The sequence below is a fragment of the Rattus rattus genome, chromosome 9 (assembly GCF_011064425.1).
Source record: "Rattus rattus isolate New Zealand chromosome 9, Rrattus_CSIRO_v1, whole genome shotgun sequence".
In the NCBI taxonomy this organism is placed as follows: Eukaryota; Metazoa; Chordata; class Mammalia; order Rodentia; family Muridae; genus Rattus; species Rattus rattus.
The window spans coordinates 34,591,503-34,734,970 of NC_046162.1; the positions used below are offsets into that span (position 1 = coordinate 34,591,503).

General features: G+C 44.0%; 3 protein-coding genes, 1 non-coding gene and 1 pseudogene across 11 annotated transcripts in view; 4 read left to right on the top strand and 1 right to left on the bottom strand.

Moving 5' to 3' along the window:
• Positions 1 to 2,524: 2,524 nt before the first annotated feature.
• Cdkl3 (cyclin dependent kinase like 3) lies at positions 2,525 to 86,425 on the top strand. Of its 8 annotated transcripts, XM_032912176.1 has the most exons (15): positions 2,525 to 2,779; positions 3,141 to 3,320; positions 10,437 to 10,631; positions 17,618 to 17,796; positions 19,239 to 19,351; positions 21,971 to 22,110; positions 25,087 to 25,175; positions 25,987 to 26,146; positions 26,237 to 26,565; positions 28,511 to 28,604; positions 30,624 to 30,786; positions 32,037 to 32,134; positions 34,440 to 34,513; positions 80,811 to 80,918; positions 86,270 to 86,425. In XM_032912176.1, the coding sequence occupies exons 1-14, from the start codon at positions 2,759 to 2,761 to the stop codon at positions 80,914 to 80,916; spliced, it is 1,941 nt and encodes a 646-aa protein (XP_032768067.1). In that variant the 5' UTR covers positions 2,525 to 2,758; the 3' UTR covers positions 80,917 to 80,918; positions 86,270 to 86,425. The 8 variants fall into 8 exon arrangements, 7 of the variants coding, with proteins under 7 accessions (XP_032768067.1, XP_032768070.1, XP_032768066.1 ...); XR_004389026.1 differs by lacking the exon at positions 34,440 to 34,513; XM_032912179.1 differs by lacking the exons at positions 80,811 to 80,918; positions 86,270 to 86,425 and adding an exon at positions 36,809 to 37,385.
• An 8,048-nt stretch (positions 86,426 to 94,473) lies between these two features.
• Positions 94,474 to 115,091, top strand: Ppp2ca (protein phosphatase 2 catalytic subunit alpha). Its single transcript, XM_032911767.1, has 7 exons — positions 94,474 to 95,266; positions 107,077 to 107,286; positions 109,240 to 109,413; positions 109,927 to 110,016; positions 110,413 to 110,574; positions 112,089 to 112,207; positions 113,596 to 115,091. The coding sequence occupies exons 1-7, from the start codon at positions 95,165 to 95,167 to the stop codon at positions 113,666 to 113,668; spliced, it is 930 nt and encodes a 309-aa protein (XP_032767658.1). The 5' UTR covers positions 94,474 to 95,164; the 3' UTR covers positions 113,669 to 115,091.
• A 10,761-nt stretch (positions 115,092 to 125,852) lies between these two features.
• LOC116910267 lies at positions 125,853 to 126,473 on the top strand (annotated as a pseudogene).
• Positions 126,474 to 136,099: 9,626 nt separating this feature from the next.
• The window catches only part of Skp1 (S-phase kinase associated protein 1), a 15,333-nt gene continuing 7,964 nt past the window's right edge, over positions 136,100 to 143,468 (top strand). Inside the window, exons 1-2 of the mRNA XM_032912215.1 lie at positions 136,100 to 136,349; positions 141,591 to 141,687. Of these exons, the coding sequence (XP_032768106.1) occupies positions 141,591 to 141,687 (97 nt within the window). The 5' untranslated portion in view covers positions 136,100 to 136,349. The remainder of the gene's footprint in view (positions 136,350 to 141,590; positions 141,688 to 143,468) is intronic.
• On the bottom strand, positions 142,850 to 142,985 carry LOC116910682. The gene has a single exon (XR_004389213.1). It is a non-coding gene; the product is annotated as a small nucleolar RNA SNORA42/SNORA80 family (small nucleolar RNA).

Consider the following 143,468-nt stretch of genomic DNA (forward strand, 5'->3'; position numbering starts at 1 on the left):
ACAATTCTCATGATTTAAAATGACCTTGAGAACCCAGCGTCTTGGTGCATCCTGCTAATCCCATCATTACGAAAGTGGAAAGGATCAGGAGTGTAAGGTTAGCCTCAGTGAATCGAGATGTTAACCACTCTGGGCAGCCTGAGAGTCTCATCCCTCCCCGCCAAAAAGTAACCTTGAGGATTGTCAGGTATGTCTGTCTATTGCTAGCCGCTGCTGTGTCCTCACAATGTGACCAAGCTAAAAGTTAAGTATTCTTACCTTTACGTTTCTTCTTTTTGAGGTATTCGATAGAACTCCAGGGCCTTATGTAGCCCTGTAAAATTTTACTGAGGATGCAGTGCGCAAGCTCAACTCCAGCACTAGGTAGGCAGAGACTGGAGGCCTAGAGGCCTGCACATTCCACAGCACCTAGAGCACGGAGAGACTTTGTCTTGGGGGAAGAATGGTCTCTTTAAATCCCCTAGGATGGACTTCAACTTCTCTTTAAGTAGCTGGGATAGGCAACAAGTGCCTGGCTTTTTTCTTCCCGCCCAGACATACCAATCTTTTTTTTTTTTATTAACTTGAGTATTTCTTATGTACATTTCGAGTGTTATTCCCTTTCGGTTTCGGGCAAACATCCCCTTCCCTCCCCCCTTCCTTATGGGTGTTCCCTCCCCACCCTCCCCCATTGCCGCCTCCCCCCGACAGTCTAGTTCACTGGGGGTTCAGTCTTAGCAGGACCCAGGGCTTCCCTTCCACTGGTGCTCTTTACTAGGATATTCATTGCCCTATGAGGTCAGAGTCCAGGGTCAGTCCATGTATAGTCTTTAGGTAGTGGCTTAGTCCCTGAAGCTCTGGTTGCTTGGCATTCAGACATACCAATCTTAATCTTCCTCATGGTCAAGAAAGAAGACAAATGTGTGTGGGAATATATAAAGTAAAATGGTTAAGAAACTTTAAAAAAAAAACCTCATTGTGTCGATTACCTAGCAATTTATTACTTTTAAAAATGGACCAGATAGGTTTTTATCCAAAATGAAATGTTTTGATACATTGAATGTGCTTCCCAAAAGTATTAGAAGTCAGAATGTTAACAAATTCACACAATTTCCTGGTTGGCGGCTTGCTGGAAGCCTACAACCACAGTCTTAGAACTATAATTTCACTTGTCAAAACAGGATATGTGTAGCTCAGGCTGGTCTGGAACTTGCTATGTAGACCAGTCTGGCCTCAATCTCATATAGCTCTGTCTCTCTTCTGAGCACTGGGATTGTGAATTAAGTTGTGATGGCAAGGACTCACTAATTCATGCTTTGCTCCTTGCATATATTTAGTTCATAACAAATATTGAATAAACATATAGTATTGTAAGACTTAACTATGACATTCTTATTTATAGAGAAATGAAGAAAAATCCAAACCAAGTACCCATCCTCCTTACTCTCAAGCTCCAAAGCCCAGCTCTAGCAGTTAGTGGCAAAATTTTAAATACTTCTCAACTTTTTTTTTAAAAGCAAACTAGTTTCTTTTTTACACTACTTAGCACACTTCTTGTGCACATATTTATTTGTGTGTATAGGTCACAAGACAACTTGGAGGAGTTGGTTCTCTTTCCACTATGTAGGTCCAAGAGATTGAACTCAACTATTTAGGTTTCGTGGCCTTTTTCTACTGAGCCATCTCATTGACTAGTTGTGCTACTACAGTTAAATCAAGATCTCTAAAAAAAAAATGGAGCCCTTTAAAAAGTTCTGCAGGTTATTTAAATACATTCCGAGGCGCCCTTGTACATTCAGTCTGTGGCAGAGTCCAGTGAATTACTTATTTTCCTAAAAAGTTTTGCATTTCACACGTGGTGAGAAAACTTTAAAAGGGCTGCTAGGGCTGGTGGTTATGGTGGCACACTGCACAGCACTCTAAGCAGACAGATGAGCTCTTGGGAGTTTGAGGCCAACCTGGTGGTATACATGGTGAGTCCCAAACCACCTGGAGCTACATAGTAGACCTTGTCTCAAAACAAACAAACAGACAAAAAGATTACTAGTAATTGGAAAACAGTAATTGAAAACTGAAAATGTGTACAGAATTGGTGTTAGAAATAAGTCAGGGGAGTAGTGAATGCTGAGTATGTGGCTTACCACTGAGCTAAGTAAGCCCTCTACCCAAGAACCATCTTGTCCCCAGTTTAAGGATTATGTCGACTTTGTGGTCGAAATTGGGTGTATGGAATATTTATGCAGCATTGGCAAACTGTAGCCCCATAAGTCTTCTTTAGATCAGTTATCTCATATCCGGGCACAAGTAAGGGACCAGTAATTACGCAGGTGACAAAACGCTCTCTTGCTGGGCGAACACCTAAAGGGCGTTCATTCTGCTATAAAATGCCCCGTTCTCCCTCATCCCCACCACCACCTGCAAGCACGCGGGCTTCCTATGTCCCTCCCCCTATCCTGCTGCATCTATCTTCCGCTTCGTGTCACTTTCCCTTCCGGGTCGGGACCCCAGCGATTTCCAGTCTTGCGTACTGTACTCCGAACGCCGCAGGTCCCGCCCCCACCCCCGTTGCCAGGGCATCCGGCTGCCCGGAGCCGGCAAGGTCGGCCAGGAAAGTAGGTGTGGTGTCCCGCGTCCGGCTGGGACGTCCACGCAGCCGGGCCGGCGGGACTACAGGATGGGCTGAGGCGGCGGCGATTCTCAGGAAGAGGTCCACAGCGCGGCGAGACGGGCCACTCGGGTTGGGGCTGCACAGACTGTGTTTGAGAAGAGGGCAGGACGTATGGGTGACTGTAGTGCTGAGATGGGGGTCCCCACGCTTGTTGGACCGTGGTCTCTAACAAGGCACCCGCAGTATTTGTTGGTGGGACTTTTTAAGCTTGACTTCCTTCCATTGTTTCTGAAAGGGGACCTCGTATTCTAAGTCCCTCAATCCCCGTCTCCATAAAATGCTAGATTAATGAAGGACCTCCTGTGTTCTGTTGAAAGTGGGAGCTTCTCCGACAATTTTAAGAGTACCCACAAACAGCCTCTGCTGTAGCTGTCACTCCTAGTTTTTGTTCCTGTATCCGAAAGTAGGGGATTATTAACTCTGTGCATTATCCAGCTTGTATAATTGAAAGTGTGAACGTTTAACATTTTCTTTCTTTATTTTTGTGAAGTAGAAGCCAGGCTTGAAAATGGAGATGTATGAAACCCTTGGAAAAGTGGGAGAGGGAAGTTATGGAACGGTCATGAAATGCAAGCATAAGGATACTGGGCGGATAGTGGCCATTAAGATATTCTATGAGAAACCAGAAAAATCTGTCAACAAAATTGCAACGAGAGAAATAAAGTTTCTAAAGGTTTGCTTCTTTTGCCTTTTGTTATATATTTTTTAATTGTTTTCCCATTGGGACCTATCTTGCTATGCAGCCCAGGCTGTCTTGGAATGCTTTATTTTTTATCGTGCTAAGATTTACAGGACTACATTGAAACGCTCATCTTTTTTTTTTTTTTTTTTTTTTTTGCCTTATTTGTGTAAGTCAAAAGAGAAATTGTTATGGGATAAAAAATAAAATGTTTGAATATTTCCATTAACAGATATACTAAGACCTGTCATAGAGAAATCCTCATTGTCTACAGTCTGTACTTTTTTTTATTGATTTAAGATTTGTGTGCTTATATATAACAGAATTATGCTAATATTGTGAAATCACTCAAAACTATGCAAGGATAATACTTAATAAGGATGACTGCTTTGTACGAGGAATTGTGGGAAAAGCTAATGGTAGAAAGAAGGAAAAATATGTTTTTTGCCAGGTCTGGCGGTACACACCTTTAATTCAGGTACTTGGGAGGCAGAGACAGGAGGCAGAACTCAGTCTCTGAGTTCAAGGCCAGTGTGGTCAACAGAGTGAGTTCTAGGACAACCAAGACTGTTAGACAGAGAAACCGTCTTGGAAAAGAAGTGTTCCTTAATGGTATAACTACACAGGAGGGCATATTAAAATAATTCTGAATATGAGTGGTTCACGCTGGGCCAGAGAGATGGCTCTGTGGTTAAAAGCACTTACTACTCTTGTAGAGGACTAGAGTCTTTCCCAGCACCCACATCAGCAGGTTCACAACTGCCTGTAACTCCCAACTCCCAGGGATCCTATACCCACTTCTGGTTTTCAGGGACACCTGCAGGCATGTGCACACAATCACATACCCACACAGGTTTTTTTTATTCATTTGTTGTTTATTTAATGGTTAATATTAAATTCCACAAATTCCTGTTTGATGGGGAAAGTTTTTTGTTGTTTTGGCTTTTGTTTTTGTTTTAAACAGAAAATAGGGTATGCACTTGTCCTTGAATGAGTAGGATGAGTGGAGATACTGAGTTCCAGGTTAGGGGAACAGCATTACGGTCAGAAAGACTAAAGCAGGACAGAGCAAGAATGGAAAGAAAAAGAACAGAATGCTTGCCTATGAGTTTCCTGTATAGAATTAGAAAGGGATGTGATTGGTGTAGTGATTTGGAAACAGATTTTAAAGTGTTTTAGGCTAAGAAGTCAAAACGTGGTTTGGGAACTTGAGATGTTATGTTGGGAAAGTGCTTGTCAAGCATGCCTGAGGCCCAGGGTTTGATCCCCCAGTTCCGTATAAAAATGAGAGTATGTGATCCTGTTACCATCTGGGATACATGACACCCTGTCTCAAAAGCACAGACATTTTTTTTTAAGAGATGGAGAGAGGGTTTTGGAGAGATTGCTCAGTGGTTAAGAGCACTGACTGCTCTTCCAGAGGTTCTGAGTTCAATTTCTAGCAACCACATGGTGGCTCACAACCATCTGTAATGGGATCTGATGCTCTCTTCTGGTGTGTCTGAAGGCAGCTTCAGTGTAGTCTTATACATTAAATACATCTTTTAAAAAAAAGAGAGATGGAGAGTGAAAATTTTAGTTGATATTTTAATTAAGCAGTGGTCTGTAGAATGTATTAGACTGAAACCTAAGGGCTCCAGTATTGCTGCTAATATCAGGAATGCCTTTTTTAGAATTCAGCAGTGTAAACAGACACAAAGTTAAAGTGATACACTGCAGATCACATAGCAGAGTGTAGAGGAATAGAGAAGGAGTCAGACATGCCCTGGAGTCCAGAGAACACTACAGCTCACGTGAGTGGGAAGAGAGGTTGAGAATTAGTTCTGTTTTTGAATTGTGACTTGGAGGTGACAGGGATATGTAACTGAAGGCTATTGGGCTTTTACAAAGAGCAACAGTATCGGGGGCTCAAGACATTGCCGGTGTGCTAGTCTAAGCCAAAGAGCTGAGGAGGGAAAAAAGAATGTGAACCGCTCTGTGGAGCGTCCTCAGCTAGAAACTAAGGCGCGCGGGGGGGTGGGGGGGTGGGGGGAGATATCAAATACAGTCTAGTGCATTAGTTTCTTACCTCGAGGCCAAAGTCTACTTTTTTTTTTTTTTTTTTTTTTTGGTTCTTTTTTTTTCGAGCTGGGGACCAACCCAGGGCCTTTGCGCTTCCTAGGTAAGCGCCCACCGCTGAGCTAAATCCCAGCCCCCAAAGTCTACATTTTTTATGTATGATGAAGATCACAGCTATTCCTGCTGTCTTTATCTGGTACAAAAGAAGCGTTTTTCTTCTTTTTATCTGTATTAAATGATAGAAATCAAGTTGCTTCTAACCAGAATACTGTGCTAGTACCTGTAGACAGAACTGCTCTATACTGTGTATGAAGGAAAAATTAAGAGCTAATTATAATTTTGTACTACAAGAGACACCAGTCCCTGCCTGATGAAATGAAACAACACTATTAGGCAATTGGTGCTCCTTAAGTGAAAAATAAAATTAGGAGATAATTAATAGGCTAGGAGAGTCCTAGCTAGAAACTGAAACTGAGGGAAAAAAAGCCTCAAATACAAATTTTCTAGTCACTGGAATCTGCATTAAGGTTTCTTACCGTGAGACTGGAGTCTAGGTAAACTTCTGAGCATCCCGCCTCCACCTCTCTCAAACTGAGATTACATGCAGCTCCACGCCTGCTTTGTTTTAATTTTTAAATTGCATTTATTGTGTGCGTTCATACACATCAACAGCACAGGGTAACTTGCAAAAATCTGAAGGCTCTCAAGGGTTGAACTCAGGTTGTCACACTTGACAGCAAGTGCCTTTACCCCTTGAGCCATCCAGCCACCCAGTTTTATGTGGCGCTAGGGACCTAACCCAGTGCTTTGTGCATGCTAGACAGCGTTCTACCAGCGGAGGGGCACCTCCAACCCCTGTGTAATAATTTTCATAAAACTAGCCAAGAGCGACAAGGACACTGAGGTAAACCCGAAAACATATATATATTTTTTTGTTATAAATCACGCAAGGAGCTTACTTATTTGAGTCAGAGTCTAACTGTGTCCCTGGATGCTTTGGAATTGGCTGTGTAGATTGGCTGCCCTCAGACTCACTGAGTGCTGAGGTTAGAGGTGTGTGGTACCATGTCCCGTACATGCAAATTATTTTAAGACACTTTTTTTCTTTGGTTGTTTGCTTTATAAGAGTCTCACTATGTAGCCCTTTGTGGAACAGACTAACCTCTATTTTACAGAGAGAGATCTGCCTCATGAGTGCTGGGAGTAAAGGCATGTGACACCATTAGAAAGACACTTTAAACTACACTCACTGACTCTGTGTGGCCTGGCCCAACTGCTTTCCATCTCTCCCTACCTTTCTTCCTTTAAAACATTTCTAGACTGAAAATAACTTCACTTCATGTGTATGGGTGCTTGCCTGCATGTCTGTCTTTGTATCATGTTCGTGAGTGCCCACAAAGGACAGAAGGGGATGTCGTATTCCCTGGAACTGGAGTTGCAGATGGCTGTGAGCCTACAGCTTTAGACCAAACAGAGCCTGAGGGACTAGTGAGCTGACTCAGAGTTAGAGCATTTGCTGTTCTTTGAGAGGACCTGGATCCGATTCCTAGAACCCATATGCAGGAATCTGATTTTCTCTTCTGACCTCCCTGGGCATCAGACATGAACCTGGTGTATGGACATAGATGCAAGCAAAATAGAGAATTTTACACATAAAATAGTCAGTAAATCTAAAAGAACCAGAGTCCTCTGGAAGAGCAGCCAGGGCTCTGACATCTGCTTCATCTCCCTGGGCCCTTCCTTTCCTTTACACGAAGTCCAGGTTAGCCTAAAACTCGACGTGTAGCCCAGGCTAGATCAGACTCTTCCTCATTCTGCCTCAGCTGTGGAGTCCCACTATTTTCAATGTAACATAATCTAGTAAAAGATTTCTTACATCTGTTAATATTCTTAACCTAATATAATTACCCAAATAGCTCAATTTTAACTAAATTTTAGAATCTCATTAAACTACCAATAGAGCAGTTAGAATATATCTGTGGGAATGTTGTCTAGTAATAGAGAAAAATCTAATGAAGATTTAAAAATGAACTTTTCTGCTGTTTCTTTCTGTATCCCTGGCTGTCCTGGAAACTCATTTTGTTGACCAGGCTTGCCTTGAACTCAGAGCTCTGCCTGCCTCTGCCTCACAATCTCGGGGGTCAAATGCTACCCCCCCTGGCTCAATTGTTTTGTTTTTAAAATAAAGGCTAAGGTCTGGAGATGTGGCTTGCGTGTTAGGAACATTTGTCCTTGCAGAAGACCTGGATTCAATTCCCAGCACCCATATGGTAGCTCACGACCACTTGCAACTCCAGCCTCAACGGTGGGCACCAGGCATGCACACGCACAGACGTACACGCAGAGCAGACCAGAAGCCAACAGTTTTCCCTCGGCAGACCATTTCTGTGGTGTTCCCGAGTCACCCTCCACTGTCTCCTCTGCTGTCAGGATTTCAGTGCTGAGCGTCACACTGGGGCTCCTTGCTAAACATGGAAACTGAGAGCAAAAAGGAGGAAGGAATCTGGCATCGTATTTTGGCACAGTTTTCTACTAGTCATGTTTCAAGGATTTTAGTCTCTGTTAGTCACAAGAAAGTAGAAAACTTGACATTGTGCCACTGGAGTTAAAGCAATATAAAAACATTACAGTTTGCTAGTGAAAATAATACTAAAAATATGCTCACTTTTATCCAAGTTAGTTGGTTTTTTTTTTTTTTAGAATTTTTATTTATTTATTTATTTATTTATTTATTATGTATACATCATACAGCTTTCTGCCTGCATGTATGTCTGCAGGCCAGAAGAGGGCACCAGGCCTGACTATAGATGGTTGTGAGCCACCATGTGGTTGCTGGGAATTGAACTCAGGACCTCTGGAAGAGCAGACAGTGCTCTTAACCTCTGAGCCATCTCTCCAGCCCCCAAGTTAGTATTTTTAATTTTAAAAATGATTAAATATTTCAGGATTGATTGTAGTAAGGATACTAGATTGAAAAAATAGAATAAACTACATAAATATTAAGCATCATTTGTTATGCTGATACATAGCAATTTTTAACATTTTAAAATTAAAATTTAAAAGCATTTATTTCTGTATATGTTAATGTGGAATATATGTGTATATGTTTAGGCATACTGTGTACCTGGAGGTCAGAAGTCCATACTCTTCTTACCCCACCTTACTGTTTTTGGAACAGAATCTCTCACTAAACATGGAGCTCACTGACTAAGCTAGACCGGCTGAGCAATGAGCCCCCTTCCATCTTCCCATCCCCACCCTATTCAGCGCTAGTTACAGGTGCCCACCGCCATGACTGGCTTACCTGTGGTTGCAAGCACTGTTTCCACTAAGCCATCCTCCCAATTCGTTTTTGTTTTTTTTTTTTTTGGTTCTTTTTTTCGGAGCTGGGGACCGAACCCAGGGCCTTGCGCTTCCTAGGCAAGCGCTCTACCACTGAGCTAAATCCCCAACCCCCTCCCAATTCCTTAAAATTATTTTTTGACCATGTTCCTACCAGTACCAAAAGGATTTTTTTGTTGTTTTTAAAATAAAATTTCGATTGTATGAAGTAAGTGTCTCACTGTGTTGCCCAGGCTGGCCTCAGATTCATCCTCCTGTTTCAGCTTCCCAAGTAGCTTAAACAAAGGGTGTTTTGTTGTTTAGTAGAACTGTAGGACAGACAATAAAAATACCATAAATACTTGTATATTTATGTCATTTCTCGTGTTTGCAGGTATTTTAAACATTTTATACTCTTTATCAAGTAGATTCATAAATGACCCCTAGAACTTATGGTTTATCCTGAGTTTAAGACCAAAATTAAGAAAGTAAGTTGTGTAAAAATATAGCACATCTTAATGATGTTGGAGGCCAGGCTTGGGCCGGAGAGATGGCTCAGTGGTTAAGGCCAGGCTTGGGCCAGAGAGACGGCTCAGTGGTTAAGGCCAGGCTTGGGCCGGAGAGACCGGAGAGACGGCTCAGTGGTTAAGGCCAGGCTTGGGCCGGAGAGACGGCAAAGTGGTTAAGAGCCTTTGTTCTTGCAGAAGTTCCAGGTTTGGCTCTCAGCACCCACATGGTGGTTCACAACCATCCTTGAATCCAGTTCCAAGAGATCTGACATCACCCTCTTCTGATCTCTGGAGGCTCCAGGCATACACACGGTGTGCATACATACATGCAGACCAATACTCAGACATAAAGAATGTGAAAGGCCATGTTCGTGTGAAAACACGAGGACACCTTAGTGGCCAGGTACAGCCCAGCTAGCATGTGAGAAGATCCCAGGTTCAGTTTCCGGAAAACAAAGCAGCCCACGTTGAAGGCGGTGGCTCGTATGGCTCACATTTGGAACCCCAGCACTCAGAGGCTGGGACAGGAAGGTTGCCAATCCTGAGTTAGGTGGTCTCCCCATAGCAAGCCCTCCTCTCTAAAAATCATCTCTAAAAATCAAAATAAAAACAACTACGAAAAGAACCAACATGAAACAAGGTGCACTTCATTATCAGTTTTTGTTTTGTTTGAGCCCGGGTCTCACAGTGTAGCTCTGCCTAGCCTGGAAATCCCTATGTTGACCAGGTTGGCACTGAACTCATGAAGATTGGCCTCCCTCTGCCTCTCAAGGGCCGGGATTAAAAGCCCATGCCACCATGCCCAACTCATAAAGTCTTTTTAAATGTCATGCATTAAGTACAAACTAAAAGATAGCACGACATTTCTCATTGCATTGTGGCACATTATTTCTAAATTACTTTAATAAGCAATCTCACCTTTCTACAGAGAGCAAGAAACTACACTTCCAGTAAGTTTCACACACTAAGAATGTGCCAAATCGGGGTGGGGGATTTAGCTCAGTGGTAGAGCGCTTGCCTAGGAAGCGCAAGGCCCTGGGTTGGGGCCCCAGCTCCGAAAAAAAAAACCAAAAAAAAAAAAAAAAGAATGTGCCAAATCAGTTGAGACATTGTATGGAAAGAAAACTGAAACTGTGTTTCATTTCAAAATTCTATCGGTGTTTACTATGAATTACTATTTAAAACAATCTTATTTAAAAATTCTTGTTTCTTTTGTCAATAGCAATTTCGTCATGAAAACCTGGTCAATCTGATTGAAGTTTTTAGACAAAAAAAGAAAATCCATTTGGTATTTGAGTTTATTGACCACACGGTCTTAGATGAGTTACAGCATTATTGTCACGGATTAGAGAGTAAGCGACTAAGAAAATACCTGTTCCAGATCCTCCGAGCAATCGAGTATCTGCACAACAACAACGTAAGTGCTTCCACGGGAGCCCAGCCGGGCCCAGGGCGTCTCAAGTGCCATTCCCTAAGTCCTATTTTTATGAAGGCTGTTAACATTTTTCTCTGTATAATAATAAGAGACATCCTTAAAACGAGGAGGGGGAGGGTATTGCCTCTCGGTTTATTTGCAAAACCCCAGAAGCATTGATCGAGTACTTAGTAATTGTAATTACAAGGTAGATTGAGCCTGAGGTGTGGTTAGTTTCACATTCGCTGTGACCAGAATATTGAGAGAATAACTTTAAAAGGGAGAATTATTTGTTTTGTCTTGTGGTTTTAGAGGTTTCGGCCCATAATGCTCTTGGAGCATCATGGCTGCAGGAGCACAGGACAGTGTGTTTGCCTCATGGTAGACAACAGAAAAAGGATCCCAGACAGAGTATATTCCCTCAATGTGCCCCGCTTCCCCTAGCCGCCTCCGACACCAGCAGCGGTGGCGGTGTACCCTTCAGTGAGCCTTCTTTAGAGGACTCTTCATATCCAACCACTGGCAGATACTGAAAGTGGTACCAGTGATTTGGTCTAAAGGAATTGCGGGTAAACTAATGGCCATCTCTGAGAAAATGCATGACAAGGTTGAGAGTCGGAGCTGTGCTTTCATGGAAGCATCCTTAAATGAAGAGAGACCTAGAGTCAGGAGGTGGGTGTTAGGCAAGTTGGTGGATGCCTTTGGGGCAGAAGGCAGAGCAAAGTGTTTATCACTCAACCTGAAAAAAGTCAAGGAGGAAAGCACCAAACTTCTGATTCTTAGTACTGACTTCAGTGGTATTTAAGTACTAATGTAGCTTGGTAGTTTTTATCTTGTTTTTTAAGATGGTAGTCCCTCTATCTACTCTATCTACGGCTCTTCTGAAACCTGCTGTGTAGACCAAGCTGGCCTTGAACTCAGAGTTCCTCCTGGCTCTGCTCTGGAATGTAAGAATTAAAGCCATACCCTACCAAGCCGGTTTAGCTCAGTTTTTTGGTTTTTGTTTGTTTGTTTTTGTGATACTTTTCCAGATGGCTATACTCTCTGGAAAACTACATATAATTGGGAAATAGCAATAAATTATATATTCAGAAAAAAGTTGTAAAATCCTCAAAACTAGTTTTATTATTTATTTTTGTTTTTTGAGACAGTTTCTCTGTGTAACCCTGGCTGTGCTGAAACTCGAGGTCAGGCTGGCCTTTAATTCAGAGATCCACTTCCCTCCCTCCTGAGTGCTGGGGTTTAGGTGTGTAACTGTGTGTGTGTGTGTGTGTGTGTGTGTGTGTGTGTGTGTGTATGTATGTATGTATGTATGTATGTATGTATGTATGTATGTATATATTGAGACAAGGTTCTCAGTGGGTATCCGGAGTTAATTCCAATTACAGTATGTATCTCAGGCTAGCCTTGGGCTCCAGCTCTCTCTGTCTAGCCTTCAGAGTCCTGGGGTCACAGTGTGAGTGCCCTGGTTGCATTCCAGAGACATTTTGTTAACTAGTTGACGCCAGTATAAGTGTATGCCCCAGGATTTCTCAGATAGGTTTGAACTTCTTTGTTTCTTCCTTTCTTTTATTTTTATAATTATTTTGATTTTTTCCAGAGAGGGTTGCTCATTTGTCCTGGACTCACTCTGTAGACCAGGCTGGCCTCAAACTCAGAGATCCACCTGCCTCTGCCTCCTGAGTGCTGGGATTAAAGGCATGCACCACAACCTGTTTGCTTTGACTTTCTAACAATACCTCCTAGCTTCCAAAGGTATTTTGATAGCAGTTGGAGTTTATGCAGTAATGCCTTTGCCAGCTAGATCCAAGAGAAGGCAGTTGTGAGATCATCAGGATCATATTCAGCTGGGCATGTAGTACACATCTGCATTCAGCAGGCTAAGGCAGGAGGATCACTGCAAGGTCAGGCCAGCCAGGGCTACATGACAAGATCCTCTCTCAAAAACAGCATGTGCAGTCTTTGAAATCAGACCAACTGTGTTTTCACTGCAAGTTACCTCTGAGAACTCACAAGATTTGTGGAACCAGAGCTGACAGCCCTATGATTCTGTATGAGACAGTGTCTCTCACACACTCACATTCGGACTGTCCTAGAATTCACAGAGATCTGCCTATCTTTGCCACCCAAGTGCAGGGACTAAAGGCATGTGCCGTATTGCTTGGCAAGATTTAACCACCTTAAGCTTCCCTGTCTTATCTACAAAATGACAAGACTTTACCTCATTCACTTAAAAATACCATGTAGGCCATAGATGGAAGGTGACACCCCAACACACACACACACACACACACACACACACACACACACACACACACACACCAAAAGTATAATGCATGAAGTGAGCCAGTAAAACAGATTTTTTTTTGCAAACGAGGTATAGCTAAAGTCACTTGGTTTTGAACTCCAGCTAGGGCTTCATTAGACAAGTGACATGCACACAGGCAGACACTGTAAGGTGCAAGTCATCCTGAGCAGGGAACTTCAGAGAGTGTCATTTACCAGCTTCAGGGAGCAGGAAGGAGGAGACATGATTGCACAGTTGCCCTGTATGTTTTTCAGAGCGCACACAAAGTGCATAAACAGTTTAAAAGGAGAAGGTGGCTCTGGGCAGCTGTACTTGAACTGAGTACTGATACAACTCCTAATGACTTCTCAGCTCCTCTCGAACATCCACACACAGAATGCCATGGGCCCTGGGTGATGGTACTCACCTTTAACTCCTGGACTTGGGGGGCAGAGCAAGCAGACCTCAGCCTGGTCTGTATAGTGAGTTTCAGGACAGCTAGCACTCCAAAGTGAGACCCTGTCTCAGAAAACAAGAGAGTGTCCTAATGAGACGCCCTCTTTTACACTAGTACTATATGCTAACAAAAAGGGAGTAAACAAGATGATGCAAAGGTCATCCAGCAAGGACAGTGCAGGCTTCTCGGGAACATCCGTACTGACGTACTGGATGCTCTGTTTCCTGATTTGGAGCCCCCCCTTTTTTTTTGCCCCTAAGTTTTTGTTGAAAACAGGACATTTAAAATAATGTGGCAATTATAGAAATCAGTTTTCTGTCTCTGTGCCTGTCTCTCAGAGCGGGACAGCCAGTAAGTAAGTGCTGTTTGAATGCTGAGTGCCCCTTTGTCGTGTGGATACTGCGTGCGCTGGCTGGCAGGTGGTTACTTTAGTTCCAGTTCTGGCTTTGGGAACACTGCTGGCAAAGCCCTGTTCTAGCTACTTTGGTATTCGCTGCTGTTTTTAAAGGGACTTCAGAGCTGTTTTCCAAAGAGACAGGATTGTTTTTCGTTCTATGCTAGAGATGAGACCCAGGGTTTTGTGCATGTTCAGTGAGGGCTGTACCACTGAGGTGCATGCCCAACCCTGTCACCATCGCTTTTATTGTCATTATTGTAGTAATGGCGTGGTATCACTTATGAGATAGGAGAAGTACACTGTCTTTATTCACAGATAACTTGTTCATTTACATAGAAAATTCCCACAGCAAATTTTTCTAATTGTAGGATACAAGATGAACATCCCTAAATCTGTTGTTTTTCTATACATTAACAACAAATAATCAGAAATTAGAATTTTTAGATACAATTTATGGGCTAGTAGTGTGGTTTAATTGGTAGAGTGCTTGCATGTAGCTCTGGGTTGATCCCCAGCACCACATCAAATTGAATGTGGCGGCTCACCCCTGGAATCCCGCACTTGGGAGGTAGAGGCAGGAGAATCAGAAATTCAGCATTAATTTTAGCTACATAGTGGATGGAATATTTGAAACCCTGCCTAAAGTAAAGTAAAATGTCATTTATAACATCAAAATATTATATAACCTAAGAAAAACCTGACAAAGGGTGTAAATACTGCTGAGAAATACTAATAATGCTAATAAGTAATAATAAAATTCCATTTTTAATGGAATGTCAATGTGACAGTGACAGGCCAAAGCTTGTAAAGTCCATGAACCACACTCAAAAGTCAACTCAAGAGAGAAGAAAGACTAAACTAAAACAGAGAAGCAGCTCCATGGCCCTGGTGGACACGTGTGTGGTCACAAGTGTGTGGTCAGTTGGCTCTGGTTTGTATGTGAAATGAACCCAAAACCAAGATGAGACCAAGCTAAAAAGCTTCTGCATAGCCAAGGGGAAATGGGCAGCATATTTCAGGTAGGATGACCTTTAAAAAAGAAACAGCTTTACAGAGTGGGAGAAAATTGAAAGCCAAGAAAGAACTCAAAACACTCAACAGTAAGCAAACGGTGTGGTTTAAAATGAGCAAAGGAAATAGTATTTTTAAGAAGTAGACCATATGTATGAATGAAAGTAGAGAGGTATATGAAAAATGCTCAATGTCTGTCATCAAAGAAATTTAAATTAAAAACAACAATGAAAGTCACTGCTCGAGTGGCTGTTTCAAAGCTAGGACTTAGACTGTAGCGCAAAGGAAACCTTTGTCAGCAGCTGGTGGGAGTGTGAATTACATGAGCTTTTTGGGCAGCAGTATGCAGGGTCCTCAGTGACATAAAGCTGGAACTTGTGGGTGATCCATCGGTCTCCCTACTGGGCATGTGCCAAAAGGAAACAAAATCAGTTCGTCTGAGACACCTTCAAGCTTACATTCACTGCAGCAGTTAGTACAGCACAGCGTTACTAACTGGCAAAGCACTGCGTTAATCTAAGTATCCAACGATATAGATGAATGGGTGCAGAGAATACAGTGAAAAGAGAAAATTTGATGTATATACAAAACTGAGGCTTGACAAGAGGCGTATTATCATCTGTGACAATGTGGGTAAGTTGAGGATATGATGTCACATATAAAACTATAAAAAAGGAGGGGATTAGAAAATTTGTCAAAGATACCCAATATCAGATTAGGAGTAAATTTAAAAGATTTTTTTGGTTTATTATTTATCTTTTACTTAATTCATTAATTCATCCATTTTTGGTTTTTTGAAACAGGGTTTCTGTGTAGCATTTCTGTCCTGGAACTCCATGGACTAGGCTGGCTTCAAACTCATAGAGATGAGTTCTACCTCTGCCTCCCAGGCAGAGATTAAAGATGTATATCTGTAATGGTTAACTTCTATTCACCTGAAGTAATTGTTCTCTCCAAGGCTTGCTTACTCAGTCTGCTAACCCAGGCCTGGAATGTTGTCAGCCTCTGAAACTTGTTGTTGCTCACCCTTCCTTGTTCTTTCTGATCTCTGGCTGGCTGGTTCAACTCAGCTGTTGTGGCTCAAACCCCTCTCCAAGCTGACTGATTCAATCTGGCTTCTTTCTCCGGCTTTGACGTTTTGCTCTGCTTGGCCTCAAACTAACTTCGGCAATCTGTTCTAATCTTCTGGCTCCTTCTCATTTTCTGCCTCATTCTGTCTTCACCTGTGTCAAGCTTGTTTTCTCTTCAATCTGTCTCAGTAAAATGTTCCCAATAAAACTGCTTTCTCTTCTCTCTCTATGTTAATCTCTCTTCAGTAGCCTCTTTTTACTCTGTTCTCCTGAGAGTTGAGCATGTTCTGTTTTGTCAAATCTTTCTCTGATTCCTCACTTTGTCTGCCATTCAATTCGACATCACTTTAAAACTTGGTTGTTTCCCACCAGTGTGATCAAATATACTGCAACATATACCACCAGCACCTGGCTCAAAAGATTATTTTTGCAATGTTTTAACTATAATGACTATTGTGTTATTTAAAATTGCTGAGAGTACATTTTAAATCCTTTTCGTAAAAATGGCAAGAGGTAAGAGTCATTCCTTGGTGGGTTTTTGTTTTTTGTTTTTATGTGTGTGTGTGTGTGTGTATGTGTGTGTGTGTGTGTGTGTGTTGAGGCAGGATCTTTCTGTCTGGTTGTCTTGGAATTCACTATGTAGAACAGGCTAACCTCAAACTCACAGCCATTCTCCAGTCTCAGTCTCCCAAGTGCTGAGATTAAAACCATGTGTGACCACACCCAACCTCATTGTATTTTAATAAAAACATTTAATGAAATGTGTACAATTAATAATTATATATATATACATATATATATATATAATTTGTGTCAATTAAAAAAATTTTTTAGCCACCTAGTGGTGGTATGAGCCTTTAATCTCACTACTCAGAGGTAGAGGCAGATCTCTGTGAGTTCAAGGCCAGCCTGGTCTACATAGTGAGTTCCAGAACAGCCAGGGCTATACAGAGAAACCCTGTCTGAAACAAAACAAAAACCAAAGAACCCACAACTAATCAAACAAAAAACTTTCATATTCTTTTTAAAAATATCTTAAAAGAAGAGGTGCTGAGACTGAAATGGAGCAGTTAGTGGGAGGGAAGAAACGCATGAGTTTGTGGTTTCCAGAACCAAGTGATAAAATGTCATGGAGAGAGACAGAGGATCAGAGCTGAGGTGGGTGGCGTGCCTGTGATCCCGTAAGACTAGGACTGTAAGCTTATCCTTGCCTACATAGAGAGTTGAAAGCTAGCCTGGACTACATGAGACCCTGTCTCAAAAAACAAACAAACAAACAAAAAAAAAAAGAGAAGACCATAGGAGGGGGGGGATGGGGAGCATGGTATTTGAGAATCATACATTAAAGGGACAGAGAAAGGAACCACTAAGCAAAGAAGATTGTGCAGTCTCAGGACTGCAGAATGGAGGATATGGTCATATCCTCACACTAAGAAATCAGTAAGGTGGGGCAGTTTATCCCAGCATGGGAAGCAGGGGACAGTTAGTCTACAGTATTCTCCCAGAGGGTTGGCTGTGGAGGCAGTGGATACCAACTGGGTCAGTAGATCCATTTGATCTCAGAATGATTCCCCTTTCAGTGTTGCACTGTGTCTGTTCTGGCTTCATTCGACTTTGAAGTGATGGGTGGAGAATATGTCACCTGTGCTTAGGAAATACCTTCACTGTCAGCTGTGAGCTCGATTTTTCTCTGAATAGTTTTTGATAGTGTGAAAATGAAACCCAACCTTAACATACCAAATTTTCTTTTGTTTTGGTTTTTTAAAGATTATCCATCGAGATATAAAGCCTGAGAATATTTTAGTCTCCCAGTCAGGAATTACAAAGCTCTGCGATTTTGGGTTTGCGAGGACACTAGCAGCTCCTGGAGACGTTTACACAGACTACGTGGCCACCCGCTGGTACAGAGCTCCAGAGCTGGTGTTGAAAGACACCACCTATGGAAAGTATGTATACTCTGAGAACCTCCAGGCTTATCCTGGTGTGTCCTTCTCCCTGCAATGTTGACACTCTGCCCTCTGTGTCTGGGTCCCGTCAGTGAAAAGGGACACCTTTAAAGGCACTAGAAGCTCCCGTGGGCACCTGTGCTACTGCTCTGTGTCTGTGCTCACACGCTCTGGTTTAATGGCTGCAGCTGCTGGAGGCCGATGCTCATGTCCTTACACTGTATCCATGCTGGCTTTAATCTGTGCTGACCTCTCTTTGTTGTTCTGCTCCTATGTTCTACAAAGATTAAACAATTTTATATTTATTTATGTGTGGGGCTTGTGGCATGAGTGTGGAAGTTAGAGAACAACTCGCAGAAATCAGTTCTTTCCAACTATGTGGGTCCCTGAGATCCAACTCAGGTTGTCAGACTCAGTGGCAGGTACCTTTACCTGCTGAGCCATCTTGTCAGCCTCTCCAAAGACTCTGGAATAATTAACTATAATTCTGTGTTGAAATAGGGTCTACTGAGGCTTGAGAGATGGCTCAGCGGTTAAGAGCACTGACTGCTCTTCCAGAGGTCCTGAGTTCAATTCCCAGCAACCACATGGTGGCTCATAACCATCTGTAATGAGATCTGATGCCCTCTTCTGGTGTATCTGAAGAGAGTGACAGTGTACTTACATGTAAAATAAATAATACAAAATAAAGTAGAGAAAGAAAAGAATAGGATCTACCAAGTTTCCTGTTTGTTGGGAAAAGTGACACCTTTTTTTTTTTTTTTTTTCGGAGCTGGGGACCGAACCCAGGGCCTTGCCCTTGCTAGGCAAGCACTCTACCACTGGGCTAAATCCCCAACCCCGACACCTTCTTTATAAGGTGACCGAAAGCAATAATTTTAAAAATTGTACTGTTCTAGATGGCTCATCAAGGAGCATGGTCTCACAATTAGCAAATATCCTAGAGTGAAAATTTGTAAACTTAAACATTATCTCTCCCCAGACCCCTGGTTTTGAAATTGTCTCACTGTTTAGTTGTGACTGGCCTAGAAGTCAATATGTAGACCGAGCTGACCTCTCAAAAACACACAGAGACCACCTGTTTCTGTCTAGCTAGTGCTGTGGCTTTCCCGCTTTGGGGGGGTGTTAATTGAATAACACATATATTGGGGCATTTTCTTGCATGTATACACTTTGATCTGTTCACCTATCTGCCCTTAGTTTCTGCCTTGCTCTTTAGCTTCGATCTTTTTTTTTTTTTTTTTTTTTTGGTTCTTTTTTTTCAGAGCTGGGGACTGAACCCAGGACCTTGCGCTTCCTAGGCAAGCGCTCTACCACTGAGCTAAATCCCCAACCCCTTTAGCTTTGATCTTAACCAGAATGATTTTAGACTGCTTACCATACAGACTTGTGCCTGACCAACTAATTTAACTTGGGTTTTTGTTTGTTTGCTTTTTTTCCAGACCGGTGGATATCTGGGCTTTGGGCTGTATGATCATCGAAATGGCCACTGGCAATCCCTACCTTCCTAGCAGTTCCGATTTGGATTTGCTCCACAAGATAGTTTTAAAAGTAGGTAGGTATTACTGCCATCCTCTGCCATATGTCTAAGTAGCCCCTGCAGATGAGTTCATGCTATGAGTTCACGCTTAGTGAGTGAACATGAAGGAGGAAGGCTCTTGTCTAGACAGGTGATGGCAGATGGATGCCTGTGCTGATAAAGGAGGTAGAAAATCCTGTTTTGGTGATAGTATTTTCTTTGCACGGACTCAATGCCACATGTTAATTGTTGGTGCTAAGAAAAGTAGTACAGGGCATACGCCACTGAAGTAATCTCCAGCTACAGCAGCACAGCTTTCTAAAGCTGCCTTCCAGAACTCTAAGTTGCCCTCTGCTTGCACTTCTATTCATGGACTTTGTTTTTCCTAAGAAAACTTCAGTATATCTCTCATTAACAGATTCCATTATCATGAACACAAAGAGATGATTTAGGAAGAGGGCTGTCCCAGGAGTTTTTCATATTCCACACCTAAGAGGTTAGAGACGCCAGAAAGCAGTGCAGTATCCCATCAGTTCCCAAAGTTCCTGAAATTCTACTTTTTATTTCCCATTAATTTATTTGCTTTACATCCTGATTGCAGTGCCCCCCCAACACTCTCTCCTCGGAGAAGAGAAAGCCCCCATGGGTACCACCCAACCCTGGGACTTCAAGTCACAGAGGGCTAAGTGCATCGTCTTCCACTGAGGCTCAACCAGGCAGTCCAGCTGGAGGAAGGAAATCCAACGGGAGTTGGGTGGGAGGGTGGAGTCAGAGGCGGCTCCTGTTCCAGTTGTTAGTGGACCCACATGGAGATCAAGGTGCGCATCTGCTTTAAGTTACGCACAAGGATTTTTAGTGTTAAAGTTGAGATAGAAGCCTTTGAAACTATTGGAGGCCAGGCAGTGGTGGCGCACAACCTCCAATCCCAGTTCTTGGGAGGCAGAGGCAGGCAGATCTCTGTGAGTTCAAGGCCAGCCTGGTCTACAGAGGGAGTTGCAGGACAGCCAGAGCTACACAGAGAAACCTTGTCTCAAAAAAATCAGTTATTTACTCAAATATTCCCGTCTTCCTCCCCCTCTTCCTCCTCCTTTTTGTTTTTTTAATACAATCAATATAATTCCCCAGGGCCTGCTTTCCAGGGGTCAACAATTAACACTGATCACCACAACTACCAAAACATTTTGGTGGTTAGCCTTGTGAATGGTATTTCAATCAGAAGGAGGGGCTTGAGGAGCCCCGAGTGTGCTGGGGAAACTCTTCATAAACATGTAATTGTAGGATTCTGACAAAGAGGGCACTGTGAACAGTCATTAAAGCAGTAAAACCCAGATTAGCACTGAGTGAAGATGATTTAAGGGTTGCACTCTGTGCCTTTCTTTTGTTTATTTTAACTTACATGTAAGGATATTTTGTCTGCAAACTACAAGTGTGCCTACCAGAAGACAGTGTCAAAGCCCCTGGCACTAGAGTTACGGATGGTTGTGAGCCGTCATGTGGGTGCTGGGAGTTGAACCTGGGTCCTCTGCAAGTTCTCTTAACCTGTGAGCCATCTGTTTAGCCTTTAATGCGCCTTTTTTTTTTTTTTTTTTTTGGAACTGGGGACCAACAGGGCCTTGTGCTTTGATTAGGCAAGCGCTCTACATTCTGAGCTAAATCCCCAACCCTTAATGTGCCTTTTAAAAAGCCCTGTTCTGGGCTGGGGATTTGGCTCAGTGGTAGAGCGCTTGCCTAGCAAGCAACAGGGCCCCTGTTGATCCCAACTCAAAAAAAAAAAAAAAAAAAAAAGCCCTGTTCTGAGACTGTGTTAGAAGAGAGCTTAGAAGTGATGACATTAACGCTGTCATTTTTTCAGAGGAGACCAAGCCATAAAGCGATGAAGAGACATGCTCTATGGCAGTGTATTAGTTGTGGTGAAAGGTGCTCGAGCCTTGTCTCCACTTGTGTTCACAGTTCTTTACATTTGGGCTGTTGTCTGGTCTCTTTTTCTATACCAGCCATTCTCAACCTGTGGGCCATGATCCCTTTGGGGGTTGCATATCAGATATTCCATGTATCAGATACATACATTATAATTTATAATAGTAAAATTATGGTTATGAAGATATATACATTATAATTTATAATAGCAAAATTATGGTTATGAAGTAGCAACAAAGTAATGTTATGGTTGGGGTCACCACAGCGTGAGGAGCTGTATTAAAGGGTTGCCATGTTAGGACGGTTGGGAACCACTGCTCTGTATACTTTGGTTTCTGATTTGAGTTCAGCCTTATCTACTGTTAAGTTCCAAGACATCCAGGGCCACACAGAGAAACCCTGTCTCACCCTCCCCACCCCCCCGCAAAGGGTCAAATTTTAGTGTTTTTGCTGGCAATTTTATATTATTTCCTAGAGCCTGTGGGGGAAAGGACCATGTGGTTGTATGTATTTCGCTGCCTATCAGCAAGCTTACTGGAGGAAACCTCAATTTTCAGACTTACTACTGCAGAACTGTGTTCTTAGCCTATAACCTCTAGTTTTATGACATATTTAGATAATTTTCTTTCAACTATAAGATAAAAACTAGTGCTCTTCCTTGTCTCCATAGTGATAGCCACGTGGGATTTTGACTAAGAGCAATTTCATGACTCAGACATTTATTTGTTCTTGTTTCAGGCAACCTGACCCCGCACCTGCACAATATCTTTTCCAAGAGTCCCATCTTTGCTGGGGTGGTTCTTCCTCAAGTTCAACATCCCAAAAACGCAAGAAAGAAATACCCAAAGCTCAACGGATTGCTGGCAGATATAGTTCATGTATGTTAAGACATTAAGACTGGTTGAGAATTTGCAGAAATCATAATACCATGGGGTCTTTTCTTCTCTTTGGTGTTAGAGATGGAACCCATAGTTGGGCAAGCATTCTACTACTGACCCTTATTCCCAGCAATGATACCTGAAAAATTTTCCAGAAAGACCCCTAAAGTGATGGATTTTTTTTTGTTTATGTTTTTTAAATATTTATTACAAGTACATTGTCACTGTCTTCAGACACACCAGAAGAGGGCATCAGATCTCATTACAGATGACTGTGAGCCACCATATGGTTGCTGGGATTTGAACTCAGGACCTTTTGAAGAGCAGTCAGTGCTCTTAACTGCTGAGCCATCTCTCCAGCAGTTAGAGATAACATCTCTCCATGTTAAGTGATGTTAACATGTTACAAATTATTAAAAATTAATAGAAATTAAGATTTAAGATACTGAGGGATAAACTGGGAACACTTAAAAGACTTTCCGTGTTTCCCACCACTTTTGGCATCTGGTCTACCAGGCTATGGGGCATCTGGTTTACCAGGCTATGGTTAATCTTTGCCTGGATCTTCCTAACTTTCTACAGAGGCATCTGTTGGCAGCTGTTTGAATGTACCAAAATTCACCTTAAGTTGGAAAAATAAAAACACCTAGTGAGGTGTATGTGTGTATGTTTGTGTGTGTGTGTATGTGTTGGTTTGTGTGTTATGTAAGTATAGTACTTGATAGTATGAATGTATGTGCACATAGATATATCTTGCATGCATGTGTTTCTATAAGCCAGAAGTTGATGTCAGGTGTCTTTACTTGAATCTCTTGTTGTTTAGTCAGAATCTCTTTCCAGGGTATAGCTCCATGATATAGTGCATAGTGAGCTGGGTTCAGTCCCCACATGGGAAGGGAGATAGAGGGAACAGAGAAGGAGGGGGGACAAGAGAGGAAGATCTCCCTTTCAGTGAACCTTAATCTCCTAGCCAGTGAACTTTATCCACCTGTCTCCTCACTGGTGATAGGTTACAGATATATGGGACCATGGCATCTGAGCTCAGGTCTTCAAGCTCACATGGCCAACAGAGCCATCTCCCTAGCCTTTACATCATACTTTACATTTTACATTGTGTAGGTAGTGCATGAACACAGCACAAAATTCAAATAATGCAAGGTGGGTTTATTGTGAATAGTAAATCTTATTTTATTCCTCTAATCAGCGGTTTTCTACCTCAGGAAGAGTGAAGAGACTTATTTCTAGATGAGACTTGTATGACTGTAGTAAAGTCCTTGTTTCTAATATACAGCTCTTTTTTGGTTTTTTATATTTAGAGTTATGTGTATAGCTGTTTTGCCTGCATGTGTGTCCATGCAGCATGTGTGTGCCTAGTGACCACAGGTGCCAAAGGAGGATGGTGGGCCTCGAGGTTCCTGACAGTATCCATCTGCCTCTGCCTTCAGGATGCTGGGAATAAAGATGGCACTGTCAGCATCTTGCTTGGCTCTTAATCACTAAGCTGTCTCTCCAGCCCTAACGAACACTTCTAAAGAGAAACACCATCTCTGAAATGTCAGAACAATTACAATGAAGCATCTATACCGTAGGTACTGGGGGACATGGAAAGCTGAACTCCGTCCCCCAGAACCTAAGTAAATAGCTGGGGCAGTGGTGTTGAGGAGGTGGGGAGAGGAGGACCCTGGCCTCCTGTCTGGCTGAGTTGCTGAGCTGCTTGTCCAGTGTAAAGTAATCTCAAAACCTTAAGGTGGAGAGTTATGGAGAAAGTATTCTGACATCAACTTCTGCTCTCCACACGTGTATGCTCAGCTGCACCGTGAGCTCAGACTCACATCACACAAACACACACACTGTTTCACTTTATGAATTTCTATTGTGGTAACAAAACCAAACACATAAAACCATGGCATGCAGTCTTCCCGTCTTACTGCTTGTAAGGACAGCCCTCCTAACCCTGCGAGCACTGCTGTGCAGCAGAGCAACAGAATTGTTAGTTTATACTGTGCATTGGAAGACAGCAGAAGCATCTCTTTATATTTTCTTTCTGGTCCTTCTGTATACATTTTTAGGCAAGAGCCAGCAAGATGGGTCGGCAGGTCTAGCATCTTGTTGCAAACCTGGCAGCCTCTATCTCCTCCCAAGAACCCACAAAAAGGTGGGAAGAGCCGACTCCACCATGTTGTCTTCTAAATTCTTCCTCACCAATGATAAATAACTAAACATTTGAAAGATGTCAGTCAGATGATTTAACATCTCTGGGGCTTGGTCTCCTTGAGTGTACACCGGGTAACCATGCCTGTGACGTGAGCTGTAAAGAAGTGCGGGGGAAAGGCCTTCTCTCAGGAAGCGTGCACTTTACCAAGCAGACACCTTTTATTCAGATCCTGTCTTCATTGTTCTAAAGAATGGGTTCTCTGTGATGACCGTCTAAGTGTTCAGTTACAGATGGATCATTATCTGCAGCTTCCTGTTCACAACCTGTCCCATGAGTTGGCTTTGGTTTTTGGTTGTTTTCTCAGCTAAAACCATTCCCAGGGCAAAGAAACAGAGAAGAGCTGTCCATTGATTTTATTCTATTTTATGTGTATTGATGTTTTGACTGCCTGTATGTGTGAGCACCATGTATGTTTAGTGTCTGCAGAGACCAGAAAGGGGATTTTTTTTTATGGAAGACTTGAATTCAGTCCCTAGATTCTACAAGGTGACAAGAGAGAACCCATAACAGAGCTGTTTTCTGGCCTCCCTGTGTGACCATGGGATGCATACCCTGACATTCACACAAAATAGTAACTTTTAAAAGCTGCAAGAGTAAAATTCTTAGGTAACTAAATGGTCAGAATTTACTGTTAGAAATCTGCCTGTTTACAGACTCTGTTAGCTCTGGGTAATAACTTTGTCATGTGTCAAATGTTAAAGACTTGATTTTAGGGGCAGAGCCCCAAACCTCATCCTTTATTGGGCTCTCTTCTTTTTTAGGCTTGTTTACAAATCGATCCTGCTGAGAGGATATCATCCACCGATCTTTTGCATCACGATTACTTTACTAGAGATGGATTTATTGAGAAGTAAGCATTCATGGTCTTCCTAGTGTTTTATATCAGGGGACTTACTAGAAGGGTAGCCACTACATAGAACAATGTTACAAAGCAGAATCATTGAATTTAACAGAAACCTAATGGAGTAACTGCATCAGGGACTGACCAGGCACATGGTAGGCGGCTGGCTGTTGTCAGTCACCGGGCCACAGGGCTGTAAGCAGTGTACTGAGACCCCGTGCTGCAGTCTCACCTCAAACCAGACACCACGTTTAATTCAAGAGCTTTTTAGGGGGTTGTTTCATTTACTTTTAAAGGATTTATTTTTATTTATGTACATGTGCACATGTATATGGATGTCTGTGTAAATTAGAAGAATAATAGATCTCCTGGAGGTGGAATTATAGGCAGTTGTGAGCCACCTACCATGAGCTCTGTGACTCAAACTCTGTGTAAGTCCGAAGAGACAAAGAGCTTCTGTCAAAATTCAAAGTGACATTTCATTAGATTCACATGTCTAAGGGAATCTAATGTAAGTCTGTTTTGTAAGTTTTATGTGATAGATTTTCCTAGCAAAATGTCTGAAAGATCTGCTGCCAGCACACAGTTATTGTAAGGTAAATATTTACCCCATCTTGGCCAGGTGATAAATGAAGCAGGAGGATTTTATGCTTGATACCAACTTGGGCTACACAGGTATATCCTGTCACAAACAAACAAAAGTAGCGCCATCTCTTGGTGACAGTTACAATTATATAGCACTTTTAATACTTGATTGAGTAGTTCTATTAAGATAAACCATATTAAAAAGATGATCGGTTAATATTGCTTGATTCATCAGATTTATACCAGAGCTGAGAGCTAAGTTATTACAGGAAGCAAAGGTTAATTCATTTATAAAGCCAAAAGAGAACTTTAAGGAAAATGAACCTGTGAGAGATGAGAAAAAAACAGTTTTTACCAACCCTCTGCTCTATGGAAACCCAACACTTTATGGAAAGGTGAGCGTCTTCTTGCTTTTGTTCAGCCTGTGTAGTTGCACATGCTTAGAGCTCTAATGACACAGATTCTCTACATCTCACCTCTTCCAGGAAGTGGACAGAGACAAAAGGGCCAAGGAGCTCAAAGTCAGAGTCATTAAGGCCAAAGGGGGGAAAGGAGACGTCCCAGACCTGAAGAAGACAGAGAGTGAAGGTGAACACCGCCAGCAGGGCACAGCTGAGGACACACACCCCACCTCACTGGACAGGAAGCCTTCTGTCTCGGAACTAACAAACCCTGTCCATCCCAGTGCGAATTCTGACACTGTCAAAGAAGACCCACACTCTGGGGGCTGTATGATAATGCCACCTATCAACCTGACAAGCAGTAATTTGTTGGCCGCAAATCCCAGTTCAAACCTCTCCCACCCCAATTCACGGTGAGCTAGAGTGAGAGGAGGCTTGATTAAGTAAGGCGTCCTCCTGTGCGGCGCATTGCAGACACGTGTACGATGTCAGTGTGGACCGGACCTGAAAAGGATCTTCTCAAGTTGCAGTCAAGTAGTAACAGGGCATTCCCTGAGGAGTTCTTGGGAATGTTATGTGAGAAGTGTTTTTCTTAGCTGTATAGGTATTAAACTTTTTTTTTTTTTGAGACAAATTGCCACAGAGCCCAGACTATCCTGGAACTTGCTTTGTAACCGGAGCTGGCCTCCTACCCATGGTCTGCCAGCCTCCGCCTCTTCGGAGATGGGGTTACAGATGTATGCCGACATGACCAACTTAGATGTTGGCTTACTGATATCTTTGGGATAGCTTTAAAAATACTTATCTTATGTCTATATGTGTCCCTAAGTATTCATATGAGCACCACTGCATTCATTCAGTGTTTGTGGAGGCCACAGGGCATCAGATCTCCTGGAGCTGGACTTACAGGTAATTGTGAGCACCCAATGTGGATGCTGGGAACTGAACCCAGGTCTGTGCTGGACAGTCCGCAATGGTTGAGCCTGGAATATCTTTTTTAAAAGAAAAATATCTTCTACTTGAAGAGAAAAGGATGATTTCACTTTAGTTTTGGCATTCATGTATTAGTCCACTTAGTATTGCTATGCCAAAATAACCGATACTCTGCTGACATCAGATACTTAATAGAGTGCTGTTTGGCTGGCTGATGGTTAGAGCGGCTGGAACATCCAGCAGCTTGATGCCACTGCTCTGGCACGGGCTCCTTGGCTGTGTCACATCATAGCAAAGAAGAAGGCAAGAAACTGCCCACGTGTAGAAATAACGTGTGCCAATACAGAAGAAAGATTTCAGGGGAGGTGCCAGGGTCCTTTATAAAGACCCTCTTTTGTGGAGCGTCCCTCAAGTGCAAGAGTGCCTCCTAAGGAAAAACTCATCAGTCCATCTTGAGATCTAGTCACCTCCCTTTTGAGAGTTCTCACCACTTACATACAGGCTCCACCCCTTTGAACACAGCACACTGGGAACAAAATCCCAGTATGCAGACCATTGGAGGACAAACTATATCTAACCATAGCACCCAGCTGCAAAGTAAGCTTTATTTCTGCCTCACAGCAGATTCTCTCCATGGAGAATGAATGGTCCAAACTAAGTCCTTCGTAGCAAATAGCCTTTCAGCAGTAAGTATGTTGGTAGGAAAGCTGTCGGGCCAGTTTTAGGTGTCTGGCCTGTGCTGCAGGTTGAGAGACTGATAGACTACTTGAGCTGGGGACTGGTGATGGACAGTGAAGACATGAGGTCTGTTTGCAAACCTGGAAGGTACACCAGCTCAACCAGAGTCCGGCAGACTCATTTAGGCTCCGGCTTATGAGGATGAGCCGTCTGCCTGGATAAGCCCGTGCACTTGTCTGTGTAAATCCTAAGGTACATCGGACCGTAGGTTGTAGTAACCTATGTTCACAAGGTGATGCCTGAATTGCACTGCCAGTAAACCATGGTTGTAGGCCAGTCTCAGACAAGTCCAAAAGTTCAGAACTCTAGAGGTTAAATTATCCAAGTTTAGAACAGAAACGAAGGAACAAATGGGCCTGGAGTCATTTCCTGACATGTTTCACCTGTGGTTAGCTGTGCAGTGGTTGTCCTGTCCTAGAGTTCTTGGAACTTGAGACTCAGAAGTTGCCTTTTGACACTCCATGTTTTAGCAGTACCATGGTATAAATCCTTTCCTTTCGCATAAGCCAGGGTCTGGTTATGTTGCTTAGGCTGTCCTTAAATTAAAAATCCTCAGTCAGCCACTCTAGTGCCGATGTTATTGATGTTTATAGCCTGGCCCACCATTTGTAACGTATTGTTCTTAACACTGACAGAAGGACAATTCTGGGAGGTTCTAATAACTTCTCATTTATTTTTAATCAATAGGTTAACTGAAAGAACAAAAAAGAGACGCACCTCTTCACAAACTATTGGACAAACTTTGTCTAATAGCAGACAAGAGGACACAGGTCCCACACAAGTAAGGCAAGATGCTAGTCATTAAAATATGAACTTTTGGGTTGGGGAAACGTCTCAGTAAAGTGCTAGGTGAGCAAGTGTGAGGATCAGAGTTTGGGTCCACAGCACCATGTATAAAACTGGGCACAGTAGTCCATACCCACCATCCTCGCACTGGGGAGTCAGAGCAGAGGACCCGTAGGCTCTGCTGGCGTATGGTCCAGGCAAATCAGTGAGCTCCTAGTAGAAGGAGAAACCTTGTTCAAAAATAGACATCAGTGTAACCTCTGGCTTCCATAAGCATGTGCATGTGTCACCCTCACATGCATATCCAGATAGGAGAACATGAACACACAAACATGGAATGAATAAGTTAATAAAATATGGCCTCTTTAAACATTATCTACCTATTTTTTCTCCTAAGTTCTCACATTAAAAACATTCCTCCCAGGCCTGGAGAGATGGCTCAGCAGAGCACGGGCTGTGCTTCCAGAGGACCTGAGTTCAATTCCCACATGGCAGCTCGCTCCTGTCTGTAACTCTAGTTCCAGAGGATCTGACACCCTCACACAGATATACATGCAGGCACAACACCAATGTACATAAAGTACATTAAAAAAAAAACATTCCTGCCCTCCTATCCTTCTTCCCTTCTTCCCTTTCTTTCTTTCCTGTGTGGGACAAGTCCAAGGTTTTGCAGGCATTAAATGAGCGCCTACTGAGAATCCCTTCACCAGCCCTTCTTTTCTTCCTGAAAATAGACCATGTTTTCCCCTGTGGTTCCAGCTTTTGGGTTGTCTCTTTATCTTTTTTTTTTCTCTTTTAGATTTATTTAATTTTATATGTGATTACCTACTGGTGTTCATGGAGACCAGAAGAGGGCATTGGTTCCCCTTGAACTAGAGTTGTGCATGGCTGTGAGCCACCGTGTCGGTGCTGAGACTTGAACCCTGGTCCTTTGCAAGAGCAATAACTGCTCTAACCACTGAGCTGTATCTATATCACCTTATTCTTTTTTTTTTTTTTTTTTTTTCTTTTTTTTGGGGCTGGGGACCGAACCCAGGGCCTTGCGCTTCCTAGGCAAGCGCCCTACCACTGGGCTAAATCCCCAACCCCTACCTTATTCTTTATCTTAAATTATTTACTAACGCATGACTTCCACCTTTACAAATCAAAAGGCTTGTGCTTTTCTCTTTCAAAAATATCTTTCTGGATTAAAAACACTTGCCAAATAGATGTAGTTGCCTTGCTCTAGAAATGCTAGCCATTCTTTCTCTTTTTTGCTCATCATTTCTTTACATAACACAATCAGTTTCTAACATTCAAGGCACAGCATTATTTATTATAACATAAATTGAAACATCCAGGCAGTGGCGCACACCTTTGATCCCAACATGCAGGAGGCAGAAGCAGGAAGACCTCTGTTAGTTTGAGGTCAGCCTGGTCTACAGAAGTGAATTCCAGGAACAGTCAGGGATGTTACATAGAGAAACCCTGTCTTTAACAACAATCACAAAGTCAAGGTTGTGGTTCTTTAAATCAAGAGCAGTAAACGGACTGAAAACCTCACCTGGAGAACCTCCCTGGGAGACTCGCTGCTTCTGTGTTTAGTGTTGCTCTCGTCTGTTGGTTTGTGTGTTGTTTTGCTTTTGTTTTCTTAGGGTCTCACTATGTATCCTAGGCTGGCCTTGAACTTGAAATCCTTCTGCCTGACTCCCAAGTGCTGGGACTGCAGGCAAGTCCACCATACCTCATTCTGTTCTGCTTTTTTTTTGGGGGGGGTAACCAAAATTTTTTATATGAAGAAATGGTACAAATTAAAGAACTTAAGCAGATGTTTTGGTGCGACTTATAGAAAAGATGAAGGCCGCCTGACATGCATGCCTTGCCTCAGTGACCAGTAAAGTCTGTTCTGCTTCTTGACTATTAAAATAATCTCTGGAACTGTTTTCCATCACCCAGATAGCCAGCATTTGTAGGCTTAAGACTCTACAGCTGGTCACCCACAGTTCTTCACATTAACTGGTACTTGTTTGTCTAGGTCCAAACAGAGAAAGGTGCATTTAATGAGCGAACAGGTCAGAATGACCAAATAGCAAGTGGAAACAAAAGAAAACTGAATTTTTCCAAATGCGACAGGAAAGAATTCCATTTCCCTGAGCTGCCGTTCACAATACAGGCGAAGGAGATGAAGGGGATGGAAGGTAAGTGGATGGCCCACCGAGGGGCGGGGCTGCCTATAAGAACTCTTATCTGGGGTCTTTGTAGAAGGAACCAGTTGCTTTGAAAAAGTAAGCTAAGTAGAGGGCCAGACTTCTGTTCTGGTTTGTTTTGTTTTGTTTTGTTCTATTCTATTCTATTCTGTTAGGGTCTATGTGTTTCTGGCTGTACTGGAACTCACTCTATAGACCAGACTGGCCTGAACCCATAGAGATCTGCCTGCCTCTTCCTTCAGAGTGAGTGCTGGGACTAAAGGTCTACTGTGCTCAGCAAGGGTGAGACTTAATAAAGATCATTTTTAAAGAAAGGTAAAGACAACCCCAAAGGGTAAATGTTCTGTTAGCTTAATGCTGAGATGTTGGGATAGAATTTCAGGAAGACGAACTTAGTTTCACAGAAGGTGAGGTAAAGCACCTTCCCTGTTCAGTTGCCCATGTTCTACATGTTCTAGACATGCTGGGATTTTGGTAGATTTCTTTCTGAATGTAGAATTTGTCATAAATTTAAGCTTTATCTTAAGGGCTGGTGAGATAGCTCAGCAGGTAAAGGCACTTGATGCTAAGCCTTTCTTCCTTTCTCTCTTTCTTTCTTTCTTTCTTTCTTTCTTTCTTTCTTTCTTTCTTTCTTTTTATTTATATGAGTACACTGTCACTGTCATCAGACACACCAGAAGAGGGCATCAGATCCCATTACAAATGGTTATGAGCCACCATGTGGTTGCTGGGACTTGAACTCAGGACCTCTGGAAGAGCAGTCAATGCTCTTAACCACTGAGCCCTCTCTCCAGCCCGATGTTAAGCTTTAGTGACCTGAGTTTGATCATGAGATTTACACCATAGAAGGAAAGGACTGGCCCCACCCTTAAACAAATGAATAATAAATATATTCAGATAAAATTAAGCAGATATTTATTTTAAAATAAAATTTATTGTTGTGAGCAAAAGTTTTTCCTTTCCTTAGAAAACAGACACCTAATCGAAACGTGATATAATAGCAAGGTATAAAATATAGAATGTACAATTTGAGGGTCCCCTGATGAAAACAGAGACATGCTCTTGTGAGATCACAAAATAAAATACCATATCTTACAACTCAGTTACTCAGTTCCTTTGAGACTTGAGTTCTAAAGTGGGCTTAGTGACTGCTGGGATATACCTACCTGAAGCCCTTGAGAGGAAATTATAATTTCAAGGAAGGGCCAACAAATTATGTTGTTTTTTTTTTTCTCCAAAAGTTAAACAGATAAAAGTGCTGAAGAGAGAATCAAAGAAAACAGATTCACCTAAAATACCAACTTTACTTAGTATGGACTCAAATCAAGAAAAACAAGAGGTAAACACTTAATATTCTTTATAGAATGTCGTTTTGTCTTTACTGAGTGTTTAAATTTAGTTACTATTGGAAAGTTTATAAAAATTAAAACTTATAATCTTTAAACTTTAGAAACAGGTCTGTTTTTAATCTGACTTTATTTATATGTATTTTTGGCTTTTTGATACAGGGTCTCACTGTGTAGCTCTGGCTGTTCTGGAATTCACAGAGGTCTTTCTCCCTCTGCCTCCCCAATGATGGGATTAAAGGCGTGTAACACCATACCCAGTTATTTATGTTCTTACAGCCAACTACTGAAAGCTTCTAAGTGTTAGTTTCTGTAGTAGTAAACAGCCGCCCTCTGTTGACTTTTCAATGATTAGAACACACAGCATCCAGGACAGAGCAGCTGTGGTGTGTCACCATCCAGTGTGGTTCAGGTGATCCATGCCATGGGATGAGTGTGGCTGACTGCCCTGTGTAGTACCACTGTGTTTGCCTTTGGCTTTTCCCTTCTGTGTTCTTCCAGTTTACTGTCTGCCACTGTTCCCTAGCTGTTGTCCTGTCTCCAACCCCACCCACCATAGTAATTCTTAGATTTTACTCAGAAATCTTGCTGTCATCAACATCCATTTGAACGACTTCTCTGAAGGGAAGGAGAGTAAACCAACAGTGAGTCTCAGCATGCAGGTGGCCTTGGATTTCCTAGTGAGGTCATCGTGTGCATAATTTATCAATTTTATTATTCCCATTCATGATAGTTATTCCTGCTTTATTAAAGAAAATTGAGTAAATTAAAATTATGGGAAGGTTGTGTAGCTCAGTTGGCAGTGTGCTGACCCTGCACACACAAGGCTGTAGCCCCAGTAAATCAGGTGTACAGATCTCTAATCGCAGCACTTGGGAAGTAGAGGCAGAAGGATCAGAAGTTAAAGGTCATCTTCAGTGACTTTGAGGCCATCCTGGGCCATAAGACTTTGTCTCAGAGAAAACACACACTCACACACTCACACTCACACTCACACTCACACGCACACGCACACACACACACACACACACATACATACATGCATATGTGTGTATGTATAGATTTTCCTGAAATCCTATAAGGCGTCTCCATTTTGATGTTTAGAGCAATAGCCTTGTTTTGACAGTCCCAGGACTACTTGTGTATGTCACAATCTACTTTGCAGAACCAAAGCTGTTATTGAACAGAAAAGCCATTAAGGAACATTATAAGTTCCTTTAGTTTATTATAAGTCACAAGATTCTTTAAGCTTGTGCACTTAAGGGATGTACTCATGTCCGGGAAATCTACGTAGTACACCATTTGCAAATGTGTTGGCTCATTGGGTGAGTTAGGGATCTTGGATCTGCAGAGAGTTGTGATGTGCCACTGTTCATGCTGCTATTCTGTGAAAGGCCCAGGAGCCCAGACCACATATGTACACGGGATAAATGAATCAAAACAGTTCTCTCAGATGTTTACATGGTGTGGAATTTCTGAAAAGGTGTGGAATTTATTATTTCTTAAAAAGAGTAATAGAAACCAATTGTAGTTATTGGAAGCAACCAGGAGCTGTCAGTGTTGCCCAGAACTTATCTGTACTCCATTCAGAAGCTCTAGTGCATAGCTGAGACTGACAGCACTAATCTGAACACATCTTGGTGAGTTAACACCAAAATTAAGAAAATTCCTGAGCTGGTGAGATGATTCAGTACGTAAAGATGCTGTCAGGTTGGAAGACCCGAGGTCTAGTTCTAGAATGACAGAGCAGAAAGAACGAACCAGGCCTCACAAGCTGGCCCTGACCTTATCACAAACATCATTCACACACAAAATAGATCTATGTAAAAATGTCCTTAGTCATGTATGCTTTCACATGCCTTTAATACCAACACTTGAGGGGCAGAACAGGTGAGTCACTGTGAGTTCAAGAACAGTCTGTTCTACATAGTGAATTCCAGGCCAGCCAGAGCTTCATAGTGAGACCCTATCTCAAAATCTGATCTTCTAAATTTTCAGTCTGTAGTTTATTTTTAGTTTGAGAGAGTATAACATACTTTTCAAAACATGAGGAGGAGCTAGGAGTGTAGCACCTACTGCTTGCCTGGCATCAGCTTGGTCTCCAGTACACCAAGACAGACAAAACCAGAGGACAGGGAATGACAACTTTCTTGTTCTCCTCTTAGCTTCCATTGCTTGGTTTTTTTATTACTTCATCAGATCCAAGCACTTTCTAGCTGTGTACCCAACTCTTTCAGGGGTCTTTGTTAGCAATACATTGACATATGAAGGTACATACTGAAGGGGCTCTTTGATCAGACAGAACCGTGCATGACTGTGAATGAGCAGCTTGGTCAAGAAAGGCAAGAGCCCACAGGGAGGGGAGGCCAAGGGTAAGTAGCTCTGTCTAATGAGGAGTCCTTTGTCACCAGTCTCCCAGTGCCCTTATGAGCAATCTCTGCAGTAAAATACAGGTATTTTATCTTAGCCTGGTTTCCTTAGCCAGTGACTCACCACTTCCTGTTTGTTTTTAGAACACAAGAAACGCACCAGCCTAAAGAGAGAGGAACCTGCTCAGTGTAGACTAGAAAGTGTGGCAGATGAAAATTCAGGGGATCCTAGAATCGTGTGTGGTTAAAGCAACCCTTTGTTTTTGTCAGTGTTAAATGCACAGAAATGCTGACCAGCATCAAAGCCTGAATAGCTGGGTGTGGTCTCCTATTTTTGCTTTTAAATTTCTAACAATGTTCTTGTTTTCTTAATTTGAACGTTAAATTCACAAATGCCTGTTAATAGAAATACGTTTCATATCAAATCATGTAACTTTGTTTAATCATCCAGCATGTTGATTAGTCTTCACTCCTGGGTTTGATTTAGAGCTTTATAATTATAAAAGGGAAAGTTACTTAATATGTAACAGAGAGTCCCAGTGTAAATATATAATATAGAGAGTACCACTATAAATATATAAAACAGAGCATTCTAATGTAAGTATAAAATATATATATAGTTCCAAGGTGAACATATAATACAGAGAGTTCCAATGTAAGTACATAATACAGAGTCCCAAGGAGAATATGTAATACAGAGGCCCAGTTTGAATATATAACACAGGAAGTTCCAGTGAAAATATGTAATCATCCTAATGTAAATATGTAGCACAGAGGGGTCTGGAGAGATGACTCAGTGGTTAAGAGCACTGACTGCTCTTCCAGAGACCTGAATTCAATTTCCAGCAACCACATGGTGGCTCACAGCCATCTTCAATGGGGTCTGATGCCCTCTTCTAGTGTGTCCAATGGCAGCTACAGTGTACACATATGCATAAAATAAAAAAATAACATAATAATACAGAGATTCCCAGTGTAAATATGTAACACAGAGTGTCCCAGTGTAAATGTGTAACACAGAGTCTTAGTGTAAATATGTAACACAGTGTGCCCCAGTGTAAATATGTAATAGAGTGTCCCAGTGTCAGTATGTAACACAGAATCCCAGTGTAAATATGTAACACAGAGTCCCAGTGTAATATGTAACAGAGTGTCCCAGTGTAAATATATAACACAGAGTCCCTGTGTAAATATGTAACACAGAATGTCCCAGTGTAAATTTGTAACACAGAGTCTTAGTGTAAATATGTAACACAGAGTGTCCCAGTGTAAATATGTAACAGAGAGTCTTAGTTTAAATATATAACACAGAGTGTCCCAGGGTAAATATGTAACACAGAATCCCAGTATAAATATGTAACACAGAGTGTCTCAGTGTAAATATGTAACACAGAGTCCCAGTGTCAATATGTAACACAGAGTGTCCCAGTGTAAATATGTAACACAGAGTCCCAGTGTAAATATGTAATACAGAGTGTCCCAGTGTAAATATGTAACACAGAGTCCCAGTGTAAATATGTAACACAGAATCCCAGTGTAAATATGTAACACAGAGTCCCTGTGTAAATATGTAACACAGAGTGTCCCAGTGTAAATATGTAACACAGAGTGTCCCAGTGTAAATATGTAACACAGAGTACCTGTGTAAATATGTAACACAGAGTGTCCCAGTGTAAATATGTAACACAGAGTGTCCCAGTGTAAATATGTAACACAGAGTACCTGTGTAAATATGTAACACAGAGTGTCCCAGTGTAAATATGTAACACAGAGTGTCCCAGTGTAAATATGTAACACAGAGTCCCAGTGTAAATATGTAACACAGAGTCCCAGTGTCAATGTGTAACACAGAGTGTCCCAGTGTAAATATGTAACAGAGTTCCAGTGTAAATATGTAACAGAGTCCCAGTGTCAATAGGTAACACAGAGTGTCCCAGTGTAAATATGTAACACAGAGTCCCAGTGTCAATGTGTAACACAGAGTGTCCCAGTGTAAATATGTAACACAAAGTCCCAGTGTCAATGTGTAACACAGAGTGTCCCAGTGTAAATATGTAACACAGAGTCCCAATGTCTAGGTGCCCAAGTATTCTGAAAGCAAAGAAGATAAGCATGAGCAGAAGTTGGGTTCCACACCAAACATGCTGGCCAGACATTGGGTCTTGTCTTGTAGTTTGGTTTAAAGGATGGGACTTCGCTTACCATTTAGTAGATCGACTTTAGTGTAACATTAGTACAGTCACGGCTTTGACAGAAGATATTTACATTTCTTATCCCTGGCTTGGTTTTTAATTTTAGGGTGGAGATGGCGATTGTGAGGGGAAGAATTTGAAGAGGAACAGATTTTTTTTTTCCCGATAGTGCTTTGTCTTTTAAGTAATCTTAAAAATACAAGCTTGACAAGTCCTTCCTTTTTATTTGATATACAATAGACTGTAACGTAGGTTGCTGCTAAGATAGCTGTCCATCCCATCTGCATCAGCATCATCTGCTTTTTTGGTTTTGCTAGCAAAATTTTAACCATTTTTCTCTTTCTTCTAAAAACTGTTATTTTGATGCTGTGATTTGAAATTATAAAATCACCTTCTCTACCTGCTTCCTTCCTTGCTACAATTACTGAGTGGGTAGTCACATGATGTGCCCTGCTCACAGCGCTCTTAGCCTGCTGAGAGTCGAACCTCATAAGCCAGGGTCTCCTGGAAAGCACTGGCCTCTTCAAGTGGATGCTCGATGAACCTTCATATCTGTTGTCTTAGCAACCACTCGTTGCTATCACATGATGAAAGACATTCTGTTGTCAGCAGTGAAGCATTTATAGTACTTTCATAATATCAGTGATATGATGACAGTGATATGATGTTCCTAGGTTAAATTCCTTGAGATGAAACAATTGCCTGCATTCTCTGACTCCCCTAGGCTAATCATTCTTTCCATTTAGCCAGAAGAATTTCCTGAAGAAACAATGCACACCTGGAAAAGGTTTTCTTCCTATCCTGGGCTGTTTTCTGTTGCTGAATAATACAGACTGGGTAGTTAGTTAACATAAAAAAAACCCAAAGATTAGGGTTGGGGATTTGGCTCAGTGGTAGAGCACTTGCCTAGCAAGCGCAAGGCCCTGGGTTTGGTCCCCAGCTCTGAAAAAAAAAAAGAAAAGAAAAGAAAAAAAACAAAGATTATTTAGCTCATAGTTCTGGAAGCTAAAAGTCCACTGGTACTGGCCAAAATCTGTTCAGTGTCTGGGAGGGCCTTGCTACAGTTGAGCAAGAGGTGGAGGGCACTCCATGGAGTAGCAGTACATCACGGAGGTGCCATTTCATGACTTCGTCCATTCTGAATTACCTCCTGAAGGCCCCAGCTGCCTAATGTCATTGACATATTAGTTTGATTAAGCTTTTTTTTTTTTTAAGATTTATTTATTTTATATGTTAGTACATTGTTGCTGACTTCAGACATACCAGAAGAGGGCATTGGAGATCCCATTACCAATGGTTGTAATCCACCATGTGGTTGTGGTTGCTGGGAATTGAACTCAGGACCTCTGGAAGAGCAGTCAGTGCCCTTAATTACTGAGCCATTTCTCTAGCCCCAGATTAAGCTTTTTGTAGAGAGAATATCTTGTGTATTGTATGGATGCATCACCTGTCAACTGAAAATCCTATTGCTTATTGCCTAGGCAGGAAGTAGGAGGGAGGTGAGACATCTGGGAGGCAAAAAGAATTCTGGAATAGAGCCAGGTTCAGGGAAGATCTGGCTGGGGAAGATGTGAGGAGACAGAGGCGTGGTGCCTAAGCACAGGTAATCAGCCACATGGTAGAATGTAGATCAGAATAAATGACTTCTGTTGTTATGACTCTAGTCAGAGAAGAGCCTAGTTATATGGCCAAGGTATTTGTAAATGTACTTTGAATCTGAGCCTTATTTCTGGAAGCACAGGGCTGGGAGGTTAGAACCAGGACCGAACTTCTCCAGCTTATAGCACATTAACTTCTTTTTAACCTGGGGATGCTGAGAAATGATTCGGGATGCACATGTGCTAGGCAAGCTCTCTACCACTGAGCTAAGATTTGGGCCTTTTGTTGTTTTGTATTAAGACTCTTATTATATATAGCCTCAGCTGACCTAGTACTCTCTATTTAGTATCCAGGCTAGCCTCAGTCTTGGAGCAATCCTCCTGCCTCAGTCTCCTGAATGCTCAAAGTATAGTTATGCTCCAAACATGAACTTTTGAAGGATATATTTAAACCAAAGCACTACCAAAATTCTAAATTGTTTTTTACTCTGTAAAAATTATAAAATTGTCATACTTGATGTTTTACCAGACTTTTGTCTAGCTTCCTAGTTACTAAATAAACATGAAAAAGAAAACAAAACAAATTTTTGTCCTTTAAGACAGTTTCTCTGGGGGTTGGGGATTTAGCTCAGCGGTAGAGTGCTTGCCTAGCAAGCACAAGGCCCTGGGTTCGGTCCCCAGCTCCAAAAAAAAAAACCAAAAACAAAAAAAAAAACAGTTTCTCTGTATAGTCCTGACTGTCCTGAACTCGCTCTGTAGACCAGGATGGCCTCAGACTCAGAGATCCGCCTGCCTCTGCCTCCTGAGTACTTGGATTAAAGGCATGCGCCACTACACCCAGCAAGAAACCACAATTTATTTAATAATATACTGTGCTGTGTGTTTAACATAGGAAAGTCTTTTTTCATATACTACTTTTATTAATTCCCTGAGAATCTCAGACTGTGTTTTGATCCTATTCACTTCTTACTCATTTCTATAACTCCTCCCAGATTCACCTCACTTTCCTACTGCACAACACAATTTCATGTCATATAATATATTTTTTATTTTTAATAACCTGTCAATTCAATTTGTGCTGCCTATATTCTTCTGGGGATAAGGGCATCCACTGGAGTATTAGCAACCCACAGGGGCCACACCCTTGAAGAAAACTGATTCCTTTTGTCTAGAAGCTTCAGTTGTCCAAAGCTACACAGTTAGGGTTGAGGACTCATGAGTCCTTCACCCTCATGCTAGAGTAACTGCAAGCAGCCACAGCTGCAGTTCTGACTGGTCTAGAAGACACTGTCTCACTCTGGTCCTGCCTGACTTCTGCTGCTCCTTCAGTCCCTCTGCCCCTTCTCCCATGATGTTCTCTGAGCCTCATGGAAGACCGGATGGTACAGACGTCCCATTTGTAGATGAACAAACACTCCCCTGACATTTCTTCTCTGCACTTTGACCAGTTGTGAGTTTCTGGATTAACCACCATTCATGGCATAAAGAAACATCTCTCTAGAGTCCCGAGAGCCACACTAATCTATAGGGATGAAGGAATGACTTCAGAGGACAGGTTGATACTATGTGCACTTAGTAGAAGAATAGGTTTAGCTCTGGGGTGTATGAACTTCAGGTCATGGGTTCTTAGCTAGATTTACAGTACCAGGTATGCCTTTTTCACTCTGCAGACCTTAATTGCAGTCACCTGCAGTTATTTATCCCCACCACAGTCATGCTGCCGATGGCCACACTGCATCTCTTGCCGTGCCAGTCATTATTGTAGTGCACAGGTCCATAGGTTAGCCTGCTGATGACTTTCCCCCCTCAGCAGTCTGCACAGCACCTTCCAGGACTATGCTAGCTAGCCAGCCAGGAAGAAACGTTCTTGGTAAGTACAACTTGATTTCTCCAGGACCTGGGACAAAAGTATGTGGTGACTTTAGGAGTGGGGGCTCACCATTAAGTTCTAGTGTGCAACCAAGAGTACTGCATAGCCTGTGTGGTTTCGGGCGTCTTAGAGAAGTATTGATTCAGAGTCAGGGAAGCAGCATAGTTGGTCCAGTGCTCGCCTAACATGCATGAAACCCTGGGTTCAGTCTCTTGCGTTGCATAAACCAGCCATGTGGCACACATGGGGGCCTATGTTAAAAAAAGCACACCTCTCACCTCAAAAAAGCATATGGGGCCAGAAGATGGCTTAGTGACTAAGAGTTCTTGCTATTCTTGTGAAAGAGCTGAGTTTGGTTCCCAGCAGCTCCACAGGCTCATAACTGCCTGTAGTAACAGTTCCTGGAGATCTGACCTTCTCTTCTGGCCTGTGTCATTCAGTACATAGACATAGGAACACATTACACCAGTGTGTAGGAGCATCCAAAGAAGGAAAGCTGCCCAAATTCAGAACCATGCTGTCTGAAGTGCAAATTAAAGACCCCTACAGGGAAATAGGGCCATGTTACTAAAACAGTCCTCAGAAATGTATAGGGAAATAATCGAGTTATCTTAGGTGAATGAGAAACTGCAGTTCAAGGTGATTATAAATGAGAAAACATTCTTTATATTTTTTAAATAAGGGTTGGAGAGATGGCTCAGTGGTTAAGAGCACTGACTGCTCTTCCAGAAATCCTGAGTTCAATTACCAGCAACCACATGGTGGCTCACAACCATCTGTGATGGGATCTGATGCCCTCTTCTGGTGTATCTGAAGACAGCCACAGGGGACTCATATAAATAAAATAAATATATTTTTTTAATTTTAAATAAAATTAGTTTTTTAAAAAACACTACACATAAAAACACGTATTAATGCTGGGCTGTGGGAGTTCAAGAAAGCAGCCGTTGGTTAATGGAAGGCAAAGCAGAACACAGAAGAAACTACTCTCTATGTTACAATCTCCAACAACTTTCTTTTCCTGCAGAGGCAGGAAAGCTGATAAACTGTGACCATGGAGACGGGTCTACAACAATTCTTTTTTCTGACAAAGTAATCCTGAGGTCAGACAACCTAACCAGCAGTGTGCATCTGTGATGGGTAGCGCCCAGGCGGCACTGATGAGAAAACTAGTTAGCAAGCTCTTCAGGCTGTGCTACAGTCAAGTTTAGCTAGTAGATTAGTTTCTACTTTAGAATTGGTAAGAAAGAGTCGTTATAGCTTACTTTTCATTTCTTCTCTCTGTGTGTTGTTGTTGGCATTGTTTTGTTTTTGAGACTCTCATGTATGTACCTGTAGTTTTGATTTCTTATTTTGGACAACCTGGCAAGCTAACATCATTCATCTTTAAAATGTCTTCAATTACAAAAAGAACAAATGTATTTCTGTATAGCCTAGATGTCCCAAAACTCCACATTCAGGTTTTCAAGTGTCTCACAGGGCCATCGAAACATGTAAGAGGCCTCTCCACCTCAGTGCATGGATGGCGGGGTCTCAGACCATGTCCTCTCTCCTTCAGTCTTCCCACAATCTCAGGTGACAGCAACTCCATTCTAATTGTTGCTCAGGACAAATGAGTTCATTTCTACTCCTCTCTTATCTCCATCCTTTCAGGTCTGTTTAGAAGCAGCTCCAGGGTGTAACCACTTCATTCTCCTTTGTTTGGTATGACACCCCTTGCTCAGGCTTGGTAGAAATCAGCCTTCAGTTTCTTCCCAGTGCACGACCAGATGCTCCTAAAAGCCCTCGCATGTGTTGCTTTGTCAGCACACTTGGGTTAGGTGATCGCCTCCCCACAGTCTGCCCCTCCCCCTTTGCTCTCACTTGCCGCTTTCCTGTCCTTCCACCCTGACCCAGAGGGTCAGTAGTCCAGTGCCCTTGGTCCTCAGTCTTTCTGCTTACAAACCCCACCCCCAGTGCTACACCTGCAGAGTCTCCCCACTGTCCACTCTTCCAGGAAAGCCTGCTGCCCGTCTGTGCTTCGGTATAAGCAGCCCTGCTGCTTCCAACTCCACCCCCACTCCCATATGCTCTACGAGTGAGTTTTGTGCAGCACTCGGCAGTCTGCTGCTCTTTTATGCTGTTTGTCTTGCGTACTGAAATTTACCTTCCTTCCGATGAGCAGGGTCTGCTGCGTTGTTCACTGTTGGACTCCCTGTGCCTAGAGCAGTACTCAGAATACACTCAGGAACAGTCGATTTGTAGTGAGCGAAATGTAAGCACCACATGTGCTAAGTCCTCCAGAGAGCACAAGAAGCCAACGTGTTTGACCTGTTGTTTGACACAGGGTCTCACTGTAGCACAGGTTTGTCCTGAAGTCCTGAGCTTGTGTAACGCTTTTGATTTCCCTTCTTGTGTAGCTTGGACCACAAGCACACGCTACTGAGTCTAGATGCAGTTGGGTAGATTCGTTTCGTTTTCTGCATCCCAGAATATAGATTATATGGGTCCTGTCAGATGGGCTACATATGACTTCCTCACAAAAGTCTCCTCCAGAGGGAGCCCAAGGTCCAGCCCTTTCAGACCTCCTGGTAGGCGGGAGGGCAAGTAGTTGAGTCCCCACCCTTTTGGACTGGACTGGGTTCTGAAGATGGGTACTGAATCCATCAGTGCTTTTTGCTCAAAATTGCCTAAATGAGGATGTAATAAAAAGTCAAGCTTTGGGATTGGTTCCTCAGGGACATGATTCCTAATCTTGGGATGTTTCAAACCAAACCCTAGACCAGCTTTCGTGTGGTCTAGGCAGTGCTGACACTGGCAGCTCCTTGGGGTAATTTCTAATTATTACATTGAAATGCATTGTTATCGTGCTAAAATGCCTGTGACAAACAAGATTTATTATGGGGTCACTTGGCCATCAGTGGCCCTCAGGTTGTTTTTCAGTTTGAAAAGCCATTTCACCTTCACTCTTCTTCAAATCCATCTAGAAAGATCAGAACACTCATTGAAACTGTTAGACCTATATAAGTCTGCAGATCCTTTCATTGAAAAATTGTATTGAGCAAACACTCCTCTTTTAGTAAAAGCCATAGAGTGAAACCATCAGAGTCCAGATGAGCATCAGAGTGACTGTGAAAAGGCAGTACTCAGTGGTCAGCACCTTACCATTGCTTTTTCTCCCCTTAAGATTGATTGATTGATTGATTGATGGAGTTCTACCTGCATGCCAGAAGAGGGCACCAAATCTCAGTATAGATGGTTGTGAGCCACCATGTGGTTGCTGGGAATTGAACTCAGGACCTCTGGAAGAGTAGCCAGTGCTCTAACCACTGAGTCATCTCTATAGCCTCACCTTTACAATCTCTTTAAATTTTAAGTGTATGATTGTTTGGCCTCATGTATGTCTGTGTGCCACATGTTTGCCTGGTGCCCACAAAAGCTACAAGAGGACATCTGATTCCCTAAATCTGGAATTACAGGTGGTAATGAGTCACCATATGGGTGCTGTGAATTGAGCCCAGGTTCTCTGGAAGAGCAGCCAAACTGCTGAGTCATCTCTCAACCCTCTCTACCATTTCTTCTTCTTTTTTTTTTTTTTTTTTTCGGAGCTGGGGACCAGAACCCACTCTTTACCATTTCTTAACTGGGTAACTGCGTGTGTGTGTGTGTGTGTGTGTGTGCGTTGTTATGTTGTCTCAGGTTTTCCAGTTGGAAAATGAGACAATAACTTACATACACAAAGTAAATTAACATTAAATAGTTTTTTCCTGAGAGACATTAAGTTGTTTTAGTGTATATGAGTGTTTTGCCTGCATGTATGTATGTGCACCATGTGCTGGCCTCATGCATAAGCCAGAGAGGGCATCAGATTCCCTGGAACTGGAGTTTCAGACAGTTGTGAGCTGTCAAGTGAATGCTAGAAACAGAGACTGGGTCCTCTGGAAGAACGGCAAGTGCTTATTTTAACCACTGAACTCCCATGTTTTGGCGCTATTGTGAGGGTTCCTGAAACCAGACCTAACAGACACAAGACATAGTAGCTTTGTCCTGATCAAGCAGTTATTTATAGAATTCCTCTCGGGAAGGCAAGCTGTGCTCTTTGTTTGGTTTTGCTCGGTAAGTTGTCAGAGCACATTGTGACATCTTTACTTTGGGAATAAATTCAGCATGGATGTGCCCTCTGCTCTGTGGCATGTTGTCTGAGGAGTTCCATTTGCTTAGACATGAAGCTGGGACAGGCAGTAACAACCCAGTGTCTGCTCTGTGTGCACATGATGTTTCTCTAGAATAAGAGACTCTGTATTCAGAGGGTGTTTGTGTGTTTGCTTCTTATGTAATGTAACCCAGGCTGACATCAGTTTTGTTGTGTAGTCCAGGCTGGCCCCAACTCACAATCCTCCTACCTCACCTTCCCATGTATTTGAGAGCAAAAGTCTGAGCTACCATTCCCAGTGACCACATGGTGGCTCACAACCATCTGTAAATCCAATTTCAGGGGATCCAACACTTTTCTCCTGTCAATTGCCAGCACCAGGTATGCAAGTGGTGCAGGGGTAAAACACCCATATTCATAAATAATACAATAATCCTAAGGATAAGCATGCATGTCTCCTCCTGTCCTTGGAAAGTCCTTCAGTGCGTAGGCACAGTGGGCCCTCTAGTGGCCTCCTCCCACAGGCAACATCAGTGCTGCAGTTGGTGGCCGTCCTGACCACAGGCCATAGGTTTGGTTTTCTTTTTTCCCCCAGATTTACAATGTTTTGGGTCTTCAGAATTTTTGCACATTCATGGAGTTCATTGTTAATTTTCTTGACTCTGCTTGTCTTACAGGGTCTTACAGACCCTGGCTGGCCTGGGTCTCTCTTTATAGACTAAGGTGCTCCAGAACTCAGAATCCACCTGCCTATGCCTGGAGAGTACTGGGACTAAAGGTGTGCGCTGCCACTCTGCCCATGGAGTTCTTAAAGACGTGGCTATGGTGTGTTGGTTGCCACTTATTGTAGGCATCTCCAGGCTTCACAGAGGCTGACACTTATTAAAATGAGAGCTCTTTCTTGAGGAGACTTTCAAATGCAGAATCACTAGGCTACCACTGTTACCCTGGGAGAAGTATGAGCCAGGGATGGTCACACGGTTTCTCAGCAGGTAGCATCTGCTGACAGGATTGCTGCCACTCGAGTCTCTGGCCACCAACTACAAGCATGCTAAGCATTGCAGCTGAATCAATAACTAGGTGCCTGGGTTCTGGAATCTGTGGTGTAACACTCATAGGATGAGGCAGAAGGCCTGGCTACAGTCCTTTGCCCTCAGTTGTCAGGAACAGAAAGGTGGCAACTGGTGGCTCATGAGTTTGACTGTGTGGAACCTACTTCCTTCCAAAAGGAAGCAGAGGATGTAGTGGAGAGGAGCGGGCATGCCCTAAAGCATTGATGCCTTGAAGAGTAAAATGAAATCTGACCCGTTTACCAACTAGGTATGGCTCCCATTTCAGCAGTCATGAAAGCCAGCTTGGCTGGGCTTCCCCTATCTCCCTAATCACTCAGCTCTGTGGCTTTCTTCCAGTCTTTTCCCCTTGACCTTTGTCTCATTTGACATCATGAATCACCATCCCTTTCTGGAACTACTCTCATCTTTTTCTGTCACATGCCCTCATTCTCTTCTCACCTCCAAATGCTTCTCTGCTCTTCTGATAATTTATCTTCCCACTTGCTTCCCTGTCAGCATTTTCTGGAACACTCGGTTTCAGTTCTTTGTTCTTCCTGTCTCCATGTGAGGAGCTTAGCTTGGTCACCACTTCCCAGGTCCCGAGAGCAGCCTTGTAGTTCTCCCTCCCACTTCATCCAAAGCCTGAGCCTCTTATGTTTGCTAATATGTCCATTTCATTGTCTGGAGGTCCCGAAGACAGACAAGTCTAAGCAGGACTGCTTTATCCTAGACCATGTTTTCCCTCCAGCTTTTCCTGTTTTTGAAAGTGGAACTGATGTGGATTCCTTGAATGTAACTAAGGGACCTGTCTCAGCTCTTAGTCACCTTAACCAGGGAGCTTGGATGCTGGACCATCGATGGTCACCAAAGCTGTCCCCCATTACTGGCTTCTCGGTGTTTTGTGTTATACCTAAGAATAGTAAGAAAAGCAAACAAGTGAACAGAGTGAGCATAGATTTATTAAGAAAAATGAGACTGACGACTGGGAATGGACCTGCGGGGTGGTATTCTGTTGTGTGGCAGGACCTAGGTGAAGACTTAGGTAATCTTTCTTGAGACTGATTATTTTTGCTGGTCATTTGTGTCATAGGTACAGCTGTGCGGAGTCTACCCCTCTGCGAGCTCCCTCCAGCCAGCCAGTGAGGTGATCATTTGCTGCTTGTGCAGTCAGGGGAATGGTTGTGAGAGGCAATCATTTTGTTTGTTCATTTTCCCCACGCTACTTGACTGCAGTGGACCCTGCCCTTTGAAGATGTCTCTTGTCTCAGTTCCATGATTCTCCCTGGCTTGAAACTTGGCACCAACTTGATACTTTTCAGTCTCCAAGTGTCTGATAGCCATTTCGGCAGCAGGCCTACTTAATTTATTCTTGCTGTAACATTCTGGTTCCAGAAAATTATATTAAGTTTTTCACATTTATGAATGTATAGCCCTCCTAGTCATCTCTTTTTTCCTCCAGATTCTCATTTTTAATTTTTTTAACTGTTTCACGTCCTGTTTTGTGATACAAGTTACCTCTTAATTTGTTTGTTCTCAACTAGCCTCAAATTGCCTTCTGTTAAATGTTGTTTATGTGTGATAAAGGTCTGCATTATTATGCTCAGTTGTGGTATCAGTCAGTGGTCCCCAGACAGGCAGAACAAACGGGATAGGATGGTCTAAGAGTTGGCTCCTTAGCTTCGCTCTCGTCGGCAGAAGCTGAGCTGCACAGAGGCCATCTGCACACTGGAAAACCAGGGAACATTGGTGGCTCTAGGAAGCTGGAAACCTCAGCACAAGAGACATATGTGCCATAGTCTGAGGCCAAATGCCTGAACGTCCCAAGAAGCCGCTGGTGCACATCTGTACTTAGAGGCTGAAGCATCTAACATTCATAGGAAACAGAAATGGCAAAACCCACCTCCACTCAGGAAGGATCAAGCATGCAATTGCCAGCTTCCCACTTCTCCTTTTTGCTTTGTCGGTCTCCTGCCTATTGGATATCACCTGAGTTAATGGTTGGTCTTCTCACAGCACCATCTGCACACCAGTCTTCTCTAGAAAGAAGCTCACTCCATCAAGTCAGCTTGACAGCCATACTAGTCATCAACATTCCCCAAAGAGAGGATATAGAAAATGAACACAAAAACAGTGACAAATAACTTCAATATGTCAGTAATTTTAAAAAATTACCTAGAGTTGACAGGTTGTTTAAGCAGATAAAGGCACTTACAACCTGAGTTTGATTCCTGGGAGCCCTCTGGTCAGCCATCTACTGACCTTCACATACATACGGGATATACGTATGTGTGCATGCACACACATGCGCGCACACACACACACACACGCACATGCACACGCACAATCACAAAATAATAAGATAGATAAATGGGATAAGAATTTTGCAACTAGCTAAGGTATAAATATAAAATGTAAGGAAGTGAGAACTGCCACAATTCATAAAATATTAGAACACAAAATAAAACGTTTGTTTAAAAAGATACAGGGCAGGGTTGGGGATTAGGTCAGTGGTAGAGTGCTCGCCTAGCAAGCGCAAGGCCCTGGGTTCAACGGTCCTCAGCTCTGGAAAAAAAAAAAAAAGATACAGGGCAAATACTGAAGAAAGTAGGTTTTTTGTAGCTATATAAAATCAGGGGAAAAAATGAGGCCATAAAATAGGTAAGGGGACTTGCTGCCAAGCCTGCTCAGCTGACTAGGAATGGATGGTGGGAAGAGAACAGACTCCTGCCGTCTGTCCTCTGACCCCACATTACCACAGACACATGCACACATGCACACTGAATGAAACAGCATACATAAAAGGGGGCCTATAGGATTAATTTAAATGCTAAAAAGTTTTATGCCAACAATCTGAAGATCTAGTCAGTGGCAGAGCAGATCCACAGTGTGTATCAGGTCCTAGTTGTATGTTCAACACCCCCCAAAAGGTCTTGTATCTAATAGCATACTTTCAAAACGTGTAAAAGACAAATTTAGTGAGCCCAAGGAGAACTTGAGAAGTCTATTGTTGCAGTAAGAGATTCTTTTTTGGCTGGTTGGTTGATTGTTGGCTGTTGGGTTTTTAAGGGGTCTCCATAGCTCTGGCTCAACTGGACCTCATTATGTAGCCCAAGCTGACTTCAAACTCAGGAGCTCTGCCTCTGCCCCTCTACCCCATTCCTCTGCCCTCTGCCCCTCTACCCCATTCCTGCCTCTGCCCCTTTGCTCCCTGTCCCTCTGCCCCTCTGTCCCACTCCTCTGCCCTCTGCCCCTCTATCCCTCTGCCCCTCTGTCCTTTTGCCCCTCTGCCTCTGCCAGAGCAAACAAGTCGAAATGAAACAACAAACAAAAAAGCCATGTATAGCAAACAAAACATGGCTATGGATTTGAGTAATGCAGTGCTTAATTTTGCTGTAATAGACATGTAGGAAAATATTCTATGCAGAAACAAAAATAACTCATACATATGAAAATTTAAATATATTTTCTAAATGTGCCAAGAAGTAAATAATGATGAAAATCAGAAACAAAAAGGGACATTAACAAAAGGAGAACCTCAACACAAACCAGGAGACTAATGCTCCAGGTTAGAACTCGGTGGTTTAAAACAGAATTAACAAGCAGCTGGGCAAAACACAAGACATTCTTTAAAAGTAAGCATGGCATGGTGGCTGGTGCATACTTACCCTCAGTACCTGGGGGGCAGAGGCAGCAGCATCTGGAAGTCAAGGTTGTCCTCATTGCTATATATAGTATGTTTATGGTCACCATGGGATATGCAAGACTCTGCCTCAGACCAGAACCCAAACAAAGAGCTGACAGTGAACAGTAGTGAGAGGGGATTATTACAGGGGCGTGTATGATGAGTCACGTTCCCCAGTCCTCAGGAATATATACTAATCTTGACATCACACAACTTGAGAGAGGGATGCTGCTGGGGTACAGACAGACTGATGGCATGGCTTAGGCTTCTTAGACTAATGGCATCACCCTCCGTTTCCCTTTCAAGTCGGTTCCTAGTGTAAATGTAAGTAGGACTGCACAGGAATTCGCCCAGACTGACAGACAGACAGGCAGTCTAAGACATACACCTGTGACCCTAAATGGGAAGATAAACAGAAATGCAGCAGGTGAACACGTAGTGAGACTGCAGAGCAAGCGTAAAGCCTGAGCGAACCTAAGAAGCAAGAGAGCAAACGGACAGCACCCTGTGGCGCTGACAAGCAGAAGCTGCAAAGCCAGACAGCAGAGACAGGCACAAAGTGCAGAGGAGAGAGCTGCCGGTGGAGAGCTTCTATTCAGTGAGGGTTACTTAGAGATGAGGGAAGGTAACAAAAGCAGAGAGAATATGCTACCAGCAGTCTGACCCTAAGGAAAGCTTCAGGGAGTTCTTTTAATTTTTTTCATTTTGTTAATGTTTTTTTTTCTTTACTTAAAAAAGAAAATTAAACCAGGTGATTGTGGAGCACACCTTTGATCCCAGCACTCAGGAGGCAGAGGCAGAAAAATTTCAGTGAGTCTGAGGTCAGTCTGGTCTACAGAGGAAGTTCTAAGACAGCGTGGGCTACACAGAGAAACCCTGTCTCAAAAACTAAAACAAAAAAAGGGTCAATTGTGTTTATGTATGTCCATGTGAATATATGCCACATGCTAGGGGTGCCCATGGAGGCTAGAAGAAGGTCCCCTGGAGCCGGAGTTAGGTGGCTGAGTTTCCCAGTGTGGCTTCCATAAGAGCAGCAAATGTTCTCAGTCACTGAGTCGTCTCTCCAGCCCCCTAATTTTACGTGTGTGTGTGTGTGTGTGCGTTCTACAGTGCTGCTTTGTCAGAGGGACAACTGCAGACTCCTATTCAGTGGAGTTTGTGGGTCAGACATATGCTGCCTCCTGAGCCTTATTGCCCGTCCCTTAAAGGGAAATTGAAAATTCAGGGAAGAATTAAGAACAAATGGGGAAATTGTGGGTAAATATTACATATGAATAAGAGGGTTATGAGGGTTTTAACTGTGTGTGGAGAGCTGGGGTGTACCTGGGTGGTAGAATGTGTGCCTGGCATACATGACTCCTAGATCCAGTCTCTAGCATGCAAGAATATGGCAGTAAAAGAACAGAATTATGTGCCTGACCACAGGAAAACCAGGAGGAATAGGTAAATACAGCTAATATGCTCTGAGCTTCCAGAGTGTACATATTTTATTTATACGAAATGTTGACAAATCAAAGATAACAGGAATGAGCACAGCTGAATTAGTAATTACAATACTCCAAGTAAATACTAGGATAGTAAATTGTCATGACAGAAAAAAATGGTTGGCCCCCTATGCCATGTTCAAAAAAGTCTTCCATGTAAAGCACTGGAATGTTGAAAATCTAAAAATGGAGGAAGTCGAATATCCAACATGAACCAGAAGAAAGCGGACAGTAGGTCTTAGGACAATGATGAGGAAGACAGCAGGGATGTTTTATCACCACCAAGAGGGCATCTGTCAAAAGAATACATCGATTTAAGTCATAAATTAGTGTTTGCTGAATAGCATGATCTCAGAACACAGAATGCAGAAATAAAACTGGAAGGTGACAGGGCAGTCTACAGGAAACACACTTCTCCTGGTAGCTCATAAAACAAGTGAATGTGAATCAGAAGCGATACGCAAGGCGGAAATAGCAGCTGGTGGATGAGACCCGATACAACAGAGCACTGTCTAAGCTTTTAACTGTAGATGGTGAGTTTATCAAAAATTGCTTTATGACAATAAACTTCATCAAAGTTTCAAAACATTCAGAAAATTTCCTCTGGCTGCATTAGGATTAAGGTAGAAATTAATAACAAGCTATAAAAATAGTTTAACCAGTACACTGATAAATAATCCACGTGTTCAAAGAATAGAAATTAGGAAGTGCTTGCAACTCAGTGAAGACAGGATGAGCAGACGCACTTCGGGATTTCTTGGAACATTTGTCTGCCATGCTCAAGTGTACCTCCTGGCAGGCAGGGAACTGGGTGGGAGAAGGCTCAGGATCCGAGATCCTTTTCAAAGGCACCTCCCCCACCACCCCCAGTGAGTTAATTTCCTCCCATCAGGCTCTGCCTAGTGGGAATCCACAACCACACACCTCCAGCACAACAGGCAAGACCAAGCCTTTAAGCACTCAGGTCTCCAGGGGCACTTACAGAATCCACAGCATTTTAAGAAGCCAGTCCAAAACAGTGAACTCCCAAAACACTGAATGACAAGAACAAGCTAAAAGTATTCTTAAATTAAGAAAACACATTTTCTTGAGAACAGTAAGCTTTGTTTCTGCTATGAGGGAGCAACTACGTGACACTTGGTAACTGAGGAACAAGCCATCTGGAATCTCAGGCACTGAGTGGAGAGCCAGCCTCAGGAACAGAGATGAGCATTCTAGCCACAGAGGGCTTCTGCCTAGAGGTAGCTGCTGAACCACACCAGTGAATTGAGACAGAGCATTCACAAAGGGAGAGCGCTCCAGGGATACCAAGGCAGGCTTGTTCTTGGGAGCACTGCGGGATATTGGCTGGACTCGTCCTCATCAGCATTGCCAGCCTTCTTAAAACTGCCCACAGTCCAGGTCTTTACCCTTCAACTTTTCCTTCCCTAACAAAGGCAGATGTGTTTTGTAATGCGTTGCCTCTCCCTGGCCTCCCAGCCCCCTTCCCAGTTTTTCTTACAGCTTTCCTTGGTTTCCCACAGATTGCCTTGGTAAATCTCCAGAACTGCAGGTTCTCCTTCAATCTGTTTATCAGGCTATGGAGGCCAATACAATAGTGCCAAGACAAATAAATGTTAAGCTTGGGTCTAAGATTGGCTGGCACACCTTGGGTTGGGCAGAATGGACATCATTCTGATTGTCACATGAGCCATAAATAGATCCTGGCACAAACTGGAGCTTAACAACTAAGTATTTCATAGATGACGACTGAAGGGTGTTGTGTTAGAGAGGAATTCTGTGCTGGGTGTGATGATGAGGCCTGTGAAAGACTGAGCGGGCAAAGAGAAGACCCACAGAGACAGAGCTGACACTCACTGAGTTGTGCTGACCCTTGCCAAGGGGCAAGACACTTAAAGCTCTTCTGAGGATTTATTTTTGTGGGTCTGTGCATGCAGGTATCACTGGAGGCCAGAAGAGGGTGTCAGACCCCCTCAGTCTGGAGTTATAGTTGGTTTCAAGCCACCCAACCTGGGTGCTGGGAACTGAACTCTGTGTCCCTACAAAGAGTAGCAGGCTTCCTTAAGTGTCAAGTCATCTCTCCACTGCCAAACTCAAAGGCGTTGAGGCAAGATGGCAAAGCCAGTGGCCTCAGGGTCTTATGGAATCTTAGAAGAGCAGACTCAGCCGTGCAGTGGAGAAGTGGGGCGATGTAACTGTTAGAGTTGTAGAACTTCAGAGCTCTGAATGCCCAGCACACCAGAGGAGGGAAAGCCCAGAACTCAGAAACACAGAATGAGAACATCCAGTGGATGTGTGCAAGGATGCTGGTGCAGCAGTTTTTGATTCCTGGGGCTTTTGAAGGGGCTCAGTTTCCTTTGCTTTAGTAGTCGCTCTGACTTCTTACTGCTCTGCTCTGCTATGTCAAGGACTTAGGTTGAATCCAAATGTAGCTGCATTGAAAACATCCTGGGCCTGATGAGGAAAAAGAGACAACAAAAGAATCCAGGGAAGTAGCTTTCATGTGGCAGGAGCCAGGGAAGAAAGAACCCTTAGAATTAGTTTTTTAGGGTGTTTAGTAAGAGATGAGAATGCACCCCTAGATAATGATAATTAGTTGATTTTTAACACATTTTCTCAGGATGTAGATGATAAGGGAGATTTGCCTCTGAGATGGCTCTAAGAAACTTGGAAAAGGATCTCAACACTCGGGGAAATGAAAGGGTAGGACCTGTGCTGCATTTATAACAGCAGAGGATGGCATAAAGAGTCTGAGCAGACATGCTAGAATAAATGCCCAGAGAGCTGTGCTCCACATGAGACTACAGAAGACAGCACCATGTCCACTAAGGAAGCACTGCTGAATAGTAGTGTAAGCTTTGAAAACCATGGCATCAGATACTGATGCTTTCCCAGAGAAGACCAACCAAGTCGTGCACGTGAGCCTCCTCTGTCCTGGGAGAACTCCAGATTTCGTACTCATGCTGATAGTATAGAGCCTGTGTGTAGCTGTGTCTACTGCGTGTGAATTCTTGTCTGGAGTTATAATTACTCCTTAGATGTGAAATCACACACCGCACAACACTGGGCCTCTACACAGTGAAGGAGATGGGGAGTGGCTCTTGATCATGGGTTCTACTGGTACTGTGACACAGAGTCCCATTCTAAGGCATCCAGCCTTGTGGGATGCTGGGCCAGCCTTTATACATGAGAGGAAATGCAAAGAATGAAGGGCTTCTGTGGGCTGTACACTAAGTCAGAGACCTTTTAGGGTGTTTATTCAACAGACAAGGTACTTGAGTCTGAAAGTCAAGGCATGGGACCAGAAGTAGTTCCAATGACCATCGCTCCTAACATAGGGGCTCACACCCCACTTAGTGTATTGTGTTCCTATTTCCTATAATCCTGAGCTTTGGAGACATGGAATTCCTCATCTCAAAAAAAGGCATGTTCCTGTCAAGTCGTAGCAAGAGTCCCAGTTAAAAGTTACAACTGCCAAGGCATTTCCTGTGTCCAGAGACTAGCAGACAGGAAGGAAGCCACCATTCTGACAGAATAAGGTCAGGCTGCTGTGGTCAGCAGGACAGGGCAGGACTACTGTGTACCTTTAATTTTTTTCAAAGTCTACTTTTAATGATGGTTCTTAAACGCTTTAACTTCCCTTTTTAGCCCACCACCCCCAGAGGTAGTGGGAAAGAAAGGATACGGGGGTTGGGTTGGGGAGTGGACCTGTTTAAAAAGGTTCTTTTGGAGCAGCTCCTGTCTGTGTTGTCTGGAAATTGGCAGTTTAGTTCACAGGTCAGCAGCAGCAGCAGCTCCACAGGGTTACGTCAGCACCAGGACGGTAGAGCCCGAATCGCACATTCAGATTGGCATTGGCGGCACTGCCTAGCAGAGACAGCCAGGCCTCAGCATGAGTCAGCAGCAGGAGCAACCAGGAGGGATGCCTTCCCTTAGTGAAGCGAAGATCAGCAAAGGCTTGAGACCCACAACATTCCACAGCCCAGCTATAAGCAAGCCCAGCTCAGCCTCCATCACTGTCCATCGAGTTCTGCTTATACCCTCCAAATGTCACATGTCCTCCTCCGGTCTTGCCTCAGCACGTGTCTCACTTCCTTCAGGAACGTGCGTCTGTCTCGACTGACACCACTCTGCCAATCAGCCCAAGTCCACAGAAGCAACACAAAAGGCTGCGGCACACCAAGAAGTTTTTTGGTGCATTTCTCTCTATGGAGTCCCAACAAATGCAGCTCAACTAAGCAACGAAAGGCGGACCAATACATGTGTCCTTAGCAAAGAATTCATCACGTGTCCTTTTACATTCTTGCTTTACCAGAAGATCCTTTTCACCTGTGTCTGCTTCAGCAAAACATCCCTTCACGAGTCTGCCTTAGTCTTTCAACTGTGTCCACTTAGAAAAACACTCCTTCACGTGTTTGCCCCAGCAAAACACCATCCAACACAACTGACTCTCCAATGAGCCCTTATGTTTGCACTTCATTCCTGTGGCGTGAAGAGGACAGAGTGGTGTGTATGCTCAACAGAAAGTAGCCATGTCAGTGTCTCTTGCTGTTACCTCACACTTCCATTAATTGTGAATGGACACATGAGGCAGCCTCCAACTGGGAAGATATGCTTGCCAAGAGGGTCAGACGACTTCGAAATAGAGGTTTCTGCATTATCATCCTTGCCCTGAGATCTTGTAAAGGCACAGCTGAGTTAGTTCAGTGGGCCATGAGACAGCTGGTGTATGAGCTGCTGGCCGAGATCAGCTGACTCTCCCCGGAGTTCTCCCCAGGAAGAAAGTAGTGGGAACTGTGGAAATGTCCCTCTCCAAATTTGGAGTAGATGTATTTTGATGGCTATTTGGGGGGCTCCAAAATGAACCTCTGAGTTTGGGGGGAAAGTTGTTTACTGGTAGCTTCACTGCTGCATTCAGCACTGCATTTTCATGGAGGCCACACTTCCTGCGTTCATCTCTGACGGGCTCTTCAGGGACCAGAAGGTTCTCCTGCTCCGGAGAACACAGGATGCTCTTGCTTTCTTTCCCCTTTCACACAGGTGGGATCCACAGTGCAGCCAGCCTTGCAGCTGCCGCTGGCTCCGTTCTCAGTCTTACTGCAGTTCCTTGGACAGATGTGGTCTGTGGCAAGTCCCCTTCTTGCCATATGGCATTGTGTGCAGTCAAGCTGACAAGCTATGTCGAGAGGAGGAATTTGCAGAGCCAACCAAAGAATCAAAGACTATGCTTGCCTTGCATGCATGAGACCCTGGGCTGATATCCCCCGAATACCCACCCTACAATCCAAATGGAACTTTCTAGATCTAAAAGAAGAAATGATACATCCCTTAAGACTGCAGTAGAAAGTACCTAAATCGGGTGATAAGGATCAAAATGAAATTAAACAAAAAATAACAGAACTGGGGGGTGTGTGTGAAGCTGGGACAACATTAAAGGAACATGTTCTTGTACTCCAGAAGGAAGGGAAAGGGTAGAAGAAATGATAGCTGAAATGTTTTCAAATGAGAGGAAAACTGTAGGTCCTCATATCGAGAGAGATTTAAATTCTTAAGAATTAGAGTATTAAGTCACAAGATACAGAGCTACACTTCATCGGTGATCATATCATTGTGAATGTGCCTGACCCCAGAATTGTCCTTCAGTAATACTTGGATGGATGAAAGGGAAGTGCCATCCACAAGGAGGCATGTGGTGAAGCACCAGGGCTCACCAGGAAGGCTGGTGCATGAAGGGAAATCAGGCCAGACTGTTTACTGTGCCATCTTGGGAAGGAAGAGGAGAGACAAGGTAAGAAGTTCTAGGGTGGGAGTTTGGTTTTGTTTAGGTATTGCTATTGTGCTGGTTTGGAACTCAATACACAAACCACGTTGTCCTTGAACACAAGATCCTCTGGTGTCAGCTTCCTGAGTGCTGGCAATACAGATGTGTGTTAGTGTGTTATCGTGTTGGCTAGAATGGGCTGGCGTGAGTCATTGTGGTGGACATGGGGTGAGGGGGCTCTCCTGCATTATCTCCTGACTGATGCTGGTGTACTTAGAGCAGTGAAAGTGCTCTGAGTGTATGGGGTTGGAGAAAATATGGGTGGGGGATGGGCTGTGGGTAAGTTTCTGGTCTGTGAATGGCACAATGGCAAGTGAGAGCTGTACTGTCTCTAGGAATTGTCTCATGCTGGGGAGGGAGGGAGACAAAGAGGCAGACAATAGTCCCTTGAGGATAAGAAAGGCCCCATGTGAAGAAGTCTACAAGTCAATATGCTCACCATGTTAGCTGGCTTCTGTTTTCCAGAGGGATTCCCTGATCAGATTGGCCTATGGCTACACTTGTGAGAAACTGACTTGATGTGAGAGGGCCTACCCCCTTATGGGTGGCACCATTCCTAGGCCATTGGACCTCGGCTAAGAAAGCTGAGTATGAACAAGCCAGTAAGCCGCCTTCCTCCGGGATTCCTGCTCCAGGCTCCTGCTCTTGGATTCCTGCTCTGACTTCCCTAATGATGGGCTATTGTCAAGAAGTATTAGCTGAAATAGATCCTTTCCTCCCCAAGGTGTATTCTGCTAGAGTATTTATCACAGCTCAGAAAGCAAACGCAGACAATTTACCCAGTTTTTAAAATGAGCAAGGGAATTCGTATGGGCTGAGTTGTGACCCACCACGCCCCCCCTTTGTCAGACTTACTTGTGGAAACCCTAACCCTCCATGTGCACTGTTTTGGAGATGGGTTTTGCTGAAGTAACTAAGACTGACTGAAGCTGTAAGGGTAGGCCTTGGTCTGATAGGATCAGAGACACTGGAGACTCAGGGTATAAATTAACAATAAAAAACAGCTGGGCATTTGCCGTGACCACCTGCAAGCCAGGAGTGCCCTCAGCAGCCCTGTCCAGGCTGACTCTGTGAACCTGGATTTGCAGCCTCTATAGTTAAGAGAAAATAAATGTCTGCTGAGAGAGTCTCAACAACATTTGCTTGTGGAAGCCCACGCTAATTAAAACAGGCCAAGGGTTCTCTGAGGAAGATGTGCAGGTGGCACGTCAGAAGTTTTAGCTCTCAGAGAACCATACATCAAATTTCAATTCAGATACAACTTTCCTGCGCCTAGGGTAGACAGAAGATCAGTTAACAAACACCAGTTAGACCCCGGAGAAATTATAGAATCTTCACACACACTGGAGGTGGGGCAGTGTTTTGGGAAAAAGTCTGGTCAGCCCTCAACTGATTGCATAGGAGCTCTACTCCTGCATATGTCCATAGAAGGGAAAGCAATCATCTACAAAGAAACGTGAGCAAAACTGTGTCATATCCATAGCACAGAGTAATATTTGTTCATAAAAAGGAAAAGGGGGGCTGGCAAGACGGCTCAGCAGGTAAAGATGCTGTGCAAGCCTGGGGACCTGAGCGTCAGCCCCAAAGGGAAAGAATCAACTCGACAGTTGTCTTCAGGTCTCCAGATACATACTGTGCTCATGCACCACCTCTCCACACCACACATGAGTGCGTGCATGCACACGCAATGGCAATAACATCTTAAGGAATTAAGTACTAATGCTCACTACAGCATGGAATAACCTTGAAAAAAATAAGTTAATCCTATCACTCAGGAGGCAGAAGCAGCCAGTTGAGGCCAGACTGATCTACATAGTTCCAGGGCAGGCAAGGCTACTTAGTGAAAAATAAAAAAGAAATAAAAAAGAAAAGTTCCACGGGCCACTTAAATATATAGATGGTTCAAATACTCCAGTTACAAAACTGAAAATTGCCTAATTGAAAACCCGACAGCTCTACAGGAGCAGAGAGGGGAAGCACAGTCAGTCACCGGGAGAGAACCGACTGTCTTATCAGGCAGAGCGGAGTCCAGACACAGGACAAGGACAGAGATCCTGTGGTGATCAGATGCGCTATAAACAGGAGCCTTAAGATGACAAAGCAACAGCTGGCAGACAGAGTCATAGACAGAGCAGACACCAGCCCTTTTTTGAGGTTCTGCACTTGAACCCCCAGCCTCATGATGGCAGAGATGTGCCCTACTGCAGTGATAACCCCGGACTCTCTTACTTTTCTTTTGAAACAGAATCTCATTAACTGCCAGGGTTGTCCGTGAACTCACTCTGTTGCCTAGACAGACTTTGAGCTTTATGCTCCTGCCTCAGCCTCCCAGGCAGTTAGGATTGCAGGCCACACCACCTTCAGCACTCTCCAGTAAGTGACAGATGAATAAAAGGAAAGTTAGGAGGGACATAGGTGACCTGAGTAACACACCAGCCTGAGCTACAGATGCTCCTGGGATGCCACACACAAGAAAGCTGAGATACACGTGTTAGAAAATACTTATTGCTAAACTTTTATTCATATGCACTTCATGTGTCTATATACATGTATCTGTGCATGTGAGTGCCTACAGTAGCCAGATTCCCTGGAGCTGAAGTTACAGGGGGTTACAGAGCCACTAATGTGGATGCTGGGAATGGAACCCCAGTCTTCTGCAAGAATAGCAAGTGCTCTCGACTGCTGGGCCATCTCTCCAGCCCCAAGAACCACACATTTTTAAAAGTGTGAATATAACGTTTACTACGTGGTCTATGGCTGGCTAGTTTTATGCCAACATGATACCAGCTAGTCATTCTGGAAGAGGGCATCTCAGTTCAGAAAATGCCTCCACCAGATTGGCCTGTGGACAAGCCCGAGGGACATTTACTTGACTGATGGTTGATGTGGTAGGGCCCCGCTCAGTGTGTGCGCACAGAGAAACCTCTGGGTTGGTGGTGCTACTGCCATAAGAAAGCAGACTGGACAAGCTGGGAAGAACAAGTCAGTAAGGAGCAATCCTCCATGGCATCTGCATTATTAGCTCCCGCCTCCATGTTCCTGGTCTATCTTCCTTCAGTAAAGGACTTGTTATTAAAGTGTAAGCAAAACAAACCCTTTCCTCCTCGAGTTGCTTTTGGAAATGGTGTTTATCACAGCAACAGAAACCTTTAACTGAGACAAGTCTATATGGAACCATAAAGCAAATCTCAATACATTTCCATGAATGGCCACTGTGATCTGCTTTTAAAGGAATGAATAAGTTAAAGTGGAAGAGAGAGGGCCAGCCAGATGGCTTCGCAGGTGAAGGCCATCCTGACAATCTGAGTTCAATCCCTGGTACCCACATGATGGGTTGCCCTTAGAACACATCTGAGCATATGCCCACATACATACAGAATAAATACATGTAGTTTAAGAAAGAAATGGGTGCGGGCAGGAAAATGGCTCACTGTTTAAGAATTCTGACTGCTCTTCCCAGCTCCTCCATGGTAGCTCACAACGCTCTATAGGTCCAGTTCCAGGAGAGCCAATGCCCTCTTCTGGACTCTGTGGGCCTGAGGCGCACATGCAGTAGCACATCAACACATGCAAGCAGTACATCTGTATACATAAAAACAAAATAAATACTAAAAGGAGGAGGAGAAAGAGAAAGTGAGAGATGCAGCCGTGTGTGAGAAAGGGACCGTCACTGCAGATGCTGCTGCAAACATGAGTACCCGAGGGACCAGGAGCGTAGACTCTCAGCAAACCTTTGTATACAAGTGGGATGTTACAACACAAAGGTGTAATAACTAACTCTGTGCCATACATGTGACCACAAATGGGAACAAATCTGTGAAAACCAACACTGACAAAAGATTTAAAAATCCAAGGAGCGTTTACCTGCTCTCAAGCACCTAAAAGTTCAGGTGGGCCAGGCAGCTCTCCTGGTAAAGGTACTTCCACTAGGCCAAATGGCTTCAGTTAAGTTCCCAACGCACATGGTGGAAGGAGAGAAGTGATGCCTACAAGTGGTTCTCTGATCTCTGCTTGTGTGCTGTGACATAAATATACTGCCCCCCACCACACACACACACACACACACACACACTAACTAACTTAATTAGTTAAGAATATTTCTTAGGCAAGGCATGGTGGTCCACACCTTTGATCCCAGCACTTGGGAAGCAGAAGCAGGCAGATCTCTATGAGTTTGAGGCCAGTCAGTTCCAGGCCAGGGCTACATTGCATAGAGACTCTCCCTCCCCCCAAAGTTTAGATATTGTTTCTAAATTTTTTTTTTAATTCTTTAATTCTAGCATCTGGAAGGCAGAGGCAGGTGGATCTCAATGATTTCAAGGCCAGTTTGTTTGGTCTACAAAGTGAGTTCCGGAACAGCCAAGGCTACATAGAAAAACCCTGTCTCAAAAACAAACAAACAAAAATGCGTTTTAAAATTTTCTGGTATGAACTTGATCCCACTTGAGAGCATCTACATCTATGTGAAAAGTGGGCCAAGACCATAAGTTCTTTCCTTGTAAAGCAATCTAACAACTTCCTATCAAGGGTTTGCTGATTCACCAAAGCTGGCTGGGGAGTGGTTCCGTACTGATAGTCTCAAGTATTCACTCCTCCCTCCAAAGAGATTGGGTATGGCTGCCTAGCATTGTGTGATTAGCAGAGATGCTTCTGGAGAAGAAATACCTCCATCCCAGCAGGCTGAGAGTTGCCCTGCTGACTTTCCTAGGCAGCGGTAGGTGGATGGATCGACGTGTACTTCGTGTGAGGTGCAACTGAGAAGCATCGTAGTGAACTCTGCCCACTTCTTGCTCTTTGTCTTTTGATAGCAGAACTGGAGAACAGCAAGTCTCAGATAGAGGTTGTTCTTTCAGTTGGGTCCTGAACAAAGAAGCCACAGGGACAAAAGCCATAGCTGCTCTTGGCCCAGCCAAGAGCTCAAGAGGGGCGGCAAATTCCCAGCTGACCTGTGAGATGACAAAGGACTCCCAGCTGACCTGTGAGATGACAAAGGACTCTCTCGTCTTGAGTTACCTCAACTTGAGGATTATTTGCATCCACAACACAAAATAGCCAAATTGTTGATATTTGAGACAAGGTATCATTATGTAGCCCAGGGTAGCCTGGAACTTACCATCCTCCTGCCTCAGCCTCCCAAGTGCTATAATTCCCGGTATGTGCTACCACACCCAGTTGCAAAGGTCAACTGATACTGAAAATAATTCCTTTGGGTTGGGAGTTTATCTCGGTGGTAGAGTGCTTGCCTCGCTTGTGAGAGCCCCTAGGCTCAACTCCCAGTATTAAATAAAAGAATCAATCAGGGACTGGAGAGGAGAAGCAGCTCAGGTAGAGTCAGCACTGCGCCTGCAGAGGACAAGGTTGTTTTCCAGCACCCACAGCAGGCAGCTTGCCTTCCTCTGGCCTCCAAGGGCACCTTTCTATGCATGCACACACAGACTTATAATCAAAAGTAAACATAACTCTTTTAAAAGCAATGAGCTGAAAATGTGTCACCAGTTTCATCTTATTTCCATGCTAAAACCCGTCAGTGAAATGGATTCCCTCTGAAAGCTCCTTCCTACCCTCCTGCTTTGTTTTTCCCAGCCACTTCTCCCCATTTCCTCTTCCCCATGCCCCTCTCTCCCCTCCTCTCCTCCCCTCTCCCTCTGTCCCCTTCCTTCCTTTCCCTCCTTCATCCCTTCCCCAATCCCTTGTTTTCTTTCATTCATTCCTTTTACGTTATTTTTCCTAAAGAATTTTTGTTTTCTGTGTATGACTATTTTGCCTGAACATACAACATGTGTGTACCACATACATGCCTGGTGCCCATGGTGGACAGAAGAGGGCATCAGGTCCCCTGGAACTGGAATGAGCAGCCATGTGCATGCTAGGCCCTCAAGAAGAGCAGCCAGTGCCCTTTATACGTTGTTTTTATGGTGAAGCACCCATCCACCAGAACAGCTTATTTCTGGACTCTGAAGCATCTGCTGCTTTTCCTGTTTTTCTTTTGATTTTTATTTACTTTTTTTTTTTTTTTTTTCCGAGCTGGGGACCGAACCCAGGGCCTTGCGCCAAAGGCAAGCGCCTACCACTGAGCTAAATCCCCAACCCCTCTTTTGATTTTTAAACAAACACATCCATGGACTTTTTATACCCTAGACTGGCCTTTAATTCAGTGTGTAGTCCAGGTTGTTGTAGTAAATCTCCAACCCCAGTAGGCCCGTGCAAAAACCACACAAGTCAGTTATTATGTTTAAAAGCTCCCTGCTTAGACTGGGCAGATCTATCACTTTACTCATCTACTCCCAGCTCTGAGAGCCCTTGGTATTTACTGCTTCTCTAGGCCATGTGGTTCTGCTCCATCTTCTTTCCTCCTTTTCCTCTCTTTTCCCTTCCTCCCTTCTCTAAAACCTCCAGCCCCACCTTTTCCTTCCAATGCCCAATCACAGGCTCTAGCCTTCTTTTGACCGGTTAGAATGGGGGTAAAGTTCACCTGAAATCACCTGAGTAGGTGATCCACTCCTCATTGGTGCAGCACCAAGGCAACCCACATCACCAGGTCAGCCTCAAACTGATGACCCTAACTGCTGAAATCAAAGGCACAGGCCACCACGTATGATTAATCCTGTCTATGTCTACCGTAGTTCATTAGGAACAGCCGCTGTGCGTTTCTGTTCATCGGAAGCATGTTGATGCCACAAATTTGCCTCTAGGAACAACTGTAGCTTTTCAGACAAGACAATATATGCTTTTTCACTGTGGGTGAAAATATGTTATAGTTTCTACTACAGTAACTTCTCTACACCGTGTGTTAGTGATGCATATTCCTTAACTTATAGCCACACAGGCGCATTTGAAGTTGCTAGTGTAATTAGAGTATGGTCAGAGACACTGCTCAGTAGTATTTTGCTCCTTTAAAATGTATTTGATTTGGTTTAAATAGCAGCACACAGTAAGTGTTTGACTTTGAAAAACATACATTCTGTAGTTGCTGGGTGTAGTATCCAGTAGGTCAAGAGTGAACTTGCCTTCTTCAGGTCTGCATATCATATTTTGGTTTTTTGACATGCGCCTAGTTTAACAGTTTTGAGGGGTGTATGTTTAAATTTCCAAGTATGATTTGTAGTGAGAATTCTGGAATTTTGGTTTCTTCAAAAACACAGTACTATAAGAATCTGCTTTAGTTTTACTCCCAGGTGTAGGGATGTAGGGCTGCTTTAGGCTGTCCACAGCAGCTGGCTCTGGTTTGCCTCGTGCTCCAGCAGATAGGCAGCTGCAGAGTATGTGACATGGAATTCTGGGAACTTTTCAGAGGGTATATAAATGCTAGGCCCAGAGGCCGTATTGGAGGTTGTTGGTCATTCAGGTTGCAGCTTGTTAGTAGTCATTGTTAGGGTTTTGAATCTCGGCCCTGCCCGGACAGAAAACACCAAGACACCATGGTTCCACGTAGAGAGGTTTAATGAGAAAAGAGAAGAAGAGAGGAAAGGCGGCAGGCCATGGGCATATGGTTGGGAAGGGGAAGGGGGCAAGAACAGAGAACAACAAAGAGTAAGAAGGGGTAAGAGGTGGGGGTAAGAGAGAGGGTAAGAGGAAAAGGAGGGGGGCAAGCAGCCCCTTATATAGTCAGGCACAGCTGGCTGTTGCCAGGCAACTGTGGGGCAGAGCATACCTGGCTGCTGCCAGGTAACTGTGGGGGTGGAGCTTAGACAGAATTCCAACAGTCATACTCAAAGAAGAAACAAGAAGAGAGAAGTTAGAGTCAGGAATCAATCTCTCTCTCCTTCTTACCCCCTTCTCTCCCCCTCCTCCCTTCTCCCTCTCTCTCCCTCCCTTTCCCCTGTATTCTTTCTCTCCTATCTAGTGATAAGGGGTTAAACCAGGGAATAAAGAGTGGAAAAAGAAGAACCCACAAAGTAGCTAAATCCAGCTATAATAACTGTGAGTGTGTCTGTTTTTTTAATTTATTTTTTTTAAAGATTTATTTATTTATTTTATGTACAGCATTCTGCCTGCATATGTGACTGCAGGCCAGAAGAGGGCACCAGATCTCATTACAGATGGTTGTGAGCCACCATGTGGTTGCTGGGAATTGAACTCATGACCTCTGGAAGAGCAGTCAGTGCTCTTAACCACCAAGCCATCTCTCCAGCCCTCTTTAATTTATTTTTACATTTTTAATTTCATGTTGTGTGTGTGTAGATGGAGGCCCGAGACAGCTTTGGGGGTTGGTTGTCTCCTTCCCCCATGGGTCCTGGGGATTGAATTAAAGTCGTTAGGTTTAGGCTTTTTCCACTGACCCATCCTGCTGGCTGGTTCTTTTAAAGCATCATTAAGGCACTTCGTATTAGGTTCATAGAACTCGCTCTGTTTTCTTGTTGAGTTGCCCCTCTTCATGTGTGTGTGACTTGCCAGGGCCTAGTCTAGTTTGTGTTTATTCTTAGGCTCAGAGTGTTCTCCCCACTCGAGTGCTAACGGTGCCAGCATCTTCCTTATGTAGGTGTGTGTCAACCCTGTGTTAGTATAACTTACATGGTTGGGTTGACAGTTTCCTATTTTTATGCATTCTTCTCTGCATCTTCAGGCTCAAATATGGAATCATTTTGCTCTTTGTAGTAACATTTCCCTTACTGCAGATTCTGATGACAAATCCATTTAAGTTGTGACTTGTGAAAGCCTTTCTTGGTGTCCCTGCTCCTTCAGCAGCACCTGCTATTGCTTGCTCCCTTGACGATGATGTCCTGGATGGGAGGAGGGTCTCACGGGGCTTTGAAATGCCTTCATCTTCCTAACAGCCTGGGGTGTGGTACAGGCATTACTCCCTCAATGGCCACTTACAGAGCTTGACTGTCATTTTTAAAAAGTGTGGATCTGGGACCTAGAGAGATTGCATTTCAGAGAATAGGGTGGGGAATGATAAGAGGAAGACACCCAGCCATGCCCCTCTGGGTCTGTATGTGTGTATGCATAACATATGAACAGCACACACACAACACACCAAGACTGTTCTCCTGCTGAACCAATTTCTACCAGGCATGTGTATTAGTGTGGTAGGAATAAACTCTATGCAGAATACTAACACATTAACCAAGTTTGACTAAAAACTGCTGAGAAGAAAAAGACCAGTTGTATATAGATACACTGTAGCAGTCTTCAGACATACACGAGGGCATCAGATCCCATTACAGACGGCTGTGAGCCACCATGTGGTTGCTGGGAATTGAACTCAGGACCTCTGGAAGAGCAGTCAGTGCTCTTAACTGCTGAGCCATTGTTCCAGCCTTCCACCCCTTTTAAAATTATTTTATTCTTTTTTTTTTTTTTTTTCTTTTTTTCCGGAGCTGGGGACCGAACCCAGGGCCTTGCGCTTGCTAGGCAAACGCTCTACCACTGAGCTAAATCCCCAACCCCAAATTATTTTATTCTTATTCTCTGTGCATTGGTGTCTTGCCTGCATGTGTGTATTTCTTCGACTGTGTGAGGGCGTCAGATCCCTGGAACTGAAGTTACAAACAGTTGTGAGCTGCATGTGGGGCTGGGAATTGAACCCAGAGAACAACATTTTATTTTGCATGTGCATGTGTGTATGTGTTATGGGCATGTTCATGTCACAGCATGCATTTGTGCAGAGGACAAGCTGAGGGAGTTAGTTTTCCTTCCACCATGTTTGAGTCCTGGGGATTGAACTCAGGTCATCGGGCTTGGCAGCACCTTTTTCCAAAAGAGACCGAGTTTGGAAGAGGGAACTTTGCCTGCATACCATAAGGCTAAAGAGGAAAGGAAGAGTCTGCCATTATTGCACTCTTGTGTGTACATTTGTCCTCAGCAGCATGTGCTAATAATTCTGAAATTGTATGTATATTCTAGGAAAGGGTTGAGCAAGTATACTGTGGAATGAAGTCATGTTTTTGTTAGATGTAGTGGAAATGTTTTGTGCCAGAAAGCATGAATAACTAAAATTATGCAGGCATATCAAAAGGACACAGAAGCCAATCGGACGAAGTGTCTAGTAGCCAAATTTGGGCACTAAAACAATTACAGTTACAAGGGTGGAGTAGACTGGATCCTGCATAACAGTGTCTGTGAATACACACACGAATGCGCACATGCACGTGTGCACGCACACACATGCACAGTGAGGAATATCTATGAATCCATACACACGTAAGGATGAATGTTCAGTCCCTAGACACATGTAAAAACAATGCAAATTTCATATATCTTATGATAGTTTGCTTGTGTAAAACTGAAAAGTAGTAAGCAAGGGGAATGCGCAGCTCTACTATAGGATGATTCCAGCTAATGTAGACGGAGGACGACAGGAAAGGAAGCCATCATCACCCAGTGACACTAGTAGATGAGTCAGGGCCTTTCAAATGGCTCGGTTAAGGCGCCTGTCACACAAAACCTGTGAACCTGAGTTGAAGCCCTGCAGCCCACATGGTGGAAAGAGAGAACTGACTTCTGAATGCTGTCCTCTGACCTCCACATATGCCCTGGGCATGACTGTGCCTCTCCCCACTAAATCAGTGAAGCATAATCATAAAAAATTGAAACAAAAATCAGATGTGGCAGATAAGGTGGTGCGTGTCTGTAATCTCAGTAGTTGGGAGGCAGAGGCAGGAAGGTCAAGAGTTCAAACGCATCCTTGCCTACATAGCAAGCCTTTTTTGCCATCCTGAATATACCAAGACCCCCATCTGAACAACCAGCCTCTTGCCCACCCCACAACTAAAAGAATCATTGATGACAATAAAGCAAAATAATGTGTTTTCTTAGCTTTAGACTGTCTCCTCCTAAGAGACTTTTTAGTTTAGAAGGAGAAAAGAATGACTTGTGCAAAGAGAATATTAGAAGCCCTCTAACTTTATCAAAGTTAGTGTGCTTAGAATAGGGTAAACTAAGGGCTAGAGAGATGCTTACTGGTTAAGGATGTTTCCTGCTCTTGCAGAAGACCTGACTGTACCCATGACCCCCTCTTCTGGCCTCTAAGGGCACCATCATGCATGTGAACACCGCAGACATACACAGAAATAAAAATAATATTTCTACACTATATAACACTGTATAAATTAGATGACATTGAACAAGGGGCACCAAGAACAGCCTCGGAGCAAGCATTGCTTCCCTGGTGTTCCTGCCCCCAAAGAAGTGACTCGGTTCTGAAAGTGAGAAAGGCTGTAACGATAGTGGCCTCTAGCACCCTAAGGATCAAGGCCATGAATATTAAAGACTGAAGGGCAGGGAGTCCAGGACTAGGGCTATAACTCAGCCAGTGTTTGCTTGGCACACACGAGGCCTTGGATGCCCGCCCGACACTAGTGTTCATCATAATTCAAACACTCAGGAGGTGAAGGTAGAAGAGTCAGAAGTTCAAGGTCATCCGTGGCCACTACCAGGCCAGCCTGGCTACAAAAGAGAGGAAGGGATGGAGGGAGGGAGAGAAAGAGGCTTTAGGGCACATTCATATTAGTCACTGCAGAAAACAGCTTTAGCTCAAAATCTATTCCTGATTAAATAAGGGAAAACACTTTTAAATAGAAATGGAAGGAGACAACCATCTGAAGAAGGGAACTATGCTAAAACCCACTGAAACACCATTCATATATCAAGGGACCAGCAAGATGATGGGGATTCCCTCAGTGTCTTCCCTCCTCTCCAACAAGAGCTCACTGTCAGAAAGGCGTCAGCGTCTTACAGGGAATGTCAGTAAACCCTGACAGTTTGTAAAACTTACAAGGACAGCCAAAGACTGAGAGCTGCCGGCACATCATAAAGACCAGAGCAGAAGAACTTGTTTAACTATACCACAGGCGGTTTTAAAGTTGTAATTAAGACATTGCTGAACTGATAAAGGGTGGAAAACAGGCCAGTGTAACTGGTGAGGAGCCTGACAACAGGCCCATTCATGCTCAGAAACGTAGCCACTGACAATCCCAGTCACTCAGGAGGCACCACACCTTAAACATGGGACTGGGCTGTGTTAAAAGGATAGAGGAATTGGGCTCTTCCTCATTAGAAACACTAAGTATGTATTAAGAATTGTGAGTGGGTCTGGAGAGATGGCTCAGAGGTTAAGAGCACTGACTGCTCTTCCAGAGGTCCTGAGTTCAATTCCCAGCAACCACATGGTGGCTCACATCCATCTGTAATGGGATCCAATGCCCTCTTCTGGTGTGTCTGAAGACAGCTACTATGTACTCATACAAATAAAATATAAAAATATGTATTTTAAAAGAATTGTGAATGGAGAAACTTGAAAACTTTACAGTGAAAATTAGGACATGTGTGTGTGTATGTGTGTGTTATGTGTGAGAAAGAAAAAAGTGTGTGAGTGTGTAAGTGTATGAATGTGTCTGTGAATGTATTGTGTGTGTGCGTCTCTGTGTGTGTGTGTGTATGTGTGTAGGTCAGAGAGAAAATAATTTCACTCCTACAGTGGGTTATAAGTCAGGCTTGGCAGTGAGGCTTGCTTAGGAAGGGCTTGCTGTAACCTGCTGAGTCATTTCACTGGTCTTAAAATACATTTAATGATATTTCTTCAAAGAGAAGGGAAAATAATGGACAAATTGAACTGTATTAAAACTTATGGTTCTCTATGGGCCCAGCTGTTAAGACCACTGACTGTGGGGTTGGGGATTTAGCTCAGTGGTAGAGCGCTTGCCTAGTGAGCGCAAGGTCCTGGGTTCGGTCCCCAGCTCCGAAAAAAAGAAAAAAAAAAAAAGACCACTGACTGCTCTTGCAGAGGACTGGGGTTCTAATCCCAGCACCCACATGGTGGCTCACAACCGTCTGTAACTCCCATCAGAGGATCTGATGTCCAGTAGCAGCCTCTGCAGCACTGCAGGAAAATGGCGCCCAGTCAGTGCAGACCAAACATCCCTACACAGTAAAACCATCTCTCCAAAACCTTTTTTTAAGTTTATGATTATTATTCAATGCAGAACAAAAAAAAAAAAAAAACGGGAAAGTTGCTACTTTAAACTTAGAGCTAACACACTTATCTCTAGAGTATGGTGAATTACTAAAATCTCTTTAACAAAACAGAAATAACGTGCCAAGCGGGGCGTGAGGGCCTTCACAGTGCTCAGTGGCAGAAGCAGGCAGATCTCGAGCTCCACGCCAGCCTGGACTACAGAGCAAGTTCCTTTCATTAAAAAACAAACAAAACAAAACAAAACAAAAGCCACAGGAAATAAGAGAAAGAAAATGAATAAATGATCAATAGCAGGAAAAGATTTTATTAGAAAGCTGAGACATAGAAATGAGGGTGACCGATCATTGGTACACACTGGTGGTGAGGGTGACACAGGGAAGTGGAATCCCTGTAGGATTGTGGGAGTGGAGTGGAGGCCTAGCTCTGTAGTGAGAATTTTGTTTTCTTTAAAAAACACAGATAAGAATATCTTTTCATTTTAATCCTAGGAGGATATGGGGCTGCTTCTCCAGCAGCTGACTGTGATTTGCTTCGGGCTCTAAGAGAGATGCCATTTTGCCTGGTGCAGATAGCTTCTGCAATTGTGTGACTTTGGAATTCTGGGGACTTTTGAGAGCGGATAATCGCTAGGGCTCTGAGAGGCGGGGTTGGTCGTTAGCAGGGGTAGGGGGGCAGTGGGAGTGTTGGTGGTGGTTTGTTAGTTGCTGTTGGTTGCTGTTATGGTTTGTTAGGGAGTCATGTGCAAAGAAGAAACAACTAGAAGAAATTAGATATCCTGATGGGGAAGATTAAACCTGCCCCAAGGAACTCTATTTCAGTATCCTCAGTCAGCAGGAAGTAGCGTGGGATAGCATTACCTCCTTTCTGACCCCTGACCTTATTGAGAGATCACTTCCTTCCCTCTCTATCCCTTTTTCTCTCTTATCTAATGTTATGAGGTTGAAAGGGTGGACAGGGACAGAAAAAAGCCCCACAAAGTAGCCAAAGTCCGACTACACCCTCCTCTATAAACAGACTGGCCTTGCGTGCTGAAGCCTGGTGTCTGTGTTAAAGGAAGCCTTGCACTTGGGCTTCAGAGGAGAGACTGCTTTCCACGACTGTTTGTTAAGGCAGCACCTGTGAGTGTTGCAACAGTTCCTCAGTAACTGCTAATGAATGGTTGTTTCCACATAGAGAAAATGAACTGCCGGTACGGCCATTCACATGGTAGTCATGAGAAGGGGAAGCTCCGAAAGTGAGGTAGCAAAGTGTCTCCTCAGAAATGTTTTGCATTTGCAAATGGACTTGTATAAATGAAATCAGTGTGATATATAAAACAATCTAGGGCTGGGTGGTGTTGATCTTTAATCCTAGCTCTTGGAAGGCAGAGATAGGTGGGTCACTGAGTTCAGGATTAGCCAGATCTACAGAGAGAAACCGTGTGTGTGTGTGTGTGTGTGTGTGTGTGTGTGTGTGTGTGTGTGTGTGTGTGTGGTGTGTGGTGGGTTGAATCTAGGGAGCTGAAGAGATGGCTTAACAGGTAACATTCTTTCAGAGGACCAGGTTCAATTCCTGGTGCTTACATGGTCTCTCTCTCTCTCTCTCTCTCTCTCTCTCTCTCTCTCTCTCTCTCTCTCTCTCTCTCTCTCTCTCATATACACACACACATACATACACACTTATTTTTAAAAAAGAAAGAGGTAAAGAAAAAGTATCCCTATGAAGCTCCAGGAGATCCAACACCCTCTGACCTCTGAGGGCACGAGACACACGTTGCACAGACACAGGCTCAAGCATAACACTCATATACATACAATTTTTTAAAAAAATCACCCTAGCAGCAACACCGCATTTGCCACCAACCCTGACAACCTTAGTTCAATCCCGGGGCCCATATGGGAGGAGAAAACTGACTCTGAGTTGCCCTCTGAGCTCCACATGTATGCTGTGGTACATCCATGTGTGCATGCACACATAATAAAGTTCAATAAAGTTTGTTGTTGCTTTGTTTTTGTTTTTGTTTTTTGTTTTTGTTTTTTGTTTTTTGAGACAGGGTTTCTTTGTGTAGTGCTGGTCATCCTGAAACTCACTCTGTAGATCAGGCTGGCTGGCCTTGAACTCACAGAGATCCTCCTGCCTCGGCCTCCTGAGTACTGGCACTAAAGGCATGTTCTGCCACCACAAGGCTCCCTTGTTTCGTACATTTTTTTTACCCCTGCTTGCACAATGTTGCCTTAGCCTAGGAACGGATCAGCTAGATGCCCCACTGATGGCTGAGCACTCAACATTTACTTGTTCTTAGTGCTTTTGACCAGTTATGAGGCTCTGCAGACACTGCTGATACTGCAAAAAGAAAAAAAACTTCTCTGACCAAAGTTTAACAGGAGCGTTATTCTGTGGGCATAAGCATAGTTATTTAGAAGGCAATTGACAGGCACATCGTGTCCACAACTATAGTGACCACTATGGCCTGAGACCTCCCCAGATAGCAGTGTTTGGCTTTACAACACTAGGTATGAATCCCTTCCTGTGGACTGGGCCTCAGGTCCACCCAGAAAGCACTTGGTTGCCGTATAACAGACCTGCCACTACTGCTCCAGTGAACTCCCCTTGCCTGGCTGCCTCATGACTTTACACACAGGGTCCATAACTTCGTAAGACCATCGATGGCAGTTCTCCCCAGCAGCATGTACAGCACTCGGGTACGGTGAGTCAGCGAGGAAGAAGCTCTTAAGTTCCGTGACCAAAGCATGTGGTGTCCTCATCAGTAGACCCTTACCCTCTAGTTCTGGTGGTCAGTCAACAGCTAGAGCACACTTCTGTATTGTTTTAGGGAATCTAGGAGGCTGTCCCGATGAATAATTCATAGGGAGGTACCATGTAGCTTTAATAATTTTCAACACGTGGTCAATTTTTGTCCTCTATTCTCCCAGGCATTTCCTTCTCTCTTGTATTATTTTGAGGCACATCCTGGTATTATGTAATTCTTCCCTAACTATTTCAAAATCTATCTCCAAAAGTTAAGTGCATCTTTAAAAATATGCAGTTGTTTATCACAGCTACAAATTGTTTAAAACACCAAAACTCTAGTCAACATTAAGGAAGTTTCTCGTGTGTCGTGTTTAACATTCTGTTTGAATCAAGCGCCTTTTAACCTTCCATTGGTAATGGGCTGTTCTGTTAAGGCACCGAATGAAATTCTGTTGACGACGCCCGGGGCTGAAGATGTCAGTATGAGCGCAGGCTAGCTTGTTCACCCAATGGCAGCAGGGTGTGATTCTAGGCTTTACAAGGCTTGTGGAAGCCAACAGCCATTTCCTCAGATGCCTGGTTTGTACGTCCCTGATATAATGCACATCAGGTATTGTGGTTTGTCTTCCTTTCTTTGGCTCTTATTCACATGTCCCTTTCATATCTTTCTTGTTCCCATCTCATTAAACGTCTGTGCAGCTTCTCAGTATTTATTGTATCAAACAAGACAAATAGTACTTGTTTACTGATAATCCATGGTAAGCAAATACTGATTTGCACAAACTTACCGTCCTGTTCCTCCATGAAACTAGGAGCAGTGTAGAGTGAGGTGAAAGACTGATGCCCTTGAGCAAACGTAAGATAGCATCCTGAAAGTGAGTTGTAGCCCGGGAGCGCTTCGCAGGGCTGTTTTTAACAGGACGGGCAGCTTCACCTCTCACCCCTTGAGATTTGATACTAAGTGCAAGGAAACTCCCCGCTCCTCTTCTGTTCGAGCTCTCACCTACCATCCAGGCTGTTAGGGTGGGGGTTCTCTGCAGGCCCTTGATCAAACCTTGCTAATTTGATCCTACTGTAAGCACTGATGTTTTGTGGCTCTTTGGTTTTTCCCTCTTCTTTGATAAAAGCAGAAACAAATAGAAGGGGAGGAGAAGGTGACAAGGCCAGTACAGGTACAGCACCCACAGAAACATCATGCTGTTCATAGAGATCCACTCCTTGGAAGGAAGCCCTGAGAGCAAGGAACCTGGAGTAGTGGCAGAACTCTTGTTCACATCCTAGTCCTTATGTATTCCATTGCTAAGTATGAAAAACTGAAAGCAATTTAAAAGCATGGAGTACATTGTTTGAGGCTATGGTGGCTCAGTTTGCAGAGTGCTTGACTAGCATGTAAGGAGCTCCGGGTTTGATCCTCAGTACTCCATAAATCAGGCATAGTGCCGATCTCCTGGAATCCTGGCTCTGGTGGGAGAATCAAGGTCATCCTTTGCTCCTTAGTTCTAGGCCACACTAGACTACAGGAGCCGAGGGAGAGGAGGGAAGGAGGAGCAGAGGAAAAGAAAGGAGAGAGGGATAGAGGTGAGGAAGGAGGCAAAAGAGGGAAGGGCAGGAGAGAGGGCCACTGCTGGATACTGTGGTTAGAATGAGATGGAGAGTGCCCTGTCCTAATAAGAGCTTATTGTTTGCCTTTAATGTTTTTCAGATGCACTGTGCTTGGAAACAAAACTGGCCATAATTAGCCAAAGCCCCTCTCCCATGGTTCCCAGCATAGCTAGAAATCTAGAGGAGGGAGGCAACCAGGCAGACCCTCCCAGCAGCCCAGGCAGATCCTCCCAGCAGCCCAGGTAGACCCTCCCACCAGCCCAGGCAGACCCTCCCACAGGGCCACAGTGGCCAGCAGACCCTCCCACCAGCCCAGGCAGACCCCCCCCACCAGCCCAGGCAGACCCCCCCACCAGCCCCTCCCACCAGCCCAGGCAGACCCTCCCACCAGCCCAGGCAGACCCTCCCACAGGGCCACAGTGGCCAGCAGACAAGCCTCTTTACTGCCAGCCCAGGGCCGTCACTTTATGAGAAGTCATTTTAATGACATGTACCCAGTTCACACGGTCAAAATATGCTGCCCAGGTGCATTGTTTCCTCTTGTGGTAGGCGTTTTGGGCGTCATCACCTGGTATTTGGGTGAGGCGGGAGCTCGCAGTCTTGATGACACTGAGTAGTGAGCAGTGACAGGACATCATCTGACATAAGGTAATACTCCTATGGCAGGTAGGAATACCGAGTGCTGTAGCTGAAGCCCAAGGCAGCCCTTTACCTCATAATTTTGTCTACAGACAAATGTTGGGATGCAAAGTGCAGCATGGCTGTGTGGACGACACCACCTGTTCTCAATGTCATGTGTACACCACACACATCACAGCTGTATCAGCAGGAAAGGGACGCTGTACGTAGTTTTAGCCTTTGCCTGCCGTGTTGGAAGTTCAACACTTTGCGCGTTTATTCTGGTGAAAGCTTCTGGAATGAGGAAGTCATGGTCGATGGTCTCCTTTGAACCTGACATCACTGATGTTGCTTTTCCCTTGACAGCCCATGCAGCCTTCTGCAGTCAGTTATAACTCACGGTTGTTGCTCCTGGGGATAACTTCTGCCTAATAGAAGGAGAAATGGTTCCCTTTGACTCTAGCTCAGAATGAAACTGTGTCATAAAGACAATCTCAGGACAACTAAACATCACTCAGAGATGACTGAGCATTGCCTCACTCAGCAAACTGGTGAATCATGTCCTAGTTACTAGTGTCTGTTTGCTAATCAGATCTCCTTAGTTAAAGATCAAAGTTTTTAGCCTCATAGCATGTAACGAAGAGCAGGAATTCAGGAAAGTTGTGTCTATAACTAATTATAGCTTGGGGTAGGAAGTAGACTGAGAAAGAGGGGTGCAGGAGCCATGAGATTCTGGGGTGCTGGACAGGCTCCATAGTGGAGCAGCTGACCTGAGGCTTGACCAGCAGGTGGACTTAACAGACTGAAGTACAGGTCGTGAGTCTTGTACTTGGATCCTCCTGGCAACTCAAGAAGACGGGTGCCATCTTGGTCCCTGGTTAGAGCTGGGGAAGCTTGTGTCAGATTGATTCTCAGAGATACACAGTCGGTGAATGACATAGTCAGGATTCAATCCAGTCTGACATGAAGGGTAACTTTTAAATACTGGGCTATCCTGTTCTTTGTTCTAGGAGTGAATTCAGTGGTTCACTTCATCGGGAAAACACGGCTCTGTTGTGAAAGCATTGCCTGTCAGGAGGCTAGAGTATGCAGTGGGCAGAGAGCAGTGGGCTCCTCTGTAAGTCAGGAGTGAGTGAATCACAGAGAACTTTGGAAGCTGTGCTAAGGAAGTGAGATAGTCTTAGAGGGCAATGGAGGTATTAGATGCCTATTAAGGAAGTGATAGGACCAGGTATGTCCAGGAAGACAGCTATGGCGTGAAGGGCGGGAATAGGAAGCATGAAAATCAGTTGGCTGCTCTACCACACAACATTTCAACTAGAATCTGGGCTGGGATTGTGGCCCCTACCTGCAATCCCAGCACTCAGGAGGCTATGGCAGAAGGATGTCATGAGTTCAAGGCCAGACTGGGTTACATAACGAGTTCCAGAGAAGCCTGGATTGCAGTGAGACCCTGTCTCAAAACAGAGTATTTTCTAGGGAAATTTTTGCACCTGGATCTTCAGGAACTCCGTGAACAGAACTGTGTTTATGTGATGTTATTAAGGCCCACTCAGCAGTCCTTGCAAGGAATATGGAGAATGTGCACACATGTGTCACTTGTAACTAAAACAGTGTGACAGTCTTTCTTGTAATCCTCATGAATAGCACTGTTATTACGTGATAAATGAGTGCATGTCCTGGTTGCGAGGAGACAGAGATCAACAAAATGGAAAGCTCTCACAGGCCGCTGCTTCTTGGCCGTGTTCTGGATGGTCACATTCCTGAGCTGTGTGTGTGTCACTCTGAGGTAATGCGTGTCAACATGGCATGATATCACAAAGGAGATTGCTCATGAAGAGAGACACTCTAATATTTTCATGGCGAGCATGGCCTCATGACTTCCCACCCCAATGTGGGACATACATTAGAGTTCCTGAAATCTCAAATGCCACCCTGGGGTCTTAGCAACAAATTTGACATGCCCTCATTTAAATAATCGCCAAAGGGATTGTGGCACAGTTGGACATCCCTTACCCTAAAGTGCAAAATTGGGGCATTTGTCATTTTTAGATTGGGGATGATCAGTCTGAAAAGCATATATAAATTTTTCGAATTAAAAATTCAAATTCTGAAGTCTGAGGTAGCCAGATTTCATCCATATGGGATAAAGGCTGTGACCCGCATTTTATAGCTCTCCCTTTGCCAGGGTTTTATTTGCTGCCTAAAACCACCTGGATATTATGGAGCTGTTAATTTTAACTACAGAAGTGATTGGGTTGGAATTTTATCTTTTAGAGACGGGTATTAAATATTTACTAGTGAGATTCTAACGCATGGAATTTACCTCAGAACAGCACACGGAAGTGTCATGGAGGACACCTATAAGTAATAATGACTCTGGGTTGATGGCTGTAGGAACAGATAATGGGGCCATAACTTGCCTGGGGAAGTGGGGCCATTATACTATTCACCGTATTGCATAAATTTGTGAGTAATTATGACCTTTATAGATGTTTCAAATTATACATGTTATATTTGCTTAATTAGTATGCATATATACATACTATACATGTTTGGAATAGACATATTTTCAATGATCACTCTTTAGGTAGAGGGCAGGGTTAGTTGTACTTGGATCTCACATCAGTGCTGTGAGATAAGAGAGGACTACTGGTTTTTCCAGAGACTCGTTTGCCCAGTAACACCTCGTCTTCCCAGATGACATTCTCTCACCTGTCAGCCACCTCAGTCAAGCGTGGGCTCACCTAACTGATTGAGCAGCAACTAGCTGTATGTGCGTTTCTCTGCACCGTTTATCTGTGTCCTCGGAGCTTTCCTGTCTGCCTTCTTTCATTCTTTGTAGGGCTTTCCACTAATCAACCTGACATCCTGTGACACTAGATATTATGGTGTCTTGGGGATTATAAAGTGATATATTAAAGAGGAGATAAGACATCAAAGAGTAGATGCTAATGTTTTCAAAATGGTGATTACCTGGGACTGGGATCAGTGTCCAAACCCTCTGAGCTCAGTCACACACTGACAGCACACTGAAACTAGGAGATCACAGTATGCTTTTTCTTCCTGCAAAAATAGAAATAATCTAAGGTTGGGGGATTTAGCTCAGTGGTAGAGCGCTGCCTAGGAAGCACAAGGCCCTGGGTTCGGTCCCCAGCTCCGAAAAAAAAAAAAAAAAAGAACCAAAAAAAAAAAATAGAAATAATCTAAAGACAGTGTCTTAACTAGTGTTTCTCTCACTGTGATAAATACAACCAAAAGCAAACTGGAGAAAGGGTTTATCTCAGCTTACAGCCTGTAGCATAATCATTCAGGAGAGTCAGGACAGAGACTGAAGCAGAAGTGTAGAACCAGGAACTGGTGCAGAGGCCATCAAAGAGTGCTGCTTACTGGCTTGCCTTCTATGCCTTACTTAGCCTGCCTTCCTGTGCACTGCAGGACCACAGTCAACCTTGGGGGCCTTCTCAGAGGCTGTGGGAATCAAGTGACTGGTTACTAGATTGACACATCTTTATGTCTCTAGCGTGGACTTCAAAAATAGTTTTGGGAGGTTGCTTGTGTTTCAAGCAAGCTGTTGAAACAACCAAATGAATCATTCTGGGGAGTGGGTGATACTGTGAGCCCTTCCTGGTTCGAGGCTGAAACTGGGCTATGCCTGTGGTAAGGAACTAGAGGAGGAAGCAGAGCTGACTCATTACGATTTCAGAAGCCTGGTGTGTGGAGCTAGGAGTCTCAGGCTGTTGCTAAGGCAACAGCACAAAACTTTTCTTATCCAAGGGCTTGACCCAAGGGGAGGGGAATGGCGGGTGCTGGTTGGCCACTCATCTGTGAGTGCTGAGGAGCTCATGGAGCTGCAGGGAGGTGAAGTGCTCTCTGGATTTAGTGGGACTTCTCAGTGTAAGCGCAGGCCCCTGTAGTCCAGGAGGGCTGGTCTGGAGCCGGAGTCATCAGCTGTTGTGACCTGCCGAAATACGGGTGCTGGGAACCAGACTCAGGCCCTGTGCAAGGACGGCACAAGAGCTGCGCTGCAGCCACAGGAGGGATAAAGCACACTTAGAATGCTAGCACTGGGTCTGGTGAGAAGGGGTCCTGAGTTCCAGGCCAGTTTGGGCTACCTAGTAAACTCTTATCTCAAAAAGCCAAAATAGACAGACAAAAATAGACCTAATAGCAGCTTTTGCCTGGTGGTGGTGACACCTGCCTTTCATCCTAGCACTTGGGAGGCAGAGGCAGGTGAGTCTCTGTGAGTTCCAGGCCAGCCTGGTCTTCAGAGCTAATTCCTGAACAGCCAGTTATTACACAGAGAAACTCTGTCTTAGAAAGTCAAACAAGTTAGAAAGCTCTCTGTATTCCATCTCCTCCGTACACGGTCACTTTAAGAGGGCTTAAATGTGTCTGTACAGTCAATAGAATGTTTGCTGGATTCCAACCCTGACCAGTTTTAAAAGCTCACCCAGATGGCTGTAGCCTCTGTGGGGGTGTTTTGGAACTTGCCTGTCCTTGTCAGGTGTAGGGTTGTATGAGGCTATTCTGCTCTATAAAATGCTTCTTAATTGGGCTGCAGCAATGGCTTCAAGGTGAAGAGCATGTATAGCTCTTACAGAGAACCTGAGTTTGATTTCCGGCATTCATGTTGGGCAGTGTGATCACCAGCCTGTAACTCCAGCTTCAGAGGATCTGATACCTTGCCTTCCTCTGGACTCTGAGGGACCTGCATTCACACTTGGACACCCCCCCCCATAGTCCTATAATTAAAAAAATTTCAATGCTTGGAATTTGTATATTTTTAAATCTAAGTGTTGTGTGTATAGGCATTTTGTGTGTGCACCACATGCAAAGGCCAGAAGATGGTGTTGGGCTTCCTGGAACTAAAATCACAGACAGTTGTGAGCTGCCATGTGGGTGCTGACCCAGGTCCTGTGGCAGAGCTGCCAGTTCTCTTAGGCAGTAAGCCGTCTCCCAGACCCCGGGAAATACTTGTATTAGTTTCCTGACACCCAGAAGTAGAATTAAGTATTTGCTATTGTATTTATCTCAAATACAAAAGCTATGCTAACAATGAATGAGAAATAGAAAATTTTAATAAAGGAAGGGAAAGAAAATCCTCAATTCTGTTTGGCTTGGTTTTCTAGAAATTCTATGTCCATATTTTGTGTCAAGATAAGCCTGAGTGCAGATGGGTCAGGTCAGGGGTCCCTGGATGTTTGGACCTGGTATCTTAGCCTCTGAGATAGTGCTGTAGCATTCTAGACCAATACAACAATACAAGGGTGAGCCCTACAAGCTAAAAGTGCATACCATTTAAAAAGAATATTCAAGGGCTGTATAACATAAAATAAAGAATTTATTTTAAATAAAATATATTTAAAAAGAATATAAGAGATGGCTCAGAGGCTAAAAGTACTTGTTGTTCTTGTAGAGGACCTTAATTCAGTTCTTAGCACCCACGTAGGATGGCTTACTTTACAGTGGTTCTCAACCTGTGGGTCACTACCCCTCTAGAGGTCATATATCAGATATCTTGCATATCAGATATTACATTACAATTCATAACAGTAACAAAATTACACTTAGGAAGTAGCAACAAAATAATTTTTTAAAAGATTTATTCATTTTATTATATATAAGTACACTGTAGCTGTCTTCACACACACCAGAAAAGGGCATCCGATCTCCTTACAGATGGTTGTGAGCCATCATATGGTTGCTGGGAATTGAACTCAGGACCTCTGGAAGAGCAGTCGGATGCTCTTAACCGCTGAGCCATCTCTCCAGCCCAACAAAATAATTTTATGGTTGCGGTCAGCACAACACGAGGAACTGTATTAAAGGGTCTTAGCATTAGTAACCTTAGTTCTCATGGATGTGATACTCTTTTCTGGTCTTTGGACATCTGCATGCATGCACAGGCACACACATACATATCGTTTAGAACAGTATCTCAGTAATCCAGCTTCAAGTTTTATGGTTAACTAGTGGGACTAGCCCAAGGTACAAAGGCCTAATGTGGTCCCAAACAGCCTGTGTTCGATGGTTGCCCAAGTCAGGAAAATGTGTGCATCTAATGGCTGCAGTCTAATAGGAAACTGCTGTTCTGTGGGCTTTAACACGAAGTGAGGAAAGCCCTTGTCTTAGTTAGTGTTTTATTGCCCATGCCCACAACAACTCTTATAAATGACAACAGGTAGTTAGGGCTGGTTTCAAGTTTCAGAGGTTCAGTCCACTATCATCATGGCAGAAAGCACAGCAATGCACAGGCAGACATGGTGCTAGAGGAACTGAGAGGTCTACATTTCGGTCCATAGGCAGCAAGGAGAAATTTGCCACACTGAGTGTAGCTTGAGCGTAGAAGACCTCAAAACCCACCTCCACAGTGACATACTTCCTTCAAGAAGACCACACCTCTTAATTGTGCCACCATTCTCTATGGCCAACCATTCAAGCACATGAATCTATGGAGGCCATCCCTATTCAAACCACCACTGCCCTCATTCCTTCTGGGGATGTGGGCACAGTTGTCAGCTCAGTCAGCGCGTCAGTTGTCCACGGTGCAGCATGCACAACTGGGAGATGCTCCTAACCTCCTGTATTCTCCTCCAGCAGGTTTTCAACATCTTTCCTGGATGGTGCAAGAGAGGCAACCTCAACTGGCCATCCTGACCTCCCTCTGAGTCAACCCCCACACTCTGCAGAGAGCTTGCTTCTCTAAAGGTAGAGTTGGACCCACCCCGCTTGAGACGGCTCATGACTACCACCCACTAGAGCACAGGGAGACTGACACTGGGAGCCCTGAGATTTGGTCAGAACGAACAATACAGCTTCCAGCTTGCTATCTGGAAATCTTTGATCCCCAGAGCACACTGAGTAAAACAAAACAAAGTCTGACTCTTTCCAAGCCACCCAGCTGTTAGAAAACTAAGCCATAGAGAGTGGCCATGTCGGGGCACCGGCTGCAGCCCTTGTTTAGGGGTTGGCAAGCCTAAGTGCTGATCGATCTTAGATGTGACGTCATTGCAGTCGTGACTCCTCCCAAGGAGGCCCCAGATAGACGTGGAACAAGGAGAAGCCATCCCTGCAGTGCCGTGTTTGTATTCCTGCCCATAGAATCCAGTGTAATGATAGACTTACGGTAGTTATTTTATACAGTGGGTTGGAGTCGTCTGTTACATAGCCATCAAAGTAAAAGACCTCTTGACTTCAGTACTACCAGAAAGGGCACACGGAGGAAGAGAAACCAGCCAAGCATGGTGTCTCCTCACGCCACTGACCCCAGTACCCAGGCTGAGGCAAGTGGCTTCCTCATGAGTTTGAGGCCACCTTGGGCCACAGAGTCAGACAGTCTCAAAAAGGGAAAAAAAACGACAACAAATAAAGTACAGATGAGTTAAGGCAAGGGTTGCAGATACTGTTACAAAATAAAACTAAAAAAATAGAAACTGAAAGTTACTAAAACTGTGAACAAAAACTAGAAATTCATGCAACCCCCTGCTCACTGCTCGGCGTTATCAGTGAGGTACAGCCGTGAATGAGCGTGGTGTTACTACATTTGTGCAGTTAGTCAGACGCCTCTCCCTCCATCCTGAGTTCTTCTGCCTGGCGGCAAGAGTCTACAACCTGTGCCCTCCTGCGGGCCTGGTTTTTTGTTTTTGTTTTATTTGTTTGAGACAAATCTGGTCTGGAACTTGTTATGTATAGCAGAGGATGGTCTTGAACTCCAAATCCTCTTGCCTCTGCCTCCAAAGTGCTGCAATTACAGGCCAATACCACTACATCTGCTTAGATGACATTGTTTTGCTCCAAGTCAGACCCAACTATTGGAAGAAGTCGGTGAAATACAAGGAACACCAGGTCAGTTTGACCTCTGACCCTAGATGACATTATTGCGTTACTGTTTTTTCAGCCTCAATGCAGTAATTGTTGAAACCTGTATTTTCTATATGTATATATAAAGTATACAAAGATAAAAGAACTATAATTTGTTTTAAAATTGAGATGTGGGAGGGTTGGGTATGAATGGAATGAGATTGACATATGTTGACAATTGCTGAAACCAGACAGTGGCTAATAGTGTGGGTCTCATTATTATCTGTACTCTCTGCGAACTTGAAACTTCCCATAAGAGAAATGTTAACCAGAGAGTTGGAAGGACTCACTCTTTGCTGCCCAACTCTTCTAGACCTGGGTTTGTGCTAACTGGAGCCTACTTACATAGATCTGAACACGCATGCCCTTGAGACCTATGGTCTTGAGACCCCCCCTACTCTAGTCTAGAGGCTTTCTCATACAGAAGCAGACTAGCAGAGGAAAACTTATTCTTGGGTAGTGCTCAAGATTCTCCTCAAGGGAGGGGGAGGTGGTATGAGAGAGGGAAAAGGGGATAACATTTAAAATGTAAATACAAAATATCCAAGAAAAATAAAATTGAAAAAAAAAAAGGTTCTCCTCAAATTAGCATAATCTTTGGTGGCTAGAAACCCCTTGAGGACAGAAATGTCTTTGGCCTGTTGAGTGCTAGGGACACAGGGGCCATCAGCAAATGTTTGCATTTGATTAAGAAATCTGAACTGAGCAAGGTGGCTCCTGCCTGTAAATCCTAGGACTGGGGTGGTAGAGGCAGGAGGGGCAGGGAAGTGGGTGTGACTAGCTGTCAGTTCAGGGTTAATCCCACAGTTTGCTTTGAATGTTAAATAGTGTTGTTTTTGGTCTTGAAATACATCTGTCAGCAGAAAGATAGACAAATGGGCTGCGTGTTGCTATGCAGAAGACACGTTTTGGAAGATTCTCCCTTTGCATGTGGATCCTTTCTCCTCTAAAGAAAGCTATTAACTCATGCTGCAGCCGGCTGCTCTTGCTTGGTTTTGGCTATGTCACCGAGCCCAAAATAGAAAGTTCTTCTACTGCAGAGCAAAGCAGGAGGTTTAAATTTGTCAATTCAAGAACAAAGGGTAGCATTATGCTGGCTTTTCTAGGAGAGTGAGTAGAGAGAGAGAATGCCTGTTTCATTAGGAGTGATCTGACACTGGCAGGGGCTGGGACCAGGAGACAATCTTGTACTGTGGTAAGCTGGGCCCAGCTCCCACCCTCCCAGCCTCCTCCTGACAGCAGCACTTCTCTCAGGACAAGGGAAAGCAGCTGAGCCATTGGGAAATGGGTTCCAGAAAGCACTGACTTTATCAGACTGGGAGCAACTCTCAGAACCAAAAACCTGTTTTCAGCTTTGAGAGGAATCCGTACCTGGCCACAGAGCCAGGAGAGGGTTACCCTTTTTCTTTGAGATGGTGAAAATGGCTTCCATGATCCTTTCATTAGGAAGAGTGTGGGAAGCTATATACTCTCTTACTGGAGGAGAAGCCAACTGCTCTCTGTCTGACAGCATGATTGTCAGGCCACAGGAACCTGAATACCAGAGGAGTCTCCAGAATGTCTCAAGTCTATAGCTAGTGCAAGTGCAGGAGACGTTGGTGACATCACAGATGTGCTTTGTGGAAGAGCAAAACTGTGGAGATGGTGTCTGTCCATTCATGGGAGCTCTAGCGGAGGATGAACCATGGCACGTTTATGCTTGGATGACTTTGGATCCATTTATGAATACCTGGAGCAATGAGCAGTGATATGGACTTTAGTCAGTTAATATTAAACACAGAGAAAGTCCTAAGTGATTACATACACTTTTTATAAAGCTAGATACAATTTTTAAAAAATCATTCTTTAAGAATATAGGGGCTAGAGAGATGGCTCAGTAGTTAAAGGCACTGACTATTCTTCCGGAGCTCTTCCAGGGTTCAAATCCCAGCACCCACATGGCAGCTCACAACTGTCTATACTCCAAGATATGACAGTCTCACATAGACATACATGCCATGCAGGCAAACCCCAATGCACATAAAATAAAGTAAATAAATAAAAATTTTAAAAAGAAGGTAGAAACAATGAAACCACATAAAAATAAAAGCAAGGAAATGAAACTCTAGGGTCGGTAGGAGAGGGAGATGACAGGCTAAAGTTAGATATTGGTTACTTATGCCTTTATTAAACTAATAAATTTTTTACCTAAGTCAACAAGTTCTGGACCGTCCACTTGCCAACCATGAGAATGTGTCCTGAGCCAGGGATTATGGTGTAATTCTGCATAACTAATATTAGCAAAACAACAGCAGTGTAGAGCTGTTCCATTCCCAAGTATCTGCCTTGAAGAGATAGTGCCAGAGACACAAACTTATGAGCAAGGACATTTGTCACTGTATAAAGAAATGAAAATAGGAAACAGGGGTTGGGGATTTAGCTCAGTGGTAGAGCGCTTGCCTAGGAAGCGCAAGGCCCTGGGTTCGGTCCCCAGCTCCGAAAAAAAGAACCAAAAATAGGAAACAACTTAAGAGCCATTATATAAATAGCAACATGTTAGAAAACTCGGTAGGAGCTGAAAGTATGATTGTCACATTGTACCAGAGAACATGAGGAGGTTCATGATCCACGAAATGAATAAATGACCTAGTAAATAAAGCAAGTTCTACAACAGGAACTCAACTTTCAATTTCCCCTGAGTATGTAGACAAACATGTATGCACACACACATACACACTGGGAAGGTGGGCACAGTGGCACAGACCTGTCATTCAAGCATTTTGAGAGACTGAGGTGGGACCATTACAAGTTTGAGGTAAGCCTGGTCTATATAGAGAAACCCCACCTTAAAACAAAGAAACCCAAACTGACAAATGAAAACTAGAAAAAGAAAAACACAGTGTGTGTGTGTGTGTGTGTGTGTGTGTGTGTGTGTGTGTGTCTGTGCGCGCGCACGTGTACACACACGGGATCCCTCAGCGTCCAGATCTCCTGGAGCTGGAGTTACAGTCAATTGTGTGCTGTCTGATACAGGTGCTAGGAAGAATAGTATATGCTTTTAACCACTGAGCCATCTCTCTAACCTAGGCCATTTGTTTATTAATTAGTTTATTCATTTGGAACAAGGATGCACTATTTAACTTTGGCTGGCCTGGGACTCACAATATAGGCAGGCTGTCCTCAAAAATCTGCCTCCCAAGTGCTGGGATTAAAGGAATTCACCACTATACCCAGCCAGGCTATTTATTGAAAAAAATAAACTAACTCTGTGAGGAAGGTGCTATGGAGGAAATGTTGAAACTTATGAATTAAATAACCTTCAGAACACAGAGATCATTTTTAAAAAGTGCCTTGAACATGGCTTACAGGGGCTTTTGAAGTATAGGTTTGCTAGGATTCAGTCTCCCAGATCCAAAAATGGCCACATCAGAGTTAGTGGTCTCTGTGAGAACAGAGCTGAGAGCTAAGCAGTCTTATGGGGAACCTGAAGCCCACACAGAAATCCCTGGGGTGGGGGTTGGGGATTTAGCTCAGTGGTAGAGCGCTTGCCTAGGAAGCTCAAGGCCCTGGGTTCGGTCCCCAGCTCCAAAAAAAAAAAGAACAAAAAAAAAAAAAAAAAAAAAAGAAAGAAAGAAATCCCTGGGGTGTCTGAGAGTACACATAAGGCAGCTAACCAGCAAACATAGGAAGGACAGACTTGAGGGGTCAGGACATCTGTGCCTCTGGAGGGTTCTGATGAGCCTGTGAGGAAAAGGGTTAGGGTTAGAGGGCTACGATGTTTTATTTACGGTTTGGCCAACTCTGACTTCCACCAACTGTTGAAGGACTGGCTTCCAAAGTCTTCAAATGAGAGGAGGTGGGTGGTACAGCCATGGGACAGAGCCAAGGGTGTAGCTGCGGTCTCTTCTCATCTCTCATGCTTTAAATATAAGCTCTGATGTGATCGAGGCACCAGAGATAAAATGCCTTTCTCAAACTAAGCAGGCAGGATCTGGTGTCCACTTTGGACAAGATTGTGGAAAACGGACTTGGTGGGGGCGGGGGGTGGGGGAAGACGGGGAATGTCTTGGCCTCAGTACTTGCACACGGGGTTGAAAAATTTGACACCTTAACATTGTAAACAAATGCAGACATGGTTTCCTGTGTTCTCTCCAACCACTGAGAACAGACTAGGTATGATTTAAGAGAGAATGCAGTTTTAACAATTCTTTTCTTCTCAGCTAAAGAAGTCCGGGTTATTCTTCAATGTGGAGCTCAAGCATCAGCTTCTATAGAAAGGCTTTCCAAATGTCACCAAGCAACATCTTCACTCTTGAGAGCATGAGTAATAAATTTGTTTCACCTGGTGTACTGTCTGCCTCCTTGCTAGAGCCTAAGCTCAGTGGGCTGTGTGGTCATTGCATATCTTACCACTGTGATAGAATACCGGGTAGAAACAGTCCAAGGGAGAAAACATCATTTGGGCTCATGGCTTCAGAGTCACATCTCTTATGGTAGGGGAGGCATGTGGCAGGGCAGGAGTAGCTGAAACCAGGCCGGGGCTGTTACTGTCTAAGGCCTGCCCCTTGTGAGCTATACTACCCTGGGCCACCTACTACAGGTCCTCAAGTCTTCCAGGATTGCTTCAAGATCTAAGATCAGCCGAGCTTAGTGGTGCCTGTAATCCCAGCACTTTGGGAAACAACAGTGAAAATCTCAAGAGCCTGTGCGCACATCTCAGACTTAAATCATTATATTCTGTCTTGCCCTCATACAGGGTTATGGGCATCTCTTAATACAAAGGGCATTTGGTTCAGCCTGAATATTCCACATGTGTAACAGTCCCACCCAGCACTGTTCAGAAATGCAGTTTCTTCTTTTTAGACTCAGGGCAGCCTCTCACCTCTGAGACCTTGTAGAATACAAAAGTAAGTGATGTATTTCCAACACACAGTGGCACAGAAAGCCATTCCCAGCCCCAGAGGGTAGAACAGGAATTCAGCACAGTGGTGCAGTAAAGCAAGACTAAAGTGAGCAGGAGAGCCAAGTCCTGCTGCTTCATGGTTGACATCACATGAGGTCCTAAGGCTGGGTTGTCCTGCCCCAGTGACACCAACTGGGGATGGAGTGTTCAGACCCAGTGCCTATGCGGGGCATTTCTCATTTAACCACCACAGTGGTGGACCAGGGAGTAGAGAAGAGCTGGAACCAGGGTCTGGGTTGGAATCTTCAAGGGCCTGTCTCCAGTGAGTTACCCCTGCCAGCTGGACCCACCTCCTAAAGGTTCCACCACCTGTCAAAACGGCACCCAAGCCAGGAAAGATCTTAGCACACAAACCTGTAAGGGACCCTTTGAAGTCAAGCCATGTATGACAGCCTAAGTATTGTGCCTTTGAATTTTCTCCCTTCTCCCTATCTTCCCATTGCCTTTCCTTGTACCTGTCATGGTGGCACATACCTGTAGCCCCAGGATTCAGAAGGAGCAAGCATGAGTTTGAGTCCAGCCTGGGCTACAGAGCAAGTCTGAGGCTAATCTGGGCAGTATAGTGGGACATTGTGTCAAAATGGTTTGGGCTGATTATTGAAACTGAGAGCTATAGAGGTTTTGGGATCTAGTCTAGAATCCCCAGAACTAAGAACCAAATTCCTTCATAGAAATCCGGAACTTAAGAAAATCCTGATTGTGAAGATCAAGGGCCTTTCTACCAAAAAGAAAAAAAAAGGGGGTGGGGGTAGATGCAAAGGAAAACGCCAGCTGGTGGAACACTATACAGAGTAGCACACAAGAGTGTATCTGAAACTATGGGAAGGTGAGTCATGCAGGCTGGCTGAGTCAGTGTCAGTATCCGAGTTGTAGCCTCGGATCATAACACTGCTGGGAAATGGTGACCTCTCCATATCATTTCTTTCAGCTAAATATAAATCTAAAATCTCTCAGAAACGACTATTAACTAAAAACAAAAATATTAAACCAGGTGTAGTGTTGCAATCCTGTAATCCTAGCACTGGGAAGTGGAGACTGAAAGATCGGGAGTTCAAGACTTTCCTTGGCTACATAGTGAGTTCAAGGCCAATGTGGGCCATGTGAGACACCAGGGAGAAAAAAAAAGAAGAAATAAAGAAAAAGAAAATCAAATTACCAAACATCTTCTGGGGGTTGAGAGACTATCTCAACATTATCCATGAATTAAGGACTGAGAATTTAAATGTGTACACTTTTCACATTGTTAGAAAAACTGGCAGGAGAGAATGAATATAAAGTCATTCAGATTGATGGGAGCAGACGGGAGATGATCCCAGCTTTTTCTTCCTTGTAGGAGAGCTGGTTCACCTGAGCAAGGGAGTGCTGTCCACGATGTGGTGTTTACTTAATTTAAAGGCAAGGCAGGCCATGTCTGAGGAACTTCACTACCCTGGGAGACAACAGGGTTGAGCAAAGACAGTTCATTTTGTCTTGTTTGTGGTGATTCATTCTAAGAACTAGTTTCTCTTTCCCTTCCCCTTCCCAGACTGCTTGTACCCGGTATGGAGGGTCTCATCTGCAAAGCAAGGTGACTTAGAAGACTTGGCTCAAAGACTAGCATACTGACTCTTGCTGAACATGGTGGTGCACGTCATTAATCCTGACACTCAGGAAGCAGAAGCAGGTAGAGTTCAAGGCCAGCTTGTTCTACAGAGTGAGTTCCAGGACAGCCAAGGCTACACAGAGAAACCCTGTCTCCAAAGAACAAAGCAAATAACAAATTCCGTCTCTTATTAGTCAGTTATTGACAGAGGCTCGTAGCCTTGTGTCTATTCCCTGAAAGAAGAGCAGGTAAGTAGCATCTCCCTCTAAGAACTGGCCATCCACTGTAGACCGCAACTCAGCCATCACTTTTCTCTGCCCACATTATCTTGCCTTTCTTTTGTTTTGGGATTCAACTCCACATTGTCATCCTCCAGAATCAGAACGTAACAATGAACACAGAAAGACGAGGGAGATGACTCAGTGGGTAAAGGTACTTGGGCGCTGAGCCTGATGACCTCAGTTCCACCCCAGGGACCCACATGGTGGAATGAGAGAAGCAACTCCTGCAAATTGTCCTCTTGCTCACCCTCTCACACACAATTTAATTTAAAACAATAATGAAGTATACATAAGTACCCAAAGGATCATCTTGCTGGCTGGTTCACTGGTCAACTTTGAGAATAAACATGGCTGAGAAGGGAGACAGGAGCTCTATATGGACCTCTGAGTGATTGAGCATTTGCCTGGCATGGCAGGGGCACTGAGTGTGGTGCCCAGCATCACAGAAAGGAAGAAAAAAAGCAAAAGAACATAGAAAGGGTGGAGGGGAGGAAAGCAGTAAGGAGGAAGGGGGAAAGGAATCAAGAGAAAAGAAAACTAATGAAGAGAGACTTAAAGTCAACAGAGAAGTGCAAATTGACTGTGCGTGTGCAGGGCTCATATAGACACAAGGGGCTAACTAAAGCAAGGGCTCAGAGTGGGAACATGGTAGGCAAGAACAGCTTGTGGCTAGGGAATAAGGGAGCCCAAGAGCTGTGAGAGGGAAGGCAGGAGAAAAGACAAACTGGAATCTGTTTGTTTTTGTTTTTCTAGATAAGATTTCTCTGTGTAGCCCTGGCTGTCCTGGAACTCACTCTGTAGACCAGGCTGGCCCTGCTATCAGAGGTATGTCTGTCTCTGCTACCTGAGTGAGTGCTGGGACTAAAGGTGTTCAGCACTGTGCTTAGCAACAAGTTGGAATCTGGGGATGCTTGGTGAGGAGGCAAATGAGAAGGCCACAAGAAAGCTAGGCCTCAGGCTGGAGAGATGACTCAGTGGTCAAGAGCACTGACTGTTCTTCCAGAGGTCCAGAGTTCAATTCCCAGCAATCACTTGGTGGCTCACAACCATCTGTAATGGGATTTGATGCCCTCTTCTGGTGTGTCTGAAGACAGTGACAGTGTGCTCATACATAAAATAAAACTTAAAAAAAAAAAAAAAAAAGAACATTGTTTCTTGTTGTTTCCAGTGAGTGTGAATTTGACAGAGGGAGGCTGTGGAGTTTTAACTGCATGTAAAGGAGTACAATGTCAAGAGCTCAGAGTATATAAACTTAACAAATGATGGAAGGGTTGATGTCCTGGAAATAAAAAAAAAGTAACAAAAGAAAGCTGGGCCTCCTTTCTACAAGGAAGTGTGGGGCTGTAGTGTTGACATCCTCAGGCACAGTGGAATAGTTAGCTGGCCTTCTGGCTATGGGGTTTTGTTTCTTCTTTACATTTTACTTTTACTACATGTGTGTATATGCACACGTCTCATCACACATGTTCAGAGGACAACCTTCAGGAAATCAGTTCTCTCCTTTTGTCATTGGACACCAGGATCAAATTCAGGTTATCAGGCTTGGTGGCCAGCGCCTTAACTCACTGAGCCATCTCTCTGGCCCCTAGCTATGAGTTCTTTGAACCTATGACTCTCCTAAGAAAGCTCCATTTACTCAGATCTCCTGGATGCTTTCTTTTCCCAATCATAGAGGCAATATATATTCACTACCGAATTACACAAATTAGTACAGACTTAAAAATGTCACTCACGGGGTTGGGGATTTAGCTCAGTGGTAGAGCGCTTGCCTAGCAAGCGCAAGGCCCTGGGTTCGGTCCCCAGCTCCGAAAAAAAGAGAAAAAAAAAATGTCACTCACCTATTGCCCCCTCTTCTGTAGCTTGCTGGTGTCTCTTGGGAGCAAGTATTTATAAAGATGCTCTATAAAGCTATCATAAAGTGGTGGTTGTTTTGTTTGTTTGCTTTGAGACAGGGTCTCACTATGCAGCCCAGGTTGGCTTCAAGCTTTCAATCCCACTGCCTTAGCTTCCTGAGTGCTTGGTAAACAGGTGTGTTCCACCACACCCAGATATACGTATTGTTTTATAATGTATTTCTGCACTATAAATAGCCACATGTGTCATAAATAGACTTAGGACAGTACTCAGGAACTGCAGAGCTGGTGGCAGTGTTGGAGGTTTGTCCTGCCTTCTGGATGGTGAACTTTGCCTTTCTTTTCCTGTGCAGTTTCCCTCTGTAACTGAGAACAGCCTGGACGTCATGGGCATCAGGCAGGGACGTGATCCTTCCTCTGTTTAGTCAAATGACAGGAGCTGGGAGGAAGGTCAGTCAATAGTGTATCTGTGACAAAGTTCCTGGCCACAAGACTTCGGCCATATCCATGAAGCTCTAAGCCTAGTGAAAAGGCACATGAACTCCCCATCCCCCGAAAAGTACAAAAAGGAAGAGCTAGACATCAAGGGTAGAGGTAGCCTTGGATATGTGGAATGTAGAAAGCTGGTGGGTGGCTGGGCAGGCCCAGTTGGCCAGAGCACTGCAGGCTTTTTCTCCTGAGCAGGCCCAGTCAGGATGTTGGCTGGAGTTTCTGAGGCATAGGAGACGTAGGTGCAAAGAACATATTATCCTTTTTAGGTGTGCTGCTCTTTTTAGATACAGGATTCAGAGCTAACAGGAACATGAGCCTGACAAGATGTATTAATTCTTGGATTTATTCCTAAGTAACTGTCACCATACAACAGGTCTCCTGGTGATGAGGGAAGAGACGGAGTCTCTTTTGTTCTATTTCTACTTCTCTTTGCTTGAATTTCCTCTTCCATCTTCATTTCCTTCTATGATTTGATCATACATGATGTTTTTATGTACCTGAGGGACTTTAATGGGCAATAGGCAGAGCTAATTCTGGAAAGCCAGGGCTACACTGAGAAACCCTGTCTTGAAAAACCCAAATAAATATAATCATATATTTATATATTATTAACAATGTTTTAATGATGTATTATTTTATATACTATCTAATGTTTGTTTAATTATAATATATTTTAATCTGTTTTATATATTATTACATGCATTTTTATATACTTACATATGGCATATTTATATATATGATACTGGGTGTGGTGGCTATGCCTCTAATCCCAGCCCTCAGAAGCAGAGGCAGGCACAGCTCTGTGAGTTGTGGGCCAGCCTAGTCTACACAGTGAGATCTTATTGAAAGAAAGAAAAAGGAATGAAGGAAGGGAAAGAGAGAGCGGGGATTGGGAGGGAGGGAAGGATGTCCTCCCTGACTTGGCATCTGCAAAACAGGGATTCAAACCCAAGCCCATCGACCCAGAGCTATTTCTCACATTCCTCTGCTTTCTGTGACCATTGGCTTCAGTCAGAGAACGAGAGGGATCAACAACAATTTTAGTTAGAATGCTGGCGAAGTACAGCTCAGTCCTCCATGTTTAATGTCGATGTAATATCTTGGTTAAGAGTGCCTATTATAAAGCTATTTGCTCCAGGTTATCCTCCTCCTACCCCGCCCCATTGTCAGATGTCTTTTATTTATAGCTATGTTTAAACATCCTGGGCAACACAGACTCACTGTACCCAGATTTGTCATCTAAGCAATGGTCCTCAACGTTGTCTTAAGAACTCTTTTGGTTTTGTGTAGAAGTTAAAAGGATAATTCTTTTTCTTTTTAAGTTATCTTTTGGCTTTCAAGACAGGGTTTTAAACACTAGCCCCACTTGCCTTAGACTCATTGTGTGGCCCATGCTGCTCTTGAGATGGAAGCAATCCTCCTGCCTTATCTTCCTTTGTGCTGATATTACAGACATGAGGTAACACTCCAGGCCATTTTAAAACTTTTGTTCCAAGTATTCATCAGCTCTCAAATTGAGTCAGTTGGGTCAAATTGGTTAAGACCCAACTTTCAGATCCATTTATTATATTGAAGTTCTACACAGTGTGAGAGCATTTGGGGTTTCCGATAAGGGAAAAGACGTCCTGATTAGCATAGTTCTGTATTGTTTATGATCCGGTATGCTTCACTCTACTGCCTGAATGCTAATGAGAGCTTCCTAGAAGTCATTCCTTAAGAAGTTGCAGCATTTAATTGTTTGGCAGGATATCTAAGTACATATAATTATATCTTCCCTCCATTTTGTGAGGGTGGCGAGCCAAGTAACCTGCATCAGGAGAAAATAAATAACCCATTAACGCCACCAGCAAGGAGTGCCTACCTAGAGCTAGCACTTTAGAAGAACCTTCATTATATAACCTTAGCATATGCAGTGGGCGGTTAGTACTTCTCAATCTGCCAAACTAGCATCATCCCTGTCTTTGCAGGTGAAAAAATGCAGGCAGAGGGATGACTACCGATCCTCTTCTGTATTTTAGTAGCTGCGTGACTCTGGCTGAGACTTTGGCAGTATGAAGTTCTCCGTCCTGACCAGTATCTTGAAAAAGCCTCTCCCCTTTTGTGCGAGCCTGCCTTCTTCCTTCCCTTCCAGACAGGACCAGTTCTTGCTGAGTACAGGGCAATGGAGAAGAATAAGGCAAGGCAGCACAGTGAACATGGCTTTAACTATGGGCACCAAACAGTCATTTCTTTATTCATCTCACACAGTCTCAACTCTTACTCCTGTTTTTTATTTGGAGTTGTTCAATGCAAACCAGAGTCAGAATTTGAGCTGAAAGGACTGGCTGAACAAGTATGTAAGGAGGCTTCTGGAAGAGTAGATCTCAGGTACTTTCTTCCGGAACACTAGCGGGAGGTACCCACTAGGGACAGCAGAATTGGTCAAGCCAGTTCTTCTGGCCAAGCAGGTTGTCCTGGATAAAAGAGGATTCTCATCAGTGCCCTTTGTGGATGGGGCCACTGAGGCCATCTAAAGCTTGTGGGTCAGGGTGTCTTCTGAACCCTCTGAGCTGTGTCTTCTCCAGTGTGTGACAGGCTTGACTTTCCCACAGTAGAGCTAGATCAGCTCTTGCCTTGACCTTCATGGATAACTATCCTTTGGCTTCTATACCTCTCAAACTATGGAGGAAAGCAGTGTATTCCATCCATTCCATTTCCAGCCAGGAAAGTTCAAGCTCCACCTGGGCAGCAGCCCCTTTTTGTTTGCATAACCCCTCTATCCTCTAAGCATCTGATCTGGTCAAGAGTTGACGCTCTGTACAGCTAAGTATCTCTTCAAATGCAGACAGTGCAGTGTGAACACGTTTCACAAGCCCCAGAAGAGATTTATAACCAGGTCAAAGAATATCAGAATATCAGCTTCCTTTATAAACCACGCAGTAGTTGCTCCTACCAGCATCAGAACACAGCCCTGGCTTGTTCCTCTAGAAAGCAGGACAAGATTGTTTCCAATGGGCACAGGACTCGGAGGAAAGTGCACACTGGGGGTGCAGAAGGCCACATGAGAGGAAGCTAGGCTTGGGGTGAGGCCAGGATCGAAGGCCTACTTTGGCCCCGCCATCGTGCAGGAACAGGTGTGTGCTGGGGGTGTCAGGTGCACGGGCGACACATCCCAGCAGGTAAACCTTCCTTCGCCTACGAATGACCTAATTATAGGAGCCTGCAATGGCCAGAGGTGGAGAAGGTCACTCCAGGCAGCCTGCCACTAAGAGTCGGTTCTTGTCCCCAAAGATGTGGGGCTCCCTTGCGGTTCCCATGGCTGCTGGACAAAGCGCCTTAAGGTTGCTTTTAGTCATCAGGCTGCCAGACCCCGGGCCACATCTGAGAAGTATCATCCAGCGGCCTTCCAGAAACACCAGGTCAAAGGGAGCCAGACCTCACCTACACGGACTGCTCATGCGCCAAGTCTGCGCAGGCGCCCTGCTGAGCCTGGGGCTCCAGGAATACCGGGGTACGCCGCTTCCAGCACTGCGCTTGCTCCGACTCGCTTCTTCCCTTCCCCCCGCCACCCTCCCCGCGGGAGGACCACGCCCCAAAAGCGAAGCCACTTCCTTTGGCAGTCAGCTTCGCTGCGCCTGCGCCTGGGCTCCACGGTGCGCAGCTCTGGGTCCCGGCCCCACTCCGTCGCCCTCCCCGCGGCTCCCTGACGCCGGCGTGACGTCACCACGCCGGGCGGCCGCCATTACAGAAAGCCGAGTCCCGAGCTAGGGCGAGCGGAGGAGGAGGCACAGCGGCCGGCGGCCGAGCACTGCGGAGCGAGCCAGCGGGCCGGCGCCAGCGCCCAGCAGCCGCCTGGGGCCGCAGGAAGCACCCCGGGGAGCGGCGGCGGCGTGTGCGTGTGGCCCGGGTGCGGGCGGCGGCGCGGGAGCAGCGCAGAGCGGCAGCCGGTTCGGGCGGGCGGCATCATGGACGAGAAGTTGTTCACCAAGGAGCTGGACCAGTGGATCGAGCAGCTGAACGAGTGCAAGCAGCTCTCCGAGTCCCAGGTCAAGAGCCTCTGCGAGAAGGTGAGCTGCTCTAGGCCCAGGTGCGGCCTCTGCCCGGGCCTTCCTATTAGGAGGCCGCGGGGACGGTGCAACATGGCGGCACGGAGACCAGACCCCTCGAATCTAGCAGACCGGCGCCCGGCGCTGCCTGCGGCGACTCGCGAGGGACCCGGCGCCCCCCGCCTCCCGCGCGCTGATTGGATGGCGCCGCCACCGCGGCCTAAAATGGCGCCGCGCGCCGGACTCCGGGCTTCGGAGCCGCCCGGCCAGGCCGGGCCCGGCACTGGGAAGCGGGGCGGTCGGGACCCTTCGTGGCCCGGCCAAGGACTGGCAGTACTTTGCGCCCGGGAACGGGTTCGGGACTCCTGGAATAAAGGCATTGCGCTTGCACTCCGGCTTGCTTCATGGAGCGGGCGCTGCCCAGAGGGTCCCCCACAGGCGGGCTTGTAGGCCAGACCCCAGCGCCTGTGGAAAAAGGTCACATCGCTTTCGTGTGGTTCTCCACACGTCGGCTTCCTGAGAGCCCTGTTTAAAGTGTGTGTTTAACGATTATGAAGGTAGTCAGTAACCCAGTTTCTACGAAGGTCATAGTGGTAGTGAAGAGAGGAATATAAAGTTTTCATAGTTGGACAAATGGAGGATTTGGTGAGTCATACTACATGAAGAGCTTTGGGATTGGAAATCCAGTGTCACTTTAATTTATGATGTATATGCTGACTCAAATTGGGTAGTGTGAAACCCTTCTGTGTGTAAGTACTTGGCATGGAGCCATTTATTTTTAGAATGAGCAACACAAACGGGAAGAGAGTCAAATTTTTTATCCTCTCTGGTTGCAAAAGTTTCTTGGATTGTATTTTTGTGGCTACAAGCAGTAGTAGAAATCCCCATATTGGCCGATTTTTCTATTTCAGACATGATGTTTAGTCCACTCCTGGAAGTGATAGTATCTCAGGTTATCTCATTCCTTTGGTTTCCCCCAAAACTTGGGGAAGCGAGTTGTTCAGCTGTCGGGTCATGTTGTATTTTTGAAGTCTTAATTAGTGCAATTTTCTACTAGAAAAATGTTCGTCTCCATTTTAGCTTCTCTTTTTCAGAGTTAATTTAACATCTAATTTTAGTGGAGAATTAAGGATTATGTTGGTAATTTGTGTTAGCAAGAAGAATTTTTGGAGCACAAAGAATGCTCATTTCTTTGTGGTTTGGTGTAGAAAGGAGATTCTTGAGTTTGAATATTTTCTGATGACACAGTTTTTCAGAAAATGCTGAGAACCATTGAGGTTTAAGCCAAATATAGGTTTATCCCTTCCCTCCTTCTCTCCCAAGTATCTCTGGCTGCCCTGGTACTGGTTATGTAGCCAGGGTAGCTTTGAACTTGTGTCATTCCTTTTATCCCTGCTTCCCAAGTGCTGGGATTACGTGTGTGCGCTATACCATTCAAGTGTCCCACTTGAATCTCTAGTGTTTTGATCTTTGTTTCTCTCACATCAAACAAGGTTGGTATTTTTAAGGTTTAGAAATAAGGCTTTTAAAAAAATTACTTAATAAATATTGCCAGGTCTTAGTCTCTAATTGCTGACTCGGAGTGTAGGGCTTTATGTGAACCTTGGATGACTAGTCATTTGTGTGACCACTCATTGGACTGTTAGACCCGGACACCATTACTTTTCGTTTCCCAACTGAGTAGTCCTTGTTTCTGTACTTAAAAAATAGTTAAAACACATACTCCAAGATTGTATGCTCTTATGAAGGCACCCAGAAGACAATGAAGAATACCTGGTACATTTTCTCAGGGAACTTTTAACATAGTTGGAAAGACTAGGCTGGCATTGTCAAATTGATACTAAAAGAACAGTGGTTCTCAGCCTTACTAATGCTGTGATCCTTTAATACAGTTCCTCATGTTGTGTTACCGTGACCCCCCATCCGTAAAACTATTTTGTTGCTACCTCATAACTGTAATTTTGCTGCTGTTCTGAATTGTGAATATCTAGTGTGCAGTATATCCAGTATGTGGCCCCTGTGAAAAGGTCCTTCAGGCCCCCCAGAGACCTGCTCTAGAGTCACCTGGATAGGAAGTCTCAGAAATGTTCATCTAAGTCAGGTTGGCCTCTGAGCATGTTTTAGGAGCATCTCCATTTATGTTGCGATGGGAAGACACACCCACTGTAGATGGCACCATTCCCTAGATGGGAGGGAGGGGTATTCAACTGTGTAAGGGTGGAGGGTGGAGGAATATCCCTATGGGAAAAGTCTCCAATGCCCTGAGTTTGACCCTTTCCTTATAGAACCTACATGGTGGAAAGAATGTACTTCAGGTTGTCCTCTGAGGCATACACACAAGTAAATGTAACAGTGTAAGCATGCATGCCTTCATTGCTTTGTTTCTGATGAGGTGATGTGAGCACCTCCCTCAAATTCCCTGCTGTGATGAACTAGGACTGTGAACTAAAACCTGTCTCTTGAAGCCAGGCATAGTGGTGTGCCCCTTTAATTGCAGCATTCAGGGGAATCTCTGAACTACAGACCAAGTTCAGGGATAGCAAGGGCTACACAGAGAACCCTGTCTCGGGATGGAAAAAACAAGACTAAACTAGCTGCTGAAAGTTATTTTTGCTGGAGTGTCTTTATTCCCAACAGGAAACTAAACTATGGAAATGAGTAGGACACTGACCCTCAAGTAGGTTTGCTTTGGGAGAACTCTAAGACACTACATTCTGAGATGGGGTGAGGGCTGAAGTTTAACAGCATTTTCACATCTTCCTGAAACTCAGATGTGAGGCTAGTCAGCTTAGATCTCTTTTTCTCAATATGTATACATGTTAGGATTTTAATGTATGTATGTCAACAGTAGCAGTGTTGCTTCCAAGCAGAAAAGATCCAAACTGCATCATAACAGTGGTGAGCGTGGTTTTTATGTTGCTGACTCATTAGAAATAAAGATGGGCTTCATTCAGGTTTCTACCCAAGCTAGGCTTACTGTGTGTGCAGGTCTGCACCTTGCTGTTTTGGGTGAGCATATGATGCAGTTCCATCTTAGGCACAGTTCCATTGACAGATTGAGACAAGTAAATACTACCAACTTGCTGAGTGTGGTCATGTGTGCTTATAATTCCCAGCACTCTAGAAGCTGATGCAGGAGGATGGCCAAGAGGCAGATGAACTTCCGTGAGTTCAAGGCCAATCTAATCTATATAGTAAGCTCTAGGTCGGCCAGGACTTGGGAAACAGGTAGGCAGATCTTTTGTGCTAGAGGATAGCCAGGGTTACATTAGAGAGGTCCTGCCTCAAATATAGACAGACATTATGAGGTCATTTAGTTTAAACATTTGTTACTTGAGAATGGAAAAAGGAAACTTATTGTTATTAATTTGATAAGCTGGTTGGTGGGTTTGTTTGTTTGTTTGTTTGTTTATTTATTTATTTATTTATGAGACAGGGTTTTTCCCTGGCTGTCCTGGAACTCACTCTAGAGACCAGGCTGGCCTTGAACTCAGAAATCTACCTGTCTGCTTCCTAAGTGCTGGGATTAAGGACATGTGTCATCACCACTCATTGTTAAGCTAAACTTTAACCTAAACTTTTGACCAAGTTTGCATTTTCTCTTTTTTCTTTTTAAGATTTATTTTGCCTGTGTCTATGTATGTGCACCATGTGCATGCCTGGTCCTCTTGGAGATTGATAGGAATTATGGATGGTTGTAAGCCACCAAGTGGGTACTTGAAATAAAACTCAGGTCCTTTGGAAGAACAAGTGCTCTAAACTGCTGAGCCATCTCTCCCATCCCCAAGATTAAGTTCTTATATAAAGTAATATATTTATTAATTTAAAAGGCTGTTTGGCTGTTTCCATAGCAGTAGTTAAAATATTAAGGACATGCGGGAGAGACATGCTAGATTGTTTTCATTATACTTGGGCATGGTTACTGTTGTTTGTAGATACAAAACAAGGACTTGGAAAGGTTAAGTGTCTGGAGTTAGGTTCCTTGGGGTAATGACTTCTAATCCCAACGCCCCCATCTTGCTTTCAGAGCCCTGTTGAGGTAGTAAGGAAGAAAAGTGCATGTAGATTGGTCCAGCATAAATTGCATACTTGGTGATTCTGTAAACTGAAGCATTGTGTTCCTACTGCTGCCAGGCTCCATTCATGTCATATAGTGTTGTCCCACCTCTCCTGGAAACAGTGATTCTTTCATTTTCATGTGGCTAGCTTCATTTGTCCCTCAGATAAGATAGGTGTGATGAAAATCATAGGGCATTTTATTTGTCACATAGTATAAATTATAAAACATTCTAATAAAGGTAGGTGTTTTGTTGATTTTTTTTTTTTTGCCATAGGCATTTATAAAATGCTATTCTTTTAATCTCCAAAACTTCCACATACCTGTGAGTGTGTTCCGTGTGCTGCTGACAGAGTGATACGGCATCTTGGATTAACTGAATGAGAAGTATGTTCACATGCTGGTTCTTACGTCCTTCCTGTTCTCTGCTGAAAGTTCATAATTCTGTCTAACTACTTACCATGAAGGTGGATCTTGTGTGGTAGCAAGAATAATGGGCCCTTTAGAGTCCCAACTATTCAGAGGTGAGGCAGAAGGATTTGCATGTTCAATACCAGCCTGAGACCCTGTCTCAAATGAAGAGAAAGCTAGGGATGTATAGTTCAGCCATATAGCACCTGCCTGGCCCTCACAAAACCCAGCCGCAGAAAGAGGGAGTGACCCATCCTGTAGGAATGAGTATGACAACATTCATTTCTATATTCTGTCTGATAAATCAACATTTGTGTCATGTCAGTTAACAGTGAAGTATCCTTTTAGTGTGTAGAAGTAAGCACAGAATTGCACGTTGAGTCTTGTAAGGGGACCAGCAGCACTTTGTTGCTACTATGACGTTCATTCTCTTTCGTTTGTTCGTTCTTATTTCCTTTAAAAAAAATAAGAAATCATCTTTGGAAAAGCCATCCTCTTATTCCTTTGCTGTAGGCTGAACTGGGTTTAGGAGGGGGAATGTTTTGTTGGTGGTGTCATTGTTTAAATAGCTTTCTTTATAGGAGTGGGGTAGGGGGAAGAAGAGAGAGCTAGAAAGCTGCCAGTTATGGGGGTGAGAGGTGACTTCAACAATCTGGGATCAACTGCTTCATTTCTTCACAGTACAGTGGTTTTACCTATTTATTTTTATGTATTTTTGAAATTTTTTTAAAGATATATTTATTTATTAAGTACATTGTAGCTGTCTTCAGACACACCAGAAGAGGGCATCAGATCCCATTACAGATGGTTGTGAGCCACCATGTGGTTGCTGGGATTTAAACTCAGGATCTCTGGAAGAGCATTCAGTGCTCTTAACCGCTGAGCCATCTCTCCAGCCCCTTTTAATTTTATGTATGTGAGTACACTGTCTATGTCTTCAGACACACCAGAAGAGGGCATTGGATCCCATTATAGATGTGAGACACCATGGAGTTGCTGGGGATTGAACTCAGAACCTCTGGAAAAGTAGTCAGTGTTCTTGACCACTGAGCCATCTCTCCACCCCTATGTATTTATTTTTTTAATTTGTTTATTTTACATATATGAATACACTGTAGCTGTCTTCAGACACATTGGAACAGGACATCAGACCCCATTACAGATGGTTGTGAGCCACCATGTGGTTGCTGGGAATTGAACTCAGGACCTCTGGAAGAGCAGTCAGTGCTCTTAACTGCTGAGCTATCTCTTCAGCCAGGTTTTTTACTTATTTATAAAACTGGGTTCTATATTGGAAGGGTGAACACAGTGGAGAGGGTATGTGTCTGAGTCCTGGGTATTTGAACTAGATGACCAGTTAGCTGGTTGCTCCTCCATCCTCTCTCCTTCCTGTTTATACGTGGAGGTTTTTTAAGTCCATATTTTATGTTTTCTGGTTAATGATTATCTTGCAGATATCTTACCCTTGTGTTGGGACAGAGCAAAAGGCTGAGCTTTGGCTCCAGACTGCCCCAATAGTTTACCTGGATAGGGGTACTTGGGAAGTTGAGTTCACAAAGGCTCTGCAGAGCTGGTTGTACTTCTGTTTTGTGTTCAGTTAGTTGGTCAGCACCTTAGGCCTTCACTGCTGAATTTTGTCTTCATGGCATACCTCTACACAGACTTACTAGTTTAACTTTTCACTCTAAATAATAGTAAAGTTTCAGGCGTATGGTGATGCTTACCTTTAATTCCCAGCACAGCTCTTGGAACCAAGAAAGAAAGTTTTGTTTATAGGGCACTGAAGGTAGAAGTTGGTTCTCTACCTCTGCCAAATGGGGCCCAGAGGTTGAATTGGGTTTTCCCAGGCTTGACAACAAAAACCCTTACCTGCTGAGTTGTCTTGCCCTGACAAACATTAAAACTAATGTTAGCTTTTTTACATGATTGATGGTTAATGTCTCCTTCTAGAGACTGCCCAAGGGCAGAATCTGAGAAATACAGAATGTCTATAGTAAAGCATATTTTGATCGTCCAGTGAACTGTATTGAATTTACCTCCAGAGCATATCTTGGTTATGAGGCAGCCGAGCATAGCTTTCCCTTGGTGGGGGTTTGGCCCAGTTTCGGATTTACTGCTTAGTTGGGCCTTGGTGTCCATAAGGAGCACAAGTGTGTTGTCCTCTTTCTTCTGGGCTGATGCCGTGGTTAAGGAGAGCTTGATAGTGGTGGTCTACTGTGTGCATGCTTGCTCCTTCTTTGGAGCTGTTCTGAGGGTGTTTGGCTACCTATAAAAACTATATCTTCGTAGGCTGCTGGAAGGTAGGGGAAGGTGAGAGATCTGCATGGTTGTGGCTATCTCAGCACTGCCTTTTTGTTTTCAAAGCCCTGGATTTGGTTTCTGGGATGGCAGGAACAAGTTCTGTGCTTTCTTTGTCATTTTGATGAATAGCTGGAGTTGGGGTCATGTGCTTCTAAGTCAGCCATTCTTAAAGATTTATTTATTTTATGTAAATACACTGTCACTGTCTTCAGACACACCAACAGAGGGCCTCAGATCCCATTACAGATGGTTGTGGCTACCGTATGGTTGCTGGGAATTAACTCAGAACTTCGGGAAGAGCAGTCAACCACTGAGCCATCTTTTCAGTCCTCGGCTAAGTATTTAGGAAAGAGGGTGACCTGAGTATGTGGTTGGGGTTTTGTTTGCTTTGTTTTGTTTTGTTTTTAAATTATTGTCTTTGAACAATCTGCCCTGGATGAGTTACAAGGTCTACTTCACACAAACAAGCCCTGCTTTTCTGTCATCTTATTTGATGGTTGGAGTGGCCCATATTTAAGAATATCCAGTCTATAGCTAACATATAGCAGGCTGATGATAAGATCTTGTTTAATAGACTGTTTCTAGTTTTAACCTTATAGGGAGTTCTATTAATTTTTTTTCTTGGAATTGAATGTTCAATCTTTGTTATTTGACTGAATTTCAGAAGGGTTCTGATGACTCAATTGTTATGGTACTAAATTACATTATTTTTTTAAACTTTATGGGTTTTGTTTTATTTTTGTGTTTGTTTGTTTGTTTGTTTGTTTGTTAAGGTTTCTCTGTGTAGCCCCAGCTGTTCTGAAACTCTGTCCTCAAACTCAGAAGTTTGTCTGCCTCTGCCTCCCAAATGTTAGGATTAAAGGGGTTTGTTGTTGTTATTGTTGTGTTCATTTCTCTATTTATTTTGGTGTTATCAGCAGAGAAATTTGAAGGCTGGGGTTTTGTTTTTCCACACAGGGTCTCTACTATGTAGCTCTGACTGCCTTGGAATAGTTAAATAGACCAGAATCACAGAGATCCATCTGCCTCCCCCTCAGTGTCTGCATCACCACACCAGCCTGGGCAAAAGGTTTTGGTGGAAGCAAAAGGGGGTTCAGTGAGGTGGCTCAGAGGTTTAAGGTGTCAGTTACGAAGCCTGGCTGCCTACTTTGATCCCAGGCAACACACGATGGGAAGAGAGACTTCCATACATTGAATGTTGAATGCATGCTTACCATGGCTCGCAAGTGTCTCCTCCCCCCCCTCTGCTTCTACTACATAAATGTGATAATTTTTTTAAAAATGCTTTCTTTTGCTTTAGGTACAAGAGTAAAAATGGTAGTATGAAAATGGACCATTTTAAACACTCCAGTGTTCTAACACTAATCAAATTATTTTGAAAAGTTCTACCAAATTAAAGAGTTGTATTGTATCCAACTTTGAAAGCAGATTGATGAAGGCCTACAGTCTGTCTGTGGTTGGTTCCATTAAGGTCTGTAGAGGCTGGGTGGGGTAGTTCTTACTCTTAATCTCAGTACTGAGCAAAGGCTGAATTGGAGGCCAGCCTGGTATACATAGAGAGACCTTGACTTAACAAAATAAATAAAACTGCGGGCAGTGGAACTCACCTTTAATCCCACCACTCGGGAGGCAGAGGCAGGCAGATATCTTGAGTTTAAGGCAAGCCTGGTTAGTCTACCAAGGGAGTTTCAGGACAGCCAAGGCTACACAGAAACCCTGTCTCTAAAAAACAAACAAACAAACATAAATAAATAGTGTAAAGGTTTGAAAGATCATGAAGGTTCTTCAGTCTAGCCCTCGGACTCATGTCTCTTAGTTTTCAGTGCACAGTAGTATCTATAGCCTTTATTGTCTTGACATTTAAAGTGATTTTTTTTTTTTTTTGGTGTAGTAATTATCTTAGTGTTGATAAATTGACAAGATATAAAAATCACATATAAAGCCAATTCTTTGTAAGTTTGCTCTTTTGTTTTTGTGTATCTGGAACTAAAGAGATGGCTCAGCAATTAAGAACACTTGTTGCTCTTCCAGAGGCTCTGATTCAGCTCTCATTGTCTATGTCTGGTGGCTCACAGCCACCTGTGATATGACTTTAATTTCAGTAGATTTGATGCCCTCTTTTGGTTTCTGTGGATATTTATACATATGTGGCATACAAACACATAAAAATACATAAAGTTTTGTTTTTTTTTTGTTTGTTTGTTTTATGCGCGTTGGCATTTTGCCTGCATGTATGTCTGTATGAGGTATTGGGTCACTTGGAACTGGAGTTAGAAACAGTTGAAAGCTGCCATGTGGGGTTCTGGGAATTGAACCTGGATCCTAGAAGAGCAGCTGGTGCTCTTTAACCATTACTGAAATGATCTCTCCAGCCCCATAAAAATCTCTCTTTTTTTTTTTTTTTTTTTTTTTTTTTTGCCATATGTTATTAAAGTGTGCAAGTCTGGGGTTGGGGATTTAGCTCAGCGGTAGAGCGCTTGGGGTTTGGTCCCCAGCTCCGAAAAAAAAAAGAAAAAAAAAAAAAGGTGTGCAAGTACATCATTAGGTTTGGTAGCAAAACTCCTTTACTGCTAAGCCACCTCTCCAGCCCCTGTTAAAACTTTTTTAATAGATGGCTTGATTACATCTGATATATACCACTACTTTTTCCTATGTTAAATCATTACTGTTTTCTGAAATTTGGTCAGGGCAGGAAGAGAAAGACCTAACTGGCTTTCTCAAATTTACTTACTGTTTAAATTTATTTTTAAAATTTGCTGTGTTTGATCAAATTCAGATTATTGGAGTTAGTGGTAAGCACTTTTATCCTCTAAGCCATCTTGCTGGTCTTAACTTCCCCGGATTTAGAAGTTAAAGTCGGGGTTGGGGATTTAGCTCAGTGGTAGAGCGCTTGCCTAGCAAGCGCAAGGCCTTGGGTTCGGTCCCCAACTCCGAAAAAAAAAAAAGAAAAAAAAAAAAGCCCTTGGCTTAGAAGTTAAAGTCTTTCCCATAATGCTCATTCTTTTCATTTTCACTATGATAGTGCTGACGTTAAATATGCAATTTACTGGACAACATGAGTAAGTATCTGCTCCTGAGAATAGAGCTCTACATGGTACGTGTAGGAACAAATTCTAGGAGACACATTGCTGTGACCTCATTGTACACCTCCTTTGACTGTAGTTAGGGAATCTCTATATTCACCAAGAATTCAACGGGGTCTGAATCTGCATTAAGAACTGGGAGAGGCATTGTTTGTTTAAAAAGTAGGCTGCCAAAGACGGTAGTTCCAGAGGCAAAGGAAACTACTAGTTTCTGTAAGCGACATGTGTGACAGGTCTAAAGTTGGAGAAAACATCACAAAATGCCACTGGTGGTTATTTCACCTCGAAAATGGTTGTGATCTATAGGGATATTTAGTGTTGTGTGTGCCTTTTAAAAACAAATACATCCTTTCTGGCTAAGAAGTTATTTCTTTTAAATTGAAAATAGTCTTCTAATCTTGGAGGATATCTAGAAATAGGCTCCCCAAAATCTTTGGAGAGTAAAAAATAGTGACTCTTCAACATGATTGTATTTAGGATAGTATGGGTAGATTGGGGGTGGGGGAGCCCTTCAGTATTACTGACAGACTCCATTTTCAAAGATTGCAGCTTTAGGGAATAAAGCAGAGAGACCTGTGTCTCAAATGTGTAACTCAGGTTTCCTTCATCTTAAACTGTGCTAATGTTAAATTGTTACCAGTAGGCATCTTTTTTCTCTATGTGGGGTTTGGATGTTACTTTTGACAGAGGATCTCCATAAGTAATCGTCCAGGCTGGCCCTCACTGCTGGAATTATGTATAGGATAGCTAAAGTTCAGTATGGACAATTGATTGCATATCTAATTAAAATGGTCTGCCTTTCCTTCCTCATACTCTTCTTGTTTGTTCAGTCTGTTCTCTTTTTTTCTCCTTACCTAATTACAGCCTTTATCTTCTCCTTTGCCGTGGGAATGACCTGTTTGGCACACCAGTGTCTAGCACAGGGTGGAATCACTCAGATGGTATAAAATATAATTGTCTTCTAGCATACATTTTTAGCATACATAGTTGTCTGTTGACTGAACGATAGTTTCTAAACGCAGCCTAGAATGCATGTATGCTACATTGGATATTTTAAGATAAGAACTTTATATTTCTTTATAAAGAAATAGAATGAAATGGGGGGAGGGGTTAAATGTCTTAACCTCCAAAAAAAATCAAAGACCAGGAACCCTGAAAGCCTGAGCAGCTAGCATTGGGTGCTCTTTTTCTCCCCCTCCTTTAAATTAATTTACTTACCTGTATGTATTTCTCTGTGCCACTTCTGTGCAGTGCTCTTAAAGGCCAGAATAGCTATTGGATCACCTAGAACTACAAATAGGTGTGAGCAACCATCTAGGTGCTGAGAATTGACCTTGAAAGCGCAGCCAGTGAGTCATCTCTACAGCCCAGGTCTTGTTCATTTTCCTTGATCTTGTGTGGATGCTACTGATGTCTTCATTATTCTATTGAGATGGAAATTTGATAGCCTTTACAAATTGATGATGATCGTTGAATGTCATCTTGTTACATAGTCTCTGGATGTCCACTATAAGGTAGCTAATGGATAGAGTGTAACCATATATATAGCCAGTTGGCTAGTGAGATGACTAAGTCCCTTGCCAGCAAACCTGAGAACCTGGATTTGATTACTAGAACCCACATAGGTAGAATGTGCGCACAAAGTGTAATTTTTAAAATTAAAAATGATGGGGCTGGAGAGATAGCTTAACAGTTAAGAGCACTAACTATTCTTCCAGAGGTCCTGAGTTCAATTCCTAGCAACCAACCATATGGTGGCTCACAACCATCTGTAATGGGATCTGCTGCCCTCTTCTGGTGTGTTTGAAAACAACAGTGTACTCATGATAACATAAATAAACCTTTTAAAAATATATATAATTTAATTAAAAATGTTGATATCGTTCTTGTGTTGTATATTTTACAGGTTCTGTTTCTTGAACAGAAACATCTTTGTTTGTGCCATTTAATGTATTGCTTTATTTTTTCTTCATCTGTAGGCTAAAGAAATCCTGACAAAAGAATCTAATGTTCAGGAGGTTCGATGTCCAGTCACTGTGTGTGGAGATGTGCATGGGCAATTTCATGACCTCATGGAACTCTTTAGAATTGGTGGTAAATCACCAGATACAAATTACTTGTTTATGGGAGACTATGTGGACAGAGGATATTACTCAGTTGAAACAGTTACACTGCTTGTAGCTCTTAAGGTAAGTTTACTTTTTTTGTTTGGGCCTTTTGAACTGGGTAAGAGCTGTCTGAGATGTTCTTCTCCTACCATGATTTATAGATTCATCTGAATCTTAATTTTAGAACAAATTTCCACATTTAGGAATGCAAAATACTGTGTCAACATAATTATCACGTCTGCATTTGGAGCTAGGAAGATGGTTCAGAACACAGTGCAATGGGATACCACAGGAGTGAGTTTGTTTGTTTGAAACAACCTCAATGCATAGCTCTGGCTGTCCTGAAACTCACTATGTAGACCAAGCTAGTCTCAAACTCAGGGTTCATAGCTTGCCTCTGTCTTACAAGTGCTGTGATTAAAAGTGTGCACTACTATGTCCACCTGGTTGTTTTTTTTGTTTTTTTTTTTTAGATTTATTTATTTTATGTACAGCATTCTGCCTGAGTATGTCACTGCAGGCCAGAAGAGGGCACCAGATCTCATTACAGATGGTTGTAAGCCACCATGTGGTTGTTGGGAATTGAACTCATGACCTCTGGAAGAGCAGTCAGTGCTCTTAACCGCTGAGCCATCTTTCCAGCCCCGACCTGGGTTTTTTAAGTGTTAGCAGCCCGACCAAATAGAAGTTTTAGTTTGGTACATTGGCTATGGAAGTGCTGTAGCAGCTGCCTTGACGTATTAGGAGGGTGTAACCAGCCATGTTGATTGTATCGTTTGACAGTCCTGTGAGAATTTTACTGAGGAAGAATTAAGAGGAAAGGAATCACATTTCTGTGAATAAAATATATTGCCTTTAATATTAGAAAAAGAATTTGATTTAAATGTCCAGAATGAGCAAAAAACTAAATAGTTTATTCTCATGGAGTAATTTGCTGCAGGTATTACACATCACCTAATAGCATCTGCCTTAAAGTGTTACTTGGCTTTACCTCAGGAGGGAAAAGCTATACCCTTTTCTAGGCAACATTCTCATTTTTATCACAGAATATTCTGAACAAGAAACTTGCTGTCAGTGATTAATATTAGAGAAGCAGTTTCAGCCAGAACTGTCTTTGATTAGTGTCTGAGTTGCATAGAATTATTAAGTGGAGAGTTCTGAGTAGATGGTGGGCAGTTGTGTGACTCCAGATACCCTGAAAGAAGCTCAGCATCATCCACTCAGTGGAAGGAAAGGGCTGCCTTTAAGAGGTCATAATACTACTTCATATACCTAGCTGATCTCTTAGTTCAGTGGTAGTCTGATCCAATGTAGACAGCACTCATCAGCCAAGACTCTATGGTGAGACCCTGTCTCAAAAAACAAACAACAACAACATACTCTATGTGCCAAGGACTAAGAATGCATGCATGGTTGTCTTCCTAAATGTCATAACCCCAAATCCTAATTCCCTGTACACCAGAGTGTGGCTGTCCATCTATAATTCCAGCCCCGAGGAGGTAGAGACAGGAATCCTGACACTCACTGATCAGCTAGCTTAGCCTAATGAGCTCCAGGCCAGTGAGACACTGTCTCTAAGGAGGTAGGTGGCCATTTCTGAGGATGGCACCCAAGTTTGTCCTCTGGCCTCCAGGTGTGCATGAACATAGGGAAGAAGATGGGAGACTACATGGAGAAAGCAGCTGTCTATAAATGAAGAAGATCCCAGCTCTGCTGACACCATGGAGGACAAGCACCCCTGTAGTGTATGAGCCCGCTCTAAGACTAATGGCAGCCTTAGCAAATGAACACTGGGAACGGTTGTCCGATCTTAAGTGGTGTCTGAACAAATGCATCAAAACAGATCCTTGGCTTTAATTAATTTTAAAAAAGCTTATAATCTAATTTCAGTTCATCGAAGTTTAGAGATATGTACTTCTTAATCCCTCCTTTTCCTCTCAATTGGAACTCTGGATTTCCCCTATAGTTTTATGAAATGTCTATTGCCTTTTTTTTTTCCTTCAAGAACTAGCATCTGTGGTTCATTTTCCTTAGGTTCGTTACCGAGAGCGTATCACCATACTCCGAGGGAATCACGAGAGCAGACAGATCACACAAGTTTATGGTTTCTACGATGAGTGTTTAAGGAAATACGGAAATGCAAATGTTTGGAAATACTTCACAGACCTTTTTGACTACCTTCCTCTCACTGCCTTGGTGGATGGGCAGGTGTGTGTGCCATAAAACTCACTGCTGGTGTCCTTTCTCCAGTAATCTGCTTTCTTGGCGTTTAGCAGGCACCAATTTTCCATAGTGACATCTGTATCCCTTTGGGATACTTTTTAGTAAAACTAATCTTTTTTCTATGTGCTGAACTGTCAGGATAGGATCATGGGGGTGGAAAATGTAGTCCGTTCAGCCTTGGGAGCGTTTGCAGAGGGATCTGGGAGATGTAAGGGATTATTTGCCAGCCCTGAGTATGCGGGTGACTGTCAGTCTCTGGAGGGACTGGGTAGCTAGAGAAACACTTTGTCGAAGGAACCTCAAGTGATGATGGTTGGTCAGGAACAAGAAGACAAAATTGGTAGTTGGGATTGGGGCAGAACAACAGCCAGTTCTTCAGAGTTCCATCCTCAGTGAAGCAGAGAGCTTAGAACTGATGTAGCTAAAATTTGGGGGTTCCTGCTAAAGTGTAGTCCAAAGATTTTCGGTATAGTCATCATTTGTAATCAATCTTTTTAGATCTTCTGTCTACATGGTGGTCTTTCACCATCCATAGACACACTGGATCACATCCGAGCACTTGATCGCCTACAAGAAGTTCCTCATGAGGTATGACTTATATAAATTCTCAGAAACTCTTTAGGAAGAACAAAAATTATTTAGTTATAGCATAATTTATCATATGTTGACTAGTGTTTTCAAAATGAAATGACATCAGCCCCTTACCATTGCTCATTAAAATTAAGAAGATTTCCTTGTCATCACCACTACCCATCTGTCTAGTAATGAAATTTGGATACACAGGCAGATGAGACAAGCTATTGAGCGCGCTGTGCCTTGTGGGAATTGCTTTTCATTTCAGAGATGCCCTAACTGCAAAATTCAAGCTATGTTCAGCAGGCATACTCAGAATGTGATTTTGTAGAGTGTTGTTGCTTCTGGTGAATTATCAAATGAAGATTTCCACATTTGGAAGTCAGTTTATAACGTGTACCTGCTTTTTAGGGTCCAATGTGTGACTTGCTGTGGTCAGATCCAGATGACCGTGGTGGCTGGGGGATATCTCCTCGGGGAGCTGGTTATACCTTTGGCCAAGATATTTCTGAGACATTTAATCATGCCAATGGCCTCACGTTGGTGTCCAGAGCTCACCAGCTGGTGATGGAGGTATGTTCTTTTCTTGAAACCTGTCAAATTACTTGTGGTACCTTCTGTTACCGTCAGTGAGATATTCTTTATTCCTGAAGAGTCAGCCGCTGAGCTAAACCCTCTTAAACGAAAGTCAGGTCTGTGGTTGACTGTTTGTTCAGGTTCTTAATGACTCAGGGGACTTAATGATGTGCTGATGAGAGGGTGAAGATGTGGGGACATGGAGAAGGGTGTAGTATATTGTGGTGGCTTGTTCCACATTTCTCTAGTATGTCTCTGTGTAGGAAAAGAAAGATTAATGTTGATGTTCTTTGGATAACTGGCTTGTATGTGATTTAAAAGAAGCCTTTCCTCTGGTAGGGTTCTTACCTTGAAACATTGGCTACCATACTTTGAGAATGAGGAAATGGAACATTCAAACTATGGCGGTGGGCAGTCTCTTGTACAAGAGTTTGTTGCCAGTACTGGTGGTCAGCCAAGCACAGTGGTGAATGCCTTGGTTGGTTCATTAGTTAGCTAGTTTGCTGGTTGGTTGGTTGGTTGGTTGGTTGGTTGGTTGGTTGGTTGGTTGGTTGGTTGGTAAGGCTGCAGCCAAACTGCCTTGTAATCCAGACCAGCCTAGACTGCATAGTGAGACCCTATCTCCAAGAACAGTTCATTTTAAAACCAAGTTTAAGGTCTGTCTTAGCTAGGGTTTTACTGCTCTGCAGACACCATGGCCAAGGTAACTCTTACAAGGACATCATTTCATTGAGGCTGGTTTACAGGTTCAGAGGTTCAGTCCATTATCATCAAGACAGGAACATGACAGCATCTAGGCAGGCATGTTGCAGGAGGAGCTGAGAATTCTATACCTTCATCTGAAGGCTGCTTCTAGAATACTGGCTTCTAGGTAGCTAGGATGAGGGTCTTAAAGCCACAGTGAGTGGCACACCTACTTCAACCAGTCCACACCTTCTACTAATGCCACTCTTTGGGCCAAGCATATGCAAACCATCACAAGGTCATGTCAGTGAAAGACGAATTTATTGATAGTTGCATTTGATGGATAATATTTAAGATGATTTGGTTGGTCTCCATGTAAACTAAGCTGGCCTCAAACTAGAGATTCACCTGCCTTTTGAGATTGAAGGTGTTTGCCACCATTCCTGGCTTGTTTTTAAATGCTTAAAACAAGACAAGACAAAACAAAAATGGAGCTGGAAAGATGGCTTAGCACTGACTGCTCTTCCAGAGGTCCTGAGTTCAATTCTCAGCAACCACATGGTGGCTCACAACCATCTGTAATGGGATCCGATGCTCTCTTCTGGTGTGTCTGAAGACGGTAACAGTGTACTTACATAAAACAAAAAAATTTTCTTTTTATTTTTAGCAACACATTGTTCATGTACATTTTATAGGTCGTGTGAAATACAGAAAATTTTTCCCTTTGGAGTTTTTCTGTCTTAATGTATTTTTCTGTTTTAATGGGGTCATATATATTTACCTATGTGGGTAAGTAGGTAATTTTTTTTCTGTCTCTTTTTTTATAGGGATATAACTGGTGCCATGACCGGAATGTAGTAACAATTTTCAGTGCTCCAAACTATTGCTATCGTTGTGGTAACCAAGCTGCAATCATGGAACTTGATGACACTCTTAAGTATTCTTTGTAAGTACCTGCTCTGAGCTAGCTCTGTGTTGTCCAACTCTGCTTAAACCAGAGCACTGGTTGACTTTTGACTAAATTTTTGTGGGAATGGATCTACACATAACAGAAACTAGTTTCTCTTGATTGGAGCCTGGTATGAATTACTAGGTCTTCAATTTTTTGTTTGTTTGTAACAGGGTCTCTATATAGCTCTGATTGTCATGGAATTCAATGTGTAGACCAGGCTGGCCTTGAACTCACAGAGATCCATCTGCCTCCCAGTTGCTAGTACTAAAGACCTATGCTACTACACTCATCGATCTTCCAACTTTTAAACACATATTTTTACTTTAAGTGATCTTACTATAGAAGGGGCCCCAATGTGTGAAAAGGTAACCTTGCAGACTAAAGTTGGCTCTTTTTGAAGTACAGTTATAACCCATGTTCAAAGCTATAATCTTAGCATTTGGGAGACTGAGACAAAGGCAAGAGGGTTGCAAAGTTAAGGACATCCTTGACTACTTTTTCTTTTGATGTGATAAAATTCGGTGTCTGAAAACAACGTAGGAATAGGGGAACAGTTGTTCAGCCTATAGTCCTAGTTTATAGTCCACCCTTTAGGGAGGTTGAGGCTGGAACTAAAAGAGCTCAAATAACATCCACAGCCTAGATGTAATACTACATTCCACCAGGGGCAGGAGAGTTTCTATAGAGTTCCAGTGGCTTTATCAAGAAGCCATGGCTCGGGTTGGGGATTTAGCTCAGTAAGGCCCTGGGTTCAGTCCCCAGCTCCGAAAAAAAGAAAAAAAAAAAAGAAGAAGAAGAAGAAGCCATGACTCAAAACCAAAAGGCAGAGCTGGTGTGTGTGCCCTTGCATGCTGCTGCTGCTGCTGCTGCTGTTCCCTTAGCCTTCTTCATTCTTAAACAGGTAAACAGCTCAGGGCTCCCCGCCTGGGGAATGGTAACAGCCACAGCGGGCTTGGTGTTCCCCCACCTGGTAAGACAGTCTTCCACACACATGCTCACAGGTTAACCTGATTTAGATAAGTCTAGTCCTCAGTTGGAACTGTTCCCAGATGATGATTCTCTTATGTCAGGTTAACAGTTAAAACTAACCATGTGTGAGCAGCAGTCCTTGACCCCAAATAAACCAACTTGAAACAGATTTTGCTATATGGTTTTAGTCAGCCCAGAGCTCTATCGATCCACTAGGGCCTCTGCCTGCCAAGTGCTGATGTTAGAGCTGTGCCCCAGTATACCTAGCTCTATTAAAGTTGGGTTCTATTCTTTTAAAATATATTGGAACTGGATAGGGAATAGACCATAAAAATTGAAAAACAGAAGATCTTAATTTTAATAAATACATGAGTGTCTTCATAAAAACAGTGAAATCGTATTTTGCTTTTCAGCTTGCAGTTCGATCCAGCACCTCGTAGAGGCGAGCCACATGTCACTCGTCGTACCCCAGACTACTTCCTGTAATGAAAGTTTAACCTTGTACAGTATTGCCATGAACACCGTCTGTTGACCTAATGGAATCAGGAAGAGCAGCAGTAACTCCAAAGTGTCAGAAATAGTTAACATTCAAACTTGTTTCCACACGGACCAAAAGATGTGCCATATAAAATACAAAGCCTCTTGTCATCAACAGCCGTGACCACTTTAGAATGAACCAGTTCATTGCATGCTGACGCGACATTGTTGGTCAAGAATCCAGTTTCTGGCATAGCGCTATTTGTAGTTACTTTTGCTTTCTTGAGAGACTGCAGATCTAGGATGTAACATTAACACCTGTGAGTCCAGTTGACTTCCACTTAGCTGTAGCTTACTCAGCATGACTGTAGATGAGGATAGCAAACAATCATTGGAGCTTAATGAACATTTTTAAATGAGTACCAAGGCCTCCCCTCCTGTTGTGTTCTTTCAGGGATACTATTAATTTAATTGTATGATTTCTCTGCACTCAGTTTCTCCCTTCTCAAATCTCGGCCCCGCGTTGTTCTTTGTTACTGTCAGAAAACCTGGTGAGTTGTTTTGAACAGAACTGTCTCCCTCCTGTAAGATGATGTACTGCACAAGTCACCGCAGTGTTTTCATAATAAACTTGAGAACTGAGAAAGTCAGGTTTGAATTGTATCAGTGGGCACGACTGGTGCTGTTTATTAAACAAGATAAATCTATTGATCAATTTCAGAATTTGTAGAATTCCAGGTAAAGAAAAATAAAGATCAAGGCCACTGTGTAACCTCTCTGGCAACTCCTTGGTGTTCTTGAGAAGAACTTGGGGACTTGTTTGTCTGACAGACTGCAGCTTGTCTTGTTGCTGGCCTGCGCTTGTGAAAGGAAATCTGTGCTGCTTCAGTAGGACTTGATTGTTAAACCATAGAACTTGAGAGTTATGTGTTTAGGATTTTACTTAAAATGGCATGTTTTCAGATAGAACTTAACAAACTAAATGATGTGTCTAATTAGTGTAGTTTCTGGTTACAAAAATACTGCTATGTATATTTCATGGACTCTTTAAAATGATTGACAGAACGGTAAGTTCTTAGCAAACATTTGTACATTTCTTGTCAAGTCATGTGATCTTAGAGTTAGTTAAACTTGTCTCAGATAAGCTGCTAGAACCTTAGCTTGTGTTCCGTGACTGGTAACTGAGTGACGCCGAGTAGAAAGGAAGCTGACTTGGGATTGTGTTTCGTCCCAGATCCGAGAGTGGAGCCTGAGCGCCAGTGCTCAGCAGTGATGAGTTTTCCTTTCTGTTCTTTGACTTGGCTTAAAACCGAAGACAGTTCTTCTGCGGGGACTGAATATTTGCTATTTTAAGCTACCTGGGCAAACATCAGGATGCTTGATGATTACTGTGTGAGTGTAGTAAATAAATGTTTCCTTGCTTTGTACTGTGTTGAATTTGGAACCAACAGTGAAGTTACAACACTGCCCTGTATAAAGAAGCTGGTTTATGGGTTCATTTTTCAAATCAAAAGACCCTTAGTTTTTCCAGGTGTCTCATTTTTATTCTTTGCTGAGTTAGAAGAAACACATTCTCCAGCCTGTTACTTTCTTCCTGGCAAACAAGCAAAATCTATGGACAACGTTTTTTTTTTTTTTTTTTTTTAATGGTGGGGTTGGGGAAGGGGCAGGGGGCAGGGTCTTGGTGTGGTTTGGAACTTGTTATAGGCCAACCTGTCCTGGAACTCATGTGTGATTCTGCCTGCACATGCCACCATGCCTGAATTAAGAATGAACAACTGATCCAACACTCAAAGAAGATGGATATCAGGCAGCTGTTTTGAGGATCCTGATAAGAAAAATGAGGGCTCTAATGGAGTCTTAGTTGACACTTGTCATGTGCAATAGATTCTCAGAATGGGGCTTGTGGCAAAGATTGATTGGTTTTAAAATCATTCAGAGGCAGTTACTAGGCTTCCTAAGTTTGAAAATGTTAATACTTTAACCTAATTGTAAAATCAGTAAAAATGCGTGAGTTTAATAATTCTAAAAATCAAATTATAGTTGGAAGAGAATCACTCAAATGAGAGAATTTTTTAATGGGTACTATAGTGAGATTGCCATGATCTTTTTAAGCCTCGTGATTTAAGAACAAAGAATTATCAGGAATGGGTGTTGCCAAGGAGTCTGGACAGGTGAACTTTTACCTCCCAGCTGCCTATAACTCCAGCCGCAGAGGCCCTGACGCCCCCTTCTGGCCTCCACAGCATCAGGCATACACATGGTATACATGCCTGCAGGCAAACCACTCGTGTAAACTAAACGTGAGTCTTTAAAGACGTGTTAATGGCTACAAATGTAGTTCATTGGTAGAGCACCTCCTCGACCCGAAGGCTGAAGCTCAGTCTGTGGGATCTGCATGGTGGAAGCAGAGAACCGATCTCTGCAAGTTTTCCTCTGGATTCCAGATAGAAATGGTGATGTATGTGCCCACACACACACATGTTCAAAAGACATGATTTGGAGGCTGGAAAGTGGAGCCATAGTTGAGAGTGCACACTGCTCTTCAAGAGGACCCACACCCACCTCTGAAGCCTTGCAGTTCCCTGTGACTACAGCTCTAGGGGATTTGGTGCCTCCAGCCTCTGGACGTCTGCATTCCTGTGCGCATAAACACATGGATCCGAACACAAATTATTTTTTAAAAAGTTTGCCTTGAAACAATTTATAAAGCTCATTGTTGGGTTTGAGTACTTGAAAATACGCATAATGTTTTTAGTAAAACAATGTACTACTGAAAGGGTACCAGGTAATGTTGAGATTTGTATGGTGTGTGATGTTTAAATCAAGCTACATATCCCTCAGACATTTATCACTATGATCATTCTAGCTGTTTGAAATGAAATGTACAATATGGTGGCATAGTTGCTGCCTGCCTGTGTAATGGTACATCAGAGCCTCTTGAAACATTCAGTGACAGTTTGCTTGCCTTCATTACAAGTGTAAAAGGTTTCTTCCCTTTTTCTTGGCTTATTTATGTGTGTGGTTCCCACGGAGGCCTCTAGATCCTCTGGAGCATCAGAGTTGTGAGCTGCTGGTGTGAGTGCTAAAAACCAAGTTTAACGCCTGGAAGAACAACAGTTGATTATTTGGAGGCAATCCTGGGCATAGGCCTAGGGTTAAGATCCACAGCTTGGCAGGGGTGTGGTGATTCACATCTATGATCTCAGCACTTGGGAGGCAGAAGCAGGTAGGTGGATCTCTGAGTTCCAGGCCAACCGGGCATACGTGGTGAAGCGGTCTTTGTTTGTTTGTTTGTTTGTTTGTTTGTTTGAGATAGTCTCACTATGTAGCTCTGGCTGTCCTGAAATAATATAAAGACCAGGCTGGCCTTGAACTTCTGCTCCCCACTTGCTGAAATTAAAGGTATATATTACCACCATAAACCTGTCTTAGAAATGAATAGTCATTGTTCATTTTCTAACTACAACTGGGTTTTGCAGTGCTGGTGGTTTTCTTATGGGGTAACTGGTTTTTACTGTGATCCTAGAAAGGGCCAATAGTTTATAGGCTTAGTTTTGAAGTGGATTTTGTTCTGACCTAAACCTGTTTGTTTTTTTTTTTTTAATCAGCCCCTTAATCTAACAATTCTTTTAACTATTTTTACCTTTTATAAATTTAAGTCTTTTTGGTTTTTTTTTTTCCCACAATTGTGCTTATGTTAAGAATAACCTTTGTGAGGCTGTAAATGTTCGCGCTCGCCTGGTGATGGCCATGCCTCTGTCAGTCTCTAATAGAACTGTGAAGATAGTGTTTCATTGTGATGTTTTCATACATGTGTGTGATCTCCATTTTTCTCATTTTCATTCGATACCTGGATTGTATGGGTTAGTAATATGGCTCTTGTTTTTGTTTTGAGACAGGGTCTTCTTATGTAGCCTTGGATGGTTTGAAATCTTGAGGGGAGGGACAGAGAGAGGGAGAATGAAAATTGATCCACCTGCTTTTGCTTCTCTAAGTACTGGAATTAAAGACATGGGTCACCACGAGTGATCTAGTGACCTTTTTTTTTTTTTTTTTTTTAACTTTTTATTTTTCTGGGTTTCTCTGTGAATCCCTGGCTATCTTAGAACTCTGTAGACCACGCTGGCCTTGAACTCAACATAGATCTGCCTGCCTCTGTCTCCCCAAGTGCTGGGATTAAAGGCATGGGCCGCCACCATCTAGCTATGGCAATCTTTTGACAGACCTCTCTGGAATTCCTGAATTTCACCCAACAAAATGTCTGGAGTAGAACTTTTAAAGAATTCATTTGTTTTCTTTCATATTTTTGTCTTCTGTCATATACCTATGGGGTGTATATAGGTCAGTCACGTGTTCAAGGTGCAACCTTTTTAGGATGTACCTCGAGGTTGTCATGGAATGTTGAGTAGTTGAGGGATCTTGTACCTAGATCCGTCTTTGCTGCTTCAGTGATGAGTGTACCTTGATACATTGTGTACTGTATTGGTCTTTCTCTGTTGGTTTCCCAAATCGGTACTTTGGTAGATCAGGCAGGTAAGTTTAGACAGTGATGTCTGTGGAATTGCTGCTGATTTTGTGAAGAAGTACTATGTGAAAGGGCATGGAAGCAGCCTGTCCTGAAGTTGTACACAGACAGGTGGCATCCAGTCCTACTGCTTCTCTCTGCTGTTGCCATAGGATGGATATCTAGCAGTGCAGCGGGTGCTGTTGCTCTAGGATGGGTATCTAGCAGTGCAGCGGGTGCTGTTGCCGTAGGATGGGTATCTAGCAGTGCAGCGGGTGCTGTTGCCGTAGGATGGATATCTAGCAGTGCAGCGGGTGCTGTTGCCGTAGGATGGGTATCTAGCAGTGCAGCGGGTGCTGTTGCTCCAGGATGGGTATCTAGCAGTGCAGCGGGTCTTGAGCCCCCTTCCTACTTCCTAGCTATTTCTACTTGAATCCTAGTCATAGAGTTGGGGTTTTATGTCTTCTAGTCTTTAAAAATACTTTTTCAGAGCTGGGGACCGAACCCAGGGCCTTGCGCTTGCGCTTGCTAGGCAAGCGCTCTACCACTGAGCTAAATCCCCAACCCCCGTCTTTAAAAATACTTGATGTTGTAGTGGAGTTGCGTGTATGTTTTATGTAACTGTTCACAGATGCCTGACACAGGCATCTTAGGAGAGGAGAGGTTTATTTTGGCCCAGTTTCGGGGTTACAGTGAGAAAGGAACAGAGGTGAGGACTGCCTGCTGGCTTTGTGGCAGCAAGAGGGGGAGTTATCAGGTTGTGGCCTCAGAGGAGGAGCAGAGAAGGTGGAAGCAGAGAAGGCCTGCCCCTGCAACTCACCTCTGCCAGCCACATCTCACAACTCAGAACACCGCCTGTTAGGACCGCCTGTTGAGCCATGAACTGGGATAACGTCCATAATGGGCGCTGGTATGTAGAATAAGGTGGGTACTGGGAGCACGGCTAAGCGGCAACGTTGCTTCAAAATGTGTTGCAGGAGGGAAGGGGAAAACCACCAAGATAACAAGCGGATGAAGTGGAAAGGCATCCACCATGAGACCACCAAACACAGCAGGAATGGTGCGGGCAGAAGGAAGATGGCCAGGGAACTACACATGAAGATGAGAGATGGAAAGCAAGAGGAAATAATATTCAAAGTGAGAAGAGAGAAATGAATTTAAATTAAAAACAAGACAGGGTGGGGATGGGGTGGGGGATATATGATGCCAGTGCATTGCAGTCAGGTATGAAATTCTTAGTAAAAATTGCCCAGGCCTATACTGCAGGTAGTACTCAGTTACTACTGCCCAGCATGTTGCACTCCTATACTGTACTCCATATGCTTCCTGTAAGCACAAAAATACCACCTCCTGATGTGTCCCATAGTCCCTTCTGTGGTGGTCAAACAAGGGTGACTTACTCCTGCCAGTCTTGTCCTGATGATCCTTCTTGGCTACTGGTAAGAGTAAAGGCGAGGTAATGCTCACCCCGCTATTGTCACATTGGTCAGTGCAAGCAGTGGGACCAGGGCTGTGTCCCAGCCCTTGGTGGAACTGAAGTCCCTTGAAGCTTGAGTCAAGTGGCAGATGCCCTCAGAGAAGCACATGTTAAGGGGGATAAAGGACTGAAGGTACCATAGTAGGCCTTGTGCTTGCCATTACCCACAACTGTAGGCGGTTTTTAAGTTACCTGTATGTGTCAGTGTGTGTGTTTGGCACAGGAGTGTGGTGACCACAGAGGTCCAAAGTAGGTGGTGTATCTCGTGGAGCCAGGCTGGAGAGATGGTTCAGCAGTTAAGAGCACTGTCAATTCTTCCAGAGGTCCTGAGTTCAATTCCCAGCAACCACATGGTAACTCACAACCATCTGCAATGGGATCTGATGCCCTCTTCTGGTCTGTCTGAAGACAGCTACAGTGTACTCAAATACATAAAATAAGTTTTGTTTTGTTTTGTTTTTTTAATGGATTGAGCCACCATGAGAGTCAAATTCAGCTCTTCTATGAGAGCAGCAGTTACTCTTAACCACTCAGCCATCTCTGCATCCCTACCACTGTAGTCTTGTGTGTTTCTGCCTGGAGTCCAGGGTCTCTGTTCTATCCCTTTACGGCAAGCGTGAATGGACCTCAAGATTCTCATCACTGCATTGTGTGTTTACACCAAGAAGCAGCTGTGTCCACAGCTCCCAGTGTAGCCAAACGGAAGGCTGTTGCTGCAGCTGTTGCCTGCCACCTCTACTCATTTCTTCTCCATTGTGTGTCTCCCTGACTGTGGGCTTTGTAGGGCATCCTTGATGTACCTTTCTCACCCTTCATAAGACAGCCAGTCTCTGGTGTCTCCTCATGCACAGTTATGAATGTGTGTTTCCCCATCACCAACCTCACTAAGCAGCAGTTCTGAGTCTCAAGTCCGAGCTGCTGGAAGCTGGAAGATTGCTTTGATTCCCCCATCTGTTCTTTGTGGATGGTCACACCAGCTGTACTGAGACTCACTATGTGGCAGAGGTAAGCTTTGAATTCCCAATCCTGCCGCCACCACCAACCAGCTGGCGTGCACACTACAACTGGCCTCTCTTACATATGTTGATGTATAGATAGGTGTTTCTGGTGTGTGCGTAAATTGGTATTAGCACAGGCTGGCCTTGAACACGCAGAGATCTGCTTCTGCCTTCCAATTAAAAGCATGCACCTTTTTTCTCACCTTTTTTTCCCTGTTTGGGGGTGGGGTGGGGGAGGATTTACAATGCATCCCTGAAAGCCAGTACCTGTAGCGGCCAGAAGAGGCCGCTGGATCTCCTTGGAGATAGGGTTACAGGTAGTTAATTGTGAGCTTCCAGGGTTCTGGGAAATGAACCAGAGAAGGACTCTGCAAGAACAGTCAGTCAGCACTCTTAACCACCGAGCCATCATCTTTCCAGCCTGTCTCAGAGGTCTCCTTAAAGCAGAATCTTAAGGATCGATTGTCTTTGTAGGTCTTGAGTTTATCTTAGATCCTAAGGGTAGGAGGGATGCAGAGGACTAGAAATAAGCCAGCACTTTATAAATAGGGCTGGGGGTATGTGAGTTTTTTGAAATGAGATTATTTACTTAAGCCACCTAGACACACTAGAACATTTTTGTCTTCAGCCTGAATGGCAGATGGCCCTGCACCATTTTGTGCATCAGAAGTATAACATTAAGTGATTAGCCATTTCTACCAATTCCTCAATTTGGTGCTGTGCAATCCTGGGACACAGCTGGCATAATGAGGCATGCACAGCAGTGCTCCATGCAGAATCCCTGAAGACGGCTGAAGTGAATGCAGGGCAGTCAGGAACAGTGATACATGTTTGGTCCTGAAACCGCAGCTGAGAGAGAAGACTGCATAGCCCTGAGCTTCCGCTGTTGCAGACATCTTGTGCAGCATAGTTCAATTGTGAATCAGCTCAGTTTAGAGCAACGAATGGCCTGCTACTAGAACATTCTCAGGGGGACCCTGGCTTTCAAAAGCCCCGGTCTTTGCTGGAATCCTTCAGTAGGCTTTGAAGGGCAGGCACATAGCTTTGGAGTTTAGAGAAAGTGACCTGTGTGGCTGGTGGCTTTTGCAAGGCAACTATGTGATGAGACCTGAGGGAGACAAGAAGGAAGCTTGCAGGCAGGCTGTTGAGTATTGGCACAAGTCACAGATCACGTCCTCAGAGGTCATGCACTGAACTCCCTCTCTCCACGGCATTTATTTGAACCAGGTTTTATTTATACTTACTTGTGGTACACACGCATGGAGGTCAGGGACAACCTGTAGTAGTCCCTTCCACCATATGAGTTTGAGAGAAGGAGTTCAGGGCATCAGGCTTTGAGATAAACACCCTTACCCACTGAGCCATCTTTTACTGGCCTTTGAAGCAGAGTTTTAAATTAATTTTTATCTTATGTGTATCCGTGTTCCTGCTTGCTTGTCTCTATGCACTCCATATGCTTGCAGTGCCCAGAAATGCTAGAAGACAATGTTGAATTCCCTGGAGGCACCTAATGTGAGTTCTGAAACTGATTTCAGGTCCTCTACAAGGACAGCAAGTGCTCTTACCCACTGAGCCATCTCTCTAGCCCCTGTCTCTAATATGTGTGTTTGTGCACATATGCACACACAGCACATGCACGTATGTGCACATGGGCATGTAGGTGCCTGAGGAAATCCACAAGAGGGTGTCAGATCCCCTGGAACTAGAGCGACTAATTGTGAGTTACTCCATATGAATGCTGGGAACTAACGTTGGATCCTCTACAAGAACAGTGTGTACTCTTGACTTTGGGTCTGGTCATTGGTTAATATTGCAAAACATAGTCAAACACCTCTCTGTCTCCTGCCATCACAGCTATCAGTCTGCAGCCGCGGCACCTCTAACTTTGGCCTGCATGAGACTATCCTACCAGTATGCAGACACAGCTCTCTGTACTCCCGGAAACAAACTCCTTAAGCACTTGCCCCTTCCTGTGCTCCCACGAGCAAAACTTAAAAGAACATCTTGGGGGCTGGAACTGGGGCTTGGTGGCAGAGTCCATGCTCAGTGTGTGCAAAGGCCTTGGTTTCGGTCCCAGGTCTGTGGAAAGCAAATGTCAGACCACCTCGTTGTCTTCTGTTGGTTCTTTCCGATTTATTTTTACTTTTAAATTTATGTTTGTGTTTATTGGTGATGTAGATTTGTGTGTGTGAGTATGTGTACATACATTCAATTGCCCACGGAGGCCAGAAGAGGGAGGGCATCAGATTCCCTGGAACTGGAGATGCAGATAACTGTGAGTCACCATGTAGATGTTGGGTCCTCTGGAATAACAGCCAGTACCCTATCTCTATCTCTCTCCCTCTCTCTCTCTCTCTCCCCCCTCTCTCTCTCCCTCCCCCTCTTCCCCCCCCTCCCCTCCCTCCCCCTCCCCTCCCCTTTCCCCTCCCCTCTCCCTCTTTCTCTCTCTTTGAGACAGGTTTTTTTTTTTTTCCTGTGTATAGCCCTGGCTATCCTGAAACTAGCTCTATTGACTAGGCTAGCCTCAACCTCAGAGATCTGTCTACCTCTGCCTCCCCGGTTTTGGGATTAACAGGTCTGCACCGCCAGCACTGCTGCTACCTCAGACTCTGCCCTGCAAATCTGTGAAGAGATGGCCAAAAAAAAAAAAAAAAAATCCCAGCTTGTAGCCTCAACTTCTACTGTGAGCTTCTGAGCTACATAACCAACTGCCCACTTGATGTGCTTCCTTTGACCAGCATCTCAAAATGAGTTCCTGGAGCCAACGAGCTGGTTTAGTGGGTAAAGGAGCTTGCTGTCAAGCCTGACGACTTGAGTTTGGTTCCCTGAATCCATGACGTGGAAAGCAAGAATTGATTCCCACATCTGTCTTCTGACCTCTACCACAAGCTGAGTCTCATCCCTCCTCAAAAAAGTAAATAAGAAATAAAAAGAAAATGACATCCTTGTCTCGTGTGCAAATTCCTGGTCCCAGAGGTCCAGCAGGGAGACTTCTAAAACTGTCTTTCTCCTTATTACCTGTCCTAGCTCAAGCCTCCTAAGAAAGCTCTCCTGCCCCTGCTGCCCGACCTAATGTGAACCCATTTCACAGAGGGGCACTGGCCCAGTGCTGGAGGACTGGACAGAGCTGCACTGGTTTTTTGAGGCCTCTGTTGGCCAGACAGGGTCAGACTAGGTCAGACAAGGCTTCTGCACAGGACCCCACTGAATTCTAGATAGGAGGAGCAACGGTGGGGGCGGAGGCGGAGTTGCTCTGTGACAGACAAGTGGCCTCTGGCACCATCTGCTGGGCAGACTACTGAGTGATGATGGTTTAGGGCATTAGCTAGGATGAAGCTGTGCAGCGACAGTCCCCTGTCTTTGCCTTCTCTGAGCCCTTGGGGGCACCCATCTGTTCTAGTAGGTTCTCCATTCTGAGGTGGAGTGGAGCAAAGCAAAGGGCATTCTGTTCTGATAAGCTTTGGCCTCCTGTGTTGGGATAGCCACAGCCAGGCCCAAAGACTGTCTCCTCACTTCTCTGATGTGTAATCTGGCACCATTTATGTAGCCACACCATCTTCCCCTGGTGTTACAGAGTTGAGCTCCTGCCAAGCACACTAGTTTACACAGTGCCATTCCTCAGCTCCTGCCTTGGAGGGAGGCCCACAGCCTGGGCCTCTGGTGGTATAGGATATAAATGTGTGTCAACCAACTTTCTCCTCTATCACTTAGATGTGGACACCACTCTTGCCTCAGCTTCTGACGAAGCATCCTGAGGTGAGCAAAGGCTCTGCGTGGGATGGCCCACGGAGAGGCAAGGACAGACTTTTCTGGAGCTTTGTCCAAGGTCAAGGGCCAAGGCTAGACTCTGGGCACTAAGCTGTCCTAGGGACCTTCCCACTGCGCTGCTCCCAACACCTCTTGTTGCTCCTCCAGCTTTGGCAGAGAGTGGTTGGGCAGCCATGTGAATGAGCGGCCACTGAAGTTCTAAGGTGACACCGACACAATGTAAAGCACACAACATGTATCACCACATTGCTGTGTCCTAAAAACAATCTTTTAGGGTCTGGAGGAATGGCCTGGCTGTTCAGAGCACTTCTGAAGGATCTGGAATTCACATCGGGAATTCACAACCCTGGCCTCAAACACCCATAGCTCTGGTTCCAGGGGATCCAACACCCTCTTCTGGCCTCGGAGGGCATTTGCATGGATATGGTGCACATGATGCATTTAGGTACATACACATAAATATAAAACATCATACATTAATATTTTTTTAAAAGATTTATTTATTTATTATATATAAGTACACTGTAGCTGTCTTCAGATACACCAGAAGAGGGCATCAGATCTCTTTACAGATTTTTGTGAGCCACATGTGGTTGCTGGGAATTGAACTCATGACCTCTGGAAGAGCAGTCGGGTGCTCTTAACCGCTGAGCCATCTCTCCAGCCCACATTAATATTTATTTTTTAAAAATTTTCTCTCTCTGCTGGGCAGTGGTGGTGCACACCTTTGATCCCAGCACTTGCAAGGCAGAGGCAGGTGGATCTCTGTGAGTTAAGGCCAGTCTTGTCTGCAGAGTGAGTTCCAGGACAGAGCTATACACAGAAAAATCTTAAAAATTAATCTATGTGCATGTGTGTGTGTGCTGCACACGCGTGTGCCTGTGTGTTCTGTATGTTATGCCATGCATGTGGATATCAGAAGGCTGCTGAGTCATCTTGCTGGCCCTATTTAAAATTTATTTTGTGTGTATGGTGTGTGCGTGCGTGACACATATGTTTTTGGAGACCAAAAGACAACATCTGGGAGTCAGCTCTCTTTTTTTATTTTTCCTTTTTTTTCAGAGCTGGGGACCGAACCCAGGGCCTTGCGCTCGCTAGGCAAGCGCTCTACCACTGAGCTAAATCCCCAGCCCCGGGAGTTAGCTCTCTTACACCATGTGGATACCTGGGTTTGAATTTGGGTTGACAGGTTTTGTGGCACTGAGCCATCTCTCCAGCCCACGTGCTACTGTCTTTTGTTTTGTTTGTTTAGTCAGGTTTTTTGTTGTTTTGTTTTGCTTTTTTTTTTCCCCCAGATGGAATTTCTCTGTGTAAAAGCTCCGGCTGTCCTGGAACTCACTCTGTAGACCAGGCTGGCTTCAACCTCACAGATGTGCACCTGCCTCTGACTCCCAAGTGCTGGGATTAAAGGTGGTCGCTGCAGTTGTCGACGGAGCAGCGGCCATGTGGAGCCTCCGCGGCCTGCGCCTGGAGGCTGGACATTATTTTAGGTTGTATGAAAGAAATGCTTCGTCGACTCTAAGGTTAACCAGAAACACCGACTTGAAGATGATCAGTGGATTCTACACCAAGCCACAGGAAAGTCCCAAAGCTCCAACCCAGTCTTAGAGACACGGGATGCCGCCGCACAAGCCCACAGACTTAGGGAAGAAGATCCAGCTGTGGTCAGGCCGCTTCAAGAAGGAGGAAGAGGGGGTTAGGGATTTAGCTCAGTGGTAGAGCTCTTGCCTAGGAAGCGCAAGGCCCTGGGTTTGGTCCCCAGCTCCGAAAAAAAAAAAAAAAAAAAAAAAAAAAAAAAAGAAGGAGGAAGAGATCCCAGAGACAATCCCGTTTGAGATGCTTGGTGCTGCAAAGAACAAGATCTGGGTGAAGGTCAGCTATTTAATGAGGGCCCCCAACAGTGGCAGGTTATTCTATATGGTTATTGAGGGCAAGAAGGCTGTGAAAAGACGAGTCTTTACAAGCTTGAACCTAGAAAGGAAAGCCTGTCTGAGAGAGGAGGCAGCTATGAAGGCCAAAACAGACGAGAAGTATTTGTGCTGGCTTTGGGAAAGCCAGGAGTAAGGTTGCAACAAGAAGCCTGCTTTAGAAAGGATGTGATCTGAGACCCACTTTGCAGACATGTGCTTTGCACAGACGTATTCCACTTCCCTATTTCTGCTGTAGAGAAACAAGTACATTTTCTTAAAGAATGAAAAAAAAAATGGGTTTGTGCTGCCACCATGCCTGGCTACATACATAACTTTTCTTTTTGCTGAATTGATTCATGAAACCACCTCCTGGATCAAGACAGAAAGAGCCTGAGGCCCCAGAGATCCCCCAACACCCATCAGCTGCTCAGCAGCCATTGCTGGTTTTCTTCGCCTCCCTTTGTGGTCTTTGTTGAAAAGGATTCACACAGTAAGTCATTTTGCACCTAGTGACTTTCATTCAACATTGACGTACATCTATGCTCTGTTGGTTTTCTCTTTCAGTTTAAAAGTTTATAGCAGACTGGAGAGATGGCTCAGCGTCTAAGAGCACTGACTGCTCTTCCTGAGGTCCTGAGTTCAAATCCCAGCAACCACATGGTGGCTCACAACCATCTATGATGAGGTCTGATGACCTCTTCTGGTGTGTCTGAAGACAGCTACAGCGTACTTATATATAATAAATAAATAAATCTTTAAAAAAAAGTTTATGGCATGAATGTCCTGCAGGTTATTTGTACAGCAGACGGTGTCGTTATTTCTAACTTTTTTTTTTAATGTATGCGGTGTTCTGCCTGCATATACGCCCGACTAACAGAAGAGGGCGCCATATCCCGTTGCAGACGGTTGTGAGCCACCATGTGGTTGCTTGGGAAATTGAACTCAGGACTTCTAGAAGAGCAGTCACTGCTTTCAACCTCTGAGCCATCTCTCCGGTCCTATTTCTAACTTTTGATTCATGAATAAAGCTGCTGTCATGGCTCGGGCGTGGTCTGAGCGTGACCACTCTGAGGATCCCCATCCTGAAAGCTCAGTCTCAAGTGGTGATGAGGCAGCGGAAACTAAGTGACTCTTAACTCTTAAAGTACCTACTTGGAGGTAAGTGGGTCATGAGGCACTCCCTTTGAACAGGGCTAACACTGTTCTTGTGGAGTGAATTAGTTCTTGACAGAAAGTATTCGTTCAAAAGTGTCCTCATCCTATGTGCTTGGCCCCTAAGACAGTTCTTATGAATATTGAAACATAACCTATGGAAGCCATATTTTTTAATGATTTATTTATTTATGTTATGTATATAATATAACTGTCACTCTCTTCAGACACACCAGAAGAGGGCATCGGATCCCATCACAGATGTTTGTGAGCCACCATGTGGTTGCTGGGAGTTGAACTCAGGACCTCTGGAAGAGTAGACAGTGCTCTTAACCGCTGAGCCATCTCTCCAGCCCATGCACTTATTTCTATTGGATATAAATTCAGTACTGGAGTTGCTGAGACCCCAAGTTACTGGATGTTTATCTTTGGTAGGTATTTCCAATTAGTGGAGTCCACCAACGCGTTTGAGTGTGTCGGTTCTTCCATGGCCTTGTCAACACTTGATACTGTCAGTCTTTTAAGTTTAGCCATTCCAGAGACATAAATAAATTTGCCAAAAAACGATGACATTTCTCATTACTGTCATCAAGGTCTGACTTACATATGAGGAGAGTGACAGGCTGGAAGGCACCTTTCCCCTATCTCATGAGACATTTAAAGCAGGTGAGTGGTGGCAGGTCTGCAGGATTTCTGTGTGAGCTCAGACCCAGGAATCTGAGATCTGAGAGCGGTAGGAGTTAATCTTCTTCTTACCTGCTCTGGAACACGTGTAACCACAACACCCCACTGAGAAGACCATGGGTGGACAGTCTTGTACTGTAGCACCTGGAGTACTTCCCTATGCAAATAGAGCATCACCAGAGTCTCAAAGCTCAGCCAATAGGAAACATCTACCCCCTAAATCCCACCCCACCACTTAAGGTTCATCCGTCCCTGTCCATGTGGAATAAAGCTCACAAGTTACTTCACTGAGGATTGAGGTCACCTGAGAGTGCTGTCTTTACTGAGCTGTAACACTTGGGGAAGTGTTCTCTCTCCAGAAGCGTTCACTGATGGACCTTGGACCTGCCTGGGGAACAGGCTCAAACCGCTGCCACGCCTATAGCTGTTGCTGTCGCTACTGCGGTAGCTGATGAGAGACCTGGGACCTTGGTTACCTGCCCAGCACAGGCTGTCCAAACCTCCTCGCTTCTCCTCTAAGAGCTGTAACACTTCCGCATTCCCGCTGTACCGGAGCTCGGTGAAAGTCCTGACTCCCCTTCCCCCTCCACGGAGCCAGCAAACAGCACACCTGTAGCCATGTGAACTTGAAACTCCTCGGACTTGCGTCTATCAAAATGGCAGCTCTCCATTTACTACTGCTCCCCCAACAGTTGAAACCAGAGTGTGATGGTTAATGTCGACTTGACAAGATCTAGAATCACCTAGGAGGTAAACCCCTGTGGGTTTAGTATGACCCTTTCACAGGGGTCACCTAAGACCATGGGGAAACAGATGTTTACATTGTGATTCATAACAGTAGCAAAATTACAGTTATGAAGTAGCAACAAAAATAATTTTATGGCTGGGGGTCAACCCAATGTGAGAGAACTGTATTAAAGTTTACAGCTTTAGGAAGGCTGAGAGTCACTCCTCTAGACACCTGTGAGGGATTATTCAGATTAGGTTAATGAGATGAGACCACTCTAATGGAGGGCCATACCATTTATTCTGGGCTTGAGGCTTAGACCATGGAAAGAGGAGAAAGCTGGGGATGGAAAGATGGCTCAGTGGTTAAGAGTGCTTTCTGCTCTTGCAAAGGACTTGAATTTGGGTCCCAGCACCTACATCTGGTAACTTACAACTGTCTGTATCTCCAGTTTGAAGGGATCTGACACCTCTTCTGGCTTCTGAGGTCTCTCTCTCTCTCTCTCTCTCTCTCTCTCTCTCTCTCTCTCTCTCTCACACACACACACACACACACACACACACACACACACTTTTTAAAAATAAATGTTTGTTTTTTTTCTAGATAGGTTCACTGTGTAGTCCAGGCTGTCTAGGACTGTCCTGGAACTCATTCTGTAGACCAGATTGGCTTCAAACTCTTTTTTTTTTTTTTTTTTTCTTTTTTTCAGAGCTGGGGACCGAAACCCAGGGCCTTGCGCTTGCTAGGCAAGCGCTCCACCACTGAGCTAAATCCCCAATCCCGGCTTCAAACTCTTACAGATCCACCTGTCTTCTGCCTCCTGAGTGCTGGTATTAAAGACATGCACTATCATGGCATGGCTCATAAATTAAAAAAAAAACAACCTGCCGTAAGCTAACCGAACTTAAATGTTCATTGTTCTCTGCTCCTCCCGACTAGGGATACAATGTGACCAGCTGCCTCAGTCTCCTACCACTGCACCTACTGTGAGCCAAGATAAATCCTTTCTCCCTTAAGTTGCTTTTTTCAGAGTGTTGGGGTCTGAAAGTCACCCCACAACTATATGAACATCAATGTCAGTCAGACAGGGATGGTTCATTGAACACATATCCTAGTACTGATCAAATCAGCGATGAGGTTCAGAATTATTCGAGCATATGACAACAAACATCTCTCAGACAGGCTTATAAATGACAAAACTGGGTTGAAGAGATGGCTCAGAGGTTGAGAGCACTGACTGCTCTTCCAGAGGTCCTGAGTTCAATTCCCAGCAACCACACGGGGGCTCACAACCATCTGTAAAGAGATCTGATGCCCTCTTCTGGTGTGTCTGAAGACAGCGACAGTGTACTTATGTATAATAAATAAATAAGTCTTTAAAAGAAAGAAAGAACAAAAGGCGTTAAGGATTTAGCTCTGTGGTAGAGCACTTGCCTAGCAAGCACAAAGCCCTGGATTCCATCCTCAGCTCCAGAAAAAAAAAAAGATAAAAGAAAAAAAGAAAAGAAAAAAAAAAGGAGCGACAATGAGCTCATACACAGACTCAGGAAGTGTTTCCTGGTGGTCAGCTCTGACTCGGGATATTTTAGAGGTTCATATTAAAACTTTTTTAGAGGTATATTTAAAGATTCATATTGACCTTTAACTTGATGGGTTGTATGTATAAAGCTTTGTGGAATTTCTTAAAATTAAACCTCATACAGAACATAGCAGGGATGAGGTCAGCATGACCCTGCTCTGAGTCGTTATTTTTGTGTGTCAATGACTGGCAGGCATGTTACAGCAGCAATATGAAATAGCTGGCTGGCATGGGACAAAATGGCTGCAGCTATGCTGGGGGAGGGGGTCAGACTACAACACAGGGTATTTTAGCACAGCAACAGAGGTACCTAATACACTAGGTAAAGATTCTACCAACGAGCTTTTTAGTTTAAGATATGGTTTTCCTATATAGTCAGGCCGTCCTCAAACTTGCAATCCTTTTGCCTCAGTCTCCTAACTCCTGGGATTGTAGATGTGTTAGCATTCTTAGCAAGAAACTTGGTGGCAGGACCCAGGGATAGTTTTCCCCACTTTCAGACTCCCCAAATTAATCTGGAGGTTCTGATCTGCCCCTGTTTTTGGGTTGGAGCATGGGGAGTGAGTATGGGAGAGCCTCTTCTCAGAGTCACACTTTAACTGCTCTCTTTTGGGCCTTAATTCCTCCAATCCCAGCGTTTTGGCAAAGGGCCACTGTCTGGCCTCCTCCTTTTCAATTCTTGAATTCTTCCAACACAGGAGAGCAGGTCTCAGAGAAAAAGTAGTTCACTCAGGATTATATAACAGAGGCAGGTGGTGAGCTGTAGAGTGGCCGCCCCAGAGAGAGAGGCAACACAGTAGCAGTCTGCAGTCAGGAGATCTCAGAACAAGCACACTGAATTACTGCTGTTGTATGACAGTGTTCCTGGGGCGATGCTAACACTGTCTAACCACCCGGCACAGGGAACAGAAGGCAGACAGGAGCAAGCAACCACCAAGTTCAACCTAGTGGGCCAGTGAGTTTTACCAGGATTGAGTGTAGTTGAGGGGTTACTTATAGGAGCAGAAATATCTCAAACACAGCTGTGTCCCGAAAAGCCCACCCCAGCATGGGTGACTGCTCGTGAAAGCCAGAAACCAGGAGCACACTGCACACTGTGCAGGCAGCTAGCTCAACAGGCTTAAGAGTCACTTCCCTGGTCTTTGCCTCTTCTAGTTGCTGACACTTCTCTGATAAAGTCTGTGTGTTCTTCGCTGCCTCTGTACACTCATGGAAGGGCAGAGCCTAGTGAACCCGGCCAGTCTCAGGTACTTTCTGAAGCTATTGAGTCATTTACAGAATTCTATACCTTCCCTTGCCCCCCACAAGGAGCTTCCCTTAAAGAAGGGATGCTTTATCGCTGAGGAAAGCTACTTAATTTAGATGGGATCCTCTGGCCTCCCGTGCACACCAAGAGTCTTCCCAATGGGTGGATGCCTAAGGGAACGGGAACTGAATCCTGAGCTGCTCTGGGTCACTTGGCTGATTTATTGTTTGGCTGAGACAGAGTCCCGTCACGTATCTCAGGGTGGCCTCCAACTTGCTATGTGGCTGAAGGTGACCTTGAACTTCTGGTCCTTCTGTCTTTACCTCTCAAGTACTAAGATAAAAAATGTGCACACATGTCTCGTCTGTATACTTGGTGGGGGGTGGGGGCGGTGGAGCTCAGGGCTTTGTGCTTCTTGACAAGCAACTCTACCAGTTGAGCTACATTCCCAATCCCAACGTCCTGGTGTGCTTGTTGTTTTGTTTTAAATGTGATTTGTTTTTGTGTTATTTATGATTGTTACTATTGCTACGATGAAAAACCATGACCGAAAGCAACTGGGGGAGGAAAGGGTTTATTTTGCTCAAGGGTCTATATAACAGGTCATCATCAAAAGCAGGGATGGCAGGGATCTAGAGAGAGGAGCTGATGAAGGGGCCATGGAGGGGTGCTGCTTACAGGCTTGCTGTCTTATAGACTCAGGACCACTAGTCTGGGAACAGCATTGCCTGTAATGGGCAGGGTCCTCCCCCATCAATCTCTAATTTAAAAAAATGCCTTACAGTCAGATCTCATGGAGGCATTTTCTCACCCGAGGGGTCTCTCTTCTCCGATGACTCTAGCTTGTGTCGTTAGTACAGAATGTTTGCCTACATCTAAGCAAGCACACCACGTCACTACAGTGCCACCTGCAGAGGCCGGGAGAGCTCACCAGATCCCCATGAGATACCTAACATGGGTGCAGAGACCTGGACTCCGGTCCATGCTACAGCAGCAAGTGCTCTTAAATGCTGGCATCTCTGCGTCCCCCCCCCCCATTCCTGTTTTAAACCCGCTGAGGCGGCTCGTCTTCAGAGGAAACTTTCTGGGGACATTTGACAGCAGTGGACACTCACTAAGGCCAATCATCTCCAGAAATAACTTATCAAAACAACTGCCTTTTCCCAAGGGCCCTGCCTGACTCCCAGGCTTTCACTTTGCCTAGAGGCTGTATCCTGGGAAACGGGTATACATCAGAACTCTGGAGCACAGGAGGATATGGGGAGAGAGGCAGGGCTCAGTTCCGGGTCATGGTATGTATGTTGGGGCCACAGCTCTGCTTTTCAGATTGGGTATATTTTATTTTTAAAGATGTATTTATTATATATGAGTACACTGTAGCCGTCTTCAGACACACCAGAAGAGGGCATCGGATCCCATTAAGGATGGTTGTGAGCCACCATGTGGTTGCTGGGAATTGAACTTTGGACCTCTGGAAGAGTAGTCAGTGCTCTTAACCGCTGAGCCATCCCTTGGTTTTGTTTTGTTTTGAAGTAACTTATTTTTGTTTTATGTGCATTGGTGTGAGGGTGTCAGATCACCTAGGACTGGAGGTACAAACAGTTGAGAGCTGCCATGTGGGTACTGGAGACTGACCGAGTCCTCAAGGAGAAGCAGCCAGTGCTCTGAGCCGTCCGTCTTGTTAGCTCCGGTTTGTTATTTTCAAGGAGTAGTAGCTGAGACTACTCAGGTTGCTCTAAAACTCATTATGTAATCCAGACTTAGCCTCAAATTTGTGCTTCTCTTGCCTCTCTTCCTGAGGGCTAGGGTTCCATGTGTGCATCATCAGGCCTGCCTAAACAAAGGGGTTTAGACTTCATGTATGCAGAGAGAATGAAGGATGGCGCAGCTTTGGAACACACGCGCACATGCACACGCGCGCACATGCACACGGGCACTCTGACGAGTCAGTTCTTTCAGATCTAGACTGACAATTATTATAAACTGGATGGAGATGCATTGCTCCCAGCTTATAGTCTACAATCCTGCAGCCATCCTGGCTCCTTAGGCGGAGGTTTCCAGGGAAAGTAGAGTTGATTCAAAAAGTCTTTCCTGATAAATGCTGCTGGCTCCTTCCTGGCAGCTCGTTATCACTGAGGCCCTACTACAAAGGTTTCTCCACTTACCCTAAGCTTAAGAATCACCTTGGATGGTTTAAAAGGCAGAAAAGCCTGCCCCACGTTAGATAAGGACCCAGCTGCCTCTCCTTGAGTGGGGCCAATTATAAGTGCATTATTCACTTAAACATTCTTTTTTGATTTAGGTTCTTACTCTATAGCCTCGGCTGATCCAAAATTATGTAGACCAGACTATCCTTGAACTCACTAACTGCAGAGGATGGTCATGAACTTCTGAGTCTCCCATTTTTGTCTCCTGGGGTTACAGACCTGTGGCATCATGTACAGTTTATGGGGGTGTTGGGAACCAAACCCATGGCCTCACACATGCGAGGCAGGCACACCACCAATTGAACCACATCCCCAGAACCAGAGAACAGACTTGCAAAAAAAAAGTTGTAGTGCTGTGCCCAACTCACTTCAGGGAAAAAAATTACTATGTAAAACATGCCTATGAACCTATAGGCAAATGGCAGGAAAATATACAAATCACCCAACGTTTGCCCCACCTGCTAGCTCCATTTCTTCGAGGCAAACAATTTCTTGTGCATCTTTTGTGAACTAATTTGTACCTTAAATAGTCTGGGCACCGCAAGGATTGAACCCAGGGTCCTGGGCATGCTAAGCTTTGTCCCAGCACCAAAACCTCCATTTTCTCCTCCAAGCATTGGTTAATTCCTTTACCGAGGCTTTCATCCCTCTGGAGAAACATACACCTATCTTGTGACAGGCAGTGTGCTGGCTTCTTAGGCTAGCTGTATGACCCAGGACTGTTTAAGGAGCCCACCAAGTTTATGCCATGTGGGAGGAAAAGGCTCTCCAAGTGGGCCTTTCCTGGGAGGCCCGAAGTAGGAGCTGTGAAGGGCAGGCAGTGCTGCAGATAAAGAGCCTGAGAACTGTGGGCCTTTCATCTTCTGTCATCGGCTGTGGCACCTGGCAGACATTGGATACCACAGCCAGCAGACAAAGACCTGGTCATTCAAGCCATTGCTTGGCCTCTCTGCCCAGACTTGTCCTGGAGAAACTGTAGGCTCTGGTTTCTTTAGGAGGCCCTGTGTGGAAACGTCTTTTGTCTTTGTGGTGCCAGGAATACCATCATGTGCTCATTGGCTAGGTGAGCCTGGCGCCTTGGTGGGGATAGTGATGCTCCCTAGACACAGCGGGGCAGGGCAGACAAGTGCCCAGTTCCTGGCTGGGCTGAGGCCAGATGGGTCCTTTCAGACCTCTCCCTTTACTTCAAAGTTGTTTCATTCTAGCGACCTTATCACAGCCTTCTGTGAGCTGCCCATACAGCATAGTCTGTTCAGGTTGGGCTGACTGTCCTAGTTCACTACTGGATGGATTCCCAGCGCGGGCCTCACAGGCCTCACACACAGGCAGAGAGCATGATTACCCAAAGAATGTAACCTCCATTCCACATCCCTGTTTTCTCTCTCCAGGCTTGGCGCTTCACTCCAACAATGGCTATTTGGGGTCTGAAAGCCTCTTCAAAGTTCAAAGGTAGGAAATAAAGGTTAAGATTATCCAACAAGGTGGTGCCTGCCTCCCAGCGCTGGGCTATTGGGAAACACAGATCTGAATTTAAAGCCAGCCTGGTCTAAAAAGCGAGTTCCAAACCTGGTTTATCTAGTAAGACCCTGTTTCAAAACAAAACAAAACAAAACAAAAAGAGTATAAGGCGAGTATATGTGGTGAAAATAAAAGCCGGTAATCTCACGAGTTTTAGACCAACCTGGTCTAGGCAATGAATTTGCAGCCACTCTGTGCCAAACGAGACCCCGTCTTAAAATGCAAAGAAAATAAAAACTAAGCAGGTGCACCAAGTCAGGAGTATTTAGAGACACCTTGACTCAACATCCGTAATTTTTTAAAGCTCAGTTATCAGTGGAGTAAGGTTCAAGTCCTTAATTCCAGGTCGGAAAAAAAAACCAAACAAACCAACCCAAAACCCTTATTTCCTTGGGTTATTAGGAGAGTAACAGTGGTCAGGCTGAGGTGACTCCTTTAAAGCACACCCACCCACAACCGGTTTTGCGGTTTGTTGTTTCCAGGCTTTTCAGGACTGGGGTCTTTCAAGCAGTTTAAGACAGCCTCTGCCTGAAAGACCCTTCGGGTCGCGATGGTTCCCCAGCCGGTGCCGGCGTCCGCACGGAAGGAGAGCACGGCGTTGTTCAGGACGGCGGAGTAAAGTGGAAGTCCCCCTCCTGCTCAGCCACCCTTCCACCCATCGCCGCTCAGCACCTCTCCAGGAGACCTCTGCGGCGCCCAGAACCTGCCACCCGTCTTTCGCATGCCGTCAGGCAATCTCAACGGCCAGCCCGGCCGGCTGTGTGACGTCACGAACTCGGGGTCCTCGGCGCCCTCTTCCCGCTCCTATAAAAGCTGACGCCGCGCGGCGCTGCTGTAGTGGCCTTGTTCTCGAGACTTCTATTCGGTTGTGAACTCTGTTCGGCAGCCTCAGGCCTGCGGTCTTGAGACCGAGCACGGTGAGTAGCAGCCCGCGAGCCGGACCAGGTCCTGGAGGGAGGGGCTGGGTGGGAGCCCCGCGTTGGCTGTGGCGTGCACGAGGCGGCGAGTCGGCCTGGCGTGTCCTGAGGCGCTGTGCGGCCCGTTGCCGACCCCGGACCGCGGGAGGCGCGAGTCGGCCGAGTCAGGCCTTCTAGGGCCGCCCATCCTTTCGGCGCTCGCTCGCTGCTGTATCCAGCTCTGTGGCAGGCCTGCTCTTTTGCGGGCGACGTCAGTCGGCCCCGAACGCGGCTGCAAGGCCTAGGCTTCGTCCCGGGCCTGCCTTAGCGACCGGCTTGTTGCTCCGCGCTCCAGGGCGGGTTGGCGGCAAGGCTTTGAGTAGGGGTCCCGGGCCTTCCGGGTGGTGGCGGTCGTTGCCACTCGATACTTAGCTCCCTCCCTTTTTCTGTATCTGGCGACATTAGCTCCTTACTGGTCTTACCTATTTAACCACCGAATATGCAGGTAACAGGTTCCCGATATTTCTTCGCTTTTTTTTTTTTTTTTTTTTGTCACGTCCTGCAGTCTCTGAACTTATTGTAATAGACCCTGTCGTCTGAGGTGTGTGACTTTTAGGAGCCCTTGACGCTAAAACCTAAGGTGTTTGGGTTAAGGGATAGTGTTAAAACCTGCCTCTTGGCTCACTTTTTCATGGAGTCCTCAGGTTTGGAGACTCAGTTTTTCATCAGAATGTTACAGTAGACTGTGTTGTGGCAAAGAACAATGCACTCCCTTCTGCCCTGCAGTCCAGTAACAAGTGGCAGAATTTCGAGTCACTTAAAACAGGTTTGTTTTTAAAGTCTGTTTTAAGTGTACTAGAATTCTCATGCTAGACTTGGATGGTGGTTTAGTTTCCAAGTCCAGGAGCTTAGAGAACTGAAGAAGGGTTTTTTGAAAGCATATCAAATCGAAATCTCATACATTATTACTTAAAAATTTTGCACTTAATTCCACCACAACAAAAGTGAAGTCTAGGATTACAGAGTGCATTGAATTACAGATTAACCGATTGCCTCCCTGGCTCTCTTGCAAGTAACCTGATACCTAAATTTGACTATGACTAAGCATGTCTTTATTGTGAATTATTTCAAGGAAATATGGAATTGTCTTTTAAAATAATTTTATTAGCCACATAGATTTGTTCTTGAGTGATCATTACAGTGCTGGGGACCATAAAGAGAACATAGTTTTGCTATTAAAAGCTGGCCTCTTTAACTTTTATTGTTGCCTTATCATAGGGAGGGTCTGCTGCTCTGGGCTTCTCTGTTCTGCAGCATATTTGTGAGTTGAAAAGTGAACTCTTGAGTCTTTTCAACCATGGATGATTGTGAAACAAGCTTTATCATCCCCCCCCCCCATTATTGAAGCTTGTTTACTTGAGGAATGGGGACAAGTGTCTCAGAAAGCTGAATGAATATTTTAGGAGATACGCCGAGTCTTAAGTGTTTGACCCTTAAATAGGTACAATAGTTATTTTAAATGCTAAACCCTATACTTTTGTGAAAATTCACGTGAGTAATGCAACCCAGGTATTCCTCAGAAGCATAAGACCTGCAGAGTTGTGTGAGTTGGGGATTTTGGTGCCCACCTTTAATCCCAGCACTGGAGGCAGAGGCAGGTTGATGGCTGAGTTCAAGACCAGTCCTTGCTACAGAGCAAGTTGCAGGACAGCTAGGGCAACACAGAGGAACCCTGTCTCAAAAACAAACTACTAAAAAAAGTTGCTTATGAAATTTTAAAGAGGTCTTGAATTACTCTTTCAGTAATGAGGGGGAAATCTGAAGATGATAAATTGCTGGCTTAGAGCTTTTAGTATTAATACTGGTTTGCTTTTGTTTGGTTTTGGTTTTTCCTAAAACTCAAGTCATGTTAGGAGCTAGTTGCTTAATTTTTTTTTTTTTTTTTTTTTTTTTTTGGTTCTTTTTTTTTCGGAGCTGGGGGACCGAACCCAGGGCCTTGTGCTTCCTAGGCAAGCGCCTACCACTGAGCTAAATCCCCAACCCCTTAATTTTTTTAATATATGAAATTATATTTTTCCTAATGACTTATATTTTATCTCAGTTGATGCATTTTTGGATTGGGGGGGTTGTTGAGATCAGTTTTTGAGACAGGGGCAAGAAAACCAGGCTAGCCTTAAATTTATTTCATATGTATCAAGAAGATGGCCATGAACTCCTAATGCTTCTGTTTGCCAAAATGTTGGGATTGTGGAAATACTTATACTCTGTCTCACCTTTTGGGCAGAGGGAGAGGGCAGTATTGCAGATTGAACTAGAGCTTTATACATGTTAGGCATTATACACAGGAGCTATATCCCCAGCCTCTTTTATATTTCATTTTAAGCAGGCTCTTAATGAGTTCCACCAAGGCTGGCTTGACCTCATTATGTAACCTAGTCAGTCCTTGAAATTATGATCCTCATCTTTCCAAAAACTGGGCGTTACAGGACTGGTTCCTCTGTATATCCCTGACAGTTCTGGAACTCACTGTATACACTGGCCTTGAACTCACAAAGATGCACCTGTGCCTTGACTCCCACGTGCTGGAATTAAAGGCATACAGTACTACCATGCTATTTTAAATTTATATTTGTTTGAGACAGATTCTTATGTAACCCAGACTGGACTTGAACTTGGCTGTGTGCCCAATGTCTGAATTCCTACATCTCAAGTACTGGGTTTATAGGCACCTGCCACTATGACTTAAATGTATTTTGTTGTTTTGTTTGCTTTTTTGAGACAAGGTCTTTCGGTGTAGTCCTGGCTGCCCTATTTATTACATGTAAGTACACTGTAGCTGTCTTCAGACACACCAGAAAGAGAGCATCAGATCTCATTACAGATGGTTGTGAGCCACCATGTGGTGGCTGGGATTTGAACTCAGGACCTCTGGAAGAGCAGTCAGTGCTCTTTTAACCACTCAGCCATCTCTCTAGCCCTAAATGCATTTTTGAAGCAGTTTTGTTTGTTTGTTTTGAGTTTCTCTGTGCAGCTTTGGCTCCCCTGGGACTTTCTCTGTAGACCAGGCTGGTCTTGAACTCTAGATCCGCCTCTGTCTCCCAAGTGCCCAGATTAAAAGGCATGCTTCGCCACTGCCTGGCTGAAGCAGGTCTTTTTTTTTTAATTTGGTAGGTACTTAGCCAGACGATCTCAAACTTGGACATCTGAACAATAGGTAATAAAAAATTTAAAAGGAGCTGGGTTCACGCCTTTACCCTAACCCCAGCACTGGGAGGCAGAGGCAGGCAGATCTCTCTGTGAGTTGAGGTCAGCCTGGTCTACAGAGTGAATTCTAGGACAGTCAGAGATACACAAGGAAACCTTGAAAAACCAAAACAGAAAAAAGGACTCTAAATTTAAGCTCCTTACGGGTTTTAGGGATCTTACTGACAGCTGCCTGTATGGCCTTTATTTTCTTGTATGTGGTCTTGCACTTGTTTAGAAGTGAGCATATCCATGGGGTTGGGGATTTAGCTCAGTGGTAGAGCGCTTGCCTAGCGAGCGCAAGGCCCTGGGTTCGGTCCCCAGCTCCGGAAAAAAAAACAAAAAACAAAAAAAACAAGAAGTGAGCATATCCTAGTCTACTCTTTGGAGTAGTTTACTTGCTTTTTACTGATAGATTTCATTGTAGGATACTTACTTTTATTTGATAGCTTTATTTATTTTAGACTGACTTTGCTCGGTTTGTTAATAATTAATTGTGGCAATTAATTTTTCAGATTGAGTAGTTATTACTCCATGAGAGCATAAAGGAATATGGAAAGCATGTATAATATCTGGATTTCTTGGACCTGCCAGCAGATGAACAATGACACAGAGACTTAATAATTTTATTATAGCTTAGGCTACCTCCTCGCTTGCTCATCCAACTTAAATAACCCCCACTAACCCCTCTCTCACTCCAACTGCCTCCCTGTCCCCATGGATTTCTTCTCCTAGAGACCCTCTCTGAGCCCAGAAGTCCCGCCCTCTCTTTTCTGCCTAGCTATTGGTGGATCAGCTCTTAACATCCAGCAAGAAAGGTGAGGAACCATAAGATTAACAATACCCAAATCCCAGCCTTATTCAGCTCTCAGTCAGTACAGAATTAACATCTGAATAGCATAAAAGACAACCTTCACACCTTGTACAGAAGTCACCCCAACAATGTATCTTAACATTTTTAAAGGGCTAGCAAATGGTTGGCTACCAAACCTGATGACCTAAGCTTGATCCCTAGAACCCACACAGGGGAAAGAGAGATCCATCCTCCTGCAGCTCGTTCTCTGACCTCCACATGTGTGCTGAGGTATATGCACACCCACACATTCTAAAAGTAAATGTCAAAAACACAGCTCTTAAAACCAGTTGTAAATTCAGTACTGCCTTTAAGTAGACCTTAAAGGCTGGGAAATAATCCTCCCTCCCTCTCTCCCTCTCACTCTTCTCTTTTCCTTGACCCTCTCTCCCTTTCCCTCGAATTTCTCCCTCTCCCCCCTTTCTTTCTCTCTCTTTAAATAAAAGCAGAGCCGGGGTTGGGGATTTAGCTCAGTGGTAGAGCGCTTGCCTAGCAAGCGCAAGGCCCTGGGTTCGGTCCCCAGCTCCGAAAAAAAGAAAAAAAAAATAAAAGCAGAGCCAGTAGTTGGTGGTGCACACCTCTAATCCCAGCACTTGTGAGGCAGATGCAGACAAATCTCTGAGTTTGAGGCCAGCCTGGTCTACAGAGTTCCAGGACAGACTGTTAACACAAAGAAACCCTGTCTCAAAAAACCATATATAGGGGGTTGGGGATTTAGCTCAGTGGTAGAGCGCTTGCCTAGGAAGCGCAAGGCCCTGGGTTCGGTCCCCAGCTCCGAAAAAAAGAAAAAGGAAAAAAAAAACAAAACCATATATAGGGGGCTGGAGAGATGGCTCAGCAGTTAAGAGCACCGACTGCTCTTCCAGAGGTCCTGAGTTCAATTCCCAGCAACCACATGGTGGCTCACAACCATCTGTAAAGAGATCCGATGCCCTCTTCTGGTGTATTTGAAGACAACTACAGTGCACCTAATATAATAAATGAATAAATCTTTAAAAAAAACATATATTTCAACAATTACAGGCTTGTTTGTGAAGAATTTAGATGTGTACGGTAATTGTAAGTTACTGCTTTCTGACTAGTTGATGAAATAAATGTCTTGTGGAATGGAATTAATAGCACTTAAATTTCTGTTCAATTTCTATTAAAAAAAATTCTATTTTTAGATGCCTACGATAAAGTTGCAGAGTTCTGATGGAGAGATATTTGAAGTTGATGTAGAAATTGCCAAACAATCTGTGACCATTAAGACCATGCTGGAAGGTAAGTTTATGAAACCTTGGTGTGAAGAAAGAGGGTATACAACTTAAGATGTAACTTAGAAGTATTTACTTGAGCTAGTCTATTATAAGCTTGAGAAGGTAATTTCCTTTCTGCTTTGTGTGAATAAAACCATAAACTATTACAGTGTTGGGGTTTTGTTGTTGTCGTTTTTGTTTTTAAGGTTTACTAGGCAAGTGGCTCACACCTTAAATTCCAGCACTTAGATGAGAGATTGGGGATCTCTGAGTTCTAGACCAGCCAAGACTATATAGTTGAGACAACTGTCTTACAAACAACCAAAAAAAGATTATTGTGTGTGCAGGCAAGCCATGTCACACCAGATATAGTATATTTCAGGAGTAAGTTTTCTACTTTCATTTCTCCTGTCCTACCTTATTGGCTTTTGGTGTGTTTTAGCTTTTTGTTTTAAGACAAGTCTCTCTTTATAGCCCATGATGTCCTGGAACTCCTTGTAGACCAGGTTGGCCTTCTATTCAAGAAAATTCACCTGTCTCTGCCTTCTAAGTGGTGGGATTAAAGGTGTACTCACTATACCTGGCTACTTCGTTGTTTTCTAAATTTTTGTTAATTATGTGTGTATTTAGGCATATAGGTATATATATGCACATGTTTTCAATTGCCTGTGAAGGAGTTAACAGGTGGTTGTAAGCTGCCCAATATGGATGCCAGAAACTGAACTGGGTCTGCTCTAAGAGCAGTACATACACTCTTTTGACCACTAAACCATTTTTCCAATCCCTGTTGCTTACCCCTCCCACTCCCTTTTGAGACTGGGTCTCTCTTGTTTCTGCTACAAATCCTTACCTCTTTGCCACAAAGAATGCTTAGATTACAAATACAAGTTACCACATCCAGCTTCTTATGTTGATTCTGAGGATCAAATTCGGCTCATCTTGCTGACCCTAATGTGACTTTACATATCAGACAATGGTTCCTTTTTGTTTGGTTGGTTTTTAGTTTTTTGAGACAGAATTTCTCTGCAGTCTATCTTGAAACTACCTCTGTAGACGAGGGTGCTTGCCTCTGAGTCCTGAGTGTTGGAATTAAAGGCACATAGCACCATGCCTGACTACAATAATTCATTTCTATTTCAAGTAAATTGGATTTAAAAGTTTTGTTTTACTTTTTTTTTTATCCTTGTTACTGTGCGACCCACTTCAGTGCCAGCAGCCTAAGACAGGGAGGCCAGGCCATGGTTCGGGGCTACAGGTTGATCTAGCACGGGACACTGTTGAGAGGCCCAGAGGAACGGTCCTGCCATAAATCCAAACCCATGCACTTGTTTTACTTTTGTGTTTCTAATGATTAAAATCAAAGCATTTGGAAGGGGGTTGTCTTCTTCACAGCAGCCAAACAGAATGCTTGCCGTTTAGCTGTAGACATTAGCTGTATGGAGTGGGTGCTGTTGAAGACTTAAAAAGTCCACAACTGAAGACTATCTGCATTTCATTTTTTAAAAATTATTTTCTGTGTATGGCTGTTTTGCTTTGCATGTGTATTGTGTACCATGTTCATGCAGAGGTAAGAAGAGGGCATGTGATTCCTTGGAACTACAGCTCTGGATGTGGGGGCTGGGAACCAAATCCAGGTCCTCTGCAAGAGTAACAAGTGCTCATAACTACTGAATTGTCTCTGCATTTAGTTTTTATTATGTGTCTCTCTGTGTGGTGTGTATATGTGCATACCTCAGGACAACTTTTGGGAGTTGGTTCTTTCCTTCTGTTGTGAGTTCTGAAGATCTCTGATCAGTTAGTCAGGCT

Coding starts and splice junctions, on each gene's coding strand:
- Cdkl3 (XM_032912175.1), top strand. CDS start 2,759: ATGGGTGACTGTAGTGCTGAG. Junction 3,321..10,436: donor GAGAAATAAAGTTTCTAAAG/GTTTGCTTCTTT, acceptor TTTTGTCAATAG/CAATTTCGTCATGAAAACCT. Junction 26,566..28,510: donor CTCTCCCACCCCAATTCACG/GTGAGCTAGAGT, acceptor TTTAATCAATAG/GTTAACTGAAAGAACAAAAA.
- Ppp2ca (XM_032911767.1), top strand. CDS start 95,165: ATGGACGAGAAGTTGTTCACCAAGGAGCTGGACCAGTGGATCGAGCAG. Junction 95,267..107,076: donor TCAAGAGCCTCTGCGAGAAG/GTGAGCTGCTCT, acceptor CTTCATCTGTAG/GCTAAAGAAATCCTGACAAA. Junction 109,414..109,926: donor CTGCCTTGGTGGATGGGCAG/GTGTGTGTGCCA, acceptor CAATCTTTTTAG/ATCTTCTGTCTACATGGTGG.